Source organism: Vitis riparia, chromosome 10 (assembly GCF_004353265.1).
Source record: "Vitis riparia cultivar Riparia Gloire de Montpellier isolate 1030 chromosome 10, EGFV_Vit.rip_1.0, whole genome shotgun sequence".
NCBI lineage: Eukaryota > Viridiplantae > Streptophyta > Magnoliopsida > Vitales > Vitaceae > Vitis > Vitis riparia.
In genome coordinates, this window is record NC_048440.1 from 20,876,206 (window position 1) to 21,020,384 (window position 144,179).

At 34.1% G+C, this 144,179-nt stretch overlaps 12 protein-coding genes, 1 long non-coding RNA gene and 2 pseudogenes across 17 annotated transcripts in view; 11 read left to right on the forward strand and 4 right to left on the reverse strand.

The window, feature by feature from the left end:
• The window catches only part of LOC117923740 (protein PYRICULARIA ORYZAE RESISTANCE 21-like), a 1,379-nt gene extending 725 nt beyond the window's left edge, over positions 1-654 (forward strand). Inside the window, exon 3 of the mRNA XM_034842174.1 lies at positions 1-654. This exon is cut by the window's left edge and continues 143 nt beyond it. Coding sequence (XP_034698065.1) covers positions 1-420 — 420 coding nt within the window. The 3' untranslated portion in view covers positions 421-654.
• Positions 655-15,318: 14,664 nt separating this feature from the next.
• Positions 15,319-16,944, forward strand: LOC117923298 (leucine-rich repeat extensin-like protein 3). Its single transcript, XM_034841523.1, has 3 exons — positions 15,319-15,370; positions 15,822-15,906; positions 16,052-16,944. The coding sequence occupies exons 1-3, from the start codon at positions 15,362-15,364 to the stop codon at positions 16,522-16,524; spliced, it is 567 nt and encodes a 188-aa protein (XP_034697414.1). The 5' UTR covers positions 15,319-15,361; the 3' UTR covers positions 16,525-16,944.
• An 88-nt stretch (positions 16,945-17,032) lies between these two features.
• LOC117923218 (probable histone H2A.1) lies at positions 17,033-20,540 on the forward strand. Its single transcript, XM_034841444.1, has 4 exons — positions 17,033-17,167; positions 17,350-17,472; positions 19,425-19,482; positions 19,892-20,540. The coding sequence occupies exons 1-4, from the start codon at positions 17,033-17,035 to the stop codon at positions 20,338-20,340; spliced, it is 765 nt and encodes a 254-aa protein (XP_034697335.1). The 3' UTR covers positions 20,341-20,540.
• A 9,917-nt stretch (positions 20,541-30,457) lies between these two features.
• LOC117924150 lies at positions 30,458-31,459 on the forward strand. The gene is made up of 3 exons (XM_034842724.1): positions 30,458-30,466; positions 30,617-30,701; positions 30,805-31,459. The coding sequence occupies exons 1-3, from the start codon at positions 30,458-30,460 to the stop codon at positions 31,245-31,247; spliced, it is 537 nt and encodes a 178-aa protein (XP_034698615.1). The 3' UTR covers positions 31,248-31,459.
• An 11,712-nt stretch (positions 31,460-43,171) lies between these two features.
• On the forward strand, positions 43,172-44,702 carry LOC117922997 (protein PYRICULARIA ORYZAE RESISTANCE 21-like). Of its 2 annotated transcripts, none has more exons than XM_034841252.1 (3): positions 43,172-43,249; positions 43,698-43,782; positions 43,911-44,702. In XM_034841252.1, the coding sequence occupies exons 1-3, from the start codon at positions 43,241-43,243 to the stop codon at positions 44,342-44,344; spliced, it is 528 nt and encodes a 175-aa protein (XP_034697143.1). In that variant the 5' UTR covers positions 43,172-43,240; the 3' UTR covers positions 44,345-44,702. The 2 variants fall into 2 exon arrangements, with proteins under 2 accessions (XP_034697143.1, XP_034697144.1); XM_034841253.1 differs by lacking the exon at positions 43,172-43,249 and adding an exon at positions 43,534-43,590.
• Positions 44,703-51,160: 6,458 nt separating this feature from the next.
• LOC117923219 lies at positions 51,161-54,055 on the forward strand (annotated as a pseudogene).
• A 4,137-nt stretch (positions 54,056-58,192) lies between these two features.
• Positions 58,193-58,828, reverse strand: LOC117923220 (carboxyl-terminal-processing peptidase 2, chloroplastic-like). Its single transcript, XM_034841445.1, has one exon. It carries the CDS (start codon positions 58,826-58,828, stop codon positions 58,193-58,195), a length of 636 nt encoding a protein of 211 aa, XP_034697336.1.
• A 9,237-nt stretch (positions 58,829-68,065) lies between these two features.
• On the forward strand, positions 68,066-69,265 carry LOC117923417 (protein PYRICULARIA ORYZAE RESISTANCE 21-like). Of its 2 annotated transcripts, none has more exons than XM_034841684.1 (3): positions 68,066-68,152; positions 68,448-68,529; positions 68,675-69,265. In XM_034841684.1, the coding sequence occupies exons 1-3, from the start codon at positions 68,144-68,146 to the stop codon at positions 69,166-69,168; spliced, it is 585 nt and encodes a 194-aa protein (XP_034697575.1). In that variant the 5' UTR covers positions 68,066-68,143; the 3' UTR covers positions 69,169-69,265. The 2 variants fall into 2 exon arrangements, with proteins under 2 accessions (XP_034697575.1, XP_034697576.1); XM_034841685.1 differs by lacking the exon at positions 68,066-68,152 and adding an exon at positions 68,159-68,341.
• An 8,531-nt stretch (positions 69,266-77,796) lies between these two features.
• On the reverse strand, positions 77,797-78,861 carry LOC117923749 (heavy metal-associated isoprenylated plant protein 6-like). Its single transcript, XM_034842185.1, has 3 exons — positions 78,819-78,861; positions 78,490-78,571; positions 77,797-78,364 (listed from the first exon to the last, which is right to left on the reverse strand). Exons 1-3 carry the CDS (start codon positions 78,825-78,827, stop codon positions 77,862-77,864), a joined length of 594 nt encoding a protein of 197 aa, XP_034698076.1. The 5' UTR covers positions 78,828-78,861; the 3' UTR covers positions 77,797-77,861.
• Positions 78,862-78,954: 93 nt separating this feature from the next.
• On the forward strand, positions 78,955-88,640 carry LOC117923221 (annotated as a pseudogene).
• Positions 88,641-99,562: 10,922 nt separating this feature from the next.
• On the forward strand, positions 99,563-103,015 carry LOC117923222. Its single transcript, XM_034841447.1, has 5 exons — positions 99,563-100,059; positions 100,354-100,540; positions 101,709-101,740; positions 102,042-102,123; positions 102,269-103,015. The coding sequence occupies exons 1-5, from the start codon at positions 99,568-99,570 to the stop codon at positions 102,781-102,783; spliced, it is 1,308 nt and encodes a 435-aa protein (XP_034697338.1). The 5' UTR covers positions 99,563-99,567; the 3' UTR covers positions 102,784-103,015.
• A 2,033-nt stretch (positions 103,016-105,048) lies between these two features.
• Positions 105,049-106,295, reverse strand: LOC117923751 (protein PYRICULARIA ORYZAE RESISTANCE 21-like). 2 transcript variants are annotated; one of them, XM_034842188.1, is made up of 3 exons: positions 106,259-106,295; positions 105,929-106,013; positions 105,049-105,771 (listed from the first exon to the last, which is right to left on the reverse strand). In XM_034842188.1, the coding sequence occupies exons 1-3, from the start codon at positions 106,265-106,267 to the stop codon at positions 105,284-105,286; spliced, it is 582 nt and encodes a 193-aa protein (XP_034698079.1). In that variant the 5' UTR covers positions 106,268-106,295; the 3' UTR covers positions 105,049-105,283. The 2 variants fall into 2 exon arrangements, with proteins under 2 accessions (XP_034698079.1, XP_034698080.1); XM_034842189.1 differs by lacking the exon at positions 106,259-106,295 and adding an exon at positions 106,121-106,252.
• An 836-nt stretch (positions 106,296-107,131) lies between these two features.
• Positions 107,132-108,857, forward strand: LOC117923752. Its single transcript, XR_004652677.1, has 2 exons — positions 107,132-107,361; positions 108,443-108,857. It is a non-coding gene; the product is annotated as an uncharacterized LOC117923752 (long non-coding RNA).
• Positions 108,858-125,316: 16,459 nt separating this feature from the next.
• Positions 125,317-126,697, forward strand: LOC117923750 (protein PYRICULARIA ORYZAE RESISTANCE 21-like). Of its 2 annotated transcripts, none has more exons than XM_034842186.1 (3): positions 125,317-125,403; positions 125,698-125,779; positions 125,925-126,697. In XM_034842186.1, exons 1-3 carry the CDS (start codon positions 125,395-125,397, stop codon positions 126,416-126,418), a joined length of 585 nt encoding a protein of 194 aa, XP_034698077.1. In that variant the 5' UTR covers positions 125,317-125,394; the 3' UTR covers positions 126,419-126,697. The 2 variants fall into 2 exon arrangements, with proteins under 2 accessions (XP_034698077.1, XP_034698078.1); XM_034842187.1 differs by lacking the exon at positions 125,317-125,403 and adding an exon at positions 125,410-125,591.
• A 10,669-nt stretch (positions 126,698-137,366) lies between these two features.
• LOC117923748 (heavy metal-associated isoprenylated plant protein 6-like) lies at positions 137,367-138,537 on the reverse strand. The gene is made up of 3 exons (XM_034842184.1): positions 138,495-138,537; positions 138,166-138,247; positions 137,367-138,040 (listed from the first exon to the last, which is right to left on the reverse strand). Exons 1-3 carry the CDS (start codon positions 138,501-138,503, stop codon positions 137,538-137,540), a joined length of 594 nt encoding a protein of 197 aa, XP_034698075.1. The 5' UTR covers positions 138,504-138,537; the 3' UTR covers positions 137,367-137,537.
• Positions 138,538-144,179: the final 5,642 nt, after the last annotated feature.

A 144,179-nucleotide genomic window follows, 5' to 3' on the forward strand; every position in this document is an offset into this window, starting at 1 on the left:
ACAAAACCCCCGCCGGAGAAGACAAAACCCCCGCCGGAGAAGACAAAACCCCCGCCGGAGAAGCCAAAACCCCCGCCGGCGCCGGAGCCGGAGGATTCACCAACGCAGCCGGCGACGCCCAAGCCTCCGCATCCGACTACAGTAGTAGGTTACCCACCATTCCTGCCAGTTGATCACCCGCCGCCGGCGCCGGCGAAGGCGCCGGAGAATCGTGATCTGGGGCATGGTGGCCCATGCCACCATGGCGGCCCATGCCACCATGGCTATGGTATTCCACACCAACGACCATCATCCTATGATGGATATGTGAAGCTAGTGCCATCCTATGATGGCTGGCCTTCTGGGTGTCGCTGCAACAGGAGCTATGGCTGCCGCTGTGAATACTTTACTGAAGAAAATCCAGCATGCACCATCATGTGAATGGCAATCCATGTTGATTGTCTTTATCTGGATCTTTAATCCCTTTCCTCAGTGGGGTGTTGAATCAGTTCTTTTGGGAGCATTTGGGGTTCTTTCTTTTTCATAACATAAAGGTTGTATAGGCAAAAGCATTAATAATAATGTTGGTGCCCTAATGTTTGTGGATCAATAGATGTTGGTGATTGTTATGGTATTCATCAAGTAATAAGTCTTTCTATAATCATTTGCTTTCCATAGTGTATCTCACTTTCCTTTCTCCTTTCTTAGAGCTACCTTCTGCAAGTCAATTTCTTCGACAGGGGTCTTAGAAAAGGCTCTTTTGATGATCACTGAATAAGCATCCAATTTTCACTGTTCATTGCTTGTCTAGGCAGAAAACAGCCATTTCTTTAAGACATCCTGAATGTTCCAACACTCAAAATACCTCAAAAACCGGTATGGAACATCCAAAACAGATGAAACAGGCACATTTCCATCATGAATATTCTGTTCACCCCGGTTTTTAACATGGCCTTGTTTGGGGCCAATTAAGTGATCTTGGTTCTGGCACTGGAAAAACTCTGCAACCCTCTTGGTACTTTGTAATCTTTCAGGTTCTAAAACAATTCTGCAAGTTGTGCCGTGTCTCATGTATCTGCAATCCACATCCAAACATCGACACCTTTGTCATAACTTGCGGTGGATGTAATCTTGGACACCATCCTTTTCCCCATTCAATCAAATAAAACCATTATTCAAAGATGCCTTCATTTCCCAATATTTCAATTCTTTACAAAAAGTTAAACCCCAGCACTGTACTAAAATATTTATTTCATTTGAAGTTTGCTGGTGGCATTGCGGAGTGTGATTAGGGTCAAAAATCGCAATATTAAATTCTATAATCGTGCCTTCCAGGTGAAGTTACCTCTAGAATTCTTCAAGCATTATGCTAACTTCCTCCTTGCTGTAAAGTGTGCAGGTTGATCATGAGAGCAATGCTATAATTAACAATGGAGAAACATCAAGGAGAGATTGCTCTATAACAAAAATGAAAGTGACATGGAAACCGGTTTTCTCTCAACTAACGGTATGTTTATGTTTGGTTGAAATTTATTTTATGTTGGGTTGGTCGAGAGAATCTTCTCTTAAACATCTGCCTAATCTTCTCTTAGTGCCCTGTTCCGATGGCTGATGGGAATCATAGTGCAGTTATTTTGTACATATTTTCTCTGAGAAACCTTTGGTTTCAAATTGACATGCATTAAGTAGTTGCTTCCTTAGTAGTTGGCTGTCACTATAAGAAGGACAATAAAGCATTAGATAAGGCAGGGACTCACCCAACACCTTTGGATGATCCAACCAAATGGCACTCCATCAGTGACCAAATGGCGTCATTTGTAGTCTTTTATCATCATCATTCCAATCTTAGGCAAAGAAATTAGTAACGAAGGGGGGGGGGGGGACCAAAATAGACCACTATCTTGATGATTATACACAAGAAAAATAAGGGGAGGAGGCATCCATATCAGTGGTCCCGAGAAGAAGGAACATTGAGGAAGGAAGAGGTTCATTTGGTGAAAGAATTAAGCTGCTTAAATATATGTACCTGCAGGCAGAGAAAGCCACAAAAGAAAAAGGGAGAGGAAGGAAGTTGATTGAAAGTAACCGGAGAAATAAATTAAGGAGGCCACTGTCGGCAGAAGAGGCTCTGTAGATTAATCTACTTGTGGGTGAGTACTAAGGATGACAGCTGCATAGGTCACTTCAGTCTATTTCATGGCTAGGGATGGCAACGGGGCGGGTTTTTTCGGGTACCCGCCCCGCCCCGCCCCTAATGGGACGGGGTTAAAATTTATTAAACGGGTTTGGGATGGGTTTGAGATTTTTTTTTAACCCGGGGCGGGTTCGGGTATTGCCCCACCCCGCCCTGTCCCGCCCCGTTTACATATAAATTTAATTTAATTTTAAAATTAATTTAATTTAAATTTAAATTTTAATATTTTTAATATATAGATAATAATAAATTTTTTTAATAAAACAAGTTATAAAAAATATAATAATTTATTATTTATAAAAGAAATTTATTTTAATGTAATTAAAAAATTTTAAAGTAATAATAAAATAAAAAAAAGCTAAACGGGGCGGAGCGGGCCCCGTTTATTTTTTTAAATGGGCTGGGAATGGGAATTGGTTTTGCTAAACGGGGCGGGGTTGGGATAGGGGCGACCCGTCCCAAACCCGCCCCGTTGCCATTCCTATTCATGGCCATGTGATCACGCTAAACTCGTACAATGACACGAGATAACGTGTATTCTGAATGTCGCCAGCCCTTTATCTTATTCATTCAATCTTCCTTGTTCTTTTCTAATAATAAAAAATTTTAAATATTAAAAATATTAGAAACGCTTATTAGAATAATTGTCAAACGGACTTTTAATATAGTCAGGCTAAGCCAAATAGTTTTTTTTTTTTTTGTCTTTTCTAGAGAAATTACATTCAAGTGAAATATAAGTTAATAAATAAAATTTTAAATATTTTTAAATAAAAATAAACAAATGGGCACATATTATTATTTTTTGTGTCGTAGAATATGTTTGAATGTATAGATCATAATTTTAATATTAAATATAATTTAATATATTTTTGAGCATTGAAAATTAATAAAATACAATTTTCATCTCTAAATTGGTATTCAATATTTATTTTTTAAGTCGTATTTGTTATTTGCCCATATTCTATTACTAATTTTACTATGCATATATTATTTTTTGTAATGACTAATTTAATGCTTGTATTAGTTATTATTTTATTACTTTTCAATTTTTTATTCAAAATTTTTATACTTTTGATCACTAGTAGGAAAATTTAAACCATGGCCTCCCCTTAAACATATAAATTTAATTTCTAGTTTCAAAAGATAAAAAGTAATTTCATTTCAATGTTATTTACCAAGAAAAAAAAAATTCTCAAGGATTTAAATAAATAAATATATATATATATATATAAATTTTTAGATAGAATATAAAAACAAACAAAATTTTTCATAAAATCTATTTGATATTCTTAGTTTATTTATTTATTTTAATTTCATCATTTTTTCCTCACTGTGTAAAAAAATTTGTTTTATTATAATTTTTCTAATAAAATTAAATTTTTGGTAATTTCTATTTTGTATTTGAAATTTTATTATTATTTTTTTAATAGAGTGTTCTCTTCACTCTCCGATTTCCAAATTTTAAAATTTTCATATTTAATTGACTAATAACTTATTTATAACTCCACTATATAAGTATATTAGATACTATTTAGTTATTTACATGGGTGTTTATGTTTAATAATTGGGAAAAGTGTATTTTCTCACATCTGATTGGGTTGACATCCAAAGACTCAAAAAGTTTGATCAACCAAGGGGGGGCCACCTCAGCCTAACCTGGTCCGTTCCCACTTAATAAATAAACCAGTCTTTTTCTTCCTTCAACTCAATTCTAAGCTCAGTTCCCATTACTCACAGCTCACCGGAGGCATCTGTGCCTCTAATCTCTTCAATCCCTTCACACCCATTTGATTTCTTCACCTGAATTTCATATTTTTTTCGCTGGTCTTTTTTTATTTTATTTTATTTATTTATTTATATATTTGCCATATCTTTGTGGGTATTTGTTCTTGCAGGGTGAGATTATGGTGTTGAAGGTTGATCTTGGGTGTGACCACTGCTACAAGAAGATCAAGAAAATGCTTTATAAATTTCCTGGTGTTATATATATATATATGTATGTATGTATATGTATATGTGTGTTTGGTGTTGTTGAATGCATTTTGAGACTGGGGCAATGTTGAAAGGATGGAGATGTTGTTCTAAGGGTATTAAAACAAGGATTAAGCCAAAAACACACAAGTAAACAACATAATTAGGAACTAGAAGCTTAGTGAAGATAGGTTGAGGTGTGACCGTCCTTGAAATAGATTCACCATTCTCGAGGACGAACTCGGTGCACTAAGGTATTAGTGGTGTACCTCTTGGATTCAACAACCAGTAAATCTCGCATTGGATGCATGCACTCTACAGGTAAGACATGTACAGTTCGAGTTTTAAAATATTTCTCCTCCAAATAGATGCATGAATGAGTTGAGGGAAACGGAATAATAGAAAGTTTAGAACTCTATGAAAAATTGGTATTTTGAGAGTTGAGGGGTAATCTCCTTTTATATACCAATGAGACTCTTCTAAAGAGTTGGTAAAAAATAAAAGATTAAGTCAAATTAAATTAAAAAAAAATTATTTTGAATTTTGTAAAAATTAGTCTAGGTGGCACGCATATGTAGGATGATGGATGTGATTTAAGGAATTCTAGTCTAACCAATCTGAAGCCCCACTTAGATGAGACTTAATGGTGGATGTGATTTAAGGAATTCCAGTCTAACTAATCCGAAGCCCCACTTAGATGGGCTTAAGTCCAATGGGCGTGTGAGACTCTCCTACACATCTCCACAAGCTTATTAGGCTAAGGTAACCCACTGATGTTCCACTTTTTCCTCATGTGGGACAAGCTAAAACATTTCAAGCAATTTTTATTTATTTTTTTCACATTTACACTACTCCTAAGAAGAAGGGAGTTGTCTATTTTGATTTTGGTGTTGAATTTTATGAACAAGAGAAATACGAGACCAGATTTTCGTTGAAAAGGAAGACACCATGATAATCAAAGTAGTATGCTGCTCAGAATGATGCTTATCTGCAAAGTGTATGGGGAGAAAAAATCTCTGCCAGAAAAGTCAAACGGGGCTGAGAATCCCACGGGCCCCCCCCGTCTGAGACCCAAAAAAAGCCCGCGCAGCAACCTCCTCCAGTGTTAGGGTACCCACTATTCTAAACTATTGGAGTGTACTTTAAGCCATGCTATGAGGGGCATGGTGGCCGCCGCCCATGCCACCATGGCTATGGCATTCCGTGCCAACCACCATCCTATGATGGATATGTGAGGCTTGTGCCATCAAATGATGGCCCTTATGGCAACTGGCCTTCTGGGTGTTGCTGTAACAAATGTTATGGTTGCCGCTGTGAATTCCTTACGGAAGAAAACCCCACATGCACCACTAATTAATAATGTTGTGTGTCCTAATGGATGTTGATCGTTTCACCCTAGTAATCTTTCAGGTTCTAAACAATTCTCTAAGTCCATGTACCATGTATCTGCAGTCCACATCCAAACTTTGAAACCTTCTTTGCCATAACTTGCTGTCAATTTTATCTTCATTTTCCCATTTAATCAATTACCAAACCCTTTTTCAAAGATGCCGACTTTCATTTCCAATATTTCTTAATCCATCACAAAAGAGTCTACCCCCATCATTGTACTAAAATATTTAATAATATTTATTACTTAATAATTTAAGTTGATTTTAAATTAAATTAATGACTTAAAACTTATCACTTGCTTTTTATTTTTTAAATATTAAAGTTGCTTATTAAAATTAACTTTAAATTTATTTTAAATTATTAAGTTAACATATTTATCTTTTTAAATTTAACTAATATTTATATTTTCATTAAATTTATTTGTTAAACATTCATATTTATAATAACTTTATAATTTCTTTTTACGCATAATTATATATATATATATATATATATATATATATATATATATATTTGTAGACTCTGTATTTTGCTTGATGTGTTCCCACTAGATGACGAACTCGTTTTTTATTTATGAAAGAATTTATTTTTAGAAAAGACTTGAAATCATCACTTATTTTTGTTTTATTTTTAAAGGGAAAACCAAATAAGAAAGAAAACCCTAAGTGTGACTCCTTATTTGGAAAAAACAGTCTGTGAAAATAGAAACGGGTCCGGGAGTCAGGTTACTTATTGGGAAGACACAGTGAAAGACTGTAATATTCTTCTAAGTCATGAGGTCTCTACTAAATAAGGTAAGACAAACATGACAATCAATTATGAAATCAATAGATATCAAAATGATCATAGATCAAAAGCAAGTCATGATAAATAAATAAACAGGGTAAGAGTGAGAGCGTACACAACATACGTCTCATGTATCACAAAATAGAATAGAACCCATCAATGCCAGTTATACACTTCACTCAAATTATTTTTAAAGAAAACATCACAGATGTTGGGCCCCCACCAAAACCCAATTTATTTTTGCATGAATTAATTCTACAAATTCCATGATTTTTGGAATCATAGAATTGTAGTCATGCTTATTTAAAAACGTGAAAATCAAAGAAAATTAGTGAAAGTACTCGTCTAAAGGAAAAAAGCAAAAAGTTCATTAAAAACGAGATTTTTTTTATGACCCTAAACCTTAAGGAAAGAAGGAAAATTAACTACTTAAAATTATTTGAAAAACCGGAGTGGCGTGAAAATTATTTGAAAACTAGGGCTTTGAAAACCAAATTTTGAAAGTGATGATGAAGAATCAAGGAGGTGAAAACACTTGCATGCCGAGGGTGACCATGCATAGGTGCAGAAATGGGCTTGGGGTCAGTGAGACTGCATTGTGGGGATTGGTGGTGCTGTTGGATGATGTTTTGAGACTAGCTTTTTGGAAAGCTGCGGAACCACTTAAGAAAGACAATTGAAATCAGGCAAATGAGCTTTTCTGAGTCACTTTTCTGATGTTATTCAACTTGCTTTCTTATCCATGGGTTGATTAAGCTTCTGATCTAAAACCCATGCACTGCCTTTACTCACTATCTTCCTCAAACCATATTCTGGAAGCCACTTGCACTTAGTTCAACTTATTTTACATGATTTCTGTTCAACTTAGTGCCTTCAAAAAGCAGCCAATTTAGCATGCTACATAACTACTTCTCGGGGAGGTGCTCAGTTTGTTTCAACAACAAAGATGTTTTCCCAAATATTTTGGGGAGTGATGAAAGGATTTCCCATCAATTAACTCGTCACCTTCCATCAAAGTCATCACACATGTAGCAACATGTCAAGTTGCTTGTCGTCTTTGGTGAATGCAGCAAACTTATTGTCATTAAAAGACTGTTGAAACTGGGTTGAAGCATGAACCTTACTAATTAGACTCACCAAATTGCGCACCTTGGCCTGCTAGCGTGGACCCCTTTTGGAACTGCTATGATTATCTTGAAGTTTATTTCTAGTAACTAGCTACAAGGTTATGCAAAAATTGGGTGGTTGATAGGAATGCAAAGATGGGTATTCAGAGTATGGAGTCTCGAATAACATTCCTTGATGCTCATAACCAGTTTTGATCCATGTAGAAGATTCCCCAATTTGCTCTCGTTTAGCATTTTTCTTCTTGGAGTTCCATAGAATTCTCATTGTCATGTCCATTCTCCTCATTTTCCTCGTTCTCATTTTTATTTTGGTTCCTTCGCTTTTTCATTAAGCTACTCATGATCAGGATCCCTTACTTTAGTGGACGATTCAGAACTGTTATATTCAAATAGTGCAACATCATAAGCGGCCAAAGAGTCTCTTTTAGATAGCACCATCCCAACTCCATTTTTAGGTATCTTTTGTAATACAAGGGTTTCCTTCCTAGAAAATCACTTAATAATCCAAATTTCCTACCTTTTTCCCATCCAAGTAATAGTTTTCTACACGTTCTTGACATATAAATCCTTTTCACCATTGACGAAAATCTCTATATAGTTGTGGGCTTGGAAAATGGGGTATCTAAAGGTGGCCATGCATGCATTGAAGTGGTCATGCATATGGGTTGCATGCACATGGGAAAGAATGGGAAGGAGCTTGTGGGAAATGAATGGTGGAATGAGTGGTGGTGGTAGCAAGTGGGATGAGTGTGAGAGGTGATTGGTGGGTATGATGATGGGGAACAAATTGATGGTAGTGAGTATGGTATGGGTTTGGTGAATGTGAAGAATGGGGACTGGTGGGTATGAAGATTGGCCATGCACATAAGAATTTGTGCATGTTAGGAATGAATGAAAAGAAATTTGTTGGAGAGTGAGTGGTGGAATGTTAGGAAGAGCGGGCCCAAATGCACCTTGCTTACCAATCACCATAGCCAATTATTGAAGTCGTGCCTGCCTTCACAACTAAAAGACAAGTTTGGACAAGGATTAACAGCTAGAGTGTAAAGCATTCCACCCAATATAAGGCACACCAAAACCACTAGAAGAGTCAATTGGGCATTTCTCTATTGCAGTAGAGAGTGACTAACACAGGGGGTAGATTCTGCCTAGGAATGCACCAAAACATGCTCCAAAAAGTCTAGTTTCCATACACCAAAGAATAAAGTAGTAGGTCAACAGTTTTCTTTCAATGAGGATGACCATAAGAAGGCCTCTAGGAGTGTCTTGACGACTGCAAATAGGATTAGAACCCATGTTTTGGCCCACTACTTTCCTTCTTCATCACCCCATTGTAGATGGATGAATTGAGTTACAACTGCTTGCAATCCCAGCTAGTGTTTTTATTCAGTTATTGATGAGATAGTCGATTGCCCAAATGAGAACATAATTTGCACTACAGACATAGATAATGCTCCACTTTTGTATGAAGAAATGGATAAAAAAAGGTAGCCCATTAGTAGTCTAAGCAATCAAGCTCATTGAATCAACTTTTTCACTTGCTTATCCAAGTGTCCAGTAGCCAATCTCTAACATCATCAACTGGTGATATGCATAATGCCATGCACCTAAAATACCCATAGAAAACAGAGGAGACTAACCAAGAAAACAGAGCGGGAAGAAAAAAAAAAAAAAACAAAAATGAACCAGTGAAAACCACATTTCATGTTTTAATCAACAAGCTTAGATGTAGGTGAGTGGGCCAAAATGTATTTTAAATAAGGATCAAAACATGGTTGCGAGCATTTCACAGAGAAACTAAAATGGAGTCAAACTAATCTCAACAAAACCAATTAAAAATGAAACATGAACACATTATGGCCCAAACCAAACAATTTAATTGAAGATCAATAGTAAAAAAAAATGCATGACATGACATACATACCCAAGCCATCAACAGACGACACTCAAAATCAACAATGACAAGAAAGGAAAACAAAGAAATCCAAAGTAAAGGTACCCATAGTGGCCATACCCGAGTTTCTCAAGTGAAGCTTGTTTAGCTGCTTCTCCTCCAGCTCTCTCTTTACCCTTTGCCCTGGTTATCTCAAGACATCCAACTCACTTTCTCTCAATTTCTCCAAAATGAAGCATCCATGGACAACCTGTTCAGATCATCCATAATTTTTCAATCTTAAGATTCACCTCTTTAGAAAATGAGAAAAAATCCTCCTTAAAAAAATGCTCAGCTCACCTTCATTCATCTCTCCTCTTTTTCACCAAAATCTCTCCCAAACCTTAATTAATACCAATTGGTTATTTTTAATTGAATAAAAAAATCAAATATTTTAACTTTTTTAATTCAGCTAACAAAGAAACGTCACCTTAATTATATTCAATAAAAATACCTATTATGGAATTCGTCAAAATACCTATTTTTTTTGTCTTTTCTAGAGTAATTACATTCAAGTGAAATATAAGTTAATAAATAAATTTTTAACTATTTTTAAATAAAAATAAATAAATGGGCATAGATTATTATTTTGTGTCGTAGAATATGTTTGAAATGTATAGATCATAATAATTTAATATATTTTCGAGCATTGAAAATTAATAAAATACAATTTTCATCTCTAAATTGATATTCACTATTTATTTTTTAAGTCCTATTTGTTATTCGCCCATATTCTATTACTAATTTTACTATGCATTTATTATTTTTTGTAACGACTAATTTAATGCTTGTATTATTTATTATTTTATTATTTTTCAAATTTTCATTCAAAATTTGTATACTTTTGATCAATTTTACCAGTAAGGCTATTTAAACATGGCCTCTCCTTAAACATATAAATTTAATTTCTAGTTTTAAAAGATAAAAAGTAATTTCATTTCAATGTTATTTACCAAAAAAAAAAAACTAATTCTCAAGGATTTAAATAAAAATATATATAAACTTTTAGATAGAATATAAAAACAAACAAAATTTTTCATAAAATCTATTTAATATTCTTAGTTTATTTATTTATTTTAATTTCATCATTTTTTTCCTCACTATGTAAAAATTTTTGTTTTATTATAATTTTTCTAATAAAATTTTCGGTAATTTCTATTTTGCATTTGAAATTTTTATTATTATTTTTTTAATAGAGTGTTCTCTTCACTCTCCGATTTCCAAATTTTAAAATTTTCATATTTAATTAACTAATAACTTATTTATAACTCCACTATATAAGTATATTAAATACTATTTAGTTATTTACATGGGTGTTTATGTTTAATAATTGGGAAAAGTGTATTTTCTCACATCTGATTGGGTGGACATCCAAAGACTCAAAAAGTTTGATCAACCAAGGGGGGCCACCTCAGCCTAACCTGGTCCGTTCCCACTTAATAAAGAAACCAGTCTTTTTCTTCCTTCAACTCAATTCTAAGCTCAGTTCCCATTACTCACAGCTCACCAGAGGTGTCTGTGCCTCTGATCTCTTCAATCCCTTCACACCCATGTGATTTCTTCACCTGAATTTCATATTTTTTTAGCTGGTCTTTTTTTATTTTTTTTTATATATTTGCCATATCTTTGTGGGTATTTGTTCTTGCAGGGTACGATTATGGTGTTGAAGGTTGATCTTGGGTGTGACCGCTGCTACAAGAAGATCAAGAAACTGCTCTATAAATTTCTTGGTGTTATATATATATATATATATATATATATATATATATATATATATATATATATATATATATATATGTATGTATGTATGTAGGTATATGTGTGTTTGGTGTTGTTGAATGCATTTTGAGATTGTGGGCAATGTTGAAAGGATGGAGATGTTGTTCTAAGGGTATTAAAACAAAGGATTAGCCCAAAAACACATAAGTAAATAACATAATTAGGAATTAGAAACTTATCGAGGATAGGTTGAGGCATGACAACTCTCCTTGAAATAGATCTACCATTCTCGAAGACGAATTTGATGCATTAGGGTATTAGTGGTTTACCTCTTGAATTCAATAACCAGTAAATCTCGCCTTGAATACATGCACTCTACAAGTAAGAAGTGTACAGTTCAAGTTTTAAAATATTTATCCTCCAGATAGATGTATGAATGAGTGGAGAGGGAAGCAGAATGCTAGAAAGTTTAGAAGAACTCTATGAAAAATTGGTATTTTGAGAGTTGAAGGATAACCTCCTTTTGTAGACTAACAGGACTCTTCTAAAGAGTTGGTAAAAAATAAAAGACTAAGGTGGTGTTTATTTTTTTACTTAATTCTAAATCGAACTTTAATACTTAATAGTGTTAAATATTAAGTTGTTTGTTTTTGTAGTATTTTATTTCTATTAAGTATTAAAAAGTAAATAAAAACCAATATGTTATTTTTTTTATTTAGAAAAAACTATATATCTTGGCTTTTTCTATTTAGTAAAAAGTTTATAATAAATTATGAAAAAGAAAAAAACAAACAACCTACGTTTTAAAAATAAATTATTTTCAACAAAAAGCCAAAAAAATAAACATCATCTAAATCTACAATCCTCGTATTACTTTGTAATCTTTCAAGTTCTAAAACAATTCTGCAAGTTGTGCAGTGTCTCATGTATCTGCAGTCCACATCCAAACATCGACACCTTTGTCATAACTTGCGGTGGATGTAATCTTGGACACCATCCTTTCCCCATTCAATCAAATAAAACCATTATTCAAAGATGCCTTCATTTCCCAAATTTCAATTCCTTACAAAAAGTGAAACCCCAGGACTGTACTAAAATATTTATTTCATTTGAAGTTTGCTGGTGGCATTGCAGAGTGTGATTAGGGTAAAAAATGGCGATATTACATTCTATAATTGTGCCTTCCAGGTGAAGTTATCTCTAGAATTCTTCAAGCATTATGCTAACTTCCTCCTTGCTGCAAAGTGTGCAGGTTGATTATGAGAGCAATGCAATAATTAAAAATGGAGAAACATTAAGGAGAGTTTGTTCTATAACAAAAATGAAAGTGACATGGAAACCGGTTTTCTCTCAACTAACGGTGTGTTTATGTTTGGTTGAAATTTGAGGTTGGGTTGGTCGAGAATAATTCCTGGCTGTTGATCCAACACCCTCAACTAACAAGTGATTTCATTTTATTTATTTACAAAATATTTTATTCAAGTGATTTGATTTAATTTTCAAAAAAGTTATTTATATTTATTATATTAAAAGAATTTATTACCAAATTTCAATTTGGACACAAAAATTATTTTTACTTGCTTTTACTATAAAATAATGAATTTTTACAATTTTATTTACAAAAGTATTTTAAAGTTGTTTTTTTTTTGAAAAATTAATATATACACATATATAATATTGTACCTGTCAATAAAAAAAATATAAATTTGATAAGTGTACATAATAATATTGTAATATTTGATTATAATATGTTTAATTTTAAAATATATTTAATATTAAAATTATGATATAATATAAAATAAATAAATAATGATAAATGTATAATTTTTTAATTTTTAATTAATATATTAAAAACACTATGAAGAATATTATCATAATCATTTTTATATTTTTGCTAATCAATTAAATTAAAAAAATTTCATTTGATTATAAAATAATTATAATTAATTTATTCTTTAAAATATTTTTTTAATATTTTGTTTATATTCTAACTTTTGATATATATATATATATATATATATATATATATATTATATATATATATATATATATATATATATTATATAGATGTTTGATGCATGTTATTTAACAAAGAGCAAACTTGCCAGTGGTGTTTGTGATGTTGGCGATTGCGATATTTTAATCATTGATTGCACCCAAAAATGAAAATATCGGTAATCACGAATATATCGGTATTTCAATTTTACGGATATATTAGATATATCAACGGATATTTTGGAAAAAAATATTGGTAGGTCTAAAATTAATCAAAAAATTAAAAAATATAAGAAAAACATCATAAAAATATAATTAAAAGTATAATAGATATTTTAAAGTTGTTTTATTAAAGAATTTGATATATATATATATATATATATATATATATATAATATGATTTATCATATTTGATAATAATATTATATGCATCGATAAAAATATGAATTTTATAAGTGTACGATTATTATTAAATTACATCAAATATTATTTCATAATAATATTATGGTATTTGATTATAATATGTCTAATTTTAAAATATATATTAATATTAAAATTATGATCCATTTAATTCAATTGTATTAAATGATATAAAATAAATTGTGATATATGTAAAATTTTTTAATATTTAATTAATCTATTAATGATATTAAAAACACTATGAAGAAAATTATCATGATAATTTTTATATTTTTGATTATCAATTAAAAGAAATTTTTGCATTTAATTATAATTAATTTGCACTCTAAAATAAATTTTTAATATTTCCTTTATATGATGATTTTGAATATATATGTGTATTGCTTCATATTTAACAATGGACAAACTTGTCTAGTGGTAAGGTGAGTTGAAAAGCATACCTTTTTTTTGGGGTTCAAATCCCCTTAATATAGGGATTTTTGATAAGAGATATATATATATATATATATATATATGTTTTAAATCGTCTCTTGAAGAGACAATTTTCATCAAAAATAAAAAATAAAAATTAAGCAATTGGAAATCGTTTCTTCAAAAGACGATTTTCACCACACAAAAATAAAATAAAAAAGTCATTTGGGTTTTCATGTTTTACATGCCCTTTTGATTTATCACAGAATGTAGAACAGATGGATGAATCCAATTCATTGAAGGGGAATTACAACATAGAAGAAGCTTGGTAGAAAGAAATGACATTTGGTAGATGATATCGTTGTCTTGTCCTTCTCCCACCACCCACCTCATAAGCAAGACTATTACTACAACAACCAAAGAAGGTGTTGTCTTGTCCTTCTCCCACTGCCCATCTCATAAGCAAGACTACTACTACAACAACCAAAGAAGGTGCGGCAGTTAGAAGAATAGACCCAAAGCTCATGTATTTTTTTGTGTGGATATCTGATTTCCCGTGTTTTCTTTTAAAAAAAATTTATTATATGGAAATTGTCTCTTTAAGAGATAATTTCTCATTTGATTTTATTTTTATTTTTATTTTTTTTGAAATCATCTTTTGAAAAAAAAAAATTTCCTTTCTTAATTTTTATTTTTTTATTTTTAAAAATATTTTAAAGATATAATTTTTCAGTTATAATTTACTTTTTCCTTTTATTATATAAAAATCGCCTCTTTAAGAGATGATTTCTTATTTGATTTGATTTTTATTTTTATTTTTTTGAAATCATCTCTTAAAGAAAGGATTTTTCACTTTTTAATTTTTATTTTTTTTTTGTGAAAAATCGTAAGAGATGATTTCTCACATAATTTTTTTAAAATCGCTTTTTGAAGATATGATTTTCCATTTATAATTTATTATTGTGATTCGTACAATAATTAACGATGAAAAATAGAAAAACGTGAAGGAAGTGATAATTTAGAAATTATTTTTTAAAATCACGGACTCTTGTAAAAAATCTCATTTTTTAGGGGGAACCGTAGGATGGTGAGAGGGGTCCCTCGAAGCGCCAGAGGTGGGAGGGATTGAATCGATTGATCAAACCAGCACATGCAGACAAAAGGAGGTAGACTCAACAATTGTGGGCCATCAGACTTTTAAAATCGCTTTTTTAAGATATGATTTTCCATTTATAATTTATTATTGTGATTCGTACAATAATTAACGATGAAAAATAGAAAAATATCCGACATAACAACAAACTTGATGATGATACGAACTTGAGCTCACTCGTGCCACATTTCCACATTTCATTGGGTTGACTGAAAAAGTTTGGTCTATTTAATAAACCGATCGATTCTGAATTCTGAGCTCGGATCCCATCTCTCACAGCTATGACAGAGGTCTCTGTTCCTCTAATCTCTTCACTCCCTTCACACGCATTTGATTTTTTCATTTGAATTTCTTATTTTCTCGCTAGTTTATATATATCCGCCGTGTATATATCATTCGGGTTTGGCCTTCTGTTATTTATTACTCGTCAGATTACTACAATTTTATTGGTTTCGATTGAAATAATTTTTATATATAATTTTTTATTTTCCTTATAATTATTTTAAAAAATTATCCATAGAAAACAAGCGATAACATCTTTAAAAAAAAAGAAAGTAAAAACATGTTTTGAAAACTGTTTGTTGTCAAAATAGTATATTATAATATCAAACTTATTTTGGAACCTGGAATGAGGTTTTTGTTTTCTTGTTCTTTTCATCTGCTGTTTTCTCCGCACCACGTACTGACATTATTGGATAATTCTTGCAATGATTTCTAATTTTTTGATTGATAATATCGCAGGTTACGAGAATGAAGCTAAAGGTTGTTAATCTAGGGTGTAAACGCTGCTACAAGAAGATCAAGAAACTGCTCTGTAAATTTCCTGGTGTGAGTCTTACATATATATATATATATATGTGTGTGTGTGTGTGTGTTTGGTATAGTTGAATTTTGAGATTATGGGCAATGTTAAAGGGATGAAGAAATGAGTAGTTTGTTTTGATTTTGATGTTGAATTTTATGAACAAGAGAAATACGAGACCAGACTTTCAATGAGAAGGATGACACCGTGATAATCAAAGTAGTATGCAGCTACCCTGAGATGATCAGAACGAAGCTTATGTGCAAAGGTTGCGGTATCATCACGTGTATCGAGGTTATACCACCGCCACCGCCACCGACACCGCCACGGCCACCGCCACCGCCACCGCCACCGACACCGCCACCGCCACCGCCACCGCCACCGCCACCTCCACCTCCACCTCCACCTCCACCTCCACCGCCACCTCCAGTACCAGGGTATCCAGTAATCATCTATCCAATTAAAGTGTGCTATAAGTCATGCTATGAGGAACGTGGTGGTGGCCCCTGCCACCATGGATGTGGGATTCCGCCCCAACCACCATCTTATGATGGCTGGGTTTCTGGGTGTCGCTGTGGCAGAAGCTATGGTTGCCGCTGTGAATTCCTTAGTGAAGAAAATCCCATATGCACCATCATGTGAATCATACTCCATCGTGATTGTCGTTGTCTAGTTTCTTTAGTTCCTCTTCTCAGTTGGGTGTTGAGTCGGTGATCAGTTCTTTTCGGTTCTTTTCTCGTCCACAACATAAAGGTTGTATAGGCCAATAATATTTGTGGACTAATAGACGTTGATTTCATCCTTAGATGCTTATAATTCACTTAAAAAGAAGAATAAAAAGATTATCAAAAGCACCTTTTGTAAGGGCCCTTTGGAAGACGCCCTGAATGTTTCAATCCTCAGAATACCCCACAAGGTACTGGTATGGAACTCTGGTACTGGAGAATTCTGCAACCATTTGTGAACTTTATGATCTTTCAGGTTCTATACAATTCTGCAAGTCAATGTCTCATGTATCTGCATTCACTACGTACACAAACAAGTATTTTCTTGATGATTGTATGTAAAGAAATCGCGTATTCAAATCTGAGGTAAAGAAAGTAACGAGGGACCAAAGTTGACTAATATCTTGATGATTGTACGTAAAGAAATGAGGGGGAGGGATGCATCCATAGCATCATCAACACATGGTCCCAACCTGGAAGAAGCTCATTTGATCACCGCCACCGCCACCTCCAGTACCAGGGTATTTAGCATTCATCCATCCAATTGGAGTGTGCTAGCTGTAAGTCATGCTATGAGGGACGTGGTGGTGGCCCCTGCCACCATGGATATGGGATTCCGCACCACCACCATCTTATGATGGATATGTAAGGCTAGTGCCATCATATGGTCCCAACCTGGAAGAAGCTCATTTGATGAAGGAATGAAGCTGCTTAAAGTTAAATATATGAAATGTACCTGCAGGCAAAGAAAAACGAAAAAGTTAGAGGAAGGAGGTTGATTGAAAGCAACCAGAGATATACATTAAGGGGGCCACTGTCAGCTGAAAGGGCTCTGTATATATTCTGTGGATTAATCTACTTGTGGGTGAGTACTAATTATGGCGGCTGCATATATAGGTCACTCCGGTCTATTTCATGGCCATGTGATCTCTTAAACTGGGACGGTGACATCCTTTATGCTGATTGGATGTAATTCTAAGAAAATTAAATATAATTAAAAAAAATGATTAACTATTTTTTATTAAGAGAAATTTGAGGAATCATTTTGTCATATAATTTTTTTATTTGTTTTCAATAATGTTTTTAAAAACCGGATCGGACCGGCCCGACCGGTTCAACTGTCGACCGGTCGCATTGCCGGTCCGATTTGCTCTATTAAACCGTTTAGGTATTGGACCCGCCTAAACCAACGGTTGAACCGATGATCCGATGGAATCATACGGTTCTAAATGAACCAAACAGTTAAAGTTAACCCCCTTATTTGCAAACATGGAATGTTTCCTTTGGGTTTAAATGCTTCGGGCTAAAAAGCCCACATCCACCCCCACACATTTATGGGCTAAGTCTTGAGCCCAGGTATGCTTTGCCCTCAAGTGAGGATGGCTTTTATAGGCATCCTTTGCATCATATTTCCTCTTAGAATCCGATGTAGGATTCCTAACAATTTATCAATGAAAAAAATATAACAAGCCTCTACCAAGATGGTATCAGCCTAGGACACCACTCGGCTGCTTACATTTTGTTATCTTATATGCCAAACAAAACAATATATATTAGATTTTAATATTTTTTATAATATGAAAGAAAAATAATATAATATTTTTAAAAATGATAAAATTAGTTTAAATTTTCATTTTTAATATATTCACATTTAAATAATATACATATTTCATTTAATAAAATTTAAAATATTAATATGATTTAATTTGATAATATCAAAGATATAAAATAATATTATTGATTTTTAATTTATTCATATATATTTTTAATTTTTTTAATTATTTTAAATTTTAATAATATATAAATTACATATTTATGACGTCACCGGTTTGACCGCGGTTCGACCACCAATCTAGCCAGGAACCGTGAACCAGTAACTTTTCCGGTTTGATGACCGGACTGGTTTTGAAAACATTGGTTTTCAATTTTTAATATTATAGGTTTCAATCAAATAAAAAAATAAATAAAAATTAAGAAATCATTTTTTCAAAAATTATATATTCAAATAAAAGCCTTAAAATTCAAATACACACTACCATAAATATAAACACCAGGTCAATCCTTAATTATTAAATGTTTTTAATACTAAAGAATCTAAATCACCTGCTATCATGATTATAAGAAAACCAATAATATTGTTTATGTAAATACTAAAAAATCAATAAATATCCCATCAATTAATAAAGTATCAACCATGATAAAAAAACAATTATTATCATGAATGTAAAAAACCAATAACCTTGTTCATATGAACCATCAATAAAGAAATAATAATAACAAAAATCAATATTTAAATATTAAACACAATTTATATTTTTATAAATATTATTGTTGATAAATATCTCAATAATTATAATTTTTTACATATTAAATTTAGTAAATAAAATTAATTATTATTATTTTTTTTTAGAAATCGTCTCTTGAAGATGAATTTTAGAAAAAGGGATAGGAATTTTTAGAAATCGTCTATTCAAAATTTTATAGTGTGTGAATTTTAAAAAAAATGAATTTTAGAAATCATATTGTGGACCCCTCGGATAGGAATCCTTTTTTTCTGACCACCCAGAGAATGAGTTGTTTTTTGGGTGGCCAATGGGACCGGAAGTGAAAGGAAAGCAGGGCATGGGTGAGTTGTTTTGGCGGCCAGATCGGACGAAAAGAGAAAAGCCAGAGGAAGTGATATAGAGATTTTGAGTTCCGGAGCAAAATGGGGATTGTTTGGGGAGAGAAACAGAAAAACGGGAAGAGAGGAATGAGAGAGAGGAAGAGTCTTTTTTTAGCAGGTGAGGGTGAGAGTTGGGAGAACAAAAAAAAAAGTGGCAAAGGGAAAAAATTCTAGAGAAAGCGAAAACAGAGCTTAGAAGAGCACTTTCAGGTACTGTTTTAAGGCATATTCCTTATTTATTCTCTTCATCACTCTGGTTTTTAGGTTTTTTGATGGATTCTGATCACTGTTTGATTTGTTTGCAATGGATATGATGTTGCATTCTTTTTCTTTCATATTTTGATATGAAATGGCTCACTCTTTAGCAGGAGATGATTAAATCACTGGTCTTGGAACCCATTGATTTCAACATGGAATGGGTTTCCATTTAATGAGCCATTTTGTTTTTTGTTTTTTTTTTTGTTTTTTTTTTTTTTCTCTGATGTTAGTTATACTATGTTTTGGGTTGTTCATTTATCTGCATCTATATTTCTATTTCATCTCTATATATCGAATTGCCCGTTTTGGACGGTGCTTCTTGTTTTTTTTTTTTGATTTTTCGCTGATTGTACCCGGGAAGTGGAGGCCGCTGAAAAGGTGAAGAAAGGTGCCAGAGGAAGGAAGGGCGGTGGTCCCAAGAAGAAACCCGTATCCTGCCCTGTTAAGGCAGGTCTTCAATTCCCGGTTGGTTGTATCGGCAGATACCTCAAGAAAGGTTGTTATTCTCAACGCGTTGGAACCGGTGCCTCAGTCTACCTCGCTACCATGCTGGAGTACCTAGCTACTGAGGTTTTGGAGTTGGCTGGAAATGCAGCATGGGATAACCAGAAGCATACAATAATCTCGAGGCATGTTTTGTTGGTTGTGAGAAATGATGAAGAACTTGGGAAGCTTCTAGCTGGTGTCACAATTGCTCGTGGTGGTGTCCTTCCAAATATCAACCATGTTCTTCTGCCAAAGAAGACTGACAAGGCAGCAAAGGAATCCAAGTCGCCATCCAAGGCCACCAAGTCTCCTAGAAAGGCTTAGTTTATCAATTGTGTTAGAGAAAGACTTGTCTTCTTCTTATCTCTCTCATAAAACGCCACCAGTGCTAACTTCAGTTTGTCATGGGGACAACATTTAACGAGGATGCTATTAGAAGTCTCCATTTCCACTTTTCATCATTACTCAGATTTTTTTTTATCCATAAAAGTTAGCCATGATATGAAAAACCATTTTTTATTCAATTATTGATGAGATAGTCGACTGCCCAAATGAGAGCATAATTTGCACGACAAGCATAGATAATGCTCCACTTTTGTATGAAGAAATGGATAAAAAAGTTAGCCCACACTACTACAAAAATAATTTATGATGTCACTATTTATGGTGTCACATTTAAAATAATGACACCATTGAGCTTAAAATTTATAAAGGTGACACATCATATAAAAAATCTTCAATTAGGGTAGTTAGATGATGCTAATTTCAGATTTATGGTGTCATTTTTTGGAAGTGACACCATATGAAATAAAAAAATTTTAAATTTTATAACTCAATGGGCCCTTTTTAAAAATAGTGAGTAGGAACAATTTATGAAAAGTCCATTGTTTCCATATATACATTAACTAATATAAAATATCTTATTGCTTAACCCTAACCATCGTTTTCTTCTCCTTTTTCTCACACCCATGGTCGGCACACCCAAAATTGATATTCTTTGCTTCGTAAAATCTCGGGTAAGTCAAAATCCCTTATCTATCATCTTCATTTTTTTTTATTAATGCAAAAATATTTGTTAGTACAATTGTTTTATATCTCTTGATTTAGTATATCTATGATGTGGGTTTTGTAAATGGTGTTTTTTGTCGAGTTCCAGGGAAGTAAAAACTAGGTTTAACATTCTAACATATTTTTCGTTTCATTGCTAATAAGCCCCAAAACAAATGAAAACAAGAAAAATGAATGATTTTGAAAATTTTGTCTAATTGAGAATGAGAGATACACTAGTTTGTAGTAATTTTTCACATGAAATAATATTTTATGGAAGACTTGACTATATTTGATATTTTTTTCCACCGTGCTAGGAGCTTTTTGGTGAAGTTTAACAACAGAGATTGACATCTACTACAAGATGATGCTCAATTAATCCAAAAGCACTTAAGTTATTTAGGGTTTTCTTCGGTTAACCTAAGAAAACATTCCCACTTTCTTTGTATTGAGTCACTTAAATGGAATAGAATATTGGGTATCGGAGTGGTAAAGGGTATTATAAATATGACTTTTTTTTTAGAGTCACCTACATGGAATGAATTATTGGTAGGTGAACAAAATATTGGGGTGATTGTAATAGTTGAATTAGTAAATGGAAAAGAAGTGTATATTGCTTTGTTTATTCTATTAAAACAATAATTTTAGTAGTTGAAATTTACATGCTTTGTTGTTTTATAAAAACAATAATTTTAGGATTTGAAATTTAAAAATGTGAATGAAATGCTTGAAAACATGTTTTGAAAAATAGGATAGTAATAAATAGAAAATAGCTCATTTCCTAAAAATATTTTGATAAATTAAAATAATCTGTGGTTAAAATATATTTTTGTGAAAGTATTTAAAAATGAATCAAAATATTAATAATTGTTATTTTGTTTGAAAATATTTAGGAATATAAAATAATATTGGGGATAATTTTTGAGTTTAAATTGGGTTATAAATGGTTAATTTTTTTAGGACTATTTTTTTTGAAAATAATCCAGTGATAATTTTTTTTAAAATAAGAATGTTGAGAATAATTTTAAAAATAAAATTTTGTTGGCAATGATTTTTCTAAAAGTATTTAGGCATAAATGGAAATTTCTTGTATGAAAATAAGAGGATTTATATATATAATAGACATAAAAATAGACTTCTTTGATATTTAATAAAGACATAAAAAAAGTCTTTATTCAGTTAACCTAAGAAGACATTCCTCTGTGTTGAGAGTCACCTAAATGGAATAAAATATTCAATATCTTAGGAGAGTAAAAAGTATTGTAAAAATGATTTTGTTGAGAGAGTTATCTAAATGGAATGAGATATTGGTAGGTGAATAAAATATTATGGTGATTGTAATAGTTGACTTAGTGAGTGGAGGATAAGTGTATGCTTCTTTGTTTATTCTATAAAAACAATAATTTTAGTAGTTGAAAACGTGTATGAAATGACTGAAAATATTTTCTGAAAAATAAGATAATAATAAATGGATAATAGCTCATTTCCTAAAAATCTTTTGATAAATTAAAATAACTTGTAGTTAAAATATATTCTTGTGAAAGTATTTAAAAATGAACCAATATATTAATAATTGTTATGGTTAAAAAATCAATAATGTTTATGAAAAGTTCTTTGATTCTTTCTCATTCTAATTTTTCTCTTAACATTTTTTAATAAAAAAAATTAGATTTTTTTGTCTTATATGCACAATTTTCATGCTTGTTATAATATCATATCTTATCATATTAGTAGTTGAAAACATTTTTATATTTTGTTACTAAAATTTTATTTTATATAATTGAGATGAAATTTAATGGACATTGTTATTTCACAAAATGAACTTTAAAAAATATTGAAATTAAAAAAATCCTTCCAAGAAATATATATATATATATATATATATTAGATGTTAAAAATGATTTTTAAAAACAAAATGAATTATAAAAAAAATTAAAAAGTGCAAATTTTAAGTAGAAAATTAGTATTTTTTTTTAATTTTAGATTTATATTTTGATTTTGTAGTTTTGATTTATTTTTTATTTTCTTGAATTGTTTTTATTTGAGTTCAAATGTGACTACTTTGTTATAAGATTCATTAAAGAAATAATTGTTGATTTTACAGTTATTGCTTTAAAGGTTTTACTCATTTAATGAATTGTATATAATTTCATACTTCCAATTATTGTGATATTAATGTTATTCTCATTTGATTTCAGTTTGATGACAAAAAAACATATTCTCAAGTAGAATTTGATGAAATTAGAGAAGAATGGATTACTTTTGTGTTATAACTAATCATGAATCATATTGATGTATCGTGATCATTCATGGTAAGTCCCTTAGTTGTTATATGATTGAATTTTCCATTGGTATTGTATAACATTACTTATTCTTTACGAACCATTTTTATATCAAAACGAGAAAAAGGAAAAAGAAAAAGAAAACATTAGTACTTAGATTTGTTTATTGTTTATAACATCACATTTTTATTTTCAATAAGAACTCTAAACCTCATTAAACTATGAAATGCAGGTATACACTCTTGGGAGGACAATATGAAGAATAAAAAGAAAGAAGAAAGAGGCAACAAGATTTAGATTTTTAGATATGACTCTTATGTCATACATTATTGGACATAAACATTACTTTATTTAGAATTGAGAATTTTGGGTTTTTGGATGCAACTCTTGTGTCATTTTATGGTTAGCCGGTTTTATGCATATGAAATGTAGGTATACATGAATGTTGGGAAGCTTAACATTTCTAAATCATGTTTTAATGTGTATTCACTTTTTTTTTTAGTTTTGGTGGGTTTGATGTGTTTGATGTACTATTATTTTGTGAACATTTGATATACAAATATTATTGGATGATGTAATGTGTTACAAGTTAATTCATAAGCATTATGAAAATATAAGTTAAATATAATATGATTATTATATTTATGGACAATTTACACAGGTTGGTCTTATTTATTAGTAAGCATTACAAAAATCTACAAACTAATCAACAAAAAACAACCATATCTTCCATAATCATTTACAATGATGTGACACCATAAATTAAAGGTGATACATTTAACGTGACACCATAACTCAAAGATGATGCATTTAATATGACACCTTATATATCTCATACAACTCTATATCAAATTAAGTATCACTAAAAATATATGGTGTCACTTCTAAATGTGTCACCATTTATCTGCTTTGGTGTCGCTTCGAAATATGTCACCAATTGATACCCTCTATGGTGTCAGTGGATAAGGTGACGCTATATTGTAGTGACACCCTATGTTTATAGTGACTTATTATAAATGTCACCATATATCTTTTTTCTTGTAGTGCCATTAGTAGTCTAAGCAATCAAGCTCACTGAATCAACTCTTTCACTAGCTTATCCAAGTGTCCAGTAGCCAATCTCTAACATCATCAACTGGTGATATACATAATGCCATGCACCCAAAATACCCATAGAAAACAGAGGAGAATAACCAAGAAAACATAGCGGGAAGAAAAAGAGAAAACAAAACAAAAATGAACCAGTGAAAGCCACATTTCATGTTTCAACCAACAAACTTAGATGTAGGTGAGTGAGCCAAAATGTATTATAAATAAGGATCAAAACATGGTTGCGAGCATTTCATAGAGGAACTAAAACGGAGTCACACTAATCTCAACAAAACCAATTAAAAATGAAACATGAACACATTATGACCCAAACCAAACAATTTGAAGATCAATAGTAAAAAAACAAATACATGACATGATATCCATACCCAAGCCATCAACAAACGATACTCAAAATCAACAATGACAAGGTTGGAAAACAAAGAAATCCAAAATAAAGGTACCCATAGTGGCCATACCCGAGCTCCTCAAGTGAAGCTTGTTTAGCTGCTTCTCCTCCAGCTCTCTCTTTACCCTTTTCCCCAGTTATCTCAAAACATCCAACTCACTCTCTCTCAATCTCTCCAAAATGAAGCACCCACGGATAACCTGCTCAGATCATCCATCATTTTTCAATCTTAAGATTCTCCTCTCCAGAAAATGAGAAAAAATCATCCCTAAAAAAAATGCTCAACTCACTTTCATTCATCTCTCATATTTCTCAGCAAAATATCTCCAAAACCTTAACATACCCCCTCCTCCCAAAACTCCTTTATCATCTCTCTCTCTAAAGCTCTTTTCTCAAACGGAAATGACCTGCAAGAGCCTTTCCACCTATCACCTGCTGATTCCTTCTTCAGAAAACCACCTCCACTAATAGATGAGCTGCCACATTTTTAGTAGCCTCTCCAAAAAGGGCACGTGCTCTTCATAAACTCCTCCACCTGGCCAAAAAAAAATGGAGATAAAAATAGCCCCCAAAAATAGGAGTCTACAATAGTAAAATTTTCCACTAAAGAAATGAGCTTCAAATTATATGACAATTTCTATTGAATTTCTTAATAAGTTTAATAATTTTCAAAAATAATTTGAAACTTAAAAGACTTATCCAATTAGTTATAAATTAAGTTAAAATATTTCAAAATACTATATCACTATTTCACTATTAAATATGTGCATGTGATAAAAAAAAAAAAAAACTTGACTTATTTGTATCTCAAAAAATTTTTTTTTTTTAATTTTTTTTAAATAAAATATTATTTTAAATTATTATTATTATTCACTTTTAAAAAATAATTATGCTTTTTGAAGGGGTTAATATCCATATTTTTATATAAAAATGCATATTATAATAATATTATAATTCATGTTTTACTAAAAAATTATTTATTTTTTAATTTATTTATAATTACAAAACTATTTTTATTTTAATAGGACTTGAATTAAATTTAATTAATATTATATAAATAAAATTTACAATATTTCTATAAAATAAAAAAAAATATATATATATAAAAATAACTTATTCAAAAGCCTTATTTTTTAAAAACTACTAAACAAATGTTTTTTTAACTTAAGAAAGGTTTTTAAAAAACAAACATAAATCTTAATCATGGAATTCATATTATGGCACTGTAGACCCTACATTTTTCACGATGCATTCCCACTTGATGGAACGACTCATTTTTTATTTATTTGTGAAAATTTTGATTTTTTTTTTTTTAAAGACTTGAAGTCGTCACTTATTTTTGTTTTATTTTTAAAGGAAAAAACAAAATAAGAAAGAAAAACACTAAGTGTGACTCCTGAATGAAAAATAGGTCTGTGAAATATCAAAGTCGAGTCTGGGGGTCAGGTTACCTATTAGAAAGGTATGGTGGTGAGCCATAGCACCCCTCTAAGCCCGTATATGTACGACCTCTACTAAACGAATTGTGACAATTAATTAATTAATTATGAATATTAAGAAAAATAATCATATAAATGAGTATGTACAAGTCATGGTGAAAATCAATATATACAAAAATAATTATAAAATTTAATTACAAGAATACACAAAATAAATAATAAGAGAATTATGCAAAATGATTTATTGAACTAAATAAAAAAATATTAAAATAATTAGTTTTCAAGAAATTTCAAAGGATTTTATTTAAAATAATTTTGAATGAGTGATTTCAATTTATTTATTTACAAAATATTTTCTTCAAGTGATTTGATTCAATTTTCAAAAAAATTATTTACACTTATTATATCAAAATAATTTATTACTAAATTTTAATTTGGGTATAAAAATTATTTTTACTTGCTTTTACTAGAAAATAATGAATTTTTACAATTTTATTTACAAAAGTATTTTGATTCATTTTCATTTAAAAAAAGTGATTTATACAATTTTTTTAAATAACTTTATTTGCAAGAGAATTTTTAATTAAAAAGAAAAAAATTTCAATCTCTTACTTCTAAAAATTACTTTTAATCCTATTTTAATTAAGGAAAAAGAATTTATTTAAAAAAAAAAAAACAAAACAATTCTTTTGGATTTTTCTAAATGCATTTTTTTGAATTTTTATTAATAAAAAAACTTTATTTTATTAAAAAGAATATTTTAAAATTATTATTTTATTAAAACATATTTACTGAATTATTCCTCTTATTTAAACAAAATTTCTGATTTGTTCGATATTCAGTTCTGTATATACTCAATAAATATATACAAACGAATATTTACAAGAACTAATAGAAATAAAACCAAATAAAAGTAAGAAATAAAATATTTACCCAAATAAGCTTATAAAAAGTTCAATGTCTTTTTATAACTTTTTGAATCTCACTTTCTTCCATAAAATTCCATGCTCCATGCGTCATAAATTCGTACTTAGCCAACAAAATTACAAAATGAGCTCATGTAAAAACAAAAATAGCTCAAATGTAAATATCTAGAAATGTATAAAATTCGCAAAAGATATTCAAACTCAAATTCAAATTTCAAATTAATCCAACAAATTTCACCAATTAAAAATGGGTCCAAATTAACAAATATAACCCAATAAAAATATATCACAAGTCATATACCCTAATATAAAATTTTCAAATTAATAGCTAAAATATAAGCTCAATTAATCAAATCCAAAACAAGATAAATTAAAATAAATCACATTAGGCCTAAAGTTAATATCTCATAATCCAAACCCAATTTAATATGCAAACTTATATCCACAACCAAAATCAACCTAATTTAATATGTAAACTCACATCCAAAATATACCACAATATTGTGTCATATTCAAATTAAATAATTCAAATGAACACAATCATATAAATTATAACTAATTTAACCCAAATTAACAAATTCTAAATTAATTCACCAATAATAAATTAGTCCAAATTTCATATAATAATAATAATAATAATAATAATAATAATAATAAAAATAAATAAATAAATAAATAAAATTAAAAAATTGAAGATAATAAGAAAATGGGGGATGGAACAGTGTCAGAAATAATAATAATAATAATAAATAAATAAATAAAATTAAAAAATTGAAGATAATAAGAAAATGTGGGGATGGAACAGTGTCGGAAATAATAATAATAATAAATAAAATTTAAAAATTGAAGATAACAAGAAAATGGAGGATGGAACAGCTCGAAAATAGCGTCGGCATCACGTCGTTGGCAATGGTGACAAAGATTGTTGAAGATGGGAAGTGGTGTGAAGAAAGAAAATGAAGAGAGAAAAAAATAATAATAATAAAATGAAGGAAGATTGGGTGGAGTTGTGGAGTGTGTGCTGTGGGGGAGGAAGAATATGGAGAAAAAAATCGAGAAGGAAAAAATTTGGGGGCAACGTGTGTGGGAGTTGGGAGAAGAAAAAAAAAAGGAGACGGGAGAGTTGACCACTTGTGTGTGGGAGTTGGGGCAGGAAGAAGAATGAGAGGAAATGAATAGAAGGAAAAAAAAAAAAATGGGGGGTCGTTTGGGTGTTCTGGTGAGTGGTCGTGTGAAAGGAAGAAGAATGGAGGTGTGGGTGAGGTGGTCCAGCTGCTAGTATAGGAGTCGTGGAGGAAGTGTCACAACCTGCACCCAACCATGTAGATATTGTTCGCTTTGGGTCCAAGAGGGTCCTCACGGTTTTTAAAACGCGTCTACTTGGTTAAGAGGAGCCTCTACATATATAGCGTCAGGAACATTCTCCCCTATCCGATGTGGGACATCACAAATACCCTCCCATGCAGACACAACGTCCTCGTTGTGTCCCATGAGATTGCGGGGCCAAATAGACAAAGCCAAACAAACCTCCACACCGGGGTCGGGGATCGGCTTTGATACCATTTGTAACGACCCACACCCAACTGTGTAGATATTGTCCGCTTTCAACCCAAGGGGGCTCTCACGGCTTTAAAACGCATCTACTTGGTTAAGAAGAGTCTCTACATATATAGCGCTACGAACTTGCTCCCCTATTCGATGTGGGACATCACAAATACCCCCCCATGCAGACACAATGTCCTCGTTGTGTCCCATGGGATTGCGGGACCAAACAGACAAACCCCCACACCGGGGTTGGGGATTGGCTCTGATACCATTTGTAACGACCCGCACCCAACCATGTAGATATTGTCCGCTTTAGGCCCAAAGGGGCCCTCACGGCTTTAAAACGCGTCTACTTGGTTAAGAGAAGTCTCTACATATATAGCGCCAGGAACTTGCTTCCCTATCCGATGTGGGACATCACAAATACCCCTCCATGCAGACACAACGTCCTCGTTGTGTCCCATGGGATTGCGGGGCCAAACAGATAAACACCTCTTACGAAGCCAAACAAATCCCCACACCGGGGTCGGGGATCGGCTCTGATACCATTTGTCACGACCCGCACCCAACCATGTAGATATTGTCTGCTTTGGGCCCAAGAGGGCCCTCACGGTTTTTAAAACGCGTTTACTAGGTTAAGAGGAGCCTCTACATATATAGCGCTAGAAACATTCTCCCCTATTCGATGTGAGACATCATAGGAAGACCCGAAGAGAGGGAGAAAATGGTGGGAAAAAAGGGAAGAGAGGAGAGTGGGTAGGAAGAAGAGAAATGGAGTGTGGTTGTATTCACTGGGCAGTGGTGTTGGGGGTAAGAAAAAGATGATGAAGAATGAGGGAAACAGGGCGACCACATAAAAAAAGAGAAGAAAAAAAAAACTAAAAAAAAAAGAAAAAAGAAAAAGGGAAATGCCAAGAAAGAGAAGAGGGAAGAGAAGAGAGGGGATGGTCTTTGCACGTGAGGGTATGGGTGTGGTATGGGGGAGAGGTGAGGGTAGGAAGAAGAGAAATGGAAGGTAGGAAGAAAGAGAGGAGAGAGAAAAAAATAAAAAATATAATAATAATAATCATAAAATAATATATAAAATAATAAAAATTAAGAATTAAAATGTGAATGAGCCAAAAAAATCAATTAAAATTAATTAATAAAATTGAGTTCAAAATTAATATAAAAATAAAATTATGATAAATTTCGGGATCTATAGACATCTTTTGATATCATATGATATTTGAAATTTAATTTATGGACACGTGTACGGTTCCCATGTCGGGGGCGCATGCACCTCCTCGACATAAAACTTTTCTTTCTTTTTTTTTTTCTCAATGCAAGCTAAGAAGGAAGGTGAGATGGGTCGATCAGAGCCAGCACATGCAGTCAAAATGGTAGTCAGCCATTGTGGGCCATCCAATACAACGACAAACTTCACAATGAAATGAAATAGGGAGCCTTTGCTTTCACAAACTATTTTTAAAAAATAATAAAATAAAAATCCCGTTTTATAAAATTCAAAATTCATATATTTATTTAAAATTTTGAATTATTTTTAAAAAATTCTTTGTAAAAATTTGAATTTTTTATTTAAAAACTTCAGCCACTGATGCAACGTGTCCAAATTTGATTGGCTTGACTTGACTTCTCAAGACTCAAAAAGTATGGTCTATTTAATGGGGGGTCACCTCAGCCTAAGCTGACCAGTTCCCACTTATGGCGGAGGTCTCTGTGCCTCTAATCTCTCCAATCCCTTCACACCCATTTGATTTTTTTGTTTTCTTGTTCTTTTTATCTGCCATTTTCTCTGCGCCACTGACATTGGATAGTTAATTCTTGTAATGATTTCTAGTTTTTTGATTGATAATATTGCAGGCTACGATAATGGTGCTGAAGGACGTTGATCTAGGGTGTAAACGCTGTCACAAGAAGATCAAGAAACTGCTCAATAAAATTCCTGGTGAGAGTCTTATAAATATAATTTTGAGGTTGCGGGCAATGTTGAAAGGATGAAGAACTGAGTTGTTGGTTTTGAATTTGGCGTTGAATTTTATGAACAAGAGAAATACTAGACTGGACTTTCTTTGAGAAGGAAAACGCTGTGATGATCAAAGTGGTATCCAGCTCCCCTGAGAATATCAAAAAGCAGCTTCTCAGTGAAGGTGGCGAAACCATCAAGAAGATCGAGGTACTCGAGAAAAAACCTAAACCTCCAGCAGACAAGCCAAAAGGGGCCGAGGAAAAGCCACCGACTCCAGTACGAGGGTGCCCACCATTCTATCCAACTGGGGTGTGCTGTAACTGTAAGCCATGCTCTGAGGGGCGTGGTGGTAGCCCATGCCACCATGGCTGTGGGATTCCGTGCCAACCACCATCCCATGATGGATATGTGAGGCTAGTGCCATCCTTTGGTGGCTGGACTTCTGGGTGTCGCTGTAACAGAAGCTGTGGTGGTTGCCGCTGTGAAATCTTTAGTAAAGAAAATCCCACATGCACCATCCTGTGAATCATACTCCATTAATGTGATTGTCCTTGTCTGGTTCCTTAATTCCTTCTCTTAGTTGGGTGTTGAGTCAGTTCTTTCGGGCCGGTTCTTTTCTCTTCCACGACATTAAGGTTGTATAGGCCAATTGATTAATATTAATGTTTGTGGACTAATAGATGTCGATTTCATCATCCTTAGATGATAGATTGTTCTGACCACATTCATCAAGTAAGAAATTAAAAGTCTTTCTATGACTATTTCCTTTCCATACTGTTGGATCTCACTTTCTTTTACTTTCTCAAGTTGCCTTCGACAAGTCAATTCTTCAAAAGGGCCCTTACGAAAGGTGTTTTCGATAATGTTTTTATTCTTTTTTTAAGTGAATAAGCATCTAATTTTCTGTGTTTATAGTTTGAAGACACCCTAAATGGTTCAATCCTCAAAATTTTTATCTGCAGTCCACATCCAAACATTGATTACACCTTTCATTTGAAGTTTGGTAGTGGCATTACATAGTGTCATTAGGGTCAAAATCACGAAATTAAATTCTCTCATCTTGACTTCCAGATGAAGTTATCTCTAGAATTCTTTTTGTTGTATCGGCAGGTTGATCATGAGAACCATGCAGTAATATATATATCGACGACGGAGAAACATTACAACGAAGCTTCTAGTTCTAGCCACATTCCTCAGCAAGTATAAGTCGGGTTGATCCAGAATAATTCCTATAGCTGTTGATCCAACACTACTCTCTCAATCTTCAAATCGAATGAGCCTTAAGCTTCAGCTACCACACGTAGATTTCCAATGGCCAATGGAAATCCTAGTACAGTTGTTACTGTATATTCTTTTGAGGAAGCTTTGGTTGTAAATTGACATGCATTAATTAAGTAGCTGTCACTATAAAAAAGAAAATAAACTACTAGAAAAAGACTTCAGAGGTCATGGACTCACCCAACGGCTTTGGATGATCCATTTAAAGTAGCACTCTATCAGTGACCAACTCGCGGCATTTATATTTTCTTATCTCCAAGATTCGAATCTTAGGTAGAGAACGTAATGAGGGGGACCAAGCTAGACCATTATCTTGATGATTATACGTAAAGAAATGAGGGGAGAATGCATCCATAGCATCTTAACTAATATATGGACGTCCCAACCAGGAAGAAGTGCATTTGATGAATGAATTAAGCTGCTTGAAGTTAAATATATGATATGTACCTGCAGGCAAAGAAAACCCAAAAAATTAGAGGAAGGAAGTTGATCGAAAGCAACCGGAGAAATAAAATAAGGAGGTCAGCAGAAGAGGCTCGCTCTGTAGATTAATCTACTTGTGGGTGAGTATTAAGGAAGTCAGCTGCAGTCGACACAGCAGACTGTTTCATGGTCATGTGATCTCTCAATTAAACTGATACAATGACACCCTTTTATCTTCTTCACCTTTAATTTCTCTTATTCATTTAATGGGTGCTTGATAAAACAAGTTACTTAAAATAATTTCGTAACTTTATTTAAGTCATTAAATAAATTAAGGATGTTGAATAAAATAATTTAATATATAACTTAAAATTAATAAAAAATAATTTTAAATATTAAATAAAATGATTAACATATTCTTAAGTATATATCTTTATTTTATCTTTTTACTCATATTTATGCTAGTTCCTTCCATAATCCCTTTTGCTACTTTGTCACATTTACTATTACTTAACTCATTTTTTTCCGCTAATTATAATTTATGAGAATAAATATATTATTTTGATAATTTAAAATATATTTTAAGTTAATTTTATCAAGCAATCTTAATACTTAAAAGTAAAAATTAAATAATAAATTTTAAGTTATTAAATGAAGTATAATTTAATTTAAAGTCAACTTAATTAATTGAGTAATAAGTATTAAATTTTATCAAATACCTTCTTAATCTGCATTCCTCTTTTCTAATGTTTGTTTATGAATAATTCAGATTTAATGTGCCCTGGAAACCTAGTCTAGCCTGGTCAAGCTTGAGAACATTAGGTGTGTCCAAGCCATTGGGGTTTGATTTTTAGGAAAACATCAAGGAAATATTGATATTAATGAATTTTTTTGTAAAAATAAAAGATGTTTCACATTCACTAAAAACTATACAAATTTTGGATGAAAGTTTTATAAATGATAGAATGATTAATTAATAATATACATGTATTAAACTAGTTTTTTTTTATAAAAAAAATATGATAATATATGATGATAAGAGAATATGTATTGATATATTTTTCCATGCTTTTCAAACACTAAAAAAATATTTTAATAAAAGTCCTATTACTTATGCACTTGTGTAGGAAATCAAAATTTCAAAAATAAATTCAAAATTGTCATTATTCAATAACAATCTTTTTTTTTTTTTTTTTTTTTTATGTCTTTTATATGGTAATTATATTCAAGTGAAATATGGGCTTATAAATAAAATTTTAAACATTTTTAAAATTATTATATAAAAAAAAATAAAGGAGTACATTTTCTTTTTATTATCATTTTGATCTTGTATATAATTTCATATATTTTCAAGTATTGAAATTCAATAAAAGATCATTTTCGTCTCCACATTGACTTTGATTATTTATTTTTAAAGTTGTATTAAAGAGCAACCGCCATCCTTGATCCTATGGCCAAAAGCTGCTTAATCCTCGTACCAATTAACAACACCCTTCACCTCGACCTCGGCATCACTCCATCTCCAATTCTCCATGGCCTCACCATCCTACACTTCACTCAAATGTAGAGTTGGATTGCCGCCATCAAGCATTACTCCAACATGGATACTGAGGTTGGATTGCCTCCATGTGTTTGTCTTCATCATCGGTTCGTCTTCATCTCCAAGTTGTAGTAATCCCAAGTCATTTGCACAAGAAAGATGATTACATATAGTGTATTTCAGACACGTGTACTATTTGCATATGAGCGAATGATCATAATTACACTCAACGATAAAAATATCGGTAATAATGGATATATCAATACTTCGATTTTACGGATATATCGAAGATATATTGACGAATATTTTAATACAAAATATCTATAAACCTAAAATTGATCAAAACTTATAAAATATAAAATAAAACTCTTAAAAATAAAATTAAAAATATAATAAATATTTTAAAAATGTTTTATTGAAGAAATTAATATATACATATATATAATATTGTACGTGTCAATAAAAAATATAAATTTGATAAGGGTACATGGTAATATTGTGATATTTGATTATAATATGTTTAATTTTAAAATATATTTAATATTCAAATTATGATACAATATAAAATAAATGATGATAAATGTATAATTTTTAATATTTAAAAAATTTCATTTAATTATAAAATAATTATAATTAATTTATTCTTTAAAGTATTTTTTTTAAATATTTTGTTTATATCCTAACTTTTGATATATATGTGTTTGATGCATGTTATTTAACAAAGAGCAAACTTGCCCTAGTGGTGTCTGTGGTGTTGGTGATCGCAATATTTTAATCACTAATTGCACCCAATGATGAAAATATCGGTACTTTGATTTTATGGATATATCGACGAATATTTTGGAAAAAAAATATCGGTAGACTTAAAATTGATCAAAATTTATAAAAATATAAGAAAAAAAAAACTTCAAAAAAAATGTAATTAGAAATATAATAGTTTGGACCCGCATTTTTCACTTGCGCTCCCACTCAATTGGCATAACTCGTTTTTATTGGTGAAATTTTGATTTTGGAAAAGTCGGAGTCGGCACTTATTTTATTTTATTTTAAAAAGGAAAATAAAACAAGAAATAAAACCCTAAAAAATGACTTCATAGTTTTTGGAAAACTGTGTTTTTGAAAAACCTAAGTATAGGTTCGGGGATCAGGTTACTTATTGGAAAGGTACCTCTAGGAGGTAGTACCCCTTTAGGCCCTATAAAGGTCTCTACTGACTAAGTTGAGGGAAATGTGACAATTAATTGGTTGATTGAGGATATCTAGGTAGACTAAGGTGATTTCAAAAAATAGCATGCCAAACAAGATCAAATCACAATAAAGGAGAGTTAGGATGCGTACCCGAACTATTTCTCAAGCGCTATCATAAAACATCATAGCATGCCAAACATCATAGTATCGAAATATAACACACAACATGTATTTAATCATAGCGAATCAAGCATACATCTAAGCACCTAAGGATCACATCAAGCATAAATGAAATTCACAATAACACGCGTGTTCATAAAATTTCAAAAAGTAAGTGATAGAGAGCGCACATGGATAGCATGCATAATTTGTAACGTGCTTCCTCAAGTCGTAAGGGGTTAGATAATAAATAATAAAATACAAAAATCCTAACATGTTTGTTATCTAATTAGCATATAAAAAATGATCAAAGTATACGAAATCATCAATTATCACATACATCTTATATATAATTCCTAAAAAATAAATAGACATGATTTCAACAAGTGGCAAAGGTGGCAACAAAGATGAGTTTTCAAAAAACGAAGAGATTTTATGTAGGGGTTTCACCAATTCCCCAATTGATATACACAAATCTTGCTTAGAATCATCCCATTTATTTGGGAACACAAGCTTTGATTCGTGTTTTGTTCAAAACTAAAATTTTCATTGAAAGCCAAGAAAAATGCGAACCGGTCAAAAGATGGTTGCATATTATTTAAGAAAATGAGATTTTGATTCTAAGGACTCTAAATGAGTTTTTAAAATAGATTTTTAAAGAGATCTATTGAGAAAAATGCTATATTTTAAAATAAGAGACATTAATTTAAGAACAATAAAACGTATGAGAAACAGAATACCAAGCAAAACGATAGAAACAAAATCACGAAATAAAATTTTTGGCAACCAAGCAAACTAAAATGGTGTGAATGGAGGTCAATCTTCACTATTTTCCGATGGCCTCTGAAAAGTAAATTTTACCAAAGACTATCTAAGCAATAAACTATTTAATCTGAAATCAATTAAAGTAATGACTAATATTCAAGAAACATATCAATAATGAATTAGCATATGATTGATTAATCACACAAACGCATCCCAACTAATTAAAATGAACCAAATCAAATCAAGGCAAACAATAATTTTCAATCTAAGAATTAATTTTATTAACGAACTAATATTACGGAAAATACCTAAACTGAATCGATGAGGGAAGCTAAATCAGAATAAACTAAGGACAGTCACCTTCAAATATAGAATTGATTTTATTAATAACTTAAAATTATAAACACACCTAAAATAATTAAAATGAATCAATTTAAATGAAAGCAAACTTAAAACAAAATATGAATTCAGGGAATCTACTCTCTAAATGAAGTTACATTATTAAAATGAAATTTAGGCTTAAAAAAATGTTTTTAACACTAATTAAGGCAAGTCTAAAATCAAATATTTAACACTTAAGATTAATTATTTTAACAAACAAAAATTTTACAAGAGCACCTAAACCTAAAGTTAAATAAAAACACTAACCATAATATATTTTAAAACGAGATCTCTAACCTATAGAATTAATCTTATTGACATATGGGTAAATAGACAACACATAAATAAATAATATAATTTAAAAAAAATGAATTAATGGAATCAATTTTCTAAATAAACTTACATTATAAAAATGAAATCTAAGCTTAAAATGAATTAAACACTAATTAAAGCCAATCTAAACTTAAATTCTTAACACACATATCAATTATTTTAACAAACTAAAAATTTACCTTAACCAAAAATTAAATTATAAAATTACCTGAGACAAATTTTGAAACTAAATTTCTAACCTATAAAATTAAACTCATAATCAAATGGATAAGTTGATAACACATAGACAAATAAATATGAATGAAACAAAATATGAATGAAATGAAATATGAACTCATGGAATTAAATAATTTTTTTAATAAACATACGTTACTAAAATAAATTTGAGCTTAACAAACATTTTTAACACTAACTACGACAAGTTTAAAATATAATACTTAACACATAAAAATCAATCATTTCAACAAACTATAATTTTAACTAAACCTAAAGCCAATTCAAACCACCTTCAACAGATTTTTTTTCTTTTTTATTTTAAACTGAATTTTTAACTCCTAGGACCAATATTACTAACAAATAAATAAATAAATAGATTACAAAGCTTTAAATTGGTTGCAAATAAATAAACAAATAATCAATAATTAAATAAATCAAAACTAAATTAAATAAAGATCAAACTATATATATATTTTTCTCAAAGTAAAACTACATAAAAAAAATAAAAATCGTGTTTTTCGAATTTAATATTGTTAAGAATTGGAGGCTAATCCAACTTATGGTAATCACCCTAGAGGGGGGTGAATAGGGTGATGGTCTCTTTTTCACAAATTTAAACTATGCAAAAATAAGAGACAATTATATGCAAGTATATAATAAACAAAATAAAGACAATTGCATATAATTTAAAAGAGTTAGGGAAGAGAGAGTGCAAACACGAGAGTTTATAGTGGTTCGGTACTTCCTTGCCTACGTCCACTCTCCTCAACCTCCTAATCGAGTGAGGGTTTCACTATCTTGAAGCTTCAACCAAGCTTCCAATCTCTTTACAATTGGATTATGGTTCCAATTCACCCTCTTGGACTTTTAGCTCCAAGCACCCTTTACACTTCTCAAGAGTTATCTCACTCTTGAACAACCTCTCAAGTGATACCCCTCACTTAAGAAAATTCCTCTCAAAGATTTACAAATAAAATGATCTCTCAAAAATCCTAGTACAAGAACTTTAAGCTCAAATGATACAAGAGAAACTAGGATTGAATGGTGCACTAAAGATATGCAAGTTTTTGAATAATGGTGCACTAAAAAATACTCTTCCAAGGCTCAAATATAATCAAGAAAGATTTGGGAAGGTTTAGCTTATGAAACAATGAAGTTTGGAGCCTTTTTATGGAAGAAAAAAGTCATATTAGCCGTTGGGGGTTCGACCGGTCGAGCTAGGGGTCGACCGGTTGACTAGCCGTTAGGAAAAGTGACCATTGGGCCTCAACCGAACCTCGACCAGACCTCAACCGGTTGAGGTTCAACCTTGACCAGGAAGAAAAGGCCATTGGGAGAGAGAGAAACTTTTTGGCCTCCCTCAACCGGTCCTCGACCGGATGAGCACAACTGGTCGACCGGTTGAACCGGTTGAGTCATTTTTTTGGCTCAACACTCAACCCTTTTCAACCTAAAACCTTTTAACACAAGTTTGAAAATCATTTAACACAAGGTTTTAGTTGAAAACATGAAATCATCCAATTCTTAAGATATTTAAAACAATATTACTCTTGAATGATTTTGGTGCATAAATAAAGAATGAAATGCATGAAAGTCCTAGTGCACCAACAACCTTACAAAGAGATCTTAAGAAGCTTTGGTCTTGAAAAACTCTTCTCTTTGAGGTGGTCTTCTTCTTCATGATTTCTCTTTGGCTTGATTTGTCTTTGGATTGTCACTTTGGAAGTCGTCTTGCCTAATCTCACTTAAAATGTAGTCATTAGTTCTAAACCTTGTTTTGTTATCATCAAAATCAAGATTAACCAAACCTTGGTTTCACAAATATAATAAATCAAAAACTAACCCTAAACACAATTCTCATGCTGTCATATTAAAACAAAACAAATATATGTTGGAACTAGTAACAAAAGTCAAACCACTTACCTAGTATAATAATAATTCCACTTGAAAAAAAATAATTTAGACTTGCACTGTTACTGAAAACCCATGTAATAACAATTCTAATCTTTAAACTCATGCTGCCATATCACAATCAATATATGCCAGAGCTAGTAAAAGTCAAACCACCCAATAATAATAGTTCCACTAAAAAAAATAATTTAGACTTGCACTGTTACTAAAAACCCATATAATAACAATTCTAATCTTTAAACTCATGCTACCATATCACAATCAATACATGCCGGAGCTAGTAAAAGTGAAACCACCCAATATAATAATAGTTCCACTAAAAAAAATAAAATAATCTAGACCTTCACTATTATTGAAAACCCATGCATATAAAAAAAAAACAAATGACTCACCTAACGGCCATGAAGATACCAGAGAAGGTGGTGTGTAGTTAGTGCGGTGAAGGATGAGTGGAAGAGCACCAGTTGTGACGTGGAGTTAATGCTATGTTGGATCAGCAGCCCGGTGATAAAAATGAAAAATCAGTAGCCCGGTGATGACAAAAATCAGCAACCCGGTGATAAAAAAAAAAAATCAACAGCCCTCTGAAAAAAACTCTTTGCACCGATCCAAAACGACAACCTCTTCTCACGCTCTCAAAGCTCTCTCTCTCGATCCCTTCAAACAGCCCCTCTCACACTCTCAACGCTCTCTCTTTCGATCCCTTCAAACAACCCCTCTCACTCTAAAAAAAATGACACCCTTCTCTTTGAAAAACTTCTTGCACCGATCCAAAACGGCAACCTCTCGCTCTAAAAAACTTTTCTTACCGACCTTCAAAATGTCACTCTCTCACGCTGTCAAAATCTCTCTTTCTCATCCCAAAAACGGCAGCCTAGTGATTCCCCAAAAAACTCAGCAGCAGTCTGGTGATCTTTTAAAAAAAATCCTTCAGCTTCCGTTCCCTTCACGCTGTCCAAGTCTCCTCTCTTCCAGAAATATTCCCTCTATCGATCCCTTAAAAAATGGCACCCTCTCACGCTCAAACCCTCTTCTGATGCGAACTGCCAGTCTCCAAATGGTGCGGCTGGTCTCTTGGAGAGCTCCCAGGTTATTGCGTGAAGTCTTTTAGATTATAGTAAGCTGAGCATGATGCAAAAATCCCCCCTACTGATCCCTTCCAAAAATCCTCTCACATGCCCCTTTACTCTCTTTTCCTTCATTTCTCTAAAACTCTGTCAAACTCCCTTATCTCAGTCAATCCGTGATTTCTCCAATTAGTCTCATTGACTCTACCAACATGGAAAATGCTCCTCACCAGTCTGGAGAAAACCCGCAATCTTCCGCGTTAGTCCAACATGATTAAAACCCCCTCTTTTTGAATCTAGCCTTCATTTCATCCCTATACACATCGAACATCTTCTTTTCACCTGCCAAAACCAGCTTTGGTAAGTTTCTAAACCTTCCTATTTCTCCATTTCTTCCCTTTTTCATATCCGTCTTAGGTTGAATTAATTTTCAAATCACAGCTGAATCTCCCTTCTATAGAACCATGCAATAAAAATAATAAAAACAAAATTATCCAATTAAAAAAATAAAAATAAAATAAAACAAATAAATAAATGAATAAATAAATAAATAATAATAATAATAAAAATAAAAAAAGATGATTAATCATATACATGTACAAAATAACCAAAATATTATTTCATGATAAAGAAACGTGATGTTAGTATCATAAAATCTCCTAAAAAAAAAATTAAAAAATAACCAAATAAACTAAAACCCACTTAAAACAAAAATCAAACAAATAGAATTCCAGAAGACAAACCTTAGTGTACTAAGCTTAAAGAACTATCCAAAGGATTCTATGTGGGCCTAAGGTGGTACCTAAGTGGGCCTAGGGTGGTGCCTAACGGGCCTAAATGTATCTAAGTGAACCTAAGTGGGCCTAGGTGTATCTAAGTGAACCTAAAGTGCCTAAGTGGGCCTATGGTGGTGCCTAATGGGCCTAAGTGGGCCTAGGGTGGTGCCTAAGTGTATCTAAGTGAACCTAAAGTGCCTAAATGGGCCTAGGTGTATCTAAGTGAACCTAAGGTGCCTAAGTGAGCCTAGGGTGGTGCCTAATGGGCTTAAGTGTATCTAAGTGAACCTAAGGTGTCTAAGTGGGCTAGGGTGGTACCTAAGTGTATCTAAATGAACCTAAAGTGCCTAAGTGGGCCTAGGGTGGTGCCTAAGTGTATCTAAGTGAACCTAAAGTGCCTAAGGTAGTGCCTAATGGGCCAAAGGTGACTAAGTGAGCTTAAGTCAAAATTAGGGCCTCCAAGAGTTACAATGAGGTTAAATGAACCCCTCAACCAAAGTCCCCAAGATGACTTAGAAAAGATAGGTTACGCGAGTAGTAATGGGCCACCAAGGAATTGCGGTAAAGTATCGAACAAATACCTGACAGGACATGTGCTAGGATGACAAAATGGAGGGTCTACAAATAGATATATTAAAGTTGTTTTATTAAAGAATTTGATATGTGTATAATATGATTTATCATATTTGATAATAATATCATATGCATTGATAAAAATATGAATTTTATAAGTGTACATTTATTATTAAATTACATCAAATATTATTTCATAACAATATTATGATATTTGATTATAAAATGTCTAATTTTAAAATATATATTAATATTAAAATTATGATCCATTTAATTCAATTGTATTAAATAATATAAAATAATTGTGATATATGTATAATTTTTTAATATTTAATTAATCTATTAATGATATTAAAAACACTATGAAGAAAATTATCATAATAATTTTTATATTTTTGATAATCAATTAAAAAATATTTTTGCATTTAATTATAATTAATTTGCTCTTTAAAATATGTGTACTGCTTTATATTTAACAATGGACAAACTTGCCTGGTGGTAAGGTAAATTGAAGAGCATACCTTTTCTTTGGGGTTCGAATCCTCTTAATATAGGCATTTTAGAGGGATTTTTTTTATAAAAATACATTAATTTTAAGAAATAATTATTAAATTATCATAGTAGGAAAAATAATTCTAAATCTACGATAAGGAATGATATATATATATTTTTAAAATCATCTCTTGAAGAGATGATTTTCAAAAAATAAAAATAAAAAATTAAGCAATTGGAAATCGTATGTTAGAGAGATGATTTCCACCACACAAAAATAAAAAAGCATTTGGGTTTTCATGTTTTGTTTTGCATGCCCTTTTGACTTATCAAGAATCTCTTTCAATACAAAGAACAGCAAAAGCAACACTTGCAGTAGCAAAATGTAGAATAGATGGATGGATTCAATTCGTTGAAAGAAAATTACAACATAGAAGTAGCTTGGTAGAAAGAAATGCCATTTGGCAGATTATACAGTCGTCTTGTCCTTCTCCCACCACCCATCTTATAAGCAGGACTACTACTACAACAACCAAAGAAGCTACAACAGGTAGAATAATGGACCCAAAGCTCATATATATATATATATATATATATATATATATATATATATATAATATATATATATATATATATTTTATTTTGGAATCGTTTCTTTAAGAGGCAATTTCCTACTTACATGTTTTTTTTTTCTTTTAAATTATTATGTAAAAATCACCTATTTAAGAGATGATTTCATATTTGATTTTATTTTTATTTTTATTTTTTTTAAAATCGTCTCTTGAAGAGGGGATTTTTTACTTCTTAATTTTATTTTATTTTTTTATAAAAAATCGTATTTTAAAGAGATGATTTCTTACATAATTTTTTTTAAATCGTTTGTTGGAGATATGATTTTTCACTTATAATTTATTGTTGTGATCCGTTCAATAATTAATAATGAAAAATAGAAAAACGAGAAAGAAGTGATAATTTAGAAATTATTTTTTAAAATCACCGACTCTTATAAAAAATCTCATTTTTGAGGGGGAACGGTAGGACGGTGAGAGGGGTCTCTCGAAGCGCCAGCTCATGCAGATAAATCTTGTACCTCATGAGCCTGACAAGCGATATTTTAATATTGATTTCAGCCGAACAAGTGGGAGGGATTGAATCGATTGATCAAACCAGCTCATGCAGACAAAACGAGGTAGAGTCAACAATTGTGAGTCATCTGACATAACGACAAACTTGATGATGGTACGAACTTGAGCTCACTCATGCCACATTTCCACATTTCATTGGGTGACTACTGTTGAGTAAAAAAGTTTGGTCTATTTAAAGGGAGTCACCTCAGCCTAGCCACTTAATAAACCAATCTTTTTCTTCCTTCGACTCAATTCTGAATTCTGAGCTCGGATCCCATCTCTCACAGCTATGACAGAGGTCTCTGTTCCTCTAATCTCTTCACTTCCTTCACACGCATTTGATTTTTTCATTTGAATTTCATATTTTCTCGCTAGTTTATATATAGCCGCCGTGTATATATCATTCGGGTTTGGCCTTCTGTTATTTATTACTCGTCAGATGACTAGAATTTTATTGGTTTCGATTGAAATAATTTTTATATATAAATTTTATTTTCCTTATAATTATTTTTTAAAATTATCCATAGAAAACAAGCGATAACATCTTAAAAAAAAAAGAAGTAAAAACATGTTTTGAAAACTGTTTGTTGTCAAAATAGTATATTATAATATCAAACTTATTTTGGAACCTGGAATGAGGTTTTTGTTTTCTTGTTCTTTTCATCTGCTCTTTTCTCCGCACCACGTACTGACATTATTGGACAATTCTTGCAATGATTTCTAATTTTTGATTGATAATATCGCAGGTTACGAAAATGAAGCTGAAGGTTGTTAATCTAGGGTGTAAACGCTGCTACAAGAAGATCAAGAAACTGCTCTTTAAATTTCCTGGTGTGAGTCTTTACATATATATATCCGTGTGTTTGGTATAGTTGAATTTTGAGATTATGGGCAATGTTAAAGGGATGAAGAAATGATTTGTTTGTTTTGATTTTGATGTTGAATTTTATGAACAAGAGAAATACAAGACCAGACTTTCATTGAGAAGGAAGACACGGTGATAATCAAAGTAGTATGCAGCTACCCTGAGATGATCAGAACGAAGCTTTTCTACAAAGGTAGCGATACCATCAAGAGTATCGAGGTTATACCACCCGAGAAGCCACCGCCACCGCCACGGCCACGGCCACCGACACCGGTGCGAACTCCAGTACCAGAGTATCCAGAATTCATCTATCCAATTGGAGTGTACTGTAAGTCATGCTATGGGGGACGTGATGGTGGCCCCTACCACCATGGATATGGGATTCAGCACCAACCACCATCTTATAATGAATATGTAAGGCCAGTGCCATCCTATGATGGCTGGGCTTCTGGGTGTCGCTGTGACAGAAGCTATGGTTGCCGCAGTGAATTCGATATTGAAGAAAATCCCACATGCACCATCATGTGAATCATACTCCATCATGATTGTCGTTATCTGGTTTCTTTAGTTCCTTTTCTCAGTTGGGTGTTGAGTCGGTGATCAGTTCTTTTCGGTTCTTTTCTCGTCCACAACATAAAGGTTGTATAGGCCAATAATATTTGTGGACTAATAGATGTTGATTTCATCCTTAGATGCTTATAATTCACTTAAAAAGGAGAATAAAAAGATTATCAAAAGCACCTTTTGTAAGGGCCCTTTGGAAGACGCCCTGAATGTTTCAATCCTCAGAATACCCCACAAGGTACTGGTATGGAACTCTGGTACTGGAGAATTCTGCAACCATTTGTGAACTTTATGATCTTTCAGGTTCTATACAATTCTGCAAGTCAATGTCTCATGTATCTGCATTCACTACGTACACAAACAAGTATTTTCTTGATGATTGTATGTAAAGAAATCGCGTATTCAAATCTGAGGTAAAGAAGGTAACGAGGGACCAAAGTTGACTAATATCTTGATGATTGTACTTAAAGAAATGAGGGGGAGGGATGCATCCATAGCATCATCAACACATGGTCCCAACCTGGAAGAAGCTCATTTGATCACCGCCACCGCCACCGCCACCGCCACGTCCAGTACCAGGGTATTTAGCATTCATCTATCCAATTGGAGTGTGCTGTAAGTCATGCTATGAGGGACGTGGTGGTGGCCCCTGCCACCATGGATATGGGATTCCGCACCAACCACCATCTTATGATGGATATGTAAGGCTAGTGCCATCATATGGTCCCAACCTGGAAGAAGCTCATTTGATGAAGGAATGAAGCTGCTGCTTAAAGTTAAATATATGAAATGTACCTGCAGGCAAAGAAAAACGAAAAAGTTAAAAGAGGAAGGAAGTTGATTGAAAGCAACCAGAGATATACATTAAGGGGGCCACTGTCAGCTGAAAGGGCTCTGTATATATTCTGTGGATTAATCTACTTGTGGGTGAGTACTAATTATGGCGGCTGCATATATAGGTCACTCCGGTCTATTTCATGGCCATGTGATCTCTTAAACCGGGACGGTGACCTCCTTTATGCTGATTGGATGTAATTCTAAGAAAATTAAATATAATTAAAAAAATGATTAATGTTGTAAAATAAGAATAAATGTGACTCAAATGAAAGAAGAGATAATTATGTATTACTTTAATAATATATATATATATATATATATATATAATATATATATATATATATATAGGGGAAAAAAATTAAAGAAGAGAAATGTTGAGAGAATGAAAGAAAAAGAGAATGAGAGGAAGAGAATATCTTTCTTTCGCTCGGGATGCTTTTTACATGGGGTGTAAGAAGTCTTTTATAGGCTTCACAATATGAACTCTCATTACTCATCTTAAAGATGAGTAAATGGAGTTCATAAATAACCATCAATGTGGTCATTCACCATTTTATTTACAACACTCTCCCTTTGATGACCACCATATTAAAAGAATATGTCTCATTACAACCTTACTAGTGAAAAATCCTATAAGAAAAACCTAGCAAAGGAAAAAAGTACAATATTCTTTTCTTAGTATGTTAGGACTACTTCATTAAAAACCTTGCCAGTAAAACCTAGTAGGATAAAACCTGGACGAATGAAAAAAGAGTACAGTACACTAATACCCTTTTACAAGCATACTCTCCCTCATGTCGATATCCTTGGGTTGACGCATTTCAATCCTATGTATTAACTTCTTGAATGTTGAGGTTGACAATGATTTTGTGAATAAATCTGCTAGATTATCACTTGAGCGTATTTGTTGCACATTAATTTCACCACTCTTCTGAAGTTCATGTGTATAAAAGAATTTTGGTGAAATGTGTTTAGTTCTATCTCCTTTAATATAACCCCCTGTTATTTGTGCAGTGCATGCAACATTATCTTCAAATAATATTGTCGGGTCACATTTGATAGAGGAAAGTCCACATGATTTCTGAATATGGTGGATCATAGATTTTAGTCATATACATTCACGAATTGCTTCATGAATTGTCAGTATTTCTAAATGATTTGATGATGTGACCATAATTGTTTGTTTGACAGATCTCCATGAAATAAGAGTACCATTGCAATTAAACACATACCCTGTTTGTGACCTACCTTTATGTGAATCTGAAAGATATCATGCATCTACATATCCAAGTAATTGTTGCTTTGATTCATTTGAGTAAAATAAACCCATATCAGTAGTTCCGCCAAGATAACACAATATATGTTTGATGTCATTCCAATGTCTTCGAGTTGGAGCTAAACTGTAGCTTGCTAATAAATTGACAGAAAAAGCAATGTCTGGACGTGTACAATTGGCAAGATACATAAGTGCACCAATAACACCAAGATATGGTACTTCAGGACCAAGTAACTTTTCATTTTTTTCGCAAGGACGAAATGAGTCATTTTTCACATCAAGTGATTAGACAACCATTGGAGAACTTAAAGGATGTGCTTTATCCATATAAAAACGCTTCAAAACTTTCTTAATGTATGCTGATTGATGTACTAAAACTCCATTTGGAAAATGCTCGATCTGCAGGCTGAGACAAAATTTTGTTTTTCCAAGATTTTTCATCTCAAATTCCTTTTTCAAGTAATTTGTTGTTCTTGTGAGCTCTTCAGAAATTCCAACAAGATTTAAGTCATCAACATACATTGCAATAATTGCAAATCCGGTTTCTGATTTCTTAATGAAGATGCATGGGCATATAGGATTATTCACATACCCTTCTTTTAGCAAGTATTTGCTAAGGCAATTGTACCACATGCGTCCAGATTGCTTTAATCTATACAAGGATCATTGTAACTTGATTGTGTACATGCTACGAGGCTTTGCACTATTTGTTCCAGGCAATTTAAATCCTTCAGGGATTTTCATGTATATATCATTATCCATGGATCCCGTATAAATATGTTGTAATAACATCCATGATATGCATATCCAGTCCTTCTAAGACTGCTAAACTAATTAAGAAACGAAATGTGATTGTGTCCATGACGGGAGAATATGTTTCCTTGTAGTCAATACTAGATCTCTACGAGAAACCTTGTGCTAGTAATCACGCTTTATATCTTATGATCTCATTATTCTCATTGCGCTTTCGTACAAATACCCATTTCTACCCAACAGGTTTTACATCTTCAGGTGTTTGGACTACAAGTCCAATGACTTCTCGTTTTGTTAATGAGTTTAACTATGCCTATATAGCTTCTTTTCATATTGGCCAATCATTTCTATGTCGACATTCTTCCAGATTTCGTGGTTCGGGATCTTCATCATTTCTTATGATATTAGAGGCCACTTGGAAAGCAAAAATATTGTTAATAACAATATTATTTCGATCCCATTTTTCTCCCGTATGTATATAACTTACTGAGATCTCACAATTTTCAGGTACCTATGCCTCTTTAGGGGCTTCTTGTTCAATATATGGCTCTTCAGGGGCTTTTTATTCAATAATTGCCTCTTCAAGGGCTTCTTGTTCAATATGTGCCTCTTCAGGGGCTTTCTGCATTATTTGTGCCTCTTCTAGGGCTATAGATTTATCAATTTTAAACTGATCAGTCATTTTGATGGCCTCTTTTAGAGTGCCAAGTTTTTCTTGGGTTTTCCTATTCCGAGGAGTTATATCATTTGAGCCAACAGGTCTACCACGCTTCAGGCATATCTTAGATTCATTTATTAACTGTCCTACAAGGACATCAATCCGTGCTGGAGTATTTGCAGCCGAGATATGTGACTTTGTCACTTTCTTTGTATCAATGAATGCATCTGGTAATTGATTTGCAAGATTTTTCAAATGAATGATCCTTTGAACTTCTAGTTCACATTGATTTGTACGAGGATCAAGATGGGTCATAGTAGATGTCTTCCAACTAATTTCTCGTCGTTCTTCAGGAATCAACTTTTCTCCCTCTAAGGACGAGAAAACACTCTCATTAAAATGACAATCCACAAAGCAGGCTGTAAAAACATCGCTTATCAAAGGTTCAAGATATCTTATGATAGATGGAGAATCAAAACCTACATAAATCCTAAGTCTTCGTTGGGGACCCATTTTAGTGCATTGTGTAGGTGCAATTGGTACATATACCGCACAACCAAAGATTCGTAAGTGAGAGATATTTGGTTGTTTTCCAAGCACAAGTTGTGAAGGGGAGTATTCATGGTAAGTTGTAGGTCGAATACGGACTAAAGTTGCAGCATGCATAATAGCATGTCCCCAAGTGGAAGTAGGTAATTTGGTTTTCATTAGTAATGGTTGAGTTATTAATTGGAGACGTTTGATGAAGGATTCTGCTAAACCATTTTAGGTATGAGTATGAGCAACAGGATGCTCAATTTTATCCCTACTGACATGCAATAGTCAATGAATGTTTGAGAAGTAAATTCGCCAGCATTATCAAGACGTATTATCTTAATTGGATAATCTGGAAATTGTGCTCGTAATCTGATTGTTTGTGTAAGGAGTCTAGCAAAGGCAATGTTACATGTAGAAAGGAGACAAACATGTGACCACCTAGTAGAAACATCTATTAAGATCATAAAATAACGGAATGGTTCACATGGTGGATGAATAGGCCCACATATGTCCCCATGTATTCTTTCTAAAAAAACTAGTGACTTAGATATGACTTTAGTAAAAGATGGTTTAATTATCAATTTACCTTATGAGCAGGTAGCACATGAGTATTCATTGGGTGAAAGAATCTTCTAGTTCTTTAGTGGATGCCCATATGAGTGTTCGATTATTCAATGCATCATTGAAGACCCTGGGTGACCTAGCCTGTCATGCCAAATGATAAAAAATTTTGGGTCGTTGAACTTCTAGTTCACGACAACATATGATTCAACAGGCTTTATAATTGTATGATACAACCCAAAGGAGAAAACCGGGAGTTTTTCCATTATAATCTTATGGCCACATATAAAGGAAGTAATGTAAAGATATTCTATATTATCTTCATTCATAGTTTCAATATGATATATATTTCCGCGGATATCTTTAAAACTGAGCAAATTTCTTCTAGATTTGCTAGAATATAAAGTGTCATTTATATGGAATCTAGTTCCATTTGGCAATGTTATGCTTGCTATTCCAGAGCCTTCAACTAATTTTGTAGTACCAGATATGGTACTTACATTAGCTTTTATTAATGTCAATTCGAGGAAATATCTTTTATCTCGAAGAATTGTGTGTGTGGTTGCATAATCTGCGAGACATACATCATCCTCATTCATCTTGAGACCAAATAACACATGAATTTCATATATAACAAAAAAAACAAGGCATAATGTAAATAACAAAGAAAATCAGATGTAAATATAAGACATAATAATATATTATTTCATATATAAAGTAACATCAATCAATGTTAATTTTCTCATCATTTATCAAATGATCTGTTTTTTCATTGGAACCTCCAAATAAATCAATGTCATAGTAGGTTAGGTACAATCCATCACCATCGGTAAAGTTCATCTCTATCTCTTTTCCTTTTGCTTTTATTGATACTTGGTAAAGGTAGACCAAATGTTTAGGCGTACGACAGGTACGCGACCAATGCCCTTTCATACCACATCTATAACAATTATTCTCATGGTTCTTAGAAGGTTTATCTTATAAACCTTTCCCATTTTCTTGTTTTGTCTCAGTATTGTTCCACTTCTGGTGGTGCAATAAGACTTTCATTTTCTGAGAATTATTACTATAAGAACCATGTTGTCAGGGATTTCTTCCACGACCACAACCATGTCCACGTCCACGAGTTTGGGACGATATTGCATTCACTTCAGGGAATGGTTCAGATCCAATTGGACGAGACTGGTGATTTCTCATCAAAAGATCATTATTTTGTTCAACAACAAGAAGACATGGTATTAATTCAGAATATTTTGTAAATCTACGCTCTCGATATTGTTGCTGCAAGAGCACATTCGAGGCATGAAATGTAGTAAAAATTTTCTCTAACATGTCTTCTTCTGTGATTTTTCTCTCCACACAGCTTTAATTGAGAGCTGATTTTGAAAAGTGCAGAGTTATATTCACTAACGGTTTTAAAATCTTGCAACCTTAGGTGCATCCTATCATATCGAGCTTTTGGGAAAATCACAGTTTTCTGGTGGTCATATCTTTCCTTCAAATTACTCCATAGAGTAAAAGGGTCCTTTATCGTAAAATACTCATTTTTTAAACCTTCATGGAGGTGATAGCGAAGGAAAATCAATTATTTTACGCGATCCTATAGGGATGCTTGATTTCTTCTTTGATCGTAGCTCCAAGGTTCATTGCATCAAGATGAAATTCAGCATCAAAGATCCAAGATAGATAGTTCTTTCTCAAAATGTCAAGTGCTACAAATTCGAGTTTTGTGATATTCGACATTGTCAAATAACTTCATATATATGACAAAACAATATTATTAGAATCAGTTATAATAACATGATAGCATTGGTATAACTTTGATTATAAACAAAATCAAATAATTTGTTTATAACTTTTAACAATATGTAACAAAACAAATCAACAATAATATAAATATGTAAAATTTTATTCTATATAAATAACTTCAAGTTTAAGATACGAGAATTACCTTTAGAGCAATTCGTGTTGATAACGTGTTGTAAAATGAGAATAAATGTGACTCAAATAAAAGTAGAGATCTCATAGATAAAAGGTTGATAAGGAAGTCTAAGTCCCCTTGGAGTTGTTCTGCCTTTTATGTTCAGAAACAAGCTGAACTGGAAAGAGGAACACCTAGACTAGTCATCAACTATAAGCCCCTCAATGATGTTTTAAGATGGATCAGGTATCCTATCCCAAATAAAAAAGACCTCCTTCAAAGATTAGGGAAGTCCAAAGTTTTCTCTAAGTTTGACATGAAATCAGGATTTTGGCAAATCCAGATTACGGAAAAGGATAGGTACAAAACAGCCTTCGTGGTTCCATTTGGTCATTATGAGTGGAATGTAATGCCCTTTGGCCTTAAGAATGCACCTTCTGAGTTTCAAAACATAATGAATGAAATCTTTAACCAGTTTTCTGATTTCATTATTGTTTACATTGATGATGTTTTGATTTATTCAGATTCTGTTGAACAACATTGGAAACATCTCAATAAGTTTGTTGAGACTGTTAAGAGTAATGGTCTAAGCTTGTCAGCCACTAAGATTAACCTCTTTCAAACTAAGGTAAGATTCCTAGGTCATCATATTCACCAAGGAACTTTCACTCCCATCCAAAGATCAATTGAGTTTGCTGATAAGTTTCCTTATGAGATTAAGGATAAGAAACAATTGCAATGTTTCCTAGGAAGCCTTAATTATGTTTCAGACTTTATTCAAGATTTAAGCCAGCTTTGTGCCCCATTATATATATATATATATATATATATATATATGGGAGAAAAAAATCAAAAAAGAAAAATGCTGAGAGAATGAAAGAAAGAGAGAGAGAGAATGAGAGGGAGAGAATATCTTTCTTTTGCTCGGGATGCTTCTTACATGGGGTGTAAGAAGCCTTTTATAGGCTTTACAATATGAACTCCCATTACTCATCTTAAAGAAGAGTAAATGGAGTTCATAAATAACCATCAATGTGGTCATTCACCATTGTATTTACAACAATTAACTATTTTTTATTAAGAGAAATTTGAGGAAACATTTTGTCATATAAATTTTTTTACCTGTTTCAATTTTTAATATTATAGGTTTCAATCAAATAAAAAAGAATAAATAAAAATTAAGAAATGATTTTTTTCAAAAATTATATATTCAAATAAAAGCCTTGAAATTCAAATACACAATACCATAAATATAAACACCAAGTCAATCCTTAATTATCAAATGTTTTTAATATTAAAGAATCTAAATCACCTGCTATCATGATTATAAGAAAACCAATAATATTGTTTATGTAAATACTAAAAAACCAATAAATATCCCATCAATTAATAAAGTATGATAAAAAATCAATTATTATCATGAATGTAAAAAACTAATAACCTTGTTCATATGAACCATCAATAAAGAAATAAAAAAAAATCAATATTTAAATATTAAACATAATTTATATTTTTATAAATATTATTGTTGATAAATATCTCAATAATTATAATTTTTTATATATTCAATTTAGTAAATAAAATTAACTAATTTTATAATATACATACATATATATATATATATATATATATATATATATATAGAAAATTGGATTTTTTTTTCTTAAAGAGATGATATCTCCTAAATATTTTCTTTTTTGAGAAAATCGTCTATTCAAGAGATAATTTATCTTTTTTTTTTTTTTTTTTTTTTTGAGAAATCATCTTTTGAAGAATGAATTTTAGAAAAAGGGATAGGAATTTTTAGAAATTGTCTATTCAAAAGTTTATAGTGTGTAATTTTTAAAAAAAATGAATTTTAGAAATCATATTGTGGACCTCATTGGATAAGAATTCTTTTTTTTTTTTTCTGACCACCTAGAGAATGAGTTGTTTTTTGGGTGGCCAGATGGGACCGGAAGTGAAAGGAAAACAGAGCATGGGTGAGCTGTTTTGGCGGCTAGATCGGACAGAAAGAGAAACGCCAGAGGAAGTGATATAGAGATTTTGAGTTCCGGAGCAAAAAAGGGATTGTTTGGGGAGAGAAACAGAAAAACGGGAAAAGATGAGTGGAAGAGAGGAAGAGTTTCTTTTTAGCAGGTAAGAGTGAGAGCTAGGAGAACAAAAAAAAAAAAAAAAACAGGAAAGTGAAAAAATTCTGGAGAAAGTGAAAACAGAGCTTGGATGAGCACTTTCAAGTACCGTTTCCAGCAGATTCCTTATTTATTCTCTTCATCACTATGTTTTTCAGGCTTTTTGATGGATTCTGATCACTGTTTGATTTGTTTGGAATGGATATGATGTTGCATTGTTTTTCTTTCATGTTTTGATCTGAAATGGCTCACTCTTCAATAGGAGATGATTGAATCACTGGTCTTGGAACCCATTGATTTCAACATGGAATGGGTTTCCATTTAATGAGCCATTTCGTTTTTTTTATATTATGATGTTAGTTATACTCTATTCTGGGTTGTTCATTTATCTGCATCTATATTTCTATCTCCATCTCTATATATCGAATTGCTCGTTTCAAATGGTGCTTCCTGTCTTTTTTTTTTTTTTTTCTCTGGAATTTGATTTTCTGCCGATTGTACCCGAGAAGTGGAGGCCGCTGAAAAGGTGAAGAAGGGGTGTCGGAGGAAGGAAGGCAGTGGTCCCAAGAAGAAACCCATATCCTACCCCGTCAAGGCTGGTCTTCAATTCCTGATCGGTCGTATCGACAGATACCTCAAGAAAGGCCATTATTCTCAGCGCGTTGGAACTGGTGCCTAAGTCTACCTTGTTGCCGTGCTGGAGTACCTAGCTGCTGAGGTTTTGGAGTTGGCTGGAAATGCAGCATGGGATAACCAAAAGCATAGAATAATCCTGAGGCATGTTTTGTTGGCTATGAGAAATGATGAAGAACTTGGGAAGCTTCTAGCTGGTGTCACAATTGCTAATGGTGGTGTCCTGCTGAATATCAACCATGTTCTTCTGCCAAAGAAGATTGACAAGACAGTAAATGAACCCAAGTCGCCATCCAAGGCCACCAAGTCTCCCAGAAAGGCTTAGTTTATCAATTGTGTTAGAGAAAGACTTGTCTTCTTCTTATCTCTCTCATAAAACGCCACCAATGCTAACTTTAGTTTGTCATGGGGACAACATTTAATGAGGATGATATTAGAAGTCTCCATTTCCAGTTTTCATCATTACTCAAATTTTTTCTCTCTATTTTTTTTATCCATAAAAGCCAGTCATGATATGAAAAACCATTTTTTCTTATGCTCCATTTTCCATCGTCTGATTTAAGAGCCTTACTCCTCCACTTGCTTTGATTCTGAATCATTCCATAAGGATTTCCACCAACAAAACCTACCCATTACCAGGTCTCATCCTCTTTAATTCTTCATATTTTGATATCAAAGTGTAATTTTCCCAAATTTTTAATTTTCAAATTTAATTTTCAAAACTCCGATTTCTTTTAAAACTAATTTTCAAAATTCCAATTTTCAATTAATTTTCAAAACTTCGATTTCTTTCCAATTTAATTTTTCAAAACTCCCATTTTCAAGTTTAATTTTCAAAACTTTGACTTCCCAAACTTTAATTATTTTCAAATTTAATTTTAAAAAAATTCTATCTTTAAATAATTCTTCAAAAGTCCGATTTTCAAATTTAATTCTTAATTTCCAAAATTCTAATTTTCACATTTATTTATTTAATTATTATTTTCGTTATTAGTATTATTCTATTCTATTTATTTATTTATTTTTAAATTTTCATATTTAAATAACTCTTCAAAATTTTGATTTTCAAATTTAATTCCCAATTTCCAAAATTTCAATTTTCACGTTTATTTATTTAATCATTATTATTTTCGTTATTACTATTATTCTATTTATTTATTTATTTCTTTATTTTTAAAATTCCATCTTTAAATAACTCTTCAAATTTCCGATTTCCAAATTTAATTCCCAATTTTCAAAATTTTAATTTTCACATTTATTTATTTAATCATTGTTATTTTCGTTATTATTATTATTCTATTTATATATTTTTAAAATTCCATCTTTAAATAATTCTTCAAAATTACGATTTCCAAACTTAATTCCCAATTTCCAAAATTCCAATTTTCACATTTATTTATTCAATTATTATTATTTTGGTTATTATTATTATTATTTTTATTTATTTATTTTATTTTTAAAATTCCATCTTTAAATAATTCTTCGAAATTCTGATTTCCAAAATTCCAATTTTCACATTTATTTATTTAATCATTGTTATTTTTGTTAATATTAGTATTCTATTCTATTTATCTATTTTTAAAATTCCATCTTTTTAAATAACTCTTCAAAATTCTGATTTCCAAATTTAATTCTCAATTTTCAAAATTTCAATTTTCACATTTGTTTATTTAATCTTTATTATTTTCATTATTATTATTATTATTATTATTCTATTTATTTATTTATTTTTAAAATTTCATCTTTAAATAACTCTTCAAAATTCCAATTTCCAAATTTAATTCCCAATTTTCAAAATTCAAATTTTCACATTTATTTATTTAATCATTATTATCTTCGTTATTATTATTATTCTTTTTATTTATTTATTTATTTTTAAAATTCCATTTTTAAATAGTTCTGCAAATTTATGATTTCCAAATTTAATTCTCAATTTCCAAAATTCCAATTATCACATTTATTTATTTAATCATTGTTATTTTTGTTATTATTATTATTCTATTTATTTATTTATTTTTAAAATTTCATCTTTAAATAATTCTTCAAAATTCCGATTTCCAAACTTAATTCCCAATTTTCAAAATTCCAATTTTCACATTTATTTATTTAATCATTATTATTTTGTTATTATTATTTTTTTTTTTTAAAATTCCATCTTCAAATTTAATTTCCAAAATTTTAATTCTTAAATTTAATTTTCAAAACTCTAGTTCCACTCCACTTGTTAAATATTTTTTTGACTTCTACAACTTTTCATCATTTATTAGGGTTTTAGGTTGCCAAAAATCCTGATTTTAATAAGTCTGCTGTCATTCTCATTTTGGTATGCGCTTGTATAAATTTTCTTTGATTTTCAAATAATTTTATGTTTCTCTTGATTTTAAATAAGCAAAAATGAATTTTTCATAATTCTAAAGTAATGGAATTTTGAGAGTAATTCATGCAAGATAAATTAGGCTTTGATGGAGCCCCACATATGAGTTTTCTCTCCTGATTGTCAATTGCTATACTTAATGAATATTGTCTAATCTTTGTCTTGCTCTTTGATATGCGTGTGATAATTTTATATTTGAGCTAACATATTTTCCATGATAGTACTCTATTATTTGTTGCTAAGATATGTTCTCACTCCTACTTCATTTATTTGTTCGTTCTCATACTCGATTTGTTTTATTATTCGATCATTTTATTAGTATCCATTAATTTCTTTATCAATTTCCATACTTGCCTCAACTTATTTAGTAGAGACCAATTTTTAGGGGCTTAAAGGGGTGTTACGGTTTTTACCGTACCTTCCCAATAAGTAACCTGACCCCTAGACCCAAACTCGGTTTTCACAAACCTGTTTTTTCCTTTAGGAGTCACACTTAGGGTTTTTCTTTCTTATTTTGTTTTTCATTTAAAAAATAAAACAAAAATAAGTGGTAACTCCAAGTCTTTTTCTAAAAATCAAATTTTCACCAAACAAATAAAAAAAACAAGTTTCACCGTCAAGTGGGAACGCATCGAGTGAAATACGGGGTCCACACATCTTCCAAAGACGATTTTTTTAATATATAAATCATTTTTCAAATAAATGATTTTAAAAGGAAATAACGTTCTCTCTCCTATTTGGTAAAAACTATGATAAGTTTGGAATTATTTTTTTTACAATGATAATTTAGAAATTGTTTAAGAATTATTTTTTAAAATTGTCGTACTTTTATCAAACGACAAACTTGATGATGAAATGAACGTGAGCTCACTCATGGCATGTTTCCACATTTCATTGGGTTGACTTCGGAAGACTAAAAAAATTTGGTCTATTTAAAGAGGGTCTGTGGACCCTACATTTTGTGCATGCATTTCCATTCGACGGCGAACTCGCTTTTTATTTGAAAAAGATTTATTTTTTTATAAAATGACTTGGAGTTGCCACTTATTTTTGTTTTATTTTTAAATGGAAAACAAAATAAGAAAGAAAACCCTAAATATGACTCTTTATTTGAAAAATACATTATGTGAAAAACCAAATTTGGACTCAAGAGTCAGGTTACTTATTGGGAAGGTACGGTAAAGATCGTAGCGCCCCTCTAAGTCCCTAAAATGAGTCTATATTAAATAAGATGAAGCAAACGTGACAATTGGTAAGGAAATCAATAGAGACCCAAAATGATCATTCACTGGAAGTTAAAACAAGCATAGAGAATAGTCAAAGTGAGGGCAAAAACATGTCTTAGCAGTAAACAATAAAGCACTATCATGAAATAGGGTTAGTACACAATAATGAGTACAAAGTATATCACTTGTGTCACTAAACAAAGTAAGAAACCATCACTAATAGATATTGTATTTTACTCAAATTTATTTTTTAAAGAAAGCATCATTGATGTTGGGTCCCCATCAAAGCCCAACTTATTTTTACATGAATTAATTTCATAAATTCCATTATTTGGAATTATATAATTAAATTCATGTTTATTTTAAAACATTTAAAAAAATCTAGGAAAATTGAAATAATGCTTGCGGGAAAGAAAATGGTTGTAAATTTATTGAAAAATGGGATTTTTGAGACCTAAAAATTTTAAGGATGAAAAATTGTAAGTTAAATTATTTAAAAATTAGATTTTCGAAAATAGTTTTGAAGGGAAAGAAAAAGAAGCACTTGGCTTTGAAAATGAAGGGTAGCCATGCATGGCTATATAGGAGTGGGCCTGGGATGCCACTGCACTACTGGCGCATCATTTTCTCTAATAACAGCATGTAGTCTTGGCGCAAACGAAGTTTAGGGCGAATTTAACGACATGAATCATAACCTACATGGCTTTCATCGTGACAAAAACCATCTTCTCCATTGTTGTTGCACGTCCCATTTGATAGCTTGCTGAATCCAATCTTTCAATGTCAGTATCACTAGATTCCTCAAAATTTTGCATTAGGAAGGTCTCAATGGACTTGCTTTTGTCTATCTCGGTTCACTGCCAATTTCTAGCCACCAATTTGCTTTAGATCAATCTCATGTTTCTCAAGGAGGATAACAATAGCAGTCAAACTCGTAGAAATGACATCTTCCACCTCTGTACAACATGTCAACTCTATTTGTTGGACCTTCAAGAGCAGTTGAAATAACAAGAAGCCCAGCAGGTGATCCATCAAATCTAGTAGGGTATCCAATTGACGACCCTACACCTGTAAGAGCACCTTGAGTTCCAGACCACAAACTCTTAAACTTGTCAGGCTCCGAAAAACGAGTGAAAACATCATCAAGTGTGGGAATCATCTTCTTTACTGCCATATATGTCTCTTCTCGTGTGTTCATTGGTTCATTATGCAGTGCATTTTCTCTGTAGCGAAGCCAACTGTGACCATCAAATGCTTTGTCAACATATGCACGGTCAATTGTACTCCATGCCTCTAAGAAAATGAGATTTTCTTCAATGAGGGCCCAGGAAGGTGTCCTACTAACGCCAACTGAAACTGACATAACCAGCATCACTCCAACAACCAATCGAACAAAATGAACAGAGACATGATGCTTAAATATTTCTGAACAATTTGTCAACATCCTCTTAGCTGGAAGGTAGCAGCTTCTTAGCTTAAGAAGCAACCTTTGAAGTCTTTTCATCATCCTCATCTGAGCTACTATCTGAATCAGAACCATCACTTGACTCTTATTTTTTTCTTGGAGACCATAACAGAGTCATTCTTAGCAAACTGAGTAGTGGCTGACGTTTATAACCTCGTGATGACCTTGTTCATGAAAAACTCGCTTACTGAGCTCAGTCAAGAATTGACCATTGCAGAACCTCTTTCCTACATCATTCATGGCCTTCCTTTTAATCACCGCAAACTCTTGACACATTGTCTTCATCAATTTGGTCATGACATTCCCATCTCAACATTATCAACAAGCTTCTGGCAAACTGGGGTTGCTAACTACATGAAGAAAACACTAAGTTGCGACATATGATTCAGCTTCTGAAAGAATCTTGTCACTATCTGTGCTCATAGCAGTGGATGTACCAGGGATTCCTCTCTCTAAATTCGACTGGTAGTAGTGCTGAAGCTCCTGAAAACTAGATGAATTAATATTTTTTGCTTGTTCAATTGTTTTATGATTCTCTCCATTCTATAACATTTACTCTTTATGTCATCACCCGAAGGTGCTGAAACAAAAGAGCCATATGGAATGAAACCCCGACTTGTCTAAATTGGGTCCCCATGTGGAGTGATGGAAGACTGATCAGAAGGGTGCATACCATGCAGATGCCCCTTATTGATCTGAAAGATATGAATGATGACTCTGTAGACTGGAAACGAGTTGGTGTGTGACTAGTTGTTAATAGTGGGTACGGTCAGTATGTGGAATGATTAGTAGAGTGATGTTGGGGGAGATGCACATAGGGGTTCATGCATGATGGGGATGAATGGGAAGGGGTTTATGGGAGCGTGGGTGGTGGGTGGTGGAGCAAATGGGGAGTGAGCAGTGGTGTGGATATAGGAGAGGCTTAGTAGCAAATTGGAAAGAGGTTGGCCGCTCCCATGCATGGTGATCACATGCACGTGGGGTTCATGGCTTATGAGGTGGTAGAAAGCAAAGGATGAGGTTCTGGACTCTAGATGATAGCTTATCTTCATCTGGAATCACATAGCTTTTATGCGTGGGTCAGTCATTTGAGTGCTCATTCGGCTACCATGAAATCAGCTGAAATAAGATTGATCATTGGAAACATTCTTTCTTAAGGACGGATTTCAAGTTTCAAAAAGCTTTCCCACATCGATTAATGGAGCCTTCTCATCAGTTGAAACTGAAATGAGCTCGGGAAATTCAAATGACAGGGAATGGGCAAGACCAAAACGAGGAATCCATATTGAAACTTCCAGCATAGTTCCATATGCTCACGTCAAGCTGAGTTTCATGCAGCTGCAAGAGAGCCGTAGCATTCTGCCAACTCCAGACGATACGCGTGCAGTGACTCTAGGTACTGCAAGGTAGCCAAGCATGGGGAATTCATAGGTGTGAGGCCCGGGGTGCAAAAGAACTAAAGGCATGTCAGGTGTAGATTGTTTAGGGAATTACAGCATCTGGATTTTCATCATAATGACCTATATATGCAACTCATAGATGTACGTTCAAGGCTTGGAACCACTCCGTTGAACATCAAGAACCTCCTCTCAAGGTCCACCAGTCTAAGTGGACTACTCCTTTCTCAAACAGCTTGAAAATAACCTGATTGGTACGGCCCTGAGTTTCTAATGTGCATGCAACACCACCTTCAACTTTACTTGAAGCCTCCTTGTCATCGATGGATCCACCTGAACCGCTATGAGCATGGATAATAAGAAGGAATGCACCTAAAACCACAAGCCCGATGGATAAAAAGTGAGAGGGACTTATAGGATCTGGGTCTTAAAGAACTGAGAGGAACTGTGCATGTCACATGAAATCTAGCTAGGAGACAGGTTTGGACCGGAATTGTCAACTGAGATTTCTTCAGGTGAACCAAATAAAAAGAGCGGGTGGTCATGTAGCAACTATAGGGTGGCCATACAAATTGGAAACACATGCGCATAGGCCCTAGGTGGAGATAGGCAGTCACTAATGAGGGTGATCCCAATTGGGTGGTGTACTGTACAATGCAGGAAACCCAATTTCGATTCCACATAGTTGCATCTTTGCTGCTTCTTCGACTTTCGCCTTTGCTTTGGCAACATTTGCATTGATTGGAATTACCTTTGCTTGCTTAATCTTTGGCTCAGGTTTTCTATTTTCTAAAGAATCCGTTGGAGACCTTACTCTTAATTAGAACCGTCAAATTCAGAAAATCTTTACCTCAAACTCAAACCATGGACTTGTTCAATCTGCATGTGAGGCCAACAAAGGTAATCTGGCAGAGGTTTGGATGCAGGTGGATGGCTACATGGAGCTTTGGGCATGAGTAAGTTCAGTACGAAATTTGAAGCCGATACGAACTGAGAATAGCAGCAGGGAACTTTACGTGGATGGAATTGCAGCTGTCTGCTTGCTGTGACTTTCCAATGATGTTCTAATGAGCTTATTTTTCTTCTTCTTGTAGTAACCATCAAAAAATAAAGATGGGATTTTATTTGTACTTTGAACAGGCATGTCATGTGGATATGAAACAGCAACTAACAGGTTTGACTTGTACTTCATAAACTGCTACGACTATGGTGCTGAAGGTTGATCTAGGGTGTAAATGCTTTACGAGAAGATCAAGAATGTAACATAATGTGATGCTGTGTTAGGTTATATATGTAAAAATAACTTTTTTGTTTTATGTTTTGAGTGGTTGTCATGCTTCCACGTGGAGAGATTTACTCAAGTTAAATCTCTTTGCATGGTTTGAAATATGGGGACTGTACAACAAAAAATAGCAGAACCGAGAATACAAAGTGAAAGAAAAAGGGTCCTCTGTTTTTTGTGTGGACTATCATATTCCCAGCTCTATTCCCAGGTGTTACTCTTCCATTTTTTCTTTTTATAGCCTTTCTCTGTTTCAGGTTGAAACTACAGCCAACAGAATTGGTATCAGAGCAACCCATTTCACAAAATCTAATCTTCAATCCACCTTGCTGTTTCCAATCTAATCTAATCCACTTCTTCTTTTCAAGCCCTTTTATCTCTTACAGCATGCCTCTTGTGTATGGAATTTTAAGAAATTTCCTCTGTTTCGGAAAGGAAGGATACTAGGGTTTCTTTTAATCCGAAGACCCAAATTCGAACCTACAAGGCAGCTGAATTGGTGATGTTGCTATGCAAATCAGATTGTGTAGCTAAAAACCCTCAATCTTGAAGCAGATGGACCAAGGACTTGAAGGGTAGATCAATGGCCAGCACAAGTGTTACAAGTATGAGTTCTCAACCTTCTTCTATTCCATTATTTGAAGGATAAAATTATGACTTTTGGTGCGTAAAAATGAAAACATTATTTATGTCTCAAGAATGTTTGGGATTTGGTTGAAAATGGTTTTGATGAACTGACAATGTGATTACACTAACTCCGGTTGAAAAAGATTAGTTGAAAGAATTGAAAAAAATGGATGTAAAAGCTCTCTTATTTATTCAACAAGGTATTGGTAACAACATCTTTCCAGAATTATGAAGCTTCAAAAGCTAAAGAAGCATGGGACATCCTTCAACAGGAGTTCCAAGGAGATAAAAGAACCCGATCAGTAAAGCTTCAAGCTTTAAGAAGAGAACTGGAAAATATGAAAATGAAGGAGAATGAAACTCTAAATGAGTTTTCTTCCATATTTATGAGTTAGTAAATCAGATGAAGTCATATGGTGAAAAAATTAGTGATAAAAGAATCGTTGAGAAACTTTTGATCAGTCTACCTGATAAATTTGACCCAATTGTGGCTGTGATTGAAGAAATAAAAGATCTCTCACTGCTCAATGTACAAGAGCTATTTGGGTCTTTAAAACTTATGAACAGAGTTTATTGAGGCATTCTGAAAAATCAATAGAAAGTGATTCCAATAAAAATAAGCCTTAACTCCAGAAATGTTGAAAGAAACCTATAAGCAATGAAAATAGAAGTGATTCATCTAGAGGTGGTAGAACTGGACGAGGAAGAGCAAAGGAAGAATGGAAGAGGTAGAGGAAGATTCAACTATGGAAGAAAGTTCATAACAAGAAGGCTCATCATTCTCAAAGTGTAATATTTGTAAAAGAAGTAGTCATGTTGAAAAAGATTGTTGGTTCAAAGGGAAGCCTCAATGCTTCAATTGTAAAAAATTTGGGCATGTTAAAAAAGATTGCAGATTTAAGAACAATCAACAAGCAAGTGTGCTGAGGAGAAAGAGGTGATGAAAACATGTTTTATGCTTGTCAAAGTGCTGTTGAGCAAAAGAATAATGTGTGGTTCCTTGACAGTGGCTACACAAACCACATGACTAGTAACAAAAATATTTTCCTTGACATGGATACAAACATCAACTCACAAGTCAAAATGGGTAATGGTGATTTAGTGAATGTTAAAGGGAAAAACACAATTGGCATCTAAACTAAAGTGGGAACCAAGTACATCAGAGATGTTCTTCTTGTACTAGCCTTGGAGCAAAATTTGTTGAGTGTGGGACAGCTAGTAGAGCATGGGTATAAACTTCACTTTGAAGATAATGAGTGCACCATTTATGATAAGGAGCAAAGAAGAAATTTAGTGAAGAAGATAAAGATGGAGAAAAATAGAAGTTTTCCAATTGTCTTCAAATATGTTGAAAATGTGGCTTTGAGAATGGAAGATGTTGAAGAAGCTTGGTTGTGGCATAGAAGATTTGGGCACTTGAACTTCAATAGCTTGAAGATGCTTTGTCAAAGGAAGATGGTACAAGGATTGCCAAACACCATTGAAGAAAAGAATGAAGTATGTGACGGTTGTGCTCTTGGGAAACATCATAGACAATCATTTCCAAAAGGAGTTGCTTGGAGAGCAAAGAAGTATTGGAGTTAATTCACACTATATATGTGGCCTATGTCTACACCTTCTCAAGGCAACAACAAGTACTTTGTATTGTTTATTGATGATTTTACAAGAATGACTTGGGTGTTCTTCATGAAGCAAAAATCAGAAGTGTTCTCTATCTTCAAAAAATTCAAGAGTTTTGTTGAAAAGCAAAGTGGTTGCTACATAAAGACCTTGAGAAGTGACAGAGGAATGGAATATACTTCAAGCCAATTTGGTAATTTTTGTGAAGATGAAGGGGTTGAGAAGAATTTTAGAAGACATCAAGGAGAAGCAAAATGAAGCAACATATCTACTTTGTGACAACAAATCTGCTATAACCATTGCAAAAAACTATGTTTTTCATAGTAGGACTAGGCATATTGCAGTGAAGTATCATTTTATTAAAGAAGCTATTTCAGATGGTGAGGTTCAATTGATGTACTGTAAATCAGAGGAGCAGGTTGCTGATATCTTCACTAAAGCATTGCCTTTAGAGAAGTTTGTTCACTTCCGAAAGCTTTTGGGTGTAGAGGAACATCACATTAGGAGGGAGAATGTAACATAATGTGATGTTGTGTTAGGTTAGATATGTAAAAATAACTTTTTTGTTTTATGTTTTGAGTGGTTGTCATGCTTCCACGTGGAGAGATTTACTAGTTAAATCTCTTTGCATTTGGTTTGAAATATGGGGACCGTACAACAAAAAAAATAGCAGAACCGAGAGTACAAAGGGAAAGAAAAAGGGTCCTCTGTTTTTTGTGTGGACTGTCATAACTCCTTTGTTCCAGCTCTATTCCCTGGTGTTACTCTTCCATTTTTTCTTTCTATAGCCTTTCTCTGTTTCAGGCTGAAACTACAGCCAACAAAGAAACTGCTCTGTAAAATTCCTGGTGAGAGTCTTATATATGTGTTCGGTGTGTTGAATTTTGAAGTTTGCATGCATTTTGAGGTTGTGGGCAGTGTTGAAGGATGATGAACTGAGTTGGTCGTTTTGACTTTGACGTTGGATTCTATGAACAAGAGAAATACAAGACTGGACTTTCTTTGAGAAGCAAAACGCAGTGATGATCAAAATATTATCATCCAGCGCCGAGAAGATCGGAATGCAGCTTAAGAGCAAAGGTGGCGAAACCATCAAGAGTCTCGAGATTAGGCAACCCGAGAAACCTAAACCCCCAGCAGAAAGACAAAACCTCCAGCTGCCAAGCCAAAAGAAGCTGATCAGAAGCCAAAACCTCCAGCAGAGAATCAAACTCCCGTACCAGGGTGCCCACCAGGCTATCGAATTGGAGGGTGTTGTAAGCCATGCCATGAAGGGCATTGTGGTGGACCATGCCACCATGGCTGTGGGATTCCGCGTCAACCACCATCCAATGATGGCTGGGCTTCTGGGTGTCGGTGTAACAGAAGCTGCGGTCGCCGCTGTGAATTCTTGAGTATTGAAGAAATCCCATATGCACCATCCTGTGAATCATACTCCATTGATGTGATTGTCGTTGTCTGGTTTTTTAATTCCTTCTCTCAGTTGGGTGTTGAGCCAGTAATCAGTTCTTTTGGGTTCTTTTCTCGTCCACAACATAAAGGTTGTATAGGCCAATAATGATGTTGATTTCATCCTTAGACGAATGAATATTGTTCTCACATTCATCAAGTGAAAAATTAAATGTCTGTCTATAACCACTTCCTTTCCATAACTGTACGTATCTCACTTTCTTTTACTTTCCTAAGTTGCCTTCTGCAAGTCAATTTTCAAAAGGGCCCTAACAAAATGTGCTTTTGATGATCTTTTTATTCTCTTTTAAATGAATAAGCGTCCAATTTTCTGTGTTTATAGCCTGTTTAGGCAGAAAACCGCCATCTCTTGGAGATACCTTGAATGGTTCGATCCTCAAAAAGTACTGGTACGGAACATCCAGAACGGATGAAACAGGCACATTTCCCCCACGAATTTCCCTTATGAATAGTTATCTGGGCCAACTGAGCGATCTTGGCTCTGGTACTGGAAAATTCTTCAACCATTTTGGTACTTTATAATCTTGTAGGCTCTAAACAATTCTGCAAGTCAATGTCTCATCTATCAGCTGCAGTCCACATCTAAACTCTAACCCCTTCGTTGTCATAACTTGCTGTCGATTTTATCTCCATTATCCGCATTTAATCAAACAAAACCATTTTTCAAAGATGCCTTAATGTTCTAATATTTCATTAATCCATTATAAAAGAGCGTAACCCCACCAGTGTACTAAAATGTTTCTTTCATTTGAAGTTTGGTAGCGGCATTACAGTGTCCTTAGGGTAAAAAAAAAAATCACGAAATTAAATTCTCTAATCGCCACTTCCAGGTGAAGTTACCTCTAGAATTCTTTAAGCATTATGCCAAACTCCTCCTTTCAGTAAGGTCTGCCGGGTGGTCATGAGAACCATGCAGTAATAGACAATGGAGAAACATTACAACGAAACTTCTAACCACATTCCTCAGATAGTATAAGTCAGATTGATCCAGAATAATTCCTATAGCTGTTGATCCAACACCCTCTCAATCGTCAAAATAAGTCTCGGGCTACGTACCACACGGTAGCTTCTTTAACATCTTCCTTCTTTCTTAGTCCCTTGCTCCAATGGCTAATCCTTCTTTCTTAGTCCCTTGCTCCAATGGCTAATGGGTATCCTGGTACAGTTGCTCCTATATATATATAAACCATTAAAAAAAGATTTAGAGGTAACGGACTCACCCAACAGCTTTGGATGATCCAACCAAAGTAGCACTCTATCAGTGATCAAATGGATTCATTTATATTATCTTATAGCCAAGATTCCAATCTTGGGTAAAGAAAGTAATGAGGGGGACCAAACTAGACCATTATCTTGATGATTATACGTAAAGAAATGAGGGGGAGGGATGCATCCATAGCACTAATATATGGACGTCCCAACCCAGGAAGAAGTTCATTTGGTGAATGAATGAAGCTGCTTAAAGATAAATATATGATATGTACCTGCAGGCAAAGAAAACCAAAAAAAGTAGAGGAAGGTGGTTGATCGAAAGCAACCGGGGACATAAATTAAGGAGGCCATTGTCAGCAGAAGAGGCTCCATAGATTCCCTGTAGATTAATATACTCGTGGGTGAGTACTAATATACTCATGCGATCTCTCAAACTTATACAATGACACCCTTCATCTTATTCATTTAATCTCTATTCTGCCTTTCTAAGGTTTGTTTATGAATAATTAGGATTTAATTGGTCTCCGAACCCTAGTCCAGCTTGCTCAAGCTCGAGAATATTAGGTGGGTGACGTGTGTCCAAGCCATTGGGGTTTGACTTTTACGAAAATGTAAAGCAAATTGATATCGATATTGATGAAAAATTTTGTAAAAATAAAAGATGATTCAAATTGACTAAAAACTATACAAATTAATTTGGATGAAAGTTTAATCAATGATATAATAATTAATTAATGATATACATGTATTAAACTACAGTTTTTTTTTTTTTTAAAAAGAAAGTAATATGATAATATATGATGATAAGAGAATATGTATTAATATTTTTTCCATGCTTTTCAAACACACAAAAAAAATGTTTTAATAAAATTCCTATTGCTTATGCACTTGTGTAGAAAATCTAATTTTCAAAAATAAATTTAAATTATCATTATTCAATAACAATCTTTTTTTTTTTTTTTGTCTTTTATATGGTAATTGCATTCAAGTGAAATATAGGCTTATAAATAAAATTTTAAACATTTTTAAAAATTATTATATTAGAAAAAAAAGGAATACATTTTGTTATTATTATTATTATTATTATTATTATTATTATCATTTTATATAATTTAATATATTTTCAAGTATTGAAATTCAATAAAAGATAAGTTTTTTCTCCACATTGACATTTATTAGTTATAAATATAAAATTAAATTGTTATTATAAAAAAAATTCTTGACTTTGATGTTATTTTAAAATAAAAACAAAATTATATTATTATTATTATTATTATTATTATCATTATGTTAACTTAGAAAACACATTATCTTTGGGACCTTAATTCCAATATAACTAATTAATCGACTTGGTTACATTACTTTCGATGCTAATTTGATATTACATGACATTTGAAATTTAAATTTGGGACACGTGTACGATCCCATGTTGGGAGTGCATGATCCATAATTGCACCTCATCAACATATCAATTTTTTTTTTTTTTTTTTTTTTAATGCAAGCTAAGAAGCTAGAAGGAAGGTGAGAGGGGCCGATCAAACCCAGCACATGCAGTCAAAACGGTAGAGTCAGCAATTGTGGGCCGTCCGACATAACGACAAAAACGAAAATTAGCCAACTCATGCCACGTCTAAAACCCATTGAGTTGACCTCTAGAGGCTCAAAAAGTTTGGTCTATTTAAGGAGGGTCACCTCAACCTAACCTGTCCCGTTCCCGCTTAACAAACCAAGCTTTTTCTTCCTTCAACTCAATCCTGAGCTCAGATCCCATCACTCACCGCTATGGCAGAGGTCTCTGTGCCTCTAATCACTTCAATTTCCTCACGCCCATTTGATTTTTTCATCTGAATTCCATATATATCATTCTGGGTTTGGCCTTTTGTTCTTTATTAATCATGAACTTGTTTCATAACCAATTCAGTTTTTGAAAATAATAATAATAATAAATAATATCAAACTTGTTTTGGAAGCTGGAATCAGGTTTTTGTTTTCTTGTTCTTTTTATCTGCTGTTTTCTCTGCACCACTGGCATTATTGGATGATTCTTCTAATGATTTTTTAATTTTTTTAATTGATATCATCGCAGGGTACGATTATGGTGCTGAAGGTTGATCTAGGGTGTGAACGCTGTTGCAAGAAGATCAGGAAACTGATCTGTAAAATTCCTGGTGAGAGTCTTATATATGTGTTTGGTGTTGTTGAATTTTGAGGTTTTATGAATGTTGGATGCATTTTGAGGTTGTGGGCAATGTTAAAAGGATGAAGAACTGAGCTGTTCGTTTTGATTTTGATGATGAATTTTATGAACAAGAGAAATAAAAGAGTATGCTTTCCATGAGAAGGACAACGCAGTGATGATCAAAGTAGTATGCTGCTACCCTGAGAAGATCAAAACGAAGCTTATCTGCAAAGGTGGCAAAATCATCCACAGTATTGAGGTTAGGGCACCCGAGAAACCTAAACCCCCAGCAGACAAGCCAAAACCTCCAGCTGACAAGCCAGAACCTCCAGCTGACAAACCAAAACCTCAAGCTGACAAGCCAAAGGTACCGGTGCCAACTCCAGTAACAGGGTATCCACCATGCATCTATCCACCTGGAGTGTGTTGTAAGCCATGCTATGAGGGACGTAGTGGTGGCCCCTGCCACCATGGATGTAGGATTCCGCGCCAACCACCATCTTATGATGGATATCTGAAGCTAGTGCCATCCTATGATGGCTGGCCTTCTGGGTGTCGCTGTAACAGAAGCTATGGTTGCCGCTGTGAATTCTTTACTGAAGAAAATCCCGCATGCACCATCATGTGAATCATTCTCCATCGTGATTGTCCTTGTCTGGTTTTTTATTTCCTTTTCTCAGTTGGGTGTTGAGTCAGTGATCAGTCCTTTTCTCCTCCACAGCATCAAGGCTGTATAGGCCAAAAGAACCCAAAAGAACTGATCACTGACTCATCACCCAACCGAGAGAAGGAATTAAAAATACCAGACAACGACAATCACGATGGAGTATGATTCACAGGATGGTGCATGTGGGATTTTCTTCAATAACGATTTCACAGCGGCAACCATAGCTTCTGTCACAGCGACACCCAGAAGCCCAGCCATCATAAGATGGTGGTTGGTGCGGAATCCCATATCCATGGTGGCAGGGGCCACCACCACGTCCCTCATAGCATGACTTACAGCACACTCCAATTGGATAGATGAATGCTAAATACCCTGGCGGTGGCAGTGGTGGTGGCTTCTCGGTTGGTATAACCTCGATACTCTTGATGGTATCGCCACCTTTGCAGATAAGCTTCGTTCTGATCTTCTCAGGGTAGCAGCATACTACTTTGATTATCACGGTGTCTTCCTTCTCAATGAAAGTCTGGTCCCGTATTTCTCTTGTTCATAAAATTCTACATCAAAATCAAAACAAACAACTCACTTCTTCATCCCTTCAGCATTGCCCATAATCTCAAAATTCAACTATACCAAACACACGCATATATATATATATATATATGTAAGACTCACACCAGGAAATTTACATAGCAGTTTCTTGATCTTCTTGTAGCAGCGTTTACATCCTAGATTAGCAACCTTCAGCTTTATTTTATATTAATTAAATATTAAAAAATTATACATTTATCATTATTTATTTTATATTATATCATAATTTTAATATTAAATATATTATAATCAAATATCACAATTTTATCATGTACACTTATCAAATTTATATTTTTTATTGACATGTATAATATTATATATATTAATTTTTTCAATTAAATAATTTTAAAATATTTATTAAAATTTTAATTTCATTTTTAAGAGTTTTATTTTATATTTTTATAAGTTTTGATCAATTTTAGGTTTATCGATATTTTTTGTCAAAATATCTGTCAATATATCTTCAATTATTTATAAAATTGAAATATCAACATATCCGTCAGTCAATTGTAAGGTTTGTTTATGAATGATTAAGATTTAATGGGGTTTTAAAAACAAAACAAAAAAATTGTATTGTAATTTATAATTGTGAAACATATTTTTATGTCCTAAAAGCCCTTTATATGGTCTTCCTTTTACTCTAATTTCATTATAATCAAATGCAAAGTTATATTTGGGCATTGGTTGACTAGATTTGCCTTCTTAGTCATGGATGGATGGGGCTTTCTCCCTTGTCAAATAAGGAATCTAGAAATTGCTCTTGAAAAATAAAAACTATTATAGTGTTATAAATACAATGGTGAATGACCACATTGATGATTATTTATGAACTCCATTTACTCATCTTTAAGATGAGTAATGGGAGTTCATATTGTGAAGCCTATAAAAGGCTTCTTACACCCCATGTAAGAAGCATTCCGAAAAAAAGAAAGATATTCTCTTTCTTTCATTCTCTCAACATTTCTCTTCTTTGATTTCTTTCTCCCCTCTATATATATATATTATTAAAGTAATACATAGTCATCTCTACTTTTATTTGAGTCACATTTATTCTCATTTTACAACACGTTATCAGCACGAATTGCTCTGAAGGTAATTCTCGTATCTTAAACTTGAAGTTATTTATATAGAATAAAATTTTACATATTTATATTATTATTGATTTGTTTTGTTACATATGTTAAAAGTTATAAACAAATTATTTGATTTTGTTTATAATCAAAGTTATATCAATGCTATCAAGTTATTATAACCAATTCTAATAATATTATTTTTTCATATATATGAAGTTATTTGACAATGTCGAATATCACAAAACTCGAATTTGTGGCACTTGACAGTTCGGGAAAGAACTATCTATCTTAGATCCTTGATGTTGAAATACATCTTGATGCAATGAACCTTAGAGCTACGAGCAAAGAAGGAAATCAAAAGCATCCCTGTAGGATCGCGCAAAAGCATTGATTTTCCTTCGTCATCACCTCCATGAAGGTTTAAAAAATGAGTATCTCACGATAAAAGACCCTTTTACTATATGGAGTCATTTGAAGGAAAGATATGACCACCAGAAAACTGTGATTCTCCCAAAATCTCAATATGATTGGATGCACCTAAGGTTGCAAGATTTTAAAACTGTTAGTGAATACAACTCCGCACTTTTCAAAATCAGCTCTCAATTAAAGCTGTATGGAGAAAAAATCACAGAAGAAGACATGTTAGAGAAAACTTTTACTATGTTTCATGCCTCAAATGTGCTCCTATAGTAGTAATATCGAGAGCGTAAATTTACAACATATTCTGAATTAATATCCTGTCTTCTTGTTGCTGAACAAAATAATGAGTTTTTGATGAGAAATCACCAGTCTCGTCCAACTGGATTTGAACCATTCCCTAAAGTGAATGCAATATCGTCCCAAACTCGTGGGCGTGGACGAGGATGAGGACATGGTCGTGATCGTGGAAGAAATCCCTGATACCATGGTTCTTATAGTAATAATTCTTAGAAAATGAAAACCTCATTGCACCACCAGAAGTGGAACAATATTGAGGCAAAACAAGAAAATGGGAAGCGTTTACAAGATAAACTTCCTAAGAACTATGAGAATAATTGTTATAGATGTGGTATGAAGGGGCATTGGTCGCATACCTGTTGTACGCCCAAACATTTGGTCAACCTTTACCAAGCATCAATAAAAGTAAAAGGAAAAGAGATGGAGATGAACTTTACCGATGGTGATGGATTAAACCTAACCTACTATGACATTGATTTCTTTGGGGGTCCCAATGAAAAAACAGACCATTTGATAAATGATGAGAAAATTAACATTGATTGATGTTACTTTACATATGAAATAATACATTATTATGTCTTATATTGACATCTGATTTTCTTTGTTATTTACATTATGCCTTGTTTTTTTTTTTTTTTTTTTTTTGTTATATCTGAAATCCATGTGTTATTTGGTCTCAAGATGAATGAGAATGATGTAAGTCTCGCAGACTGTGTGATCACGCACACAATTCTTCGAGATAAAAGATATTTTCTCGAATTGATATTAATAAAAGTTAATGTAAGTACCATATATGGTACTACAAACTTAGTTGAAGGCTCTGGAAGAGAAAATATAACATTACCAAATGGAACTAGATTCCATATAAATGACGTTTTATATTCTAGAAAATCCAAAAGAAATTTGCTCAGTTTTAAAGACATTTGCAGAAATGGATATCATATTGAAACTATGAATAAAGATAATGTAGAATATCTTTACATTACTTCTATTATATCTGGCCATAAGCTTATAATGGAAAAACTTCCGGCTTTCTCCTCTGGGTTGTATCACACAACTATAAAGCCTATTGAATCATATGTTATCGTGAACCAGAAGTTCAACAACCAAAAGTTTTTGTCATTTGGCATGACAGGCTAGGTCACCCAGGGTCTTCAATGATGCGTCAAATAATCGAACACTCACATGGGCATCCACTAAAGAACCAGAAGATTCTTTCATCCAATGAATACTCATGTGCTGCCTATTCACAAGGTAAATTGATAATCGGGCCATCTTTTACTAAAGTCATATCTGAGTCACCAGTCTTTTTAGAAAGAATACATGGGGACATATGTGGGTCTATCCATCCACCATGTGGATCATTCCGTTATTTTATGATCTTAATAGATGCTTCTACTAGGTGGTCACATGTTTGTCTCCTTTCTACACATAACGTTGCCTTTGCTAGACTCTTTGCACAAATAATCAGATTACGAGCACAATTTCCAGATTATCCAATTAAGACAATACGTCTTGATAATGCTGGCGAATTTACTTCTCAAATATTCATTGACTATTGCATGTCAGTAGGGATACATATTGAGCATCATGTTGTTCATACTCATGCCCAAAATGGTTTAGTAGAATCCTTAATCAAATGTCTCCAATCAATAGCTCGACCATTACTAATGAAAACCAAATTACTTACTTCCGCCTGGGGACATGCTATTATGCATGTTGCAGCTTTAGTTCGTATTCGACCTACAACTTACCATGAATACTCCCCTTCACAACTTGTGCTTGGAAAGCAACCAAATATTGGATAAATTAAAAACAATATTGCCCAACAACAATTGTGCATATGATCAAACAATATGAAGTACGTCACAAAATGATCAATTATAGTTGCAAGAATTTGAACAACAATTTTTTTTATTACACTTTAAACTAATTATTTAACTAGTTTATGTGATTTAGACCAAGTAGGAGAGTATACTTGAAAAAGTTTCAATCTAGAGAGAGTGAGTACTACACTCCTATTCCATATATATTAGCATAATTTCTGGTAAATTCTTAACAAAAAATTATACCAAAAAATAATTTTAAGCTAATTAAATCACATAAATAAGTAATAATTATTTAATAAATATTTTTGACCCCCAAAAAATAAAATAATATATCCATAAAAATAGATTACAAAAAAACAAGAGCATAGGAAAAAACGGGGCTCAAAACGGACACCGGATGAGGTTACACGCGCCTCACACACTTGACCCGCGAGTGGAGAACGTGTGGCACATGTGGCATGTGCTGGAGGTCATCTTCAACCTCCAATAGTGGGTAAAAAATTTTGCAATATGGGTCAAATGACGCGGTTGCAACCCGAATTTCAAACAATTGAAAAAAAAAAGTTTTTCGATCGGGACCTTGAAGGGTTTTAAACTTTAGGTTGTTTCTAACAATTCTAAAACATTTAATCATCAAAAAAATAACTTAAAGATCTCCATAATTGATTAACAAAATTCGATTTTTCATATCTTCATAGCCAAGATCGAAAAACTCTATTTTAACACCTACTTCGGCCTCATTTTACATGTATTTTTACCTTAACAATATAAGAAATCTCTCTACAACAATTAATTAAACAAAAAAGTTCTCAATCTTGCTCAATTTAAAAAAAAAATATAAAACAAATTCTCTAGGGTTCATACCCATATTTTCGAATTTTCAATTTTCACCAAACTGAGCCAAAAAAACCGAAATTGATGCTACATATCAACTATAATATATGTAAACAACAAAATCTAAGAGTTTAATTTGAGTAAAACACAATAATTTGAACAAATAAAATTTTTCTTGAATCTTTAAACAAGAAAATTCCGAAAATTTAAAATAAAACTTAATTACTCCCTATTAGCCCAATGGTTCTCCTAATCGAGTTTTGATAATAACAAATCATGGTTAAGTGACTAATTGTTTTAAATGGTAATGAATCTCATGTATAAATTCGGAAATTCATCAAATGACCAAATAGATACAAGATCGAGACTTTGTGAAGACTTTTGATCATAGGAAACGAATGCAAGATGAATGCATGGGTGCACTTAGGATTTTCATACTGTTTCATGCATCTTAGAAAACTCGGTTTATCCTTTAAAACTTCCATTTCATTAAAACCCGAGTTTTATCAAATGTACCTTAGGCAAAAAGTTTAAAATTGGCATATTAATTCACCTAAAGACCTTGCCTAAGTGTTAGAAAAGAAATGAATTAAAAAAAATAGATTTTTGGAGCCAAAAGGCTGAAACGATCGAGGCTATGGCCAACCGGCTCAATCGGTTGGGGAACCGGTTGACTAATTGCCCTTGTCCGATCGAGGTCCGGTCGAGGAGTGTCAAAAACACTCTCTCTCATCCAATAGCTTCCTCTTCCCGGTTGAGGTCACCCCTTCCCTGTCGAGGTCCAGTTGACTTCCGGTTGAGGCAATAGTAACTTGTCAAGCATTAAATGTTCCAATGGCTAGTGAACCGATCGACCCCTAACTCAACCAATCGAGGCTACCTTTTGTTGTTTTTGGCTCCCGAGCTTAGAAACCTATAAATTGAGAACTCCACTTCATTTATGAATAAGAGAACAGTTGCAATTAATTGTCTACCTACATGTTCTTGACCAAAAATATCTCATTTCTTTCTCAGTGCATTAAATCATACTTGCATATCTTTTAGTGCACCCTGGTGAGTCATCCTAGCTTTGTCTTGTATTTGAGCTATCTTTGAGCTAGGTTAAGGGATTCATTTTTGTTAAAAACTGAGTGTTAAAGTCTTCAAGAGGTTTGAATCTTGAAGAGATTGTGTAAGAGCTCATTGGAGTCGGAATCCAAATGTAAGAAGACTGAAAGCTTGGTTGAAGCTTCAAGTTAGTGGAACCCTCACTCGGTTAGGAGATTGAGGAGAGTGGATGTAGGCAAGGAAGTGTCGAACCACTACAAAACCCGAGTTTACATTCTCTAACTCTATCTCTTTATTTTTGTTTATATTGTGCTTGAACTTGTTGTGTTTGAAAAAAACCCAATTCACCCCCACCCCCCCCCCTCCCCTCCCCTTCCCTTTTTGAGTGTTTTTCTTAATTAAACATAGCTTTTATTTTCTCACTCCCAAATTAAACAACGAAATTACATATATAATGTATCAATTTGAAGCTTGTGACAAGAGGAACAAAAGGCCTAAGGTTTCATAATAAATAAAATAAAATAAAATAAAATAAAAATCATACACAGTCATGGATCACAAATTCGACTCCAAAAATAAAATAAAATAAGAATCCAAATTTTTTTTTAAAAAAAAACCATACAAAGTCTTGGATCACATATTCGACTCCGAAAATAAAATAAAATAATAAACCAAAAATTTTATTTTCGATTTCCAATTATAGATCCTAAATCATGTAAATCTTGCTCTAATACCACAGGTAGAATATTTATATGATCATATAAATTAATCATACATGATTAAAGGATACTAATAATGTAAAATCATAATAAAGAACATATTTGTTTGAGTCATCGCAAAAAAACAGGTGATTAATTGTTGCAACCAGGTCTTCCTCTTTATGATCTTGATAATAATTATGGTGGCTCTATGGAAAAATAGAAAAGACCCTTTTTATCTAGATTAGAGAGAGGACTTAGCATAACTCAATATTGGGTTTTCATTGGTCCCTCCCATAATGGGCTTTAATGAGACTCATAGCCTACTTTTTCCGCTCAATTGAGCTTCTACTCAAAAAATGCAAAACTTGGTTCAAAATATGATCACTAGTTAATTGGGCTCATTATACAATAGACTATCCATTAACCCATTTTTGTAAATACAAATTATTCAATTAATGTTAGCCCATATAAAAAATTTCCAACAGTAGCATCACATAGCGTCATTAGGATCAAAAATCACATAACTAAATTCTCTAATCATGACTTCCAGAAGTGGCTACCTCCAGAATTCTCTAAGCATTATGCCAAACTCCTCCTTGCTGTAAAGTCTGCAGGTTGATCATGATAGCCATGTAGTAATCGACAATGGAGAAACATTACAACCAAAACTTCGAACCACATTCCTCAGCTAGTATAATTAAGGCAGGTTGATCCAGAATAATTCCTATAGCTGTGGATCCAAAACTCTCTAAATATGCAAATCGAATGAGTCTTTAGCTACCACACAGTCCCTTATTCAAACGGCTACTGGGAATCCTGGTACAGTTGTTCTTATATATATTTGAGGAACCTTTGGTTCCAAATAACATGGATTAAGTAGTTGTATAGGAAAGAAAATAAACCATTAGAAAAAGACTTAAGAGGTCACGAGCTCACCTAACAGCTTTGGATGATCCAACCAAAATGGCACTCTATCAGTGACCAAACTGCGCCATTTACTCATTTATATTCTCTCATCGCCACGACTCGAATCTTAGGTAAATAAAGCAATGTGGGGACCTAACTAGACTACACTCTATCAGTGACCAAACTGCGCCATTTACTCATTTATGTTCTCTCATCGCCACCACTTGAATCTTAGGTACATAAAGCAATGCGGGGACCCAACTAGACCACTATCATTATGATTGTACGGAAAATGAGAGGGAGGGATGCATCCATAGCACTAATATATAGACGCCCCAACCAAGAAGAAGTCCATTTGATGAATGAACTGAGCTGCTTAAAGATAAATATATGATAAAGCAACCCGAGAAATAAATTAAGGAGGCCACTGTCAGCAGAGGCTCTATATATTCTCTGTAGATTAATCTACTTGTGGGTGAGTGCTAACTGGTAAGGAAGTCAGCTGCATAGGTCGACGCTCCAGTCCATTTCATGGGCCATGTGATCTCTCAAATTGATTCAATGACATCCTTTATCTTATTTATTTAATCTCTATTCTTCTCTTCTAAGGTTTGTTTATGCATGATTAAGATTTAATGGGATTTTAAAAACAAAAAAAAATCGTATTGAGGGCGAATGATAGGTTGGGGGATGTAGGGTGTCAACGTGCCCCCTGGTACGGTTGGGGTATTTTTAGAATTTTATTAGTCAAAATTAGTATAAATATCTTTTTATATAACCCTAATTTGATACAAAGCGAAAATTTTCTTTTCTGTTTTTATTAGTCCACAAACATTATTGGCCTATACAGTGATGTTGTGGAAGAGAAAAGAACCCAAAAGAACCAATCACCTACTCAACACCCAACTGAGAAAAGGAATTAAAAACACCAGACAACGACAATCACGATGGAGTATGATTCACAGGATGGTGCATGTGGGATTTTCTTCAATAACGAATTCACAGCGGCAACCATAGCTTCTGTCACAGCGACACCCAGAAGCCCAGCCATCATAGGATGGCACTAGCCTTATATATCCATCATAAGATGGTGGTTGGTGCGGAATTCCATATCCATGGTGGCAGGGGCCACCATGACGTCCCTCATAGCATGACTTACAGCACACTCCAGTTGGATATTCTGGTACTGGAGTTGGCACCGGTGCCCGTTCCTGTTTCTTTTTCTCATGCTTAGGCTCCTCATCAGTCTTCTTTGGCTTGTCTTTTGCAGGTTTTTGCTTCTCGTCAGTCTTTTTTGGCTTGTCAGGTGGAAGTTTTGGATTCACGGGTGTTCTAACCTCGATACCCTTGATGGAATCGCCACCTTTGCAGATAAGCTTCGTTCTGATTTTCTCAGGGCAGCAGCATACTACTTTGATTATCACGGTGTCTTCCTTCTCATCGAAAGTCTGATCTCGTATTTCTCTTGTTCATAAAATTCAACACCAAAATCAAAACAAACAACTCATTTCTTCATCCTTTCAACATTGCCCACAATCTCAAAATTCAACTATACCAAACACACGCATATATATGTAAGACTCTCACCAGGAAATTTACAGAGCAGTTTCTTGATCTTCCTGTAGCAGCGTTTGCACCCTAGATCAACCTTCAGCACCATAATCGTACCCTGCGATATTATCAATCAAAAAAATTAGAAATCATTACAAGAATTATCCAATAATGTCAGTACGTGGTGCGGAGAAAACAGCAGATGAAAATAACAAGAAAACAAAAACCTCATTCCAGGTTCCAAAATATGTTTGATATTATAATATACTATTTTGAAAACAAACAGTTTTTCCAGAATTTGTTTTCAAAACATGTTTGAACTTTTTCAGGCGTGAAGGGAGTGAAGAGATTAGGGGCGCGGAGACCTCTGCCATCGCTGCGAGTGATGGGATCCGAGCTCAGAATTGAGTATTGAGTAGCTAGGCTGAGGTGACCCCCCTTTAAGTAGACCAAACTTTTTGAGTCTTTACAAGTCAACCCAATGAAATGTGGAAACGTGGCATGAGTGAGCTCAGGTTCGTTTCATCATCCAGTTTGTCGTTACGTGGGATGGCTCACAACCATTTTATCTGCATGAGTTGGCTTTGTCCACCACGTTTTTCTCAGGCTGGTCAGGTACAATGATGATCATTCACCCCCGGATGGGACTAGTATGACTTGCTATGACTATATATATATATATATATATATAATTTTTATAAAATCAAAAAATCGATATATTTCTAATTATTGATATTATTATTTAAAATATCGTAAAATATCGCAATCATCAGCATCTCGGATAAGTTAGCATTTTATTAAATAACATGCATCAAATATATATATATATCAAGGAGATTAAGGAGTTAAGACAATTCATAAGTCTAGGTTTCTCTGATCTCCAAGATCAAATCAATAGAATTGTCAACCAAGGAAACCTCATGGATATTCCAGAATCTTCTCATGTTAATGATAATGAGAGAGATACTTTTTTGAATACTGCGAGTAGGGTTATCTTCCAAAGGTGGGAAATCTCCCTTACTATAGTAGTCAAAGATAAATTTGTCTTTGATATTATTGCTTTGATTGATTCAGGAGCAACTGAAAATTGCCTTCAAGAAGGTCTTGTACCTATTCCTTTATGCGAAGAGACTAGTCAGTCTCTAGTTGGAGCCAATGGCAAAAGACTTGCCATTAAGTATAAATTAACAGATGTTCATATCCGTAACCATGACATCTGTATTAAGCAAACCTTTATCCTTATTAAGGATCTTAAGGAAAAAGCCCTCCTAGGAATACCCTTCTTAAGCTCTATTTATCCCTTGTGGGTAGATAACCAAGGGTTAGAATAGATGATCCACCTAAGATATTAGGTACCCAGTTCATTCATAATCTCATTATAAATGATATTTTAAGCATTTTATGCATTTCAAATTTTCAAACTGATATTTTGAACCAAGGAATTTTAAAAGTTGTTTTCACATCTGAGAAAACAATTAAGTATATAGCTTTTAAGTATAATTTAACTTATTGGATTATTTTAAACCCTAATTTTCAAATTGAGTATATTAAAGGAGAATGTAACTCAATCCCTGATTTCCTAACCCGTGAATTTTTGCAGGATTCACACAAGAACATGGCCCCCAAGAAAGACAAACAACCTCTTAGGTCCATTAAACCTACAGGTTCTAAGATTTCCCATTCAGCTCTTTCTAAAAAATTCATGCCACTTTATTATGACCATTCTGAGGTAACAGGTGCTTCCAGCCACTTCAATCATCACATTCCTTCAGCATCCCCTAGTAGGGATATAGATTCAAGCTCGGAATCTCTACCTTTTGTGGAAGATTCCTTCCCCACAAATCCATCTTTTAACAATACTAACACTTTATCTGATTATATCAATTGCATTTTTGAATGGCAGGGAAGGTATGAGACTCTTGAAAGGCTGTTGATTCGTCTGTAATGATAATATAGTCCCACTGGACTATCCAAACTAGGCCAAAATTGCTGAAAAATAATAGTAAAGGGGGAAAAGCTGAAAGTTCTCTAAGAATATCAAAAGAACTTTTGAATAAAGAAATATGGGACATCTCATTGTTGCAGATTCTAAAAGCTCAAGCCTCATTTTCCCTACTGGAAAATGGTGAGAATAAGCATTCTACCCCACTGGTGAATGATAAATTGAGTGAGGAAGAGTTGGGTTACCGTATGCTAAGGATGTATCATCATAAGACAGAGAATCTATACTTTCTTCAGCCAAAACTACGTCTCCTAATTTTGGAAAAGGCTAAGTCCTCAGCAGAAGAAAAACAGATCTTCATCTCTTCATACAAGCTCCTCTTTTGTCATTAAGGCTAATCCCTCTCAAAAGGAATTAGCATCAAGCTCCTCTTTTTCAAACAAGCAAATTGTGGTGGCTGCCAACCCCACACCTCTTTCAACAAAATCAAGATATTGGCAAAATGATTTAAATCAAGCTCTTTTGGTTATAGAAAGAGAATATTTCTCTGAAAACCCCAGAGAGATTGCTGCAAAAGCTTTTCAAGAAGGGAGAAGGGAGAGCATAGGCTTATGAGAGAAAATTTAAGTGTTCTTACAAATGAGGACCGAGCCTTCTTAAATAGGCAAAAAGGAATCTTGAATAGTAATAATGAACAGTAGACCCGTGCTTGAATAGTGCTTGAATAGTAAAAGTGAACAGTAACAGGGAACTGTAGAACTTTTGACTATTAACCCGGAATCTTGTTTTCAGCTGAAATGACTGCTGATCAGGGAGGAATATATTCTGAGCGATGATCCATTAGGAGCTCCGCCTATGCTCTCTCTTCTCTCTTCTTTCTCTCTCATCATGTAATCCCTTCAAGCTTTCAAGCTTTCTTCAAGCTTTCCTACCCTCGTCCATTGTAAGATATTTCTCCTTATGTATAATATAAGTATGTTTTGATTACCTCCTATATGGATGGTTTTTAATTAATTTGATTTTAATTTTATGTTTTTTATTTTGTACCGCCTACATGGTCGGTTTTATGTTTTTTATTTTATACCGCCTACATGGTCGGTTTTAAGCTTATCATGAACTAACAAGTTTTTTTGTTCCTTCTCTTTAAATTTCTGGTTGGATATCTTTTGTATTTTCTAACCATCTTCTTTGTTTTGAATCATGGCATAATTCTTGTTTTCATTGCATATGACCTTGTCCTGGGTGTCTATGGTATCAGAGCCATCGGGAAGGGAAGTTGGGTCTTGTTTTGGGTGTTCTTGGCCTATCCTAGGATAGGTAGCAGTGTGCCTAGGAGCGCGAGCCCTGCCGGTTGAGCCGTTGTTAGCCGTGGATAGGCGTTTGTTAGGCTGTAAGAGGGTTGGGGTGACGTCTCATAAGGTTTGTCAATCTGCTATTAGGCTCTAGATCAAAACCCTAAAATGAGTTCAATTTTCCGAACCATGTCTAGGAGATCCAGTGATTCTCAAGATACTATTGTAAACAGTGAAGAGATCAATTATCCTAAGATCCAAAATGATTTAGATAATTGGAAGTTACCCAAGGTGTCTAATCAAGAAATTTATAAGAAATGAACCTTTAAGTTCTTCATAGATTATACCATCAAGACCTCTGAAATGTCAGTCAGCTTAGAACAAGACGACCAAGTCATAAGACTTCTAGATAACAGATCCATTGAAAAGCATAAGAGAGATGGCTATAATTTCATACACTTTGGTATGATTCAAGTAGCAGCTAAGCCTTTGACAAGATTAGGTTTAAACACCTCTATTGTCATGTGTTTAAGGGATAATAGGCATCTCAAATATCGAGATTCTATTATAGGTGCAATCCAAGTTAGACTGAATGATGGCCCAGTTTATTTCCAGTGCTATCCTAACTTCACAGTTAGAATAAGAGATGCAAACATCTTAGATTCAGTTGTCCTGCATATTAAGACCCATGGCTTTAAGATCAAACCAGGAAACAGTCCTGTTTCAATCATAACCAGGTTTGCCTATAAGAGCATGAACACAAGCGTTGGATCTGGAGCTCTTTGCACCAGTCCTAAAGGTGAGACCACTTACTTTCACTCAGATATGCTAGATAAGTCAGATTTCATCATCCCCAAGAAGATCTTGTGGAAAGATGTTGAGTTTCCTGAAAATTGGCATTTTGCTAATGCTGTTCCAACCATAGCACAGCGTTCTGAAAGTATTGAACAGATTGTTCAATATCTTGATGGAGGAGGAGAACTGGTTTTCTCCAACTCTTTCAAACATTCTAGCAGTCCTAGAGTTTCTGTTTATGAACCCTCTAGAGCTTCAAGCTCTTCCATCCCAATTAGACCACTAGGGAAGAAGAAGGTTCCAGCTCAGGAAATCCTAAGAATATTAAGCTAACAGGTGTCAGAAGTCACACCAACGTGGCTAGACCATTTTACACTGAGGAAAATGAGTCTACTCAGGAATCCCAACAGGATGAGTCCCCTGTTATGTCTCCTACCTATTCCCAAATGATTAACACAATAAGCCTAAGTGATGAAGAATTTAAGATCAACAAGGATCTCTTAAGAAAATACTTCTATTCTGAAGTCAATAAGCAAAGAAATGATTGGTTCTTTAGCACTGTCCCTAAGGTCATTAGAACCATTTACCAAGAAGAATTCTATGCCTAATTAAGACAAGAAAAGAAAAATATTAAGTTTTGGATTTGGTTTGAACTCTTCAAACAAGAGGAATATCCAGATTATCCTTGTAAGCATAAGATCACTGAGTCCTTTGAATTTTCTAAGGAATTCCAAGAAAATCCCCAAATCAACCAAGCCTTTGTTGATAGGATTAATCAGAAGATTAAGGATAATCTGGTTGCCCCTTTGACTGTCCAACCTCATAAGAGAATCAATATGGTTAAAGGTGATATTAGTTCAGAAGAAGAAGCTAATGAACTAATTAAAATGTTTAAGGAACCCCATAATCAAATTATTTCAAAAGATATTAACAATTTAGAAACCTTTAAGACTAGGAATTACTATCCTAGACCTACTTTTCCTGACATGCAGTTTGAGGACAGAAATCAGTATACTCAAGCCTCATACACCAGTGGTACTATCTATGAATGGAACATAGACGGTATGACCGAGTATAACATACTCACTAAGCTTCAAGAGATGACCATGGTAAGTACAACCTATAAATTAAACAATAGACTGCCAGATCATGCTGTAGCTCAGACCATTGTTGCTGGGTTTATAGGTCAGCTTAAGGGTTGGTGGGATAATTATCTCACTTTTGATGATAGAAATAGTATCCTTAAAGCTTATAGGATTAATGAGAATAGTGAAGTTGTTAAGGACGAAGATGGCCAAGATATAGAGGATGCAGTGGCTACTCTAATCTACTCAATATCCAAGCACTTCATTGGAGATCCTGCAAAAATTAAGGATAAAACTGCAAATCTCTTAACCAACCTTAAGTGTCCTAAGCTTCATGATTTTAGGTGGTATAAGGAAGTCTTCCTAACCAAATTCATGCTAAGGTCAGATTGTAACCAGTCTTTTTGGAAAGAAAAATTCATCTTAGGATTACCCAAGCTTTTCTCTGAGAGAATTAGGATCAAGATAAGGGAACAGTATAATGGTCAAATCCCTTATGATAAGCTAACCTATGGTGAGATTATAAGCATTGTCACAGCTGAAGGGATTAAGTTGTGCAATGACTTCAAGCTTAAGCAACAAATGAAGAATGAACAAAAAAATCTACAAGAATGAATTTGGATCATTCTGTAGCCAGTTTGGTTTCAGCCAAAAGGAAACTATGCCTCCCTCTAAGCAAAAACCAAGCAGGAAGCCTAGCAAAGATAAGTTTTACCACAATAAGAGAGGTACCCATGACAACTATAGGATGAATGATACTAAGCAGTCAAGACACTTCTAAAGAAGGGTCAACAAAGATACCCAGAAAAAGGTAGAAACTCCTTTAGATGTCAAGCCAATTATCTGTTTTAAATGTGGCAAAGTTGGCCATTATAAAAAAGATTGTAGAGTTAAGCAAAAGATTAATAACTTAAGTGTCTCAGATGACCTAAAAAATATGCTTTGTAAGGTAATGTTAAACTCCACAGATTCTGAATCAAGAACTGATTCAGATAATGAAGATGACATTAATCAACTAGACAGTAGTGGTGAAGTTTCTAGCCAATCTTCTAGTGACCAAGCCGAATGTATTAAAGGTAATTGTAATTGTCGTCCTAAAACTATAAATGTCATAAGCCAAGATCAAGAATTCATCCTAGATACTTTAAGAAAAGTTGAAGATGAAAAGACTAAGCAAAATTTTTATGAAGTTTTTAAAAAATCTGTTGTTAAGGTAGAAGCCAAGAAGACTGTTAATCCTTATAACCTTAATGATATCTTAAACAGGTTTGACCAACAGTCTCCCAAGGAAGTCAGCATTAAGGAACTTCATGAATAAGTTAAACAGCATAAAAAGGAGATTAAGGAGTTAAGACAATTCATAAGTCTAGGTCTCTCTGATCTCCAAGATCAAATCAATAGAATTGTCAACCAAGGAAACCTCATGGATATTCCAGAATCTTCTCATGTTAATGATAATGAGACAAATACTTTTTTGAATACTGTGAGTAGGGTTATCTTCCAAAGGTGGGAAATCTCCCTTACTATAGTAGTCAAAGATAAATTTGTCTTTGATATTATTGCTTTGATTGATTCAGGAGCAGTTGATAATTGCCTTCAAGAAGGTTTTGTACCTATTCCTTTATGCGAAGAGACTAGTCAGTCTCTATTTGGAGCCAATGGCAAAAGACTTGCCATTAAGTATAAATTAACAGATGTTCATATCCGTAACCATGACATCTGTATTAAGCAAACCTTCATCCTTGTTAAGGATCTTAAGGAAAAAGCTCTCCTAGGAATACCCTTCTTAAGCTCTATTTATTCCTTGCGGGTAGATAACCAAGGTATAAGAACAAAGCTTTTTGATAAGGAAATTCTTTTTGAATTTGCTAATCCTGTTGAAAACATCACTCTTTGTGATCAAGAAATTAATCTGGTTAGAATAGAAGATCCACCTAAGATATTAGGTACCCAATTCATTCATAATCTCATTATAAATAATATTTTAAGCATTCCTTTATGCATTTCAAAATTTCAAACTGATATTTTGAATTAAGGAATTTTAAAAGTTGTTTTCATATCTGAGAAAACAATTAAGTATATGGCTTTTAAGTATAATTTAACTGATTGGATTATTTTAAACCCTAATTTTCAAATTAAGTTTATTAAAGGAGAAAGTTTCATTCCTAATCACTCAACTCGTGGAATTTGCAGGGTTCATGAGACCATGGCCCCTAAAAAGAATACCCAAGCTCCTAACCAGAAAACCCAATCCAGTCAAGCTCCTTCTCCCCATAAAATGCTATGGAGCCAACAAGTTGAAGAAGAAGAAGCAAGGCTTCATTCTTCTAACCCTATGCCTAACAAGATGATGACCTTGTACTATGATCATTCTGATCCAGCTAATCCAGTCAAGGCCACCCAGTACCCAGTTATTTCAGGGTCCCAAACCTTCAAGCAAGTCACTAAGGCTAATCCCTCTCAAAAGGAATTAGCATCAAGCTCCTCTTTTGTCACTAAGGTTAATCCCTCTCAAAAGGAATTAGCATCAAGCTCCTCTTTTTCAAACAAGCAAATTGTGGTGGCTGCCAACCCCACACCTCTTTCAACAAAATCAAGATATTGGCAAAATGATTTAAATCAAGCTCTTTTGGTTATAGAAAGAGAATTTTTCTCTGAAAACCCTAGAGAGATTGCTGCAAAAGCTTTTCAAGAAAATTTTCATTATCCCTCTGGTGATATTTTAAAAACAAGAGAGTTTTATGAAGCAATCCTTACAGAAACTGGTTCTGTTAAAATTAAGCATCATGCTGACAAATTCAGCAATATGGGTTTGGCATTCTCCACCTGCCATATCTATAAGATTCTTACTGTCAAGCAATGGGATGGAAATCCTAATCTTTCAAGGGAATTTTCTGAACCATCAAAGCCAAGGTTTTTTAATTATTGGGATTATCAGAGAGCATGGTTTAATGCTTTTCTGATCCAGAATAGGGACTTCCATCATTCATGGATGTTCTATTTTCCATCTAAGAATCATCTTTTCTCTTTCCCATTTTGGTTCTACAGTTGGTGGACTTATTATGGTCCGACTATTAAGATTCTTCCTAAGCCCATCCTGGATGGCTTTGAGCTATTCAAAAGTTCTTTTGATATTCCTAGAGAACTTTCAGCTTTTCCCCCTTTACTATTCTTTTTCAGCAATTTTGGTCTAGCTTGGATAGTCCAGTGGGACTATATTATCATTATAGACAAATCAGCAGTCTTTCCATATCTGGGAAGGACTTTTAAAACTAAATGGTGGGATGCCTTGAAAAATGATGCATCTATTGATGCAGTCAAGCAGTATTTCCTCAAGAACCCCACACAAGTCTCAGCCAGTGATGATATGTCTCAGTTTCTCCTCAAAAAGCAACAACTACAAGCTATGCTCGCAGCAGCTAAGACCCCTCAAGATTTCCAGAAAATCCTTGAAGAAGGAAGCTCAAGCTTTTCCCAAGAAAATTCTTATGCAGAGTCTGATGATTCAACAAGCTACCTTGTTCATATGAACCATCAATAAAGAAATTAAAAAAAAAAATCAATATTTAAATATTAAACATAATTTATATTTTTATAAATATTATTGTTGATAAATATCTCAATAATTATAATTTTTTATATATTCAATTTAGTAAATAAAATTAACTAATTTTATAATATATAGATATATATATATAGAAAATTGGATTTTTTTTTTTCTTAAAGAGATGATATCTCCCAAATATTTTCTTTTTTGAGAAAATCGTCTATTCAAGAGATAATTTATCTTTTTTTTTTTCTTTTTTTTGAGAAATCGTCTCTTGAAGAATGAATTTTAGAAAAAGGGATAGGAATTTTTAGAAATTGTCTATTCAAAAGTTTATAGTGTGTAATTTTTTAAAAAAATGAATTTTAGAAATCATATTGTGGACCTCATTGGATAAGAATTCTTTTTTTTTTTCTGACCACCTAGAGAATGAGCTGTTTTTTGGGTGGCCAGATGAGACCGGAAGTGAAAGGAAAACAGAGCATGGGTGAGCTATTTTGGCGGCTAGATCGGACAGAAAGAGAAACGCCAGAGGAAGTGATATAGAGATTTTGAGTTCCGGAGCAAAAAAGGGATTGTTTGGGGAGAGAAATAGAAAAACGGGAAAAAATGAGTGGAAGAGAGAAAGAGTTTTTTTTTTAGCAGGTGAGAGTGAGAGCTAGGAGAACAAAAAAAAAAACAGGAAAATGAAAAAATTCTGGAGAAAGTGAAAACAGAGCTTGGATGAGCACTTTCAAGTGCCGTTTCCAGGCAGATTCCTTATTTATTCTCTTCATCACTATGTTCTTCAGGCTTTTTGATGGATTCTGATCACTGTTTGATTTGTTTGGAATGGATATGATGTTGCACTGTTTTTCTTTCATGTTTTGATCTGAAATGGCTCACTTTTCAATAGGAGATGATTGAATCACTGGTCTTGGAACCCATTGATTTCAACATGGAATGGGTTTCCATTTAATGAGCCATTTCATTTTTTTTTTATTCTGATGTTAGTTATACTCTATTCTGGGTTGTTCATTTATCTGCATCTATATTTCTATCTCCATCTCTATATATCGAATTGCTCGTTTCAAATGATGCTTCCTTTTTTTTTTTTTTTTTTCTGGAATTTGATTTTCTGCCGATTGTACTCGAGAAGTGGAGGCCGCTGAAAAGGTGAAGAAGGGTGCCGGAGGAAGGAAGGGCAGTGGTCCCAAGAAGAAACCCATATCCTGGCCCGTCAAGGCTGGTCTTCAATTCCCGATCGGTTGTATCGACAGATACCTCAAGAAAGGCCATTATTCTCAACGCGTTGGAACCGGTGTCTAAGTCTACCTTGCTGTCGTGCTGGAGTACCTAGCAACTGAGGTTTTGGAGTTGGCTGGAAATGCAGCATGGGATAACCAAAAGCATAGAATAATCCTGAGGCATGTTTTGTTGCTCATGGTGGTGTCCTGCTGAATATCAACCATGTTCTTCTGCCAAAGAAGATTGACAAGACAGCAAATGAACCCAAGTCGCCATCCAAGTCTCCCAGAAAGGCTTAGTTTATCAATTGTGTTAGAGAAAGACTTGTCTTCTTCTTATCTCTCATCATAAAACGCCACCAATGCTAACTTTAGTTTGTCATGGGGACAACATTTAATGAGGATGATATTAGAAGTCTCCATTTCCAGTTTTCATCATTACTCAAATTTTTTCTCTCTATTTTATTTATCCATAAAAGCCAACCATGATATGAAAAACCATTTTTTCCTATGCTCCATTTTCCACCATCTGATTTAAGAGCCTTACTCATCCACTTGCTTTGATTCTAAATCATTCCATAAGGATTTCCACCAAAAAAAACCTACCCATTACCACATCTCATCCTCTTTAATTCTTCATATTTTGATATCAAAGTGTAATTTTCCCAAATTTTTAATTTTCAAATTTAATTTTCAAAACTCCGATTTCTTTTAAAACTAATTTTCAAAATTCCAATTTTTAATTAATTTTCAAAACTTCGATTTCTTTCCAATTTAATTTTTCAAAACTCCCATTTTTCAAGTTTAATTTTCAAAACTTTGACTTCCCAAACTTTAATTATTTTCAAATTTAATTTTAAAAATTCTATCTTTAAATAATTCTTCAAAAGTCCGATTTTCAAATTTAATTCTCAATTTTCAAAATTCCAATTTTCACATTTATTTATTTAATTATTATTATTTTCATTATTAGTATTATTCTATTCTATTTATTTATTTATTTTTAAAATTTCATATTTAAATAACTCTTCAAAATTTTGATTTTCAAATTTAATTCTCAATTTCCAAAATTTCAATTTTCACATTTATTTATTTAATCATTATTATTTTCGTTATTATTATTATTCTATTTATTTATTTCTTTCTTTATTTTTAAAATTCCATCTTTAAATAACTCTTCAAATTTTCGATTTCCAAATTTAATTCCCAATTTTCAAAATTTCAATTTTCACATTTATTTATTTAATCATTGTTATTTTCGTTATTATTATTATTCTATTTATTTATTTCTAAAATTCCATTTTTAAATAACTCTTCAAATTTCCGATTTTCAAATTTAATTCCCAATTTTCAAAATTTCAATTTTCACATTTATTTATTTAATCATTGTTATTTTTGTTATTATTATTATTCTATTTATTTATTTTTTAAATTCCATCTTTAAATAATTCTTCAAAATTCCGATTTCCAAACTTAATTCCCAATTTCCAAAATTCCAATTTTCACATTTATTTATTCAATCATTATTATTTTCGTTATTATTATTATTATTCTATTTATTTATTTATTTATTTTTAAAATTTCATCTTTAAATAATTCTTCGAAATTCCGATTTCCAAAATTCCAATTTTCATATTTATTTATTTAATCATTGTTATTTTTGTTAATATTATTATTATTCTATTCTATTTATCTATTTTTAAAATTCCATCTTTTTAAATAACTCTTCAAAATTCCGATTTCCAAATTTAATTCTCAATTTCCAAAATTCCAATTTTCACATTTATTTATGTAATCATTATTATTTTCGTTATTATTATTATTCTATTTATTTATTTATTTTTAAAATTCCATCTTTAAATAACTCTTCAAAATTCCAACTTCCAAATTTAATTCCCAAATTTCAAAATTCAAATTTTCACATTTATTTATTTAATCATTATTATCTTCGTTATTATTATTATTCTATTTATTTATTTATTTTTAAAATTCCATCTTTAAATAATTCTTCAAAATTCTAATTTCCAAATTTAATTCCTAATTTCCAAAATTCCAATTTTCACATTTATTTATTTAATCATTGTTATTTTCGTTATTATTATTATTCTATTTATTTATATATTTTTAAAATTCCATCTTTAAATAACTCTTCAAAATTCCAACTTCCAAATTTAATTCCCAATTTTCAAAATTCAAATTTTCACATTTATTTATTTAATCATTATTATCTTCGTTATTATTATTATTTTATTTATTTATTTATTTATTTTTAAAATTCCATCTTTAAATAATTCTTCAAAATTCTGATTTCCAAATTTAATCCCCAAATTCCAAAATTCCAATTTTCACATTTATTTATTTAATCATTGTTATTTTCCTTATTATTATTATTCTATTTATTTATTTATTTTTAAAATTTCATCTTTAAATAATTCTTTAAAATTCCGATTTCCAAACTTAATTCCTAATTTCCAAAATTCCAATTTCACGTTTATTTATTTAATCATTATTATTTTTATTATTATTATTTATTTATTTATTTTTGAAAATTTCCATCTTCAAATTTAATTTCCAAAATTCTAATTCTTAAATTTAATTTTCAAAACTCTAATTCCACTCCACTTGTCAAATTTTTTTTTTTTCAATTCTACAACTTTTCATCCTTTATTAGGATTTTAGGTCGCCAAAAATCCTGATTTTAATAAGTCTGCTGTCATTCTCATTTTGGTATGTGCTTGTATAAATTTTCTTTGATTTTCAAATAATTTTTTGTTTCTCTTGATTTTAAATAAGCAAAAATGAATTTTTCATAATTCCAAAGTAATTGAATTTGTGAGAATAATTCATGCAAAATAAATTGGGCTTTGGTGGGACCCCACATATGAGTTTTCTCTTTTGATTGTCAATTGTTATACTTAATGAATATTGTTTGATCTTTGTCTTGTTCTTTGATATGCATGTGATAATTTTATATTTGAGCTAACCTATTTTCCATGATAGTACACTATTATTTGTTGCTAAGGTATGCTCTCACTTCTACTTCATTTATTTGTTCGTTCTCATACTCGATTTGTTTTATTATTCGATCATTTCATTAGTATCCATTAATTTCTTTATCAATTTCCATACTTGCCTCAACTTATTTAGTGCAGACCAATTTTTAGGGGCTTAGAGGAGTGTTACGGTTTTTACCGTACCTTTCCAATAAGTAACTTGACTCCTGGACCCAGACTCGGTTTTTCACAAACTTGTTTTTTCCTTTAGGAGTCACACTTAGGGTTTTTCTTTCTTATTTTGTTTTTCACTTAAAAAATAAAACAAAAATAAGTGGCAACTCCAAACCTTTTTCTAAAAATCAAATTTTCACCAAACAAATAAAAAAACAAGTTTCACTATCGAGTGGGAACGCATCGAGTGAAATGCAGGGTCCACACATCTTCCAAAGACGATTTTTTTAATATATAAATCATTTTTCAAATAAATGATTTTAAAAGGAAATAACGCTCTCTCTCCTATTTTGTAAAAACTATGATAAGTTTGGAATTATTTTTTTTACAATGATAATTTAGAAATTGTTTAAAATTATTTTTTTAAACTATCGTACTTTTATCAAACGACAAACTTGATGATGAAATGAACGTGAGCTCACTCATGGCATGTTTCCACATTTCATTGGATTGACTTCGGAAGACTAAAAAAATTTGGTCTATTTACAAGGGGTCTGCGGACCCTACATTTTGTGCATGCATTTCCATTCGACGACAAACTCACTTTTTATTTGAAAAAGATTTATTTTTTATAAAATGACTTGGAGTTGCTACTTATTTTTGTTTTATTTTTAAAGGGAAAACAAAATAAGAAAGAAAACCCTAAATATGACTCTTTATTTGGAAAATATATTTTGTGAAAAACCAAATCTGAACTCGAGGGTCAGGTTACTTATTGGGAAAGTACGGTAAAGATTGTAGTGCCCCTCTAAATCCCTAAAATGGGTCTATACTAAATAAGATGAAGCAAGTGTGGCAATTGGTAAGAAAATCAATGGAGACCCAAAATGATCATTCACTGGAAGTCAAAACAAGCATAGAGAATAGTCAAAGTGAGAGCGAAAACATGTCTTAGCAGTAAACAATAAAGCACTATCATGAAATAGGGTTAGTACACAATAATGAGTACAAAGTATATCACTTATGTCACTAAACAAAGTAAGAAACCATCACTAATAGATATTGTATTTTACTCAAATTTATTTTTTAAAGAAAGCATCACTGATGTTGGGTCCCCACCAAAGCCCAATTTATTTTTATATGAATTAATTCCATAAATTTTATTATTTGAAATTATATAATTAAATTCATGTTTATTTTAAAACATTTAAAAAAATCTAGGAAAATATGAAATGATGCTTGCTGGAAAGAAAATGGTTGTAAATTTTATTGAAAAATGGGATTTTTGAGACCTAAAAATTTTAAGGATGAAAAATTGTAAGTTAAATTATTTAAAAATTAGATTTTCGAAAATAGTTTTGAAGGTAAAGAAAAAGAAGCACGTGGGCTTTGAAAATGAAGGGTAGCCATGCATGGCTATGTAGGAGTGGGCCCGGGGTGCCACTGCACTACTGGCGCATCATGTTATCTAATAACAGCATGTAGTCTTGGCGCAAACGAAGTTTAGGGCGAATTTAACTACATGAATCATAACCTACATGGCTTTCATAGTGACAAAAACCATCTTCTCCATTGTTGTTGCAGGTCCCATTTGATAGCTTGCTGAATCCAATCTTTCAATGTCAGTATCACTAGATTCCTCAAAATTTTGCATTAGGAAGGTCTCAATGGACTTGTTTTTGTCTATCTCGGTCCACTGCCAATTTCTAGCCACCAATTTGCTTTAGATCAATCTCATGTTTCTCAAGGAGGATAACAATAGCAGTCAAACTCATAGAAATGACATCTTCCACCTCTGTACAACATGTCAACTCTATTTGTTGGACCTTCAAGAGTAGTTGAAATAACAAAAAGCCCAGCAGGTGATCCATCAAATCTAGTAGGGTATCCAATTGACGACCCTACACCTGTAAGAGCACCTTGAGTTCCAGACCACAAACTCTTAAACTTGTCAGGCTCCGAAAAAACGAGTGAAAACATCATCAAGTGTGGGAATCATCTTCTTTACTGCCATATATGTCTCTTCTCGTGTGTTCATTGGTTCATTACGCAGTGCATTTTCTCTGTAGCGAAGCCAACTGTGACCATCAAATGCTTTGTCAACATATGCACGGTCAATTGTACTCTATGCCTCTTAAGAAAATGAGATTTTCTTCAGTGAGGGCCCAGGAAGGTGTCCTACTAACGCCAACAGAAACTGACATAACCAGCATCACTCCAACAACCAATCGAACAAAATGAACAGAGACATGATGCTTAAATATTTATGAACAATTTGTCAACATCCTCTTAGCTGGAAGGTAGCAGCTTCTTAGCTTAAGAAGCAACCTTTGAAGTCTTTTCATCCTCCTCATCTGAGCTACTATCTGAATCAGAACCATCACTTGACTCTTTTTTTTTTTCTTGGAGACCATAACAGAGTCATTCTTAGCAGCCTGAGTAGTGGTTGACGTTTATAACCTCGTGATGACCTTGTTCATGAAAAACTCGCTTACTGAGCTCAGTCAAGAACTGACCATTGCAGAACCTCTTTCCTACATCATTCATGGCCTTCCTTTTAATCACCACAAACTCTTGACATTTTGTATTCATCAATTTGGTCATGACATTCCCATCTCAATGTTATCAACAAGCTTCTGGCAAACTGGGGTTGCTAACTACATGAAGAAAACACTAAGTTGCGACATATGATTCAGCTTCTGAAAGAATCTTGTCACTATATGTGCTCATAGCAGCGGATGTACCAGGGATTCCTCTCTCTAAATTCGACTGGTAGTAGTGCTGAAGTTCCTGAAAACTAGATGAATTAATATTTTTTGCTTGTTCAATTGTTTTATGATTCTCTCCATTCTATAACATTTACTCTTATGTCATCACCTGAAGGTGCTGAAACAAAAGAGCCATATGGAATGAAACCCCGACTTGTCTAAATTGGGTCCCCATGTGGAGTGATGGAAGACTGATCAGAAGGGTGCATACCATGCAGATGCCCCTTATTGATCTGAAAGATATGAATGATGACTCTGTAGACTGAAAACGGGTTGGTGTGTGACTAGTTGTTAATAGTGGGTACGGTCAGTATGTGGAATGATTAGTAGAGTGATGTTGGGGGGAGATGCACATAGGGGTTCATGCATGATGGGGATGAATGGGAAGGGGTTTATGGGAGCGTGGGTGGTGGGTGGTGGGTGGTGGAGCAAATGGGGAGTGAGCAGTGGTGTGGATATAGAAGAGGCTTAGTAGCAAATTGGAAAGGGGTTGGCCGCTCCCATGCATGGTGATCACATGCACGTGGGGTTCATGGCTTATGAGGTGGTAGAAAGCAAAGGATGAGGTTCTGGACTCTAGATGATAGCTTATCTTCATCTGGAATCACATAGCTTTTATGCGTCGGTCAGTCATTTGAGTGCTCATTCGGCTACCATGAAATCAGCTGAAATAAGATTGATCATTGGAAACATTCTTTCTTAAGGACGGATTTCAAGTTTCAAAAAGCTTTCCCACATCGATTAATGGAGCCTTCTCATCAGTTGAAACTGAAATGAGCTCGGGAAATTCAAATGACAGGGAATGGGCAAGACCAAAACGAGGAATCCATATTGAAACTTCCAGCATAGTTCCATATGCTCACGGTCAAGCTGAGTTTCATGCAGCTGCAAGAGAGCCGTAGCATTCTGCCAACTCCAGACGATACGCGTGCAGTGACTCTAGGTACTGCAAGGTAGCCAAGCATGGGGAATTCATAGGTGTGAGGCCCGGGGTGCAAAAGAACTAAAGGCATGTCAGGTGGTAGATTGTTTAGGGAATTACAGCATCTGGATTTTCATCATAATGACCTATATATGCAACTCATAGATGTACGTTCAAGGCTTGGAACCACTCCGTTGAACATCAAGAACCTCCTCTCAAGGTCCACCAGTCTAAGTGGACTACTCCTTTCTCAAACAGCTTGAAAATAACCTGATTGGTACGGCCCTGAGTTTCTAATGTGCATGCAACACCACCTTCAACTTTACTTGAAGCCTCCTTGTCATCGATGGATCCACCTGAACCGCTATGAGCATGGATAATAAGAAGGAATGCACCTAAAACCACAAGCCCGATGGATAACAAAGGTGAGAGGGACTTATAGGATCTGGGTCTTAAAGAACTGAGAGGAACTGTGCATGTCACATGAAATCTCGGCTAGGAGACAGGTTTGGATCGGAATTGTCAACTGAGATTTCTTCGAGTGAACCAAATAAAAAGAGCGGGTGGTCATGTAGCAACTATAGGGTGGCCATACAAATTGGAAACACATGCGCATAGGCCCTAGGTGGAGATAGGCAGTCACTAATGAGGGTGATCCCAATTGGGTGGTGTACTGTACAATGCAGGAAACCCAATTTCGATTCCACATAGTTGCATCTTTGCTGCTTCTTCGACTTTCACCTTTGCTTTGGCAACATTTGCATTGATTGGCATTACCTTTGCTTGCTTAATCTTTGGATCAGGTTTTCTATTTTCTAAAGAATCCGTTGGGAGACCTTACTCTTAATTAGAACCGTCAAATTCAGAAGATCTTTACCTCAAACTCAAACCATGGACTTGTTCAATCTGCATGTGAGGCCAACAAAGGTAATCTGGCAGAGGTTTGGATGCAGGTGGATGGCTGCATGGAGCTTTGGGCATGAGTAAGTTCAGTACCGAAATTTGAAGCCGGTACGAACTGAGAATAGCAGCAGGGAACTTTACGTGGATGGAATTGCAGCTGTCTGCTTGCTGTGACTTTCCAATGATGTTCTAATGAGCTTATTTTTCTTCTTCTTGTAGTAACCATCAAAAAATAAAGATGGGATTTTATTTGTACTTTGAACAGGCATGTCATGTGGATATGAAACAGCAACTAACAGGTTTGACTTGTACTTCATAAACTGCTACGACTATGGTGCTGAAGGTTGATCTAGGGTGTAAATGCTGTTACGAGAAGATCAAGAATGTAACATAATGTGATGCTGTGTTAGGTTATATATATGTAAAAATAACTTTTTTGTTTTATGTTTTGAGTGGTTGTCATGCTTCCACGTGGAGAGATTTACTCAAGTTAAATCTCTTTGCATGGTTTGAAATATGGGGACTGTACAACAAAAAATAGCAGAACCGAGAATACAAAGTGAAAGAAAAAGGGTCCTCTGTTTTTTGTGTGGACTATCATAACTCCTCTGTTCCCAGCTCTATTCCCAGGTGTTACTCTTCCATTTTTTCTTTTTATAGCCTTTCTCTGTTTCAGGTTGAAACTACAGCCAACAGAATTGGTATCAGAGCAACCCATTTCACAAAATCTAATCTTCAATCCACTATGCTGTTTCCAATCTAATCTAATCCACTTCTTCTTTTCAAGCCCTTTTATCTCTTACAACATGCCTCTTGTGTATGGAATTTTAAGAAATTTCCTCTGTTTCGGAAAGGAAGGATACTAGGGTTTCTTTTAATCCGAAGACCCAAATCCGAACCTACAATGCAGCTGAATTGGTGATGTTTCTGTACAATCAGATTGTGTAGCTAAAAACCCTCAATCTTGAAGCAGATGGACCAAGGACTTGAAGGGTAGATCAATGGCCAGCACAAGTGTTACAAGTATGAGTTCTCAACCTTCTTCTATTCCATTATTTGAAGGAGAAAATTATGACTTTTGGTGCGTAAAAATGAAAACATTATTTATGTCTCAAGAATGTTTGGGATTTGGTTGAAAATGGTTTTGATGAACCTGACAATGTGATTACACAAACTCCGATTGAAAAAGATCAGTTGAAAGAATTGAAAAAAATGGATGTAAAAGTTCTCTTATTTATTCAACAAGGTATTGGTAACAACATCTTTCCAAGAATTATGAAAGCTTCCAAAGCTAAAGAAGCATGGGACATCCTTCAACAGGAGTTCCAAGGAGATAAAAGAACCCGATCAGTAAAACTTCAAGCTTTAAGAAGAGAACTGGAAAATATGAAAATGAAGGAGAATGAAACTCTAAATGAGTTTTCTTCCATATTTATGGAGTTAGTAAATCAGATGAAGTCATATGGTGAAAAAATTAGTGATAAAAGAATCGTTGAGAAACTTTTGATCAGTGTACCTGATAAATTTGACCCAATTGTGGTTGTGATTGAAGAAACAAAAGATCTCTCACTGCTCAATGTACAAGAGCTATTTGGGTCTTTAAAAACTTATGAACAGAGATTATTGAGGCATTCTGAAAAATCAATAGAAAGTGAATTCCAATAAAAAATAAGCCTTAACTCCAGAAATGTTGAAAGGAAACCTATAAGCAATCAAAATAGAAGTGATTCATCTAGAGGTGGCAGAACTAGGCGAGGAAGAGCAAAAGGAAGAGGTGGAAGAGGTAGAGGAAGATTCAACTATGGAAGAAAGTTCACTAACGAAGAAGGCTCATCATTCTCAAAGTGTAATATTTGTAAAAGAAGTAGTCATGTTGAAAAAGATTGTTGGTTCAAAGGGAAGCCTCAATGCTTCAATTGTAAAAAATTTGGGCATGTTAAAAAAGATTGCAGATTTAAGAACAATCAACAAGCAAGTTGTGCTGAGGAGAAAGAGGCTGATGAAAACATGTTTTATGCTTGTCAAAGTGCTGTTGAGCAAAAGAATAATGTGTGGTTCCTTGACAGTGGCTACACAAACCACATGACTGGTAACAAAAACATTTTCCTTGACATGGATACAAACATCAACTCACAAGTCAAAATGGGTAATGGTGATTTAGTGAATGTTAAAGGGAAAGGCACAATTGACATCTAAACTAAAGTGGGAACCAAGTACATCAGAGATGTTCTTCTTGTACCAGCCTTGGAGCAAAATTTGTTGAGTGTGGGACAACTAGTAGAGCATGGGTATAAACTTCACTTTGAAGATAATGAGTGCACCATTTATGATAAGGAGCAGAGAAGAAATTTAGTGAAGAAGATAAAGATGGAGAAAAATAGAAGTTTTCCAATTGTCTTCAAATATGTTGAAAATGTGGCTTTGAGAATGGAAGATGCTGAAGAAACTTGGTTGTGGCATAGAAGATTTGGGCACTTGAACTTCAATAGCTTGAAGATGCTTTGTCAAAGGAAGATGGTACAAGGATTACCAAACACCATTGAAGAAAAGAATGAAGTATGTGACGGTTGTGCTCTTGGGAAATATCATAGACAATCATTTCCAAAGGGAGTTGCTGGGAGAGCAAAGAAGGTATTGGAGTTAATTCACACTGATATATGTGGGCCTATGTCTACACCTTCTCAAGGCAACAATAAAGTACTTTGTATTGTTTATTGATGATTTTACAAGAATGACTTAGGTGTTCTTCATGAAGCAAAAATCAGAAGTGTTCTCTATCTTCAAAAAAATTCAAGAGTTTTGTTGAAAAGCAAAGTGGTTGCTACATAAAGACCTTGAGAAGTGATAGAGGAATGGAATATACTTCGAGCCAATTTGGTAATTTTTGTGAAGATGAAGGGGTTGAGAAGAATTTTAGAAGACATCAAGAAGAAGCAAAATGAGCAACATATCTACTTTGTGACAACAAATCTGCTATAGCCATTGCAAAAAACTATGTTCTTCATAGTAGGACTAGGCATATTGCAGTGAAGTATCATTTTATTAAAGAAGCTATTTCAGATGGTGAGGTTCAATTGATGTACTGTAAATTAGAGAAGCAGGTTGCTGATATCTTCACTAAAGCATTGCCTTTAGAGAAGTTTGTTCACTTCCGAAAGCTTTTGGGTGTAGAGGAACATCACATTAGGGGGGAGAATGTAACATAATGTGATGTTGTGTTAGGTTAGATATGTAAAAATAACTTTTTTGTTTTATGTTTTGAGTGGTTGTCATGCTTCCACGTGGAGAGATTTACTAGTTAAATCTCTTTGCATCTGGTTTGAAATCTGGGGACCGTACAACAAAAAAAAATAGCAGAACCGAGAATACAAAGGGAAAGAAAAAGTTGGTCGTTTTGACTTTGACGTTGGATTCTATGAACAAGAGAAATACAAGACTGGACTTTCTTTGAGAAGCAAAACGCAGTGATGATCAAAATATTATCATCCAGCGCCGAGAAGATCGGAATGCAGCTTAAGAGCAAAGGTGGCGAAACCATCAAGAGTCTCGAGATTAGGCAACCCGAGAAACCTAAACCCCCAGCAGAAAGACAAAACCTCCAGCTGCCAAGCCAAAAGAAGCTGATCAGAAGCCAAAACCTCCAGCAGAGAATCAAACTCCCGTACCAGGGTGCCCACCAGGCTATCGAATTGGAGGGTGTTGTAAGCCATGCCATGAAGGGCATTGTGGTGGACCATGCCACCATGGCTGTGGGATTCCGCGTCAACCACCATCCAATGATGGCTGGGCTTCTGGGTGTCGGTGTAACAGAAGCTGCGGTCGCCGCTGTGAATTCTAGCAACATATCTACTTTGAGTATTGAAGAAATCCCATATGCACCATCCTGTGAATCATACTCCATTGATGTGATTGTCGTTGTCTGGTTTTTTAATTCCTTCTCTCAGTTGGGTGTTGAGCCAGTAATCAGTGCTTTTGGGTTCTTTTATCGTCCACAACATAAAGGTTGTATAGGCCAATAATGGTGTTGATTTCATCCTTAGATGAATGAATATTGTTCTCACATTCATCAAGTGAAAAATTAAATGTCTTTCTATAACCACTTCCTTTCCATAACTGTACGTATCTCACTTTCTTTTACTTTCCTAAGTTGCCTTCTGCAAGTCAATTTTCAAAAGGGCCCTAACAAAATGTGCTTTTGATGATCCTTTTATTCTCTTTTAAATGAATAAGCATCCAATTTTCTGTGTTTATAGCCTGTAGGCAGAAAACCGCCATCTCTTGGAGATACCTTGAATGGTTCGATCCTCAAAAAGTACTGGTACGGAACATCCAGAACAGATGAAACAGGCACATTTCCCCCACCAATTTCCCTTATGAATAGTTATCTGGGCCAATTGAGCGATCTTGGCTCTGGTACTGGAAAATTCTTCAACCATTTTGGTACTTTATAATCTTGTAGGCTCTAAACAATTCTGCAAGTCATTGTCTCATCTACCAGCTGCAGTCCACATCTAAACTCTAACCCCTTCGTTGTCGTAAATTGCTGTCGATTTTATCTCCATTATCCGCATTTAATCAAACAAAACCATTTTTCAAAGATGCCTTCATGTTCTAATATTTCATTAATCCATTATAAAAGAGCGTAACCCCACCAGTGTACTAAAATGTTTCTTTCATTTGAAGTTTGGTAGTGGCATTACAGTGTCCTTAGGGTAAAAAAAAAAAAATAACGAAATTAAATTCTCTAATCTAATTTAATAAAATTCCTATTGCTTATGCACTTGTGTAGAAAATCTAATTTTCAAAAATAAATTTAAATTATCATTATTCAATAACAATCTTTTTTTTTTTTTTTTTGTATTTTATATGGTAATTGCATTCAAGTGAAATATAGGCTTATAAATAAAATTTTAAACATTTTTAAAAATTATTATAGTAAAAAAAATAAAGGAATTCATTTTGTTATTATTATTATTATTATTATTATTATTATCATTTTATATAATTTAATATATTTTCAAGTATTGAAATTCAATAAAAGATAAGTTTTGTCTCCACATTGACATTGATTATTTATAAATATAAAAATTAAATTGTTATTATAAAAAAAAATTCTTGACTTTGATGTTATTTTAAAATAAAAATAAAATTATATTATTATTATTATTATCATTATGTTAACTTAGAAAACACATTATCTTTGGGACCTTAATTCCAATATAACTAATTAATCGACTTGGTTACATTACTTTCGATGCTAATTTGATATTACTTGACATTTGAAATTTAAATTTGGGACACGTGTACGATCCCATGTTGGGAGTGCATGATCCATAATTGCACCTCATCAACATATCATTTTTTTTTTTTTTTTTTTAATGCAAGCTAAGAAGGAAGGTGAGAGGGGTCAATCAAACCCAGCAATTGTGGGCCGTCCGACATGACGACAAGAACGAAAATTAGCCAACTCATGCCACGTCTAAATCCCATTGAGTTGACCTCTAAAGGCTCAAAGAGTTTGGTCTATTTAAGGAGGGTCACCTCAAGCTGACCTGTCCCGTTCCCACTTAACAAACCAATCGTGTTCTTCCTTCAACTCAATCCTGAGTTCAGATCCCACCACTCACCGCTATGGCAGAGGTCTCTGTGCCTCTAATCACTTCAATTTCCTCACGCCCATTGATTTTTTCATCTGAATTCCATATATATCATTCTGGGTTTGGCCCTTTGTTCTTTATTAATCATGAACTTGTTTCATAACCAATTCATAAACAGTTTTTGAAAATAATAATAATAATAAATAATACCAAACTTGTTTTGGAAGCTGGAATCAGGTTTTTGTTTTCTTGTTCTTTTTATCTGCTGTTTTCTCTGCACCACTGGCATTATTGGATGATTCTCCTAATGATTTTTTAATTTTTTTTAATTGATATTATCGCAGGGTACGATTATGGTGCTGAAGGTTGATCTAGGGTGTGAACGCTGTTGCAAGCAGATCAGGAAACTGATCTGTAAAATTCCTGGTGAGAGTCTTATATATGTGTTTGGTGTTGTTGAATTTTGAGGTTTTATGAATGTTGGATGCATTTTGAGGTTGTGGGCAATGTTGAAAGGATGAAGAACTGAGCTGTTCGTTTTGATTTTGATGATGAATTTTATGAACAAGAGAAATAAAAGAGTATGCTTTCCATGAGAAGGACAACGCAGTGATGATCAAAGTAGTATGCTACTGCCCTGAGAAGATCAAAACGAAGCTTATCTGCAAAGGTGGCAAAATCATCCAAAGTATTGAGGTTAGAGAACCCGAGAAGCCTAAACCCCCAGCAGACAAGCCAAAACCTCCAGCTGACAAGCCAAAACCTCCAGCTGACAAGCCAGAACCTCCAGCTGACAAACCAAAACCTCAAGCTGACAAGCCAAAGGTACCGGTGCCAACTCCAGTAACAGGGTATCCACCATTCATCTATCCACCTGGAGTGTGTTGTAAGTCATGCTATGAGGGACGCGGTGGTGGCCCCTGCCACCATGGATGTAGGATTCCGCGCCAACCACCATCTTATGATGGATATCTGAAGCTAGTGCCATCCTATGATGGCTGGCCTTCTGGGTGTCGCTGTAACAGAAGCTATGGTTGCCGCTGTGAATTCTTTACTGAAGAAAATCCAGCATTCACCATCATGTGAATCATTCTCCATCGTGACTGTCCTTGTCTGGTTTTTTATTTCCTTTTCTCAGTTGGGTGTCGAGTCAGTGATCAGTCCTTTTGGGTTCTTTTCTCCTCCACAGCATCAAGGCTGTATAGGCCAAAGGATTAATAATAATGTTTGTGGGCTAATAGTGTTGATTCCATCGTTAGATGAGTAAGACAGTAAAAGTCTTTCTATGACCATTTCCTTTCCATACTGTTGCATCTCACTTTCTTTTACTTACTTAAGTTGCCTTCTGCAAGTCGGTTCTTCACCAGGGCCCTTACAAAAGATGCTTTCGATAGTCTTTTTATTCTCTTAACTGAATTAAGAATCCAATTTTCTGTGTTTACAGCTTGTTTAGGCAGAAAACCGCCATCTCTTGAAGACACACTGAATGGTTCAATCCTCAAACTATCTCAAAAACTGGATCCAAAAGTAGAGATGAAACGGGCACATTTCCCTCGCGAATTCTTATCTGCAGTCCACATCCAAACATTGACACCTTCTTTGTCATAAGTTGCTGTCGATCATTTTCCCCTTTAATCAGACAACCATTTTTCAAAGATGCCTTCATTTTTCTATATTTCATTAATCCATCACAACAGAGCGTGACCCCACCAGTGCACTAAAATGATTCTGTCATTATTTGAAGTTGGCTCGTGACATCACATAGCGTCATTAGGATAAAAAATAAACAATATTAAATTCTCTAATCATTATGTCAAACTCCTCCTTGCTGTAAAGTCTGCAGGTTGATCATGATAGCCATTACAATGGAGAAACATTACAACCAAAACTTCTAACCACATTCCTCAGCTAGTATAATTAAGGCGGGTTGATCCAGAATAATTCCTACAGCTGTGGATCCAAAACATGGATTAAGTAGCTGTATAGGAAAGAAAATAAACCATTAGAAAAAGACTTAAGAGGTCACGAGCTCACCCAACAGCTTTGGATGATCCAACCAAAATGGCACTCTATCAGTGACCAAACTGCGCCATTTACTCATTTATATTCTCTCATCGCCACGACTCGAATCTTAGGTAAATAAAGCAATGTGGGGACCTAACTAGACTACACTCTATCAGTGACCAAACTGCGCCATTTACTCATTTATGTTCTCTCATCGCCACCACTTGAATCTTAGGTACATAAAGCAATGCGGGGACCTAACTAGACCACTATCATTATGATTGTACGGAAAATGAGAGGGAGGGATGCATCCATAGGACTAATATATAGACGTCCCAACCAAGAAGAAGTCCATTTGATGAATGAACTGAGCTGCTTAAAGATAAATATATGATATGCACCTGCAGACAAAGAAAACCAAAAAAAAAGGTAGAGGAATGTGGTTGACTGAAAGCAACCAGAGAGGGGCCACTGTCAGCAGAGGCTCTTTATATTCTCTGTAGATTAATCTACTTGTGGGTGAGTACTAACTGGGAGGGAAGTCCGCTGCATAGGAAGACACTCCAGGCTATTTCATGGCCATGTGATCTCTCAAATTGATACAATGACATCCTTTATCTTATTCATTTAATCTTTATTCTTCTCTTCTGAGGTTTGTTTATGAATGATTAAGATTTAATGGGGTTTTAAGAACAAAAAAAATCGTATTGTAATTTATAATTGTGAAACATATTTTTGTGTGCTAAAAGCCCTTTTTATGGTCTTCTGATTTCATTCCTGTCTAATCAAATGCAAAGTTATAATTGGGCATTGGTTGACTAGATTTGTCTTCTTACTCATAGATGGAAGGGCTTTCTTCCTTGTCAAATAGGGAATCTAGAAATTGTTCTTGAAAAATAAAAACTATAATAGAATGTTTTTACCCATTTGCCCATGCCCACTCATCACTTCATTTTCTCCCAAACACCCCAAACTACCACTGAACACCAAGTGTTTGTGTTAATGCCTGACCGGCGAAAACTGTTTTATGGTTGGATCCAAAATGGTGCTTTGCTTCTGATAGTAAAAGTGATTTATTTGTATTCCCTTATCAGACGTGCTGTTTAGTTTGATCTATTCTTTAGTCATGGACCACGTTTCTAGGATTGTTGAACGTGGGTTACTTTCGGTTTTGTTTGAGTTATCTTTTGTAAGGCTATTTATAAGGTAGTAAGTTATTTATTCAATCAATAAGATATTCTCCATTTTCTTGTTTTTCAATACACAGATTTGTTAACGATGTGCCTGTTTCATCTGTTCTGGATGTTCCATACCAGTACCTTTTGGGGTATTTTGAGGATTGAACCATTCAGGGTGTCTTCAAAAGGGCCCTTACAAAAGGTGCTTTTGATAATCTTTTTTAAGTGAATTATAAGCATCTAAGGATGAAATCAACATCTATTAGTCCACAAACATTATTGCCCTATACAGCCTTGATGTTGTGGACGAGAAAAGAACCCAAAAGAACTGATCACCGACTCAACACCCAACTGAGAAAAGGAATTAAAAACACCAGACAACGACAATCACGATGGAGTATGATTCACACGATGGTGCATGTGGGATTTTCTTCAATAACGATTTCACAGCGGCAACCATAGCTTCTGTCACAGCGACACCCAGAAGGCCAGCCATCATGAGATGGTGGTTGGTGCGGAATCCCATATCTATGGTGGCAGGGGCCACCACCACGTCCCTCATAGCATGACTTACAGCACACTCCAATTGGATAGACTCCAATTGGATAGATGAAGGCTAAATACCCTGGTATTGGAGGTGCCGGTGCCGGTTTCGGTGCCGGTTCCGGTTTCGGTGCCGGTGCCGGTTTCGGTGCCGGTTCCGGTTTCGGTGCCGGTTTCAGTGCCGGTTTCGGTGCCGGTTCCGGTGGGTTCTCGGTTGGTATAACCTCGATACTCTTGATGGTATCGCCACCTTTGCAGATAAGCTTCGTTCTGATTTTCTCAGGGCAGCAGCATACTACTTCGATTATCACGGTGTCGTCCTTCTCAGAGAAAGTCTGATCTCGTATTTCTGTTGTTCATAAAATTCAACACCAAAATCAAAACAAACAACTCATTTCTTCATCCTTTCAACATTGCCCACAATCTCAAAATTCAAATATACCAAACACACGCATATATATATATATATATATATATATATATATATATATATGTAAGACTCACACCAGGAAATTTACAGAGCAGTTTCTTGATCTTCTTGTAGCAGCGTTTACACCCTAGATTAGCAACCTTCAGCTTCATTTTCGTAACCTGCGATATTATCAGTCAAAAAATTAGAAATCATTGCAAGAATTATCCAATAAGTCAGTACGTGGTGCGGAGAAAACAGCAGATGAAAAGAACAAGAAAACAAAAACCTCATTCCAGGTTCCAAAATATGTTTGATATTATAATATACTATTTTGAAAACAAACAGTTTTTCCAGAATTTGTTTTCAAAACATGTTTGAACTTTTTCAGGCGTGAAGGGAGTGAAGAGATTAGGGGCGCGGAGACCTCTGCCATCGCTGCGAGTGATGGGATCCGAGCTCAGAATTGAGTACCCCCTTTAAGTAGACCAAACTTTTTGAGTCTTTACAAGTCAATCCAATGAAATGTGAAAACGTGGCATGAGTGAGCTCAGGTTCGTTTCATCATCCAGTTTGTCGTTATGTGGGATGGCCCACAAAAGTTTTATCTGCATGAGCTGGCTTTGTCTACCCTACCTATTTTTCCTCAGGCTGTCAGGTACTCGTTCACCATCACTAGTATGACTTGCTATGACTATATATATATATATATATAATTTTTATAAAATCAAAAAATTGATATATTCATGATTATTGATATTATTATTTAAAATATCATAATGATAAGTTAGCTTTTTATTAAATAACATACATCAAACATATATATATATATATATATATATATATATATATATATATATATATATATAGTACCCCTTTTAAGTAGACCAAACTTTAAGTCTTTACAAGTCAACCCAATGAAATGTGAAAACGTGGCATGAGTGAGCTCAAGTTCGTTTCATCATCCAGTTTGTCGTTATGTGGGATGGCCCACAAAAGTTTTATCTGCATGAGCTGGCTTTCTCTACCCTACCTTTTTTCCCAGGCTGTCAGGTACAATTATGATCATTCACCATCACTAGTTATTACTATATATATATATATATATATATATATATATATATATTATAAAATTAAAAAATCGATATATTAGTGAGGGAAAAATGCTCATACACCCCTTAAACTTTTAACTACCGGTCAAAAGACCCCCTTAACTTTTTTATTGGCCAATTTACTCCTTAAACTATTCATAACTGCCAAATTAATACTTCAGTTAGTCATACGTTAAAACACTAACGGAATAAACACATGCCACTCACGTGGCTTTTAAATACAAACTGAAAAACACCCAAACATCCAAAACCCAACGGAAGAGAAGAGAAGAGAACCAGTCTAGGTCTGGCAGAGAGAGAGAGAGAGAGAGAGAGAGAGACTGCACGCCGTTCATAGCCACTGCCAAGCTTCTCTCTACCGTCTCGCCGCCCTTGTCCCGGCGGCTCCTTGGTGGTTCCGCCGCACTGTTCAATCTGGGTATGTCTTTTTTTTTTTTTTTTTCTTCTTACGTCTTGCTATTTAAATTTTCTAAGAACTTTTATTTTTTTTTTAATCTCCATGTGCAAATTTTTATTGTAGAAATTCTTGTTTTGGTTTAATTTCTGGGTTGGGTCTCTATGAAATTCTTGGTTTTTTACTTTCTCCATGTGCCTTTTACCAACTGTTGCATTTGAGTATGCCATAGAGCTGTTTGATTAAATGTCTGAGAGAGATATGGCTACTGCTAAAGGGGTTTGGTTGCTTGGTTATCCAATTTTCCAAATATGCTGGCCTTCCAAGTTTCCCTTGCAACCCATTTGCAACAAAAACATATCAAACACGATAATTGGTTCTGTAATGATCCAGAACCAATTATTGTATTTGGAATCAAGCACCTCCTTACTTGAGTTAACCTTGGGTCTGTACTTCCACATAAAGGTTGTCACAGATGTTTAATATCTTATTTCTGCTTAGGTTACTTAGGCCATTAAGTTCTGTATAATTGGATAGGCATAAGCAAAGAATGTAAATTTATATGTTCTTGAAAGATGTTTCATATAGACTTAGTCCGGTGTTTTGGTAGCAATTTTATGCACATCATTTTATTTAAGGTCAGGCCTCCTTTATTAGATCATCTTTTGGTCAACAATCTTTTGGACTATGCAGCTGCTACTTGGTTTCCTTTGTGCGTGCCTGTATGTGTTACATGTTTTCATTAAGAATGTAGCAAATGATGGCTATAATTATGGATTTGTCTGCTATTACTCAAGCAAATCATGTTGATAATGGTGCTAGACATTTTAACCTTTTAATCTATAACCTTATCTATAACCTTTTAATCAATTATGTTTAGTATATTGCCAATATAATGGTGCTATACATTTGTCCCATGTGTGATAATAGTTTATCAATTTGATGATTCTACTAACTTATTTGGAATCGATGCCTTGCTACTAACCTAATTGGAATCAAGACTATTAAAAGCTTGTCTGTTTATATAGCACTTCAATTATTATTTCTTAATTTTCTCCTTCTTCATGTAGAAATCAACCCTAAATATTTCCCTTATTTGTTTCAGCAAATCAGATAATGTAATTTACAAGCTCAAAGAGATGGGAAAGATTGGGAAGAAAGATATATTGCTGATCTGCGATTACTTCAGTAAGCTTGATCGCAACAACTTTGGGAAGATAACACTACCAGATCTTTAGGAACCTTGTGACTGCAAGAATTATGAAATCTGTTTCTATTCTTTAGATGGAAGAAATGTATAGTTACATTTTTTTTCTTCTTCCATTGATACTTGTAAAGGTTTCAAGTCATATAGGAGCAATGAAAAATAGAAGCCAATGGGATATGTCCCTCTTCTGTTATAGGTTCTCTTACAGCCATTAAATTGAGAGGCTGCTATGGAGGGTTTGAGTTGTGTGATGTAGATTTGACACTGTAATAATTCAAGTAGTCAACAAGGAAAGTAAACAATCTTGGGATGATCTTACTTCTTCTCTTTATTTTGATTCAAGTTGTATGAGTGATTTGGTTGATGCGTACTTCTTCTCTTTATGCAATAACCACCAAAAATGAATGTGTCCCAATCTGCCATGAATTGAACTTTATGCAATAACTCTAAGAAAATAAATCAATAATTACACTTTTCCAGCAATATTGAAAAACAAAAGTATACTGGCTCCATCAGTATTCTTAAAAGGATTTCAATATGCCATGAATTGAAATATCAAATAAGTGTTCACAAATGGTATATTGTTTGCCAAAAAAATAACACTCAATGAATCAATAATTACACTTTCCAAGCAATATTGAAAAACAAAAGTATACTGGCTCCATCAATATTTTTAGAAGGTTGTGTATCACTAAACAAATTATTGAACTAAAAAATTATTTATCTTCTTGCTGCCACTAAACCTTAGCCTTTCCCTTATCCTTCTTGCTTCCACTAGTGTTGTCCTTTGTACGACTTTGACTTGACTGTTGAGTACTTATATTTGATTGCTGAGTACCCTATAAAGCCAAAAAAGTTGAAAAAGTTTAACAAAGTAGTACTTGAAATTTGGATGAAAAGTTCAACAAAGTAGTACTTGAAATTTACCAATGATTTTTTACTCTCTTTAGCTCCAGATGTAGATGATTGAATAAATTGCCCTTTCTTTTTCTTTTTATAAGCCTTCTTGTTGGGGTTATCAGGAGCTTTACAAGTTCTTTGATTATGGCCCCACTGGAAACAATTCCCACATTTCATGGCAGTTCCTTTCTTGCTCACCCTAAATGCATTAATAGGTTCTCCTGCCTCCCTCTTTCTTACCTTCTTATGCTTGCCTACTTTCTTTGTAAATTTTGGGGGCTTGATTAGGTCATAGGGTGTTTTTGGCCATTGTTCATGGCTTGGAAGTGGGCTTATCATCCATTGGTAACAACTTAGGAATGTCTCCTTAGTGTAAGCAATGTCTACATAAGTCTCAAGTTGCTCTCCCTGCTCAATTATTGCAGCAGCAGCATGAAAACATGGGATTCCACTCAATCCCCATCTCCCACAACCACAAGTCCTCTCATTCAAGTCCACCACATATCTTCCACCATAAATATACTCCACCTCATATTTGGACTCTCCATTCCAACGAGAAATGCAATGTCCAACCTCGCTTTTTATCCTCTCAAGCTTCTTATAGATTCTTGGACAAACCCTCCCTTCATACCTTCTCATATGATCTCTTTTGGTTTGCAACCTTTGCATCAACATCACTCTTATGATCTCCATCATTGTCAACACTGGTTTATCCCTAGCCTCCAAAATCCAAGCATTGAAAGACTCTGCTATATTGTTTACTAGAGTGTCACTCTTGCTTCTTGGATTAAAAGCATGTCTGCTCCATGTTCTCACATCTAACTTCACAAGCCACTCATATGCCTTCACATCTAGCTTCTTCAACTCATCCATGTGGAAGTCAAAAGAATTCTTTGTTGTTGCCCTAGTAGCACTCCACATTGCATCTTTGAGTACCTTCCCAGGAAAATCCTTCTTGAAATTTGCATGTAAATGCCTAACACAAAATCTGTGCTCTGCATTGGGCATCAAATCTTTAAAGGTCTCTACTAATCTCTGCCATAAAAAATACGCAAATATACATTAGTTATTCATATTCAGGTTATAGATCATGATATTTTTAAAAAATAAATAAATAATTCACATGCACATTAATTGTTTCTTGCCTTCTGTCGGTCTGAGATAAAGACCCATCCATTCTCATCCACATGTCCAATGTCATCCAACAAGCATTGTAGAAACTAGGTCCAAGAGCTTTTATTCTCAATTTCAACGATAGCAAAAGCGATTGGGAAGATATTATCATTCCCATCCTTTCCAATAGCAACCAGCAACTGTCCACCTGTTGTCCCCTTCAAATGACAACCATCTATCCCAATAAGTGGCCTACAACCTGCTAAAAATCCTTTTTTGCAAGCATCAAGACAAATATACATTCTCTCAAACACATCATTCGTAGTTTGTATCTTCACTGTGCTACCCACATTCCACTTCCTAATAGCAGCTACATAGTCCCAAAGTCTCTCATACTGCTTCTCCTCAGCACCATGTATCATCTTGAATGTCATTCTCTTAGCCTTATAACATTGGTCCAAAGTCACATCAACTTCATGGTCCTTAAACACTGCACCCTTCAATGCATTTGATGTCCAAGTATGATCATCTCTAAAGAATGGCAAATATTTATTGGCTAGCCACCTTGAAGAAATCTTACTATTCTTATGATCTTTGCCACACGTATAAATGCTTTTAAAACTTTTGATTTGAAAGGCATCTCCCATTTGTGTTTGGGATGCATGTATCTTCCAACCACATTTTTTTTTACATACAGCTGTCACTCTCCACTTATCATTGTGCTTATACTCAAAATCATGTTTTTCTTTAATACACCACTCCTTTAGTGCCTCATTGAAGATGACATGTGATGCAAATTTTTTATCCTTCACTAGCTGTACATTCTCCATGCTAATGCGCTGGTTAAACTCAGGGAACTTAGGCCTTGAATTCCCTTCATCATCAGATGACCCTTCTGCACTCCTTAACTCATCACTATCCCCATGATCTGAATCTCCTTCACCATTCCAAACTCCCTCAAGCTGCTTGCCTCCAATTGCTCTATTGATTCCATCATCCTCCATACCAAAATCTTCAATTATATCATCATCAGATTCAGAAAAATCACTCAAATTGTAATCTTCGTCATCCTCGTCATCCTCCACATCAATTGGAACATTAACAATTTCAGATTGGCCATCAGCCTCAATAGAATCATATTGGGATTGAGGGGCTTGTACATTTGGCATAGAAGGTGAATTTCCAGGGAGTGACAGTGGACTTTCATCCATGGCTATAATACAAAATTAACAAGAACATTAATAGAAGAGCTGGAGAAAACATAATTAAAAAAAAAAAACAATATAGAGAATAGTGAGAAAAAAATATAACAATTTGCTCATGCACATGTGCATGATTGCTGCTAGTTCAATTCACATAATTCAAACTATTACAACATGCTAGCTTAGTCAGTAGTGGCTGAAATCATTACACCGAGACCCAGTATCTTTAACACTAACCAAAAGCCATATCTTTAACAGTAAACTATATATTACATATTAATATTACTTAGCTGCACCCATCATCTTTAGGGGGAAAAAAAAATGCACCTAGCAACAGTAGAAAAATGTAAAAATTAATAATATTCTTTTGAATGGATCCATATTCCAAAGTATTTAGAAACCTTAAATCAGTTGAGTTACAAAGACATTCGGCAATCAAATTCCCTCTATCCCAACTAATGAATTATCATAAAAAATAAACTTATTTGGATCAAACTAGGTAAAATCTTTAGTGACTTAATGCAAATTTTGAAACTATGTTTATGATTTTTCAGTATCAACTGCTTCGTCATTGCAAATGTTGCATAAGATGGTTGTTAAGACATTAAGACCGTAAGGCTTACTTACAAAGTGACCTTGCTTGAACATATGGAAAAACTACATTATCTTCTCATAATAAAAAAGAAAAGTGCTACACTAATTTAATAGTGTAATTAGACATGGCAAGTTTGGACCAAACTGGAACACACTAAAAATACCAAGGGATTCATAAACAGGATTTTGGATGTTCATGATCAATCCTTATGTAGCTCTGCATTATTTCTTGGATGGATACAAGGCATATTTGCAAGTGACAAAATTAATAAAATTTCTCTAATTGAAGATTTAGTTATTGGCTTCTGGATCATTACAGAACCAATTATTGTGTTTGATATTTTTTGTAGCAAATGGGTTGCAAGGGATACTTGGAAGGCCAGCATATTTGGAAAATTGGATAACCAAGCAACCAAACCCCCTTAGCAGTAGCTATATCTCTCTCAGGCATTTAATCAAACAGCTCTATGGCATCCTCAAATGCAACAGTTGGTGAAAAGCACATGGAGAAAGTAAAAAACCAAGAATTTCATAGAGACCCAACCCAGAAATTAAACCAAAACAAGAATTTCTACAATAAAAATTCGCACATGGAGATTAAAAAAAAATAAAAGTTCTTAGAAGATTTAAATAGCAAGATGTAAGAAGAAGAAAAAAAAAAGAAAAAGACATACCCAGATTGAACAGTGCGGCGGAACCACCAAGGCGCCGCCGGGACAAGGGCGGCGAGACGGCGGAGAGAAGCTTGGCAGTGGCTATGAACGGCGTGCAGTCTCTCTCTCTCTCTCTCTCTCTCTGCCGGACCTGGACTGGTTCTCTTCTCTTCTCTTCCGTTGGGTTTTGGATGTTTGGGTGTTTTTCAGTTTGTATTTAAAAGCCACGTGAGTGGCATGTGTTTATTCCGTTAGTGTTTTAACGTGTGACTAACTGAAGTATTAATTTGGCAGTTATGAATAGTTTAAGGAGTAAATTGGCCAATAAAAAAGTTAAGGGGGTCTCTTGATTTTCAAATAAAAAAATTCATTTAATGCGTTTGTTTAAATTTTCTTTGATTTTCAAATAATTTTCTATTTCTCTTGATTTTAAATAAGCAAAAATGAATTTTTCATAATTCCAAAGTAATGGAATTTGTAAGAGCAATTCATGCAAGATAAATTGGGCTTTGGTAGGGCCCCACATATGAGTTTTCTCTTCTGATTGTCAATTGCTATACTTAATGAATATTGTCTGATCTTTGTCTTGCTCTTTGATATGCATGTGATAATTTTATATTTGAGCTAACCTATTTTCCATGATAGTACACTATTATTTGTTGCTAAGGTATGCTCTCACTCCTACTTCATTTATTTGTTCGTTCTTTTACTCGATTTGTTTTATTATTCGATCATTTCATTAGTATCCATTGATTTCTTTATCAATTTTCATACTTGCCTCAACTTATTTAGTAGAGACCAATTTTTAGGGGCTTAGAGGGGTGTTACGGTTTTTACCGTACCTTCCCAATAAGTAACCTGACCCCTAGACCCAGACTCGGTTTTTCACGAACCTGTTTTTTCCTTTAAGAGCCACACTTAGGGTTTTTCTTTCTTATTTTGTTTTTCACTTAAAAAATAAAACAAAAATAAGTGGCAACTCCAAGTCTTTTTCTAAAAATCAAATTTTCACCAAACAAATAAAAAAACAAGTTTCACTGTCGAGTGGGAACGCATCGAGTGAAATGCGGGGTCCACACATCTTCCAAAGATGATTTTTTTAATATATAAATAGTTTTTAAATAAATGATTTTAAAAGGAAATAACGTTCTCTCTCCTATTTGGTAAAAATTATGATAAGTTTGGAATTATTTTTTTTACAATGATAATTTATAAATTGTTTAAGAATTATTTTTTTTAACTGTCGTACTTTTATCAAACGACAAACTTGATGATGAAATGAACGTGAGCTCACTCATGGCATGTTTCCACATTTCATTGGGTTGACTTCAGAAAACTAAAAAAAATTGGTCTATTTAAAGAGGGTCTGTGGACCCTACATTTTGTGCATGCATTTCCATTCGACGGCGAACTCGCTTTTTATTTAAAAAAGATTTATTTTTTTATAAAATGACTTGGAGTTGCCACTTATTTTTATTTTATTTTTAAAGGGAAAACAAAATAAGAAAGAAAACCCTAAATATGACTCTTTATTTGGAAAATATATTTTGTGAAAAACCAAATTTGGACTCGAGGGTCAGGTTACTTATTGGGAAGGTACGGTAAAGATCGTAGCGCCCCTCTAAGTCCCTAAAATGGGTCTATACTAAATAAGATGAAGCAAACGTGACAATTGGTAAGGAAATCAATGGAGACCCAAAATGATCATTCATTGGAAGTCAAAACAAGCATAGAGAATAGTCAAAGTGAGAGCGAAAACATGTCTTAGCAGTAAACAATAAAGCACTATCATGAAATAGGGTTAGCACACAATAATAAGTATAAAGTATATCACTTGTGTCACTAAACAAAGTAAGAAACCATCACTAATAGATATTGTATTTTACTCAAATTTATTTTTTAAAGAAAGCATCACTGATGTTGGGTCCCCACCAAAGCCCAACTTATTTTTACATGAATTAATTCCATAAATTCCATTATTTGGAATTATATAATTAAATTCATGTTTATTTTAAAACATTTAAAAAAATCTAGGAAAATATGAAATGATGCTTGCCGGAAAGAAAATGGTTGTAAATTTTATTGAAAAATGGGATTTTTGAGACCTAAAAATTTTAAGGATGAAAAATTGTAAGTTAAATTATTTAAAAATTAGATTTTCGAAAATAGTTTTGAAGGTAAAGAAAAAGAAGCACGTGGGCTTTGAAAATGAAGGGTAGCCATGCATGGCTATGTAGGAGTGGGCCCGGGGTGCCACTGCACTACTGGCGCATCATTTTCTCTAATAACAGCATGTAGTCTTAGCGCAAACGAAGTTTAGGGTGAATTTAACGACATGAATCATAACCTACATGGCTTTCGTCGTGACAAAAACCATCTTCTCCATTGTTGTTGCAGGTCCCATTTGATAGCTTGCTGAATCCAATCTTTCAATGTCAGTATCACTAAATTCCTTAAAATTTTGCATTAGGAAGGTCTCAATGGACTTGTTTTTGTCTATCTCGGTTCACTGCCAATTTCTAGCCACCAATTTGCTTTAGATCAATCTCATGTTTCTCAAGGAGGATAACAATAGCAGTCAAACTCATAGAAATGACATCTTCCACCTCTGTACAACATGTCAACTCTATTTGTTGGACCTTCAAGAGCAGTTGAAATAACAAGAAGGCCAGCAGGTGATCCATCAAATCTAGTAGGGTATCCAATTGACGACCCTACACCTGTAAGAGCACCTTGAGTTCCAGACCACAAACTCTTAAACTTGTCAGGCTCCGAAAAACGAGTGAAAACATCATCAAGTGTGGGAATCATCTTCTTTACTGCCATATATGTCTCTTCTCGTGTGTTCATTGGTTCATTATGCAGTGCATTTTCTCTGTAGCGAAGCCAACTGTGACCATCAAATGCTTTGTCAACATATGCACGGTCAATTGTACTCCATGCCTCTTAGAAAATGAGATTTTCTTCAATGAGGGCCCAGGAAGGTGTCCTACTAACGCCAACTGAAACTGACATAACCAGCATCACTCCAACAACAAAATTAACAGAGACATGATGCTTAAATTTTTCTGAACAATTTGTCAACATCCTCTTAGCTGGAAGGTAGCAGCTTCTTAGCTTAAGAAGCAACCTTTTAAGTCTTTTCATCATCCTCATCTGAGCTACTATCTGAATCAGAACCATCACTTGACTCTTTTTTTTTTCTTGGAGACCATAACAGAGTCATTCTTAGCAGACTGAGTAGTGGCTGACGTTTATAACCTCGTGATGACCTTGTTCATGAAAAACTCACTTATTGAGCTCAGTCAAGAACTGACCATTGCAGAACCTCTTTCCTACATCATTCATGGCCTTCCTTTTAATCACCGCAAACTCTTGACACATTGTCTTCATCAATTTGGTCATGACATTCCCATCTCAACATTATCAACAAGCTTCTGGCAAACTGGGATTGCTGACTACATGAAGAAAACACTAAGTTGCGACATATGATTCAACTTCTGAAAGAATCTTGTCACTATCTGTACTCATAGTAGCGGATGTACCAAGGATTCCTCTCTCTAAATTCGACTGGTAGTAGTGCTGAAGCTCCTGAAAACTAGATGAATTAATATTTTTTGCTTGTTCAATTGTTTTATGATTCTCTCCATTCTATAACATTCACTCTTATGTCATCACCCGAAGGTGCTGGAACAAAAGAGCCATATGGAATGAAACCCCGACTTGTCTTAATTGGGTCCCCATGTGGAGTGATGGAAGACTGATCAGAAGGGTGCACAGCATGCAGATGCCCCTTACTGATCTGAAAGATATGAATAATGACTCCGTAGACTGGAAACGGGTTGGTGTGTGACTAGTTGTTAATAGTGGGTATGGTGAGTATGTGGAATGATTAGTGGAGTGATGTTGGGGGGAGATGCACATAGGGGTTCATGCATGATGGGGATGAATGGGAAGGGGTTTATGGGAGCGTGGGTGGTGGAGCAAATGGGGAGTGAGCAGTGGTGTGGACATAGAAGAGGCTTAGTAGCAAATTGGAAAGGGGTTGGCCGCTCCCATGCATGGTGATCACATGCACGTGGGGTTCATGGCTTATGAGGTGGTAGAAAGCAAAGGATGAGGTTCTGGACTCTAGATGATAGCTCATCTTCATCTGGAATCACATAGCTTTTATGCGTGGATCAGTCATTTGAGTGCTCATTCGGCTACCATGAAATCAGCTGAAATAAGATTGATCATTGGAAACATTCTTTCTTAAGGACGGCTTTCAAGTTTCAAAAAGCTTTCCCACATCGATTAATGGAGCCTTCTCATCAGTTGAAACTGAAATGAGCTTGGGAAATTCAAATGACAGGGAATGGGCAAGACCAAAACGAGGAATCCATATTGAAACTTCCAGCATAGTTCCATATGCTCATGGTCAAGCTGAGTTGCATGCAGCTGCAAGAGAGCCGTAGCATTCTGCCAACTCCAGATGATACGCGTGCAGTGACTCTAGGTACTGCAAGGTAGCCAAGCATGGGGAATTCATAGGTGTGAGACCTGGGGTGCAAAAGAACTAATGGCATGTCAGGTGGTAGATTGTTTAAGGAATTACAGCATCTGGATTTTCATCATAATGACCTATATATGCAACTCATAGATGTACGTTCAAGGCTTGGAACCACTCCGTTGAACATCAAGAACCTCCTCTCAAGGTCCACCAGTCTAAATGGACTACTCATTTCTCAAACAGCTTGAAAATAACCTGATTGGTACGGCCCTGAGTTTCTAATGTGCATGAAACACCACCTTCAACTTTACTTGAAGCCTCCTTGTCATCGATGGATCCACCTGAACCGCTATGAGCATGGATAATAAGAAGGAATGCACCTAAAACCACAAGCCCGATGGATAACAAAGGTGAGAGGGACTTATAGGATCTGGGTTTTAAAGAACTGAGATGAACTGTGCATGTCACATGAAATCTCAGTTAGGAGACAGGTTTGGACCGGAATTGTCAACTGAGATTTCTTCGGGTGAACCAAATAAAAAGAGCAGGTGGTCATGTAGCAACCATAGGGTGGCCATACAAATTGGAAACACATGCGCATAGGCCCTAGGTGGAGATAGGCAGTCACTAATAAGGGTGATCCCAATTGGGTGGTGTACTGTACAATGCAGGAAACCCAATTTCGATTCCACATAGTTGCATCTTTGCTGCTTCTTCGACTTTCACCTTTGCTTTGGCAACATTTGCATTGATTGGAATTACCTTTGCTTGCTTAATCTTTGGCTCAGGTTTTCTATTTTCTAAAGAATCCGTTGGGAGACCTTACTCTTAATTAGAACCGTCAAATTCAGAAAATCTTTACCTCAAACTCAAACCATGGACTTGTTCAATCTGCATGTGAGGCCAACAAAGGTAATCTGGCAGAGGTTTGGATGCAGGTGGATGGCTGCATGGAGCTTTGGGCATGAGTAAGTTCAGTACCGAAATTTGAAGCCGGTACGAACTGAGAATAGCAGCAGGGAACTTTACGTGGATGGAATTGCAGTTGTCTGCTTGCTGTGACTTTCCAATGATGTTCTAATGAGCTTATTTTTCTTCTTCTTGAAGTAACCATCAAAAAATAAAGATGGGATTTTATTTGTACTTTGAACAGGCATGTCATGTGGATATGAAACAGCGATTAACAGGTTTGACTTGTACTTCATAAACTGCAACGACTATGGTGCTGAAGGTTGATCTAGGGTGTAAATGCTGTTACGAGAAGATCAAGAATGTAACATAATGTGATGCTGTATTAGGTTATATATGTAAAAATAACTTTTTGTTTTATGTTTTGAGTGGTTGTCATGCTTCCACGTGGAGAGATTTACTCAAGTTAAATCTCTTTGCATGGTTTGAAATATGGGGACTGTACAACAAAAAATAGCAGAACCGAGATACAAAGTGAAAGAAAAAGGGTCCTCTGTTTTTTGTGTGGACTATCATAACTCCTCTGTTCCCAACTCTATTCCCAGGTGTTACTCTTCCATTTTTTCTTTTTATAGCCTTTCTCTGTTTCAGGTTGAAACTACAGCCAACAGAATTGGTATCAGAGCAACCCATTTCACAAAATCTAATCTTCAATCCACTATGCTATTTCCAATCTAATCTAATCCACTTCTTCTTTTCAAGCCCTTTTATCTCTTACAACATGCCTCTTGTGTATGGAATTTTAAGAAATTTCCTCTGTTTCGGAAAGGAAGGATACTAGGGTTTCTTTTAATCCGAAGACCCAAATCCGAACCTACAATGCAGCTGAATTGGTGATGTTGCTGTGCAATCAGATTGTGTAGCTAAAAACCCTCAATCTTGAAGCAGATGGACCAAGGACTTGAAGGGTAGATCAATGGCCAGCACAAGTGTTACAAGTATGAGTTCTCAACCTTCTTCTATTCCATTATTTGAAGGAGAAAATTATGACTTTTGGTGCGTAAAAATGAAAACATTATTTATGTCTCAAGAATGTTTGGGATTTGGTTGAAAATGGTTTTGATGAACCTGACAATGTGATTACACTAACTCTGATTGAAAAAGATCAGTTGAAAGAATTGAAAAAAATGGATGTAAAAGCTCTCTTATTTATTCAACAAGGTATTGGTAACAACATCTTTCCAAGAATTATGAAAGCTTCAAAAGCTAAAGAAGCATGGGACATCCTTCAATAGGAGTTCCAAGGAGATAAAAGAACCCGATCAGTAAAGCTTCAAGCTTTAAGAAGAGAACTGGAAAATATGAAAATGAAGGAGAATGAAACTCTAAATGAGTTTTCTTCCATATTTATGGAGTTAGTAAATCAGATGAAGTCATATGGTGAAAAAATTAGTGATAAAAGAATCGTTGAGAAACTTTTGATCAGTCTACCTAATAAATTTGACCCAATTGTGGCTGTGATTGAATAAACAAAAGATCTCTCACTGCTCAATGTACAAGAGCTATTTGGGTCTTTAAAAACTTATGAACAGAGATTATTGAGGCATTCTGAAAAATCAATAGAAAGTGCATTCCAATAAAAAATAAGCCTTAACTCCAGAAATGTTGAAAGGAAACCTATAAGCAATGAAAATAGAAGTGATTCATCTAGAGGTGGCAGAACTGGGCGAGGAAGAGCAAAAGGAAGAGGTCGAAGAGGTAGAGGAAGATTCAACTATGGAAGAAAGTTCACTAACGAAGAAGGCTCATCATTCTCAAAGTGTAATATTTGTAAAAGAAGTAGTCATGTTGAAAAAGATTGTTGGTTCAAAGGGAAGCCTCAATGCTTCAATTGTAAAAAATCTGGGCATGTTAAAAAAGATTGCAGATTTAAGAACAATCAACAAGCAAGCTATGCTGAGGAGAAAGAGGCTGATGAAAACATGTTTTATGCTTGTCAAAGTGCTGTTGAGCAAAAGAATAATGTGTGGTTCCTTGACAGTGGCTACACAAACCACATGACTGATAACAAAAACATTTTCCTTGACATGGATACAAACATCAACTCACAAGTCAAAATGGGTAATGGTGATTTAGTGAATGTTAAAGGGAAAGGCACAATTGACATCTAAACTAAAGTGGGAACCAAGTACATCAAAGATGTTCTTCTTGTACCAGCCTTGGAGCAAAATTTGTTGAGTGTGGGACAGCTAGTAGAGCATGGGTATAAACTTCACTTTGAAGATAATGAGTGCACCATTTATGATAAGGAGCAGAGAAGAAATTTAGTGAAGAAGATAAAGATGGAGAAAAATAGAAGTTTTCCAATTGTCTTCAAATATGTTGAAAATTTGGCTTTGAGAATGGAAGATGTTGAAGAAGCTTGGTTGTGGCATAGAAGATTTGGGCACTTAAACTTCAATAGCTTGAAGATGCTTTGTCAAAGGAAGATGGTACAAGGATTACCAAACACCATTGAAGAAAAGAATGAAGTATGTGACGGTTGTGCTCTTGGGAAACATCATAGACAATCATTTCCAAAGGGAGTTGATTGGAGAGCAAAGAAGGTATTGGAGTTAATTCACACTGATATATGTGGGCCTATGTCTACACCTTCTCAAGGCAACAACAAGTACTTTGTATTGTTTATTGATGATTTTACAAGAATGACTTGGGTGTTATTTATGAAGCAAAAATCAGAAGTGTTCTCTATCTTCAAAAAATTCAAGAGTTTTGTTGAAAAGCAAAGTGGTTGCTACATAAAGACCTTGAGAAGTGACAGAGGAATGGAATATACTTCAAGCCAATTTGGTAATTTTTGTGAAGATGAAGGGGTTGAGAAGAATTTTAGAAGACATCAAGGAGAAGCAAAATGAAGCAACATGTCTACTTTGTGACAACAAATCTGCTATAGCCATTGCAAAAAACTATGTTTTTCATAGTAGGACTTGGCATATTGCAATGAAGTATCATTTTATTAAAGAAGCTATTTCAGATGATGAGGTTCAATTGATGTACTGTAAATCAGAGGAGCAAGTTGCTGATGTCTTCACTAAAGCATTGCCTTTAGAGAAGTTTGTTCACTTCCGAAAGCTTTTGGGTGTAGAGGAACATCACATTAGGGGGGAGAATGTACAACAAAAAAATAGCAGAACCGAGAATACAAAGTGAAAGAAAAAGGATCCTCCGTTTTTTGTGTGGACTGTCATAACTCCTCTGTTCCAGCTCTATTCCCAGGTGTTACTCTTCCATTTTTTCTTTCTATAGCCTTTCTCTGTTTCAGGCTGAAACTACAGCCAACAAAGAAACTGCTCTGTAAAATTCCTGGTGAGAGTCTTATATATGTGTTCGGTGTTGTTGAATTTTGAAGTTTGCATGCATTTTGAGGTTGTGGGCAATGTTGAAGGATGATGAACTGAGTTGGTCGTTTTGACTTTGACGTTGGATTCTATGAACAAGAGAAATACAAGACTGGACTTTCTTTGAGAAGGAAGACGCAGTGATGATCAAAATATTATCATCCAGCGCCGAGAAGATCGGAATGCAGCTTAAGAGCAAAGGTGGCGAAACCATCAAGAGTCTCGAGATTAGGCAACCCGAGAAACCTAAACCCCCAGCAGAAAGACAAAACCTCCAGCTGCCAAGCCAAAAGAAGCTGATCAGAAGCCAAAACCTCCAGCAGAGAAGCAAACTCCCGTAGCAGGGTGCCCACTAGGCTATCGAATTGGAGGGTGTTGTAAGCCATGCCATGAAGGGCATTGTGGTGGACCATGCCACCATGGCTGTGGGATTCCGCATCAACCACCATCCAATGATGGCTGGGCTTCTGGGTGTCGGTGTAACAGAAGCTGCGGTCGCCGCTGTGAATTCTTGAGTATTGAAGAAATCCCATATGCACCATCCTGTGAATCATACTCCATTGATGTGATTGTCGTTGTCTGGTTTTTTAATTCCTTCTCTCAGTTGGGTGTTGAGCCAGTAATCAGTTCTTTTGGGTTCTTTTCTCGTCCACAACATAAAGGTTGTATAGGCCAATAATGATGTTGATTTCATCCTTAGATGAATGAATATTGTTCTCACATTCATCAAGTGAAAAATTAAATGTCTTTCTATAACCACTTCCTTTCCATAACTGTACGTATCTCACTTTCTTTTACTTTCCTAAGTTGCCTTCTGCAAGTCAATTTTCAAAAGGGCCCTAACAAAATGTGCTTTTGATGATCTTTTTATTCTCTTTTAAATGAATAAGCATCCAATTTTCTGTGTTTATAGCCTGTTTAGGCAGAAAACTGCCATCTCTTGGAGATACCTTGAATGGTTCGATCCTCAAAAAGTACTGGTACGGAACATCCAGAACGGATGAAACAGGCACATTTCCCCCACGAATTTCCCTTATGAATAGTTATCTGGGCCAACTGAGCGATCTTGGCTCTGGTACTGGAAAATTCTTCAACCATTTTGGTACTTTATAATCTTGTAGGCTCTAAACAATTCTGCAAGTCAATGTCTCATCTATCAGCTGCAGTCCACATCTAAACTCTAACCCCTTCGTTCTCATAACTTGCTGTCGATTTTATCTGCATTATCCGCATTTAATCAAACAAAACCATTTTTCAAAGATGCCTTAATGTTCTAATATTTCATTAATCCATTATAAAAGAGCGTAACCCCACCAGTGTACTAAAATGTTTCTTTCATTTGAAGTTTGGTAGCGGCATTACAGTGTCCTTAGGGTAAAAAAAAATCACGAAATTAAATTCTCTAATCGCCACTTCCAGGTGAAGTTACCTCTAGAATTCTTTAAGCATTATGCCAAACTCCTCCTTTCAGTAAGGTCTGCCGGGTGGTCATGAGAACCATGCAGTAATAGACAATGGAGAAACATTACAACGAAACTTCTAACCACATTCCTCAGATAGTATAAGTCAGATTGATCCAGAATAATTCCTATAGCTGTTGATCCAACACCCTCTCAATCGTCAAAATAAGTCTCGGGCTACGTACCACACGGTAGCTTCTTTAACATCTTCCTTCTTTCTTAGTCCCTTGCTCCAATGGCTAATCCTTCTTTCTTAGTCCCTTGCTCCAATGGCTAATGGGTATCCTGGTACAGTTGCTCCTATATATATATAAACCATTAAAAAAGATTTAGAGGTAACGGACTCACCCAACAGCTTTGGATGATCCAACCAAAGTAGCACTCTATCAGTGATCAAATGGATTCATTTATATTATCTTATAGCCAAGATTCCAATCTTGGGTAAAGAAAGTAATGAGGGGGACCAAACTAGACCATTATCTTGATGATTATACGTAAAGAAATGAGGGGGAGGGATGCATCCATAGCACTAATATATGGACGTCCCAACCCAGGAAGAAGTTCATTTGGTGAATGAATGAAGCTGCTTAAAGATAAATATATGATATGTACCTGCAGGCAAAGAAAACCAAAAAAAGTAGAGGAAGGTGGTTGATCGAAAGCAACCGGGGACATAAATTAAGGAGGCCATTGTCAGCAGAAGAGGCTCCATAGATTCCCTGTAGATTAATATACTCGTGGGTGAGTACTAATATACTCATGCGATCTCTCAAACTTATACAATGACACCCTTCATCTTATTCATTTAATCTCTATTCTGCCTTTCTAAGGTTTGTTTATGAATAATTAGGATTTAATTGGTCTCCGAACCCTAGTCCAGCTTGCTCAAGCTCGAGAATATTAGGTGGGTGACGTGTGTCCAAGCCATTGGGGTTTGACTTTTACGAAAATGTAAAGCAAATTGATATCGATATTGATGAAAAATTTTGTAAAAATAAAAGATGATTCAAATTGACTAAAAACTATACAAATTAATTTGGATGAAAGTTTAATCAATGATATAATAATTAATTAATGATATACATGTATTAAACTACGGTTTTTTTTTTTTAAAAAAAAGAAAGTAATATGATAATATATGATGATAAGAGAATATGTATTAATATTTTTTCCATGCTTTTCAAACACACAAAAAAAATGTTTTAATAAAATTCCTATTGCTTATGCACTTGTGTAGAAAATCTAATTTTCAAAAATAAATTTAAATTATCATTATTCAATAACAATCTTTTTTTTTTTTTTTTTTGTCTTTTATATGGTAATTGCATTCAAGTGAAATATAGGCTTATAAATAAAATTTTAAACATTTTTAAAAATTATTATATTAAAAAAAAAGGAATACATTTTGTTGTTGTTATTATTATTATTATTATTATCATTTTATATAATTTAATATATTTTCAAGTATTGAAATTCAATAAAAGATAAGTTTTTTCTCCACATTGACATTTATTAGTTATAAATATAAAAATTAAATTGTTATTATAAAAAAAAATTCTTGACTTTGATGTTATTTTAAAATAAAAACAAAATTATATTATTATTATTATTATTATTATTATTATTATTATCATTATGTTAACTTAGAAAACACATTATCTTTGGGACCTTAATTCCAATATAACTAATTAATCGACTTGGTTACATTACTTTCGATGCTAATTTGATATTACATGACATTTGAAATTTAAATTTGGGACACGTGTACGATCCCATGTTGGGAGTGCATGATCCATAATTGCACCTCATCAACATATCAATTTTTTTTTTTTTTTTTTTTTAATGCAAGCTAAGAAGCTAGAAGGAAGGTGAGAGGGGCCGATCAAACCCAGCACATGCAGTCAAAACGGTAGAGTCAGCAATTGTGGGCCGTCCGACATAACGACAAAAACGAAAATTAGCCAACTCATGCCACGTCTAAAACCCATTGAGTTGACCTCTAGAGGCTCAAAAAGTTTGGTCTATTTAAGGAGGGTCACCTCAACCTAACCTGTCCCGTTCCCGCTTAACAAACCAAGCTTTTTCTTCCTTCAACTCAATCCTGAGCTCAGATCCCATCACTCACCGCTATGGCAGAGGTCTCTGTGCCTCTAATCACTTCAATTTCCTCACGCCCATTTGATTTTTTCATCTGAATTCCATATATATCATTCTGGGTTTGGCCTTTTGTTCTTTATTAATCATGAACTTGTTTCATAACCAATTCAGTTTTGAAAATAATAATAATAATAAATAATATCAAACTTGTTTTGGAAGCTGGAATCAGGTTTTTGTTTTCTTGTTCTTTTTATCTGCTGTTTTCTCTGCACCACTGGCATTATTGGATGATTCTTCTAATGATTTTTTAATTTTTTTAATTGATATCATCGCAGGGTACGATTATGGTGCTGAAGGTTGATCTAGGGTGTGAACGCTGTTGCAAGAAGATCAGGAAACTGATCTGTAAAATTCCTGGTGAGAGTCTTATATATGTGTTTGGTGTTGTTGAATTTTGAGGTTTTATGAATGTTGGATGCATTTTGAGGTTGTGGGCAATGTTAAAAGGATGAAGAACTGAGCTGTTCGTTTTGATTTTGATGATGAATTTTATGAACAAGAGAAATAAAAGAGTATGCTTTCCATGAGAAGGACAACGCAGTGATGATCAAAGTAGTATGCTGCTACCCTGAGAAGATCAAAACGAAGCTTATCTGCAAAGGTGGCAAAATCATCCACAGTATTGAGGTTAGGGCACCCGAGAAACCTAAACCCCCAGCAGACAAGCCAAAACCTCCAGCTGACAAGCCAGAACCTCCAGCTGACAAACCAAAACCTCAAGCTGACAAGCCAAAGGTACCGGTGCCAACTCCAGTAACAGGGTATCCACCATGCATCTATCCACCTGGAGTGTGTTGTAAGCCATGCTATGAGGGACGTAGTGGTGGCCCCTGCCACCATGGATGTAGGATTCCGCGCCAACCACCATCTTATGATGGATATCTGAAGCTAGTGCCATCCTATGATGGCTGGCCTTCTGGGTGTCGCTGTAACAGAAGCTATGGTTGCCGCTGTGAATTCTTTACTGAAGAAAATCCCGCATGCACCATCATGTGAATCATTCTCCATCGTGATTGTCCTTGTCTGGTTTTTTATTTCCTTTCTCAGTTGGGTGTTGAGTCAGTGATCAGTCCTTCTGGGTTCTTTTCTCCTCCACAGCATCAAGGCTGTATAGGCCAAAGGATTAATAATAATGTTTGTGGGCTAATAGTGTTGATTCCATCGTTAGATGAGTAAGACAGTAAAAGTCTTTCTATGACCATTTCCTTTCCATGCTGTTGTATCTCACTTTCTTTTACTTACTTAAGTTGCCTTCTGCAAGTCGGTTCTTCACCAGGGCCCTTACAAAAGATGCTTTCGATAGTCTTTTTATTCTCTTAACTGAATTAAGAATCCAATTTTCTGTGTTTACAGCTTGTTTAGGCAGAAAACCGCCATCTCTTGAAGACATACTGAATGGTTCAATCCTCAAAATATCTCAAAAACTGGATCCAAAAGTAGAGATGAAACGGGCACATTTCCCTCGCGAATTCTTATCTGCAGTCCACATCCAAACATTGACACCTTCTTTGTCATAAGTTGCTGTCGATCATTTTCCCCATTAATCAGACAACCATTTTTCAAAGATGCCTTCATTTTTCTATGTTTCATTAATCCATCACAACAGAGCGTGACCCCACCAGTGCACTAAAATGATTCTGTCATTATTTGAAGTTGGCTCGTGACATCACATAGCGTCATTAGGATCAAAAATCACAAAATTAAATTCTCTAATCATGACTTCCAGAAGTGGTTACCTCCAGAATTCTCTAAGCATTATGTCAAACTCCTCCTTGCTGTAAAGTCTGCAGGTTGATCATGATAGCCATGCAGTAATCGACAATGGAGAAACATTACAACCAAAACTTCTAACCACATTCCTCAGCTAGTATAATTAAGGCGGGTTGATCCAGAATAATTCCTATAGTTGTGGATCCAAAACTCTTTGAATATTCAAATCGAATGAGTCTTCAGCTACCACACAGTAGCCTCTTTAATATCTTCCTTCTGTCTTAGTCCCTTGTTCAAACGGCTACTGGGAATCCTGGTACAGTTGTTCCTATATATATTTGAGGAACCTTTGGTTCCAAATTAACATGGATTAAGCAGCTGTATAGGAAAGAAAATAAACCATTAGAAAAAGACTTAAGAGGTCACGAGCTCACCCAACAGCTTTGGATGATCCAACCAAAATGGCACTCTATCAGTGACCAAACTGCGCCATTTACTCATTTATATTCTCTCATCGCCACGACTCGAATCTTAGGTAAATAAAGCAATGCGGGGACCTAACTAGACCACTATCATTATGATTGTACGGAAAATGAGAGGGAGGGATGCATCCATAGCACTAATTTATAGACGTCCCAACCAAGAAGAAGTCCATTTGATGAATGAACTAAGCTACTTAAAGATAAATATATGATATGCACCTGCAGACAAAGAAAACCAAAAAAAAGGTAGAGGAAGGTAGTTGACTGAAAGCAACCAGAGAAATAAAGGAGGCCACTGTCGGCTGAAGAGGCTCTATATATTATCTGTAGATTAATCTACTTGTGGGTGAGTGCTAACTGGTAGGGAAGTCAGCTGCATAGGTCGACACTCCAGTCTATTTCATGGCCATGTGATCTCTCAAATTGATTCAACGACATCCTTTATCTTATTCATTTAATCTCTATTCTTCTCTTCTAAGGTTTGTTTATGAATGATTAAGATTTAATGGGGTTTTAAAAACAAAAAAAAATCGTATTGTAATTTATAATTGTGAAACATATTTTTGTGTCCTAAAAGCCCTTTTTATGGTATTCCTTTTACTGTGATTTCATCCCTGTCTAATCAAATGCAAAGTTATAATTGGGCATTGGTTGACTAGATTTGCCTTCTTACTCATGGATGGATGGATGGGTGGGGCTTTCTCCCTTGTCAAATAAGGAATCTAGAAATTGTTCTTGAAAAATAAAAACTATTATAGAATGTTTTTACCCATTTGCCCATGCCCACTCATCACTTCGTTCTCTCTCACCCACCCAAAACTACCACTGAACACCAAGTGTTTGTGTTAATGCCTGACCGGGGAAAACTGTTTTATGATTGGATGCAAAATGGTGCTTTGCTTTTGATAGTAAAAGTGATTTGTTTGTATTCCCTACTGATAAGGGACGTTTTGTTTAGTTTGATCTATTCATTAGTCATAGACCACGTTTCTAGAATTGCTGAACGTGGATTACTTTCGGTTCTGTTGGAGTTATCTTTGTAAGGCTATTTATAAGCTAGTAAGTTATTTATTCAATCAATAAGATATTCTCCATTTTCTTGTTTTTCAATACACAGATTTCTTAACAATGTGCCTGTTTCATCTGTTCTGGATGTCCCATACCAGTACCTTTTGGCGTATTTTGAGGATTGAACCATTCAGGGTGTCTTCAAAAGGGCCCTTACAAAAGGTGCTTTTGATAATCTTTTTTAAGTGAATTATAAGCATCTAAGGATGAAATCAACATCTATTAGTCCACAAACATTATTGGCCTATACAGCCTTGATGTTGTGGAAGAGAAAAGAACCCAAAAGAACTGATCACTGACTCATCACCCAACCGAGAGAAGGAATTAAAAATACCAGACAACGACAATCACGATGGAGTATGATTCACAGGATGGTGCATGTGGGATTTTCTTCAATAACGATTTCACAGCGGCAACCATAGCTTCTGTCACAGCGACACCCAGAAGCCCAGCCATCATAAGATGGTGGTTGGTGCGGAATCCCATATCCATGGTGGCAGGGGCCACCACCACGTCCCTCATAGCATGACTTACAGCACACTCCAATTGGATAGATGAATGCTAAATACCCTGGCGGTGGCAGTGGTGGTGGCTTCTCGGTTGGTATAACCTCGATACTTTTTGATGGTATCGCCACCTTTGCAGATAAGCTTCGTTCTGATCTTCTCAGGGCAGCAGCATACTACTTTGATTATCACGGTGTCTTCCTTCTCAATGAAAGTCTGGTCCCGTATTTCTCTTGTTCATAAAATTCTACATCAAAATCAAAACAAACAACTCACTTCTTCATCCCTTCAGCATTGCCCATAATCTCAAAATTCAACTATACCAAACACACGCATATATATATATATATATATATATATATATATATGTAAGACTCACACCAGGAAATTTACATAGCAGTTTCTTGATCTTCTTGTAGCAGCGTTTACATCCTAGATTAGCAACCTTCAGCTTTATTTTATATTAATTAAATATTAAAAAATTATACATTTATCATCATTTATTTTATATTATATCATAATTTTAATATTAAATATATTATAATCAAATATCACAATTTTATCATGTACACTTATCAAATTTATATTTTTTATTGACATGTATAATATTATATATATTAATTTTTTCAATTAAATAATTTTAAAATATTTATTAAAATTTTAATTTCATTTTTAAGAGTTTTGTTTTATATTTTTATAAGTTTTGATCAATTTTAGGTTTATCGATATTTTGTGTCAAAATATCTGTCAATATATCTTCAATTATTTATAAAATTGAAATATCAACATATCTGTGAGTCAATTGTAAGGTTTGTTTATGAATGATTAAGATTTAATGGGGTTTTAAAAACAAAACAAAAAAATTGTATTGTAATTTATAATTGTGAAACATATTTTTATGTCCTAAAAGCCCTTTATATGGTCTTCCTTTTACTCTAATTTCATTATAATCAAATGCAAAGTTATATTTGGGCATTGGTTGACTAGATTTGCCTTCTTACTCATGGATGGATGGGGCTTTCTCCCTTGTCAAATAAGGAATCTAGAAATTGCTCTTGAAAAATAAAAACTATTATAGTGTTATAAATACAATGGTGAATGACCACATTGATGATTATTTATGAACTCCATTTACTCATCTTTAAGATGAGTAATGGGAGTTCATATTGTGAAGCCTATAAAAGGCTTCTTACACCCCATGTAAGAAGCATTCCGAAAAAAAGAAAGATATTCTCTTTCTTTCATTCTCTCAACATTTCTCTTCTTTGATTTCTTTCTCCCCTCTATATATATATATTATTAAAGTAATACATAGTCATCTCTACTTTTATTTGAGTCACATTTATTCTCATTTTACAACACGTTATCAGCACGAATTGCTCTGAAGGTAATTCTCGTATCTTAAACTTGAAGTTATTTATATAGAATAAATTTTACATATTTATATTATTATTGATTTGTTTTGTTACATATGTTAAAAGTTATAAACAAATTATTTGATTTTGTTTATAATCAAAGTTATATCAATGCTATCAAGTTATTATAACCAATTCTAATAATATTATTTTGTCATATATATGAAGTTATTTGACAATGTCGAATATCACAAAACTCGAATTTGTGGCACTTGACAGTTCGGGAAAGAACTATCTATCTTAGATCCTTGATGTTGAAATACATCTTGATGCAATGAACCTTGGAGCTACGAGCAAAGAAGGAAATCAAAAGCATCCCTGTAGGATAGCACAAAAGCATTGATTTTCCTTCGTCATCACCTCCATGAAGGTTTAAAAAATGAGTATCTCACGATAAAAGACCCTTTTACTATATGGAGTAATTTGAAGGAAAGATATGACCACCAGAAAACTGTGATTCTCCCAAAATCTCAATATGATTGGATGCACCTAAGGTTGCAAGATTTTAAAACTGTTAGTGAATACAACTCCGCACTTTTCAAAATCAGCTCTCAATTAAAGCTGTATGGAGAAAAAATCACAAAAGAAGACATGTTAGAGAAAACTTTTACTATGTTTCATGCCTCAAATGTGCTCCTATAGTAGTAATATCGAGAGCGTAGATTTACAACATATTCTGAATTAATATCCTGTCTTCTTGTTGCTGAACAAAATAATGAGTTTTTGATGAGAAATCACCAGTCTCGTCCAATTGGATTTGAACCATTCCCTAAAGTGAATGCAATATCGTCCCAAACTCGTGGGCGTGGACGAGGATGAGGACATGGTCGTGATCGTGGAAGAAATCCCCGATACCATGGTTCTTATAGTAATAATTCTTAGAAAATGAAAACTTCACTGCACCACCAGAAGTGGAACAATATTGAGGCAAAACAAGAAAATGGGAAGCGTTTACAAGATAAACTTCCTAAGAACTATGAGAATAATTGTTATAGATGTGGTATAAAGGGGCATTGGTCGCATACCTGTTGTACGCCCAAACATTTGGTCAACCTTTACCAAACATCAATAAAAGTAAAAGGAAAAGAGATGGAGATGAACTTTACCGATGGTGATGGATTAAACCTAACCTACTATGACATTGATTTCTTTGGGGGTCCCAATGAAAAAACAGACCATTTGATAAATGATGAGAAAATTAACATTGATTGATGTTACTTTATATATGAAATAATACATTATTATGTCTTATATTTACATCTGATTTTCTTTGTTATTTACATTATGCCTTGTTTTTTTTTTTTTTTTTTTGTTATATCTGAAATCCATGTGTTATTTGGTCTCAAGATGAATGAGGATGATGTAAGTCTCGCAGACTGTGTGATCACGCACACAATTCTTCGAGATAAAAGATATTTTCTCGAATTGATATTAATAAAAGTTAATGTAAGTACCATATATGGTACTACAAACTTAGTTGAAGGCTCTGGAAGAGCAAATATAACGTTACCAAATGGAACTAGATTCCATATAAATGACGTTTTATATTCTAGAAAATCCAAAAGAAATTTGCTCAGTTTTAAAGACATTTGCAGAAATGGATATCATATTGAAACTATGAATAAAGATAATGTAGAATATCTTTACATTACTTCTATTATATCTGGCCATAAGCTTATAATGGAAAAACTTCCGGCTTTCTCCACTGGGTTGTATCACACAACTATAAAGCCTATTGAATCATATGTTATCGTGAACCCGAAGTTCAACAACCCAAAAGTTTTTGTCATTTGGCATGACAGGCTAGGTCACCCAGGGTCTTCAATGATGCGTCAAATAATCGAACACTCACATGGGCATCCACTAAAGAACCAGAAGATTCTTTCGTCCAATGAATACTCATGTGCTGCCTATTCACAAGGTAAATTGATAATCGGGCCATCTTTTACTAAAGTCATATCTGAGTCACCAGTCTTTTTAGAAAGAATACATGGGGACATATGTGGGTCTATCCATCCACCATGTGGATCATTCCGTTATTTTATGATCTTAATAGATGCTTCTACTAGGTGGTCACATGTTTGTCTCCTTTCTACACATAACGTTGCCTTTGCTAGAATAATCAGATTACGAGCACAATTTCCAGATTATCCAATTAAGACAATACGTCTTAATAATGCTGGCAAATTTACTTCTCAAATATTCATTGACTATTGCATGTCAATAGGGATACATATTGAGCATCATGTTGTTCATACTCATGCCCAAAATGGTTTAGTAGAATCCTTAATCAAATGTCTCCAATCAATAGCTCGACCATTACTAATGAAAACCAAATTACTTACTTCCGCCTGGGGACATGCTATTATGCATGTTGCAGCTTTAGTTCGTATTCGACCTACAACTTACCATGAATACTCCCCTTCACAACTTGTGCTTGGAAAGCAACCAAATATTGGATAAATTAAAAACAATATTGCCCAACAACAATAGTGCATATGATCAAACAATATGAAGTACGTCACAAAATGATCAATTATAGTTGCAAGAATTTGAACAACAATTTTTTTTATTACACTTTAAACTAATTATTTAACTAGTTTATGTGATTTAGACCAAGTAGGAGAGTATACTTGAAAAAGTTTCAATCTAGAGAGAGTGAGTACTACACTCCTATTCCATATATATTAGCATAATTTCTGGTAAATTCTTAACAAAAATTATACCAAAAAATAATTTTAAGCTAATTAAATCACATAAATAAGTAATAATTATTTAATAAATATTTTTGACCCCCAAAAAATAAAATAATATATCCATAAAAATAGATTACAAAAAAACAAGAGCATAGGAAAAAACGGGGCTCAAAACGGACACCGAATGAGGTTACACGCGCCTCACACACTTGACCCGCAAGTGGAGAACGTGTGGCACATGTGGCATGTGCTGGAGGTCATCTTCAACCTCCAACAGTGGGTAAAAAATTTTGCAATATGGGTCAAATGACGCGGTTGCAACCCAGATTTCAAACAATTGAAAAAAAAAAGTTTTTCGATCGGGACCTTGAAGGGTTTTAAACTTTAGGTTGTTTCTAACAATTCTAAAACATTTAATCATCAAAAAAATAACTTAAAGATCTCTATAATTGATTAACAAAATTCGATTTTTCATATCTTCATAGCCAAGATCGAAAAACTCTATTTTAACACCTACTTCGGCCTCATTTTACATGTATTTTTACCTTAACAATATAAGAAATCTCTCTACAACAATTAATTAAACAAAAAAGTTCTCAATCTTGCTCAATTTTAAAAATATAAAACAAATTTTCTAGGGTTCATACCCATATTTTCGAATTTTCAATTTTCACCAAACTGAGCCAAAAAAACCGAAATTGATGCTACATATCAACTATAATATATGTAAACAACAAAATCTAAGAGTTTAATTTGAGTAAAACACAATAATTTGAACAAATAAAATTTTTCTTGAATCTTTAAACAAGAAAATTCCGAAAATTTAAAATAAAACTTAATTACTCCCTGTTAGCCCAATGGTTCTCCTAATCGAGTTTTGATAATAACAAATCATGGTTAAGTGACTAATTGTTTTAAATGGTAATGAATCTCATGTATAAATTCGGAAATTCATCAAATGACCAAATAGATACAAGATCGAGACTTTGTGAAGACTTTTGATCATAAGAAACGAATGCAAGATGAATGCATGGGTGCACTTAAGATTTTCATACTGTTTCATGCATCTTAGAAAACTCGGTTTATCCTTTAAAACTTCCATTTCATTAAAACCCGAGTTTTATCAAATGTACCTTAGGCAAAAAGTTTTAAAATTGGCATATTAATTCACCTAAAGACCTTGCCTAAGTGTTAGAAAAGAAATGAATTGAAAAAAAATAGATTTTTGGAGCCAAAAGGCTGAAACGATCGAGGCTCTGGCCAACCGGCTCAATCGATTGGGGAACCGGTTGACTGATTGCCCTTGTCCGATCGAGGTCCGGTCGAGGAGTGTCAAAAACACTCTCTCTCATCCAATAGCTTCCTCTTCCCGGTTGAGGTCACCCCTTCCCTGTCGAGGTCTAGTTGACTTCCGGTTGAGGCAATAGTAACTTGTCAAGCATTAAATGCTCCAATGGCTAGTGAACCGGTCGACCCCTAACTCAACCAGTCGAGGCTACCTTTTGTTGTTTTTGGCTCCCGAGCTTAGAAACCTATAAATTGAGAACTCCACTTCATTTATGAATAAGAGAACAGTTGCAATTAATTGTCTACCTACCTGTTCTTGACCAAAAATATCTCATTTCTTTCTTAGTGCATTAAATCATACTTGCATATCCTTTAGTGCACCCTTGTGAGTCATCCTAGCTTTGTCTTGTATTTGAGCTATCTTTGAGCTAGGTTAAGGGATTCATTTTTGTTAAAAACTGAGTGTTAAAGTCTTCAAGAGGTTTGAATCTTGAAGAGATTGTGTAAGAGCTCATTGGAGTCGGAATCCAAATGTAAGAAGATTGGAAGCTTGGTTGAAGCTTCAAGTTAGTGGAACCCTCACTCGGTTAGGAGATTGAGGAGAGTGGATGTAGGCAAGGAAGTGTCGAACCACTACAAAACCCGAGTTTACATTCTCTAACTCTATCTCTTTATTTTTGTTTATATTGTGCTTGAACTTGTTGTGTTTGAAAAAAACCCAATTCACCCCCCCCCCCCCCCTCCCCCTCCCCTCCCCCTCCCTTTTTGGGTGTTTTTCTTAATTAAACATAGCTTTTATTTTCTCACTCCCAAATTAAACAACGAAATTACATATATAATATATCAATTTGAAGCTTGTGACAAAAGGAGCAAAAGGCCTAAGGTTTCATAATAAATAAAATAAAATAAAATAAAATAAAAATCATACACAGTCATGGATCACAGATTCGACTCCAAAAATAAAATAAAATAAGAATCCAAATTTAAAAAAAAAAAAAAACCATACAAAGTCTTGGATCACATATTCGACTCCGAAAATAAAATAAAATAATAAACCAAAAATTTTATTTTCGATTTCCAATTATAGATCCTAAATCATGTAAATCTTGCTCTAATACCACAGGTAGAATATTTACATGATCATATAAATTAATCATACATGATTAAAGGATACTAATAATGTAAAATCATAATAAAGAACATATTTGTTTGAGTCATCGCAAAAAAACAGGTGATTAATTGTTGCAACCAGGTCTTCCTCTTTATGATCTTGATAATAATTATGGTGGCTCTATGGAAAAACAGAAAAGACCCTTTTTATCTAGATTAGAGAGAGGACTTAGCATAACTCAATATTGGGTTTTCATTGGTCCCTCTCATAATGGGCTTTAATGAGACTCATAGCCTACTTTTTCCGCTCAATTGAGCTTCTACTCAAAAAATGCAAAACTTGGTTCAAAATATGATCACTAGTTAATTGAGCTCATTATACAATAGACTATCCATTAACCCATTTTTGTAAATACAAATTATTCAATTAATGTTAGCCCATATAAAAAATTTCCAACAGTAGCATCACATAGCGTCATTAGGATCAAAAATCACATAACTAAATTCTCTAATCATGACTTCCAGAAGTGGCTACCTCCAGAATTCTCTAAGCATTATGCCAAACTCCTCCTTGCTGTAAAGTCTGCAGGTTGATCATGATAGCCATGTAGTAATCGACAATGGAGAAACATTACAACCAAAACTTCGAACCACATTCCTCAGCTAGTATAATTAAGGCAGGTTGATCCAGAATAATTCCTATAGCTGTGGATCCAAAACTCTCTAAATATGCAAATCGAATGAGTCTTTAGCTACCACACAGTCCCTTATTCAAACGGCTACTGGGAATCCTGGTACAGTTGTTCTTATATATATTTGAGGAACCTTTGGTTCCAAATTAACATGGATTAAGTAGTTGTATAGGAAAGAAAATAAACCATTAGAAAAAGACTTAAGAGGTCACGAGCTCACCCAACAGCTTTGGATGATCCAACCAAAATGGCACTCTATCAGTGACCAAACTGCGCCATTTACTCATTTATATTCTCTCATCGCCACGACTCGAATCTTAGGTAAATAAAGCAATGTGGGGACCTAACTAGACTACACTCTATCAGTGACCAAACTGCGCCATTTACTCATTTATGTTCTCTCATCGCCACCACTTGAATCTTAGGTACATAAAGCAATGCGGGGACCCAACTAGACCACTATCATTATGATTGTACGGAAAATGAGAGGGAGGGATGCATCCATAGCACTAATATATAGACGCCCCAACCAAGAAGAAGTCCATTTGATGAATGAACTGAGCTGCTTAAAGATAAATATATGATAAAGCAACCCGAGAAATAAATTAAGGAGGCCACTGTCAGCAGAGGCTCTATATATTCTCTGTAGATTAATCTACTTGTGGGTGAGTGCTAACTGGTAAGGAAGTCAGCTGCATAGGTCGACGCTCCAGTCCATTTCATGGGCCATGTGATCTCTCAAATTGATTCAATGACATCCTTTATCTTATTTATTTAATCTCTATTCTTCTCTTCTAAGGTTTGTTTATGCATGATTAAGATTTAATGGGATTTTAAAAACAAAAAAAAATCGTATTGAGGGCGAATGATAGGTTGGGGGATGTAGGGTGTCAACGTGCCCCCTGGTACGGTAGGGGTATTTTTAGAATTTTATTAGTCAAAATTAGTATAAATATCTTTTTATATAACCCTAATTTGATACAAAGTGAAAATTTTCTTTTCTGTTTTTATTAGTCCACAAACATTATTGGCCTATACAGTGATGTTGTGGAAGAGAAAAGAACCCAAAAGAACCGATCACCTACTCAACACCCAACTGAGAAAAGGAATTAAAAACACCAGACAACGACAATCACGATGGAGTATGATTCACAGGATGGTGCATGTGGGATTTTCTTCAATAACGAATTCACAGCGGCAACCATAGCTTCTGTCACAGCGACACCCAGAAGCCCAGCCATCATAGGATGGCACTAGCCTTATATATCCATCATAAGATGGTGGTTGGTGCGGAATTCCATATCCATGGTGGCAGGGGCCACCATGACGTCCCTCATAGCATGACTTACAGCACACTCCAGTTGGATATTCTGGTACTGGAGTTGGCACCGGTGCCCGTTCCTGTTTCTTTTTCTCATGCTTAGGCTCCTCATCAGTCTTCTTTGGCTTGTCTTTTGCAGGTTTTTGCTTCTCGTCAGTCTTTTTTGGCTTGTCAGGTGGAAGTTTTGGATTCACGGGTGTTCTAACCTCGATACCCTTGATGGAATCGCCACCTTTGCAGATAAGCTTCGTTCTGATTTTCTCAGGGCAGCAGCATACTACTTTGATTATCACGGTGTCTTCCTTCTCATCGAAAGTCTGATCTCGTATTTCTCTTGTTCATAAAATTCAACACCAAAATCAAAACAAACAACTCATTTCTTCATCCTTTCAACATTGCCCACAATCTCAAAATTCAACTATACCAAACACACGCATATATATGTAAGACTCTCACCAGGAAATTTACAGAGCAGTTTCTTGATCTTCCTGTAGCAGCGTTTGCACCCTAGATCAACCTTCAGCACCATAATCGTACCCTGCGATATTATCAATCAAAAAAATTAGAAATCATTACAAGAATTATCCAATAATGTCAGTACGTGGTGCGGAGAAAACAGCAGATGAAAATAACAAGAAAACAAAAACCTCATTCCAGGTTCCAAAATATGTTTGATATTATAATATACTATTTTGAAAACAAACAGTTTTTCCAGAATTTGTTTTCAAAACATGTTTGAACTTTTTCAGGCGTGAAGGGAGTGAAGAGATTAGGGGCGCGGAGACCTCTGCCATCGCTGCGAGTGATGGGATCCGAGCTCAGAATTGAGTATTGAGTAGCTAGGCTGAGGTGACCCCCCTTTAAGTAGACTAAACTTTTTGAGTCTTTACAAGTCAACCCAATGAAATGTGGAAACGTGGCATGAGTGAGCTCAGGTTCGTTTCATCATCCAGTTTGTCGTTACGTGGGATGGCTCACAACCATTTTATCTGCATGTGTTGGCTTTGTCCACCACGTTTTTCTCAGGCTGGTCAGGTACAATGATGATCATTCACCCCCGGATGGGACTAGTATGACTTGCTATGACTATATATATATATATATATATATATATAATTTTTATAAAATCAAAAAATCGATATATTTCTAATTATTGATATTATTATTTAAAATATCGTAAAATATCGCAATCATCAGCATCTCGGATAAGTTAGCATTTTATTAAATAACATGCATCAAATATATATATATATATATATATATATATATATATATATATATATATATATATATATAAAGGAGATTAAGGAGTTAAGACAATTCATAAGTCTAGGTCTCTCTGATCTCCAAGATCAAATCAATAGAATTGTCAACCAAGGAAACCTCATGGATATTCCAGAATCTTCTCATGTTAATGATAATGAGACAGATACTTTTTTGAATACTGCGAGTAGGGTTATCTTTCAAAGGTGGGAAATCTCCCTTACTATAGTAGTCAAAGATAAATTTGTCTTTGATATTATTGCTTTGATTGATTCAGGAGCAACTGAAAATTGCCTTCAAGAAGGTCTTGTAGCTGAAAATTGCCTTCAAGAAGGTCTTGTACCTATTCCTTTATGCGAAGAGACTAGTCAGTCTCTAGTTGGAGCCAATGGCAAAAGACTTGCCATTAAGTATAAATTAACAGATGTTCATATCCGTAACCATGACATCTGTATTAAGCAAACTTTTATCCTTATTAAGGATCTTAAGGAAAAAGCCCTCCTAGGAATACCCTTCTTAAGCTCTATTTATCCCTTGTGGGTAAATAACCAAGGGTTAGAATAGATGATCCACCTAAGATATTAGGTACCCAGTTCATTCATAATCTCATTATAAATGATATTTTAAGCATTTTATGCATTTCAAATTTTCAAACTGATATTTTGAACCAAGGAATTTTAAAAGTTGTTTTCACATCTGAGAAAACAATTAAGTATATAGCTTTTAAGTATAATTTAACTTATTGGATTATTTTAAACCCTAATTTTCAAATTGAGTATATTAAAGGAGAATGTAACTCAATCCCTGATTTCCTAACCCGTGAATTTTTGCAGGATTCACACAAGAACATGGCCCCCAAGAAAGACAAACAACCTCTTAGGTCCATTAAACCTACAGGTTCTAAGATTTCCCATTCAGCTCTTTCTAAAAAATTCATGCCACTTTATTATGACCATTCTGAGGTAGCAGGTGCTTCCAGCCACTTCAATCATCACATTCCTTCAGCATCCCCTAGTAGGGATATAGATTCAAGCTCGGAATCTCTACCTTTTGTGGAAGATTCCTTCCCCACAAATCCATCTTTTAACAATACTAACACTTTATCTGATTATATCAATTGCATTTTTGAATGGCAGGGAAGGTATGAGACTCTTGAAAGGCTGTTGATTCGTCTGTAATGATAATATAGTCCCACTGGACTATCCAAACTAGGCCAAAATTGCTGAAAAATAATAGTAAAGGGGGAAAAGCTGAAAGTTCTCTAAGAATATCAAAAGAACTTTTGAATAAAGAAATATGGGACATCTCATTGTTGCAAATTCTAAAAGCTCAAGCCTCATTTTCCCTACTGGAAAATGGTGAGAATAAGCATTCTACCCCACTGGTGAATGATAAATTGAGTGAAGAAGAGTTGGGTTACCGTATGCTAAGGATGTATCATCATAAGACAGAGAATCTATACTCTCTTCAGCCAAAACTACGTCTCCTAATTTTGGAAAAGGCTAAGTCCTCAGCAGAAGAAAAATAGATCTTCATCTCTTCATACAAGCTCCTCTTTTGTCATTAAGGCTAATCCCTCTCAAAAGGAATTAGCATCAAGCTCCTCTTTTTCAAACAAGCAAATTGTGGTGGCTGCCAACCCCACACCTCTTTCAACAAAATCAAGATATTGGCAAAATGATTTAAATCAAGCTCTTTTGGTTATAGAAAGAGAATTTTTCTCTGAAAACCCCAGAGAGATTGCTGCAAAAGCTTTTCAAGAAGGGAGAAGGGAGAGCATAGGCTTGGGAGAGAAAATTTAAGTGTTCTTACAAATGAGGACCGAGCCTTCTTAAATAGGCAAAAAGGAATCTTGAATAGTAATAATGAACAGTAGACCCGTGCTTGAATAGTGCTTGAATAGTAAAAGTGAACAGTAACAGGGAACTATAGAACTTTTGACTATTAACCCGGAATCTTGTTTTCAGCTGAAATGACTGCTGATCAGGGAGGAATATATTCTGAGCGATGATCCATTAGGAGCTCCGCCTATGCTCTCCCTTCTCTCTTCTTTCTCTCTCATCATGTAATCCCTTCAAGCTTTCAAGCTTTCTTCAAGCTTTCCTACCCTCGTCCATTGTAAGATATTTCTCCTTATGTATAATATAAGTATGTTTTGATTACCTCCTATATGGATGGTTTTTAATTAATTTGATTTTAATTTTATGTTTTTTATTTTGTACCGCCTACATGGTCGGTTTTATGTTTTTTATTTTATACCGCCTACATGGTCGGTTTTAAGCTTATCATGAACTAACAAGTTTTTTTGTTCCTTCTCTTTAAATTTCTGGTTGGATATTTTTTGTATTTTATAACCATCTTCTTTGTTTTGAATCATGGCATAATTCCTGTTTTCATTGCATATGACCTTGTCCTGGGTGTCTATGGTATCAGAGCCATCGGGAAGGGAAGTTGGGTCTTGTTTTGGGTGTTCTTGGCCTATCCTAGGATAGGTAGCAGTGTGCCTAGGAGCGCAAGCCCTGCCGGTTGAGCCGTTGTTAGCCGTGGATAGGCGTTTGTTAGGCTGTAAGAGGGTTGGGGTGACGTCTCATAAGGTTTGTCAATCTGCTATTAGGCTCTAGATCAAAACCCTAAAATGAGTTCAATTTTCCGAACCATGTCTAGGAGATCCAGTGATTCTCAAGATACTGTTGTAAACAGTGAAGAGATCAATTATCCTAAGATCCAAAATGATTTAGATAATTGGAAGTTACCCAAGGTGTCTAATCAAGAAATTTATAAGAAATGAACCTTTAAGTTCTTCATAGATTATACCATCAAGACATCTGAAATGTCAGTCAGCTTAGAACAAGACGACCAAGTCATAAGACTTCTAGATAACAGATCCATTGAAAAGCATAAGAGAGATGGCTATAATTTCATACACTTTGGTATGATTCAAGTAGCAGCTAAGTCTTTGACAAGATTAGGTTTAAACACCTCTATTGTCATGTGTTTAAGGGATAATAGGCATCTCAAATATCGAGATTCTATTATAGGTGCAATCCAAGCTGGACTGAATGATGGCCCAGTTTATTTCCAGTGCTATCCTAACTTCACAGTTAGAATAAGAGATGCAAACATCTTAGATTCAGTTGTCCTGCATATTAAGACCCATGGCTTTAAGATCAAACCAGGAAACAGTCCTGTTTCAATCATAACCAGGTTTGCCTATAAGAGCATGAACACAAGCGTTGGATCTGGAGCTCTTTGCACCAGTCCTAAAGGTGAGACCACTTACTTTCACTCAAATATGCTAGATAAGTCAGATTTCATCATCCCCAAGAAGATCTTGTGGAAAGATGTTGAGTTTCTTGAAAATTGGCATTTTGCTAATGCTGTTCCAGCCATAGCACAGCGTTCTGAAAGTATTGAACAGATTGTTCAATATCTTGATGGAGGAGGAGAACTGGTTTTCTCCAACTCTTTCAAACATTCTAGCAGTCCTAGAGTTTCTGTTTATGAACCCTCTAGAGCTTCAAGCTCTTCCATCCCAGTTAGACCACTAGGGAAGAAGAAGGTTCCAGCTCAGGAAATCTTAAGAATATTAAGCTAACAGGTGTCAGAAGTCACACCAACGTGGCTAGACCATTTTACACTGAGGAAAATGAGTCTACTCAGGAATCCCAACAGGATGAGTCCCCTGTTATGTCTCCTACCTATTCCCAAATGATTAACACAATAAGCCTAAGTGATGAAGAATTGAAGATCAACAAGGATCTCTTAAGAAAATACTTCTATTCTGAAGTCAATAAGCAAAGAAATGATTGGTTCTTTAACACTGTCCCTAAGGTCATTAGAACCATTTACCAAGAAGAATTCTATGCCTACTTAAGACAAGAAAAGAAAAATATTAAGTTTTGGATTTGATTTGAACTCTTCAAACAAGAGGAATATCCAGATTATCCTTGTAAGCATAAGATCACTGAGTCCTTTGAATTTTCTAAGGAATTCCAAGAAAATCCCCAAATCAACCAAGCCTTTGTTGATAGGATTAATCAGAAGATTAAGGATAATCTTGTTGCCCCTTTGACTGTCCAACCTCATAAGAGAATCAATATGGTTAAAGGTGATATTAGTTCAAAAGAAGAAGCTAATGAACTAATTAAAATGTTTAAGGAACCCCATAATCAAATTATTTCAAAAGATATTAACAATTTAGAAACCTTTAAGACTAGGAATTACTATCCTAGACCTACTTTTCCTGACATGCAGTTTGAGGAAAGAAATCAGTATACTCAAGCCTCATACACCAGTGGTACTATCTATGAATGGAACATAGACGGTATGACCGAGTATAACATACTAAGCTTCAAGAGATGACCATGGTAAGTACAACCTATAAATTAAACAATAGACTGCCAGATCATGCTGTAGCTCAGACCATTGTTGCTGGGTTTATAGGTCAGCTTAAGGGTTGGTGGGATAATTATCTCACTTTTGATGATAGAAATAGTATCCTTAAAGCTTATAGGATTAATGAGAATAGTGAAGTTGTTAAGGACGAAGATGACCAAGATATAGAGGATGCAGTGGCTACTCTAATCTACTCAATATCCAAGCACTTCATTGGAGATCCTGCAAAAATTAAGGATAAAACTGCAAATCTCTTAACCAACCTTAAGTGTCCTAAGCTTCATGATTTTAGGTGGTATAAGGAAGTCTTCCTAACCAAATTCATGCTAAGGTCAGATTGTAACCAGTCTTTTTGGAAAGAAAAATTCATCTCAGGATTACCCAACCTTTCCTCTGAGAGAATTAGGATCAAGATAAGGGAACAGTATAATGGTCAAATCCCTTATGATAAGCTAACCTATGGTGAGATTATAAGCATTGTCACAGCTGAAGGGATTAAGTTGTGCAATGACTTCAAGCTTAAGCAACAAATGAAGAATGAACAAAAAAATCTACAAGAATGAATTTGGATCATTCTGTAGCCAGTTTGGTTTCAGCCAAAAGGAAACTATGCCTCCCTCTAAGCAAAAACCAAGCAGGAAGCCTAGCAAAGATAAGTTTTACCACAATAAGAGAGGTACCCATGACAACTATAGGATGAATGATACTAAGCAGTCAAGACACTTCTAAAGAAGGGTCAACAAAGATACCCAGAAAAAGGTAGAAACTCCTTTAGATGTCAAGCCAATTATCTGTTTTAAATGTGGCAAAGT

Excerpts from the sequence above, each read along its gene's own strand:
- LOC117923222 (XM_034841447.1), top strand. The coding sequence starts at position 99,568 with ATGATCAAAATATTATCATCCAGCGCCGAGAAGATCGGAATGCAGCTT. Across the intron at positions 100,060-100,353 it reads CTCAGTTGGGTGTTGAGCCA|CCTGTAGGCAGAAAACCGCC; the intron begins GTAATCAGTGCT and ends CTGTGTTTATAG. Across the intron at positions 102,124-102,268 it reads ACTGATCTGTAAAATTCCTG|AAATAAAAGAGTATGCTTTC; the intron begins GTGAGAGTCTTA and ends TATGAACAAGAG.
- LOC117922997 (XM_034841252.1), top strand. Across the intron at positions 43,783-43,910 it reads ACTGCTCTTTAAATTTCCTG|AAATACAAGACCAGACTTTC; the intron begins GTGTGAGTCTTT and ends TATGAACAAGAG.
- LOC117923751 (XM_034842188.1), bottom strand. Across the intron at positions 105,772-105,928 it reads ACTGCTCTGTAAATTTCCTG|AAATACGAGATCAGACTTTC; the intron begins GTGTGAGTCTTA and ends TATGAACAACAG.
- LOC117923218 (XM_034841444.1), top strand. The coding sequence starts at position 17,033 with ATGAGGGGGAGGGATGCATCCATAGCATCATCAACACATGGTCCCAAC. Across the intron at positions 17,168-17,349 it reads CCAATTGGAGTGTGCTAGCT|GCAAAGAAAAACGAAAAAGT; the intron begins GTAAGTCATGCT and ends ATGTACCTGCAG. Across the intron at positions 19,483-19,891 it reads GCTTAGAAGAGCACTTTCAG|TGGAGGCCGCTGAAAAGGTG; the intron begins GTACTGTTTTAA and ends GTACCCGGGAAG.
- LOC117924150 (XM_034842724.1), top strand. Across the intron at positions 30,702-30,804 it reads ACTGCTCAATAAAATTCCTG|AAATACTAGACTGGACTTTC; the intron begins GTGAGAGTCTTA and ends TATGAACAAGAG.
- LOC117923750 (XM_034842186.1), top strand. Across the intron at positions 125,780-125,924 it reads ACTGATCTGTAAAATTCCTG|AAATAAAAGAGTATGCTTTC; the intron begins GTGAGAGTCTTA and ends TATGAACAAGAG.
- LOC117923298 (XM_034841523.1), top strand. Across the intron at positions 15,907-16,051 it reads ACTGCTCTGTAAATTTCCTG|AAATACGAGACCAGACTTTC; the intron begins GTGTGAGTCTTA and ends TATGAACAAGAG.
- LOC117923417 (XM_034841684.1), top strand. Across the intron at positions 68,530-68,674 it reads ACTGATCTGTAAAATTCCTG|AAATAAAAGAGTATGCTTTC; the intron begins GTGAGAGTCTTA and ends TATGAACAAGAG.
- LOC117923749 (XM_034842185.1), bottom strand. Across the intron at positions 78,365-78,489 it reads ACTGCTCTGTAAATTTCCTG|AAATACGAGATCAGACTTTC; the intron begins GTGAGAGTCTTA and ends TATGAACAAGAG.
- LOC117923220 (XM_034841445.1), bottom strand. The coding sequence starts at position 58,828 with ATGGTTCTGATTCAGATAGTAGCTCAGATGAGGATGATGAAAAGACTT.
- LOC117923748 (XM_034842184.1), bottom strand. Across the intron at positions 138,041-138,165 it reads ACTGCTCTGTAAATTTCCTG|AAATACGAGATCAGACTTTC; the intron begins GTGAGAGTCTTA and ends TATGAACAAGAG.